Genomic DNA, 144,179 nt, shown 5'->3' with positions numbered 1-144,179 from the left:
GGGGTAAAATTTGTGTATTAATTTGAATTAGAGAATTGTTATAACTATTAGATGTTGAATGAAATATTCATATTCTTGTAATAGGAATCATGTCTAAACTGTACTCTCTGCTAAAGCTGGAGAGTAAAGAGATCACAGATAGAGAGCCTAAGTCCCCCCCCCTTCCGGTGGAACACCATGGGACCCATAGATATCATATATAAACGCTAGATGTCTTATGGCGCAGTCACTTCCGGCATCATCGTTCGGCCATCTTGTGACAGTGCTCTGTGCATTAAGGTGAATGATCAGCACGCACACAAATCCTCTTATCTCGCTGAAATCTTGACGGATTTACAAACGGTTTGGTTTCTTACAAACGTTATTAACGTGGCTATAATTCCGAATGCTTGAACATGTATGTTATAATTTTTCATATGTATGCAGCGTATGTATGCAGTGTCATAACTACATCTCTGACGTTTATAACAAACCAAACCGTTTGAAAATCGGTAGAAAAATGAGCAAGTTATGGTTATTTAAAAGTACATGCACCATTGAAGTAGTGAGCGATTACACTGTAGCAAGATGGCCGCCACGTGCGGACGTCGACCTCCATTGGCCAGCAGTGCGCACGAGACATCTAGCCTTTATATGATATCTATGATGGGACCTAATTTAGGAAAAATATTGTATGGTAGTCAATGGCGAGTGACAACAAATATTTTGATCTCGTTTGAATTGTGCCCTGAATTACACATAATTATGATGTTTGTCAATTTAAAAGATACATTTTAAAGTCAAGAAAGTCGCAGTTTGATGTAAAACTGTTGAGGTATAAGACTGAAAATACGTAATTACAAAGACTACAAACCCAAAAGGCGCACATGTGACGTCATACCTTTTCGCCGACTAAAGGCCTATTTATACTTCTGCGTCGAACTGCCGCCGTAGCTACGTCGTAGGCTGTGTGTAGCGCGCGTACCCTACGGCGTACCCTGACGTGCACCTCTCCAAAAATGTAACAACGCGTCAATTCTACGCGGACACAAGTGCTGTGATTGGTCTGCCAGAACCCCTCCCTCGGGGTTTCACACGCTCCCTAGGTGCGCGTCAACGCGGACAACGACACAGAAGTATAAATTAAAACCAACACGTTGCCTACGGCGTATAGGCTCCGGCGTAGGTCCGACGCAGAAGTATAATGAGGCCTTAACCCCGGTTTCACACCGCAAGCGTCAGCGGCGCGTGAGCAGCGCGTATTTTTTTCGGCGTCCATGTTAATCAATGAGTGCATTCACACCGGGAGCAGCAGCAGCGCGTGAGCGTCAAGCAGGAGCGTCGCGTGAACAGCAGTGCAGCAGGGGTTTCGGCGTCCGGTCTATTTTTTGCTGTGCTGCTCACGCTCAATTAAAGTGAAAGAACACTTTTGATGCTTTTGATGGACAAAATAAATGTGATTAAACACAAAACGTGCTCAAAATGCACAGAATAAGCATGTCAAGAGTTTGAACAACAATGCCAATGTCTAGTGTTTTAACAATTATGCCAGAAAAGAAAATTAAGTATAACAAATATGTATTTACCCATTTAAACTTTTTAATTATTCGTTTTGGGTGAAAGTAAGGTGTATTATTATAAAAACAAAAATGTTGAAAGAACTGACCCATTGTTTGAAATGGTTATATTGTCTGCCAAACACGGTTTGCAGCCGCTGCTGTGACGCTGTACTACGCTTCCAGTGTGAATACTCGCGCACTGTTATCCCTGAAATTGTTTTAATTCAAACTACTTAGGTACATTAAACATAAACTCCAAAATGTTTGCACAATTACTCCATGTTTTTAGTTTGTTGTACGATTTGCATGATACTTTTCATTCTATTTAATTGTTTAAATTGAATGTACTTAACTTAGCTTATTTTAGTCTGTTGTCAATGCAACGCAATACAAGGAAGATGTTGATTGGCTCTTTGAACTGACGTCAGATATGGATGCAGCGCGCATTTTCATCAGTTCATCTGGAGTTTCATCATGCACGTTTGCTGGTAAGACTTTACATTTTGGTCTGAAACAGCGAATACATTATAAAACATCGATAAATGAGATGTATAACATTTAGCCAGTAAAACTAAATGTAAGTTAGGCTGTGTTTACATGTTAACGTTCACCATCGTGTTGTATCGATCAGTCGCAACCGACACTTTTATATAGAACTTCTAACATTATGTTACAACATCTCTTTGGGATCGTCACGTTTAAAATGTAATGCTTAACCTTTTTTTTTATCAATAATTCTCATTAAACAAATGGACGAAAACGTCGTCTGTTGTGTAAAACAACAGATTTTTTCGATGGTGTTTTTGCATTAAATACATGGCTTAAATACAGCGCAACTTTTACATTAAACTTTTAAGTTATACGTTTTTACATTTCTTTGTGAGTGAAGTATTAAACAAAACAGCTTAAATTGAAATTCGACTGCCCACAAGAAACTAACGTTAGCCCATGCAGTTAAATAAATGCGAGCTCGTGGGTTTTTTTTTTTTTTTTGCAACCTCGTGCTCATCAGCCTGGTGTTAGCTAGTATATTTCAGTTAATGCAAGTCTATTGTATCATGACATGCTAAATAAATACATGGATAGCTAGTACTTTATTTTGGATATACTGTACATTTTGTATAACAGATCAAAAGATATATATTTTTCCTGTTATCATGTAAAAAGCGATCTAATTTTTTGTTACTCTGCAGATTCAAGTTCAAAGCGAGGCTAATCAAGATGATCTGGAAATGTAAGTATTGCATATTTGCTTGTGACAAAAGGGGATACTTGTTAAAACATTACAGACTTAAACATGGGAGCTATGCAAGAAGCCAGCCTTTTCCATGTTTATATCAAGAATGTTTATGTAGTTTTAAGTCTTTCAATAGCCTTAAAATACACTTATCCCGTTTTCATACAGCAACTGAAAAACAAAAATCGGAGGATAAATTAGAAGCTAAGTTTCGCTGTCAACTTTGTGATTTTCTTGAACCCTGTCAGATTACTGAATATTTTGCCCACCTTCGGCGTAGACATCTCAAAGACCACCAAAAAGTTCAATGTCCATTTCAAGGCTGTAGCTTTGAAAGCAGTGTATATTCCACGTTCAGTGCACACAAAAGTAAGCATCACCAAGATCAAAATGAGAGAATGTTTAAACCAGAGTTAATAGTAAGAATAGAGAGTAATGAGAATGAAACTGAAGACAGTGTAATTGACACACATGAATGTGCTGTGCAGGAGATGCTTCCAGGTGAATTTGGACCTGATGATTTCAATGCAGAAGCAAGCGAAACACAATCTCAAGATTTAGGAGAACAATTGGAACATAATTTAGCAGCTCTTTTTTTAAAAATGCAAACCATCCTTCACATGCCAGAGAACTCTGTTCAGGAAGTAATTCAACAGCTTTGCCAAATAGTTCAGTTGTCCCTGCCACGTTTGCACAAGAATGTGAAGGCTGTTCTTCAGAAACACTTTGGAGATGTAGATGAGTCAGTTTTGAAAGAGGTGGTTGAGACTGTGGCAGAGAGTGACATATTGTCCAAATCATGTGGAAAAAATGGATGTCTTGCAACTAGTAAAAGGAGAGCATCATATGTAATGCGCAACTTTCCTCTGGTACTGCCTATAGAGTTTGTTGTTGAGAAAGGAAGAAAAACTGTAGCATATGTTCCCCTCTTACAGATGCTACAAAAACTGTTAAACAGGAAAGACATTTTGGATAAGGCTATGTCAAAACAAGAACATAAAACACATGAATATCGGACATGTAGTGATGGTTCAAACTTCAGAGAGAATGCACTTCTTAGTTGTGATGAATTCACAATCGCTCTGGGTCTGTACATTGATGATTTCGAAGTGGCTAACCCTTTAGGAACATCTAAAAGAAAACATAAGATGTGTGCACTTTATTGGGTTATTGCAAACTTGCATGGAAAATACAGATCCACACTAAACTCAATTCAGCTTGCTCTTCTGTGCAACACTGAAACAGTTAAAGAGTGTGGTTATGAAAGAGTTCTGTACCCACTTCTTTGTGATTTAGCCACTCTTGAACAGCATGGGGTCTACATTGAGCATCTTGGTAGAAGTGTTAAAGGGACAGTACTCTTTGTGTCAGCAGATAACCTCGGTGCCCATTCTCTTGCAGGATTTTATGAAAGCTTCATTGTGGACAAGTTTTGCAGATTTTGCATGGCATCCAGGATTGACACACAACACCAAGAGGTAAGATCTGGCGCATTTCAACTCCGAGAGAGAGATAAACACAACAGGCATGTGCAAGAAACATTGCAGGATCCAAATTCAGGTCGAAACACAGGTGTGAGAAGACAATGCCCACTCACAGCAAATTTGGAGCATTTTCATGTCATTGGTGGTTATCCCCCTGACATACTACATGATGTCTTTGAGGGAATAGTCCCAATTGAGTTGTCTCTTTGCCTCAAAGACCTGATGGCAAAGAAATACATCACCTTAGATGTGTTGAATGAAGCTATCAGGTCATTTCCTTATACATTTGCTGACAAAACTGATCAGCCTCAGCTGATTTCAAAGGCCTTCTCAACCAAGGGCACAATTGGGGGAAATGGCCATGAGAATTGGTGTCTAATTAGGCTTCTTCCTCTGCTTATTGGCCATAAGATTCCTGAGGGTGACAACACATGGGAAATACTCATGCTCCTCAAGGACATTGTTGCATTAGTTGTGGCACCTCAGTTTAATGAAGAGTCTTTATACATCCTCGACTACAAAGTAGCAGAGCATAGGGACCTTCTGCAGTCAACCTTCCCTGGCTTTTCACTGCGACCAAAACACCACTACATTGAACACTACGCTGAACTGATTAGGGTACATGGTCCACTTACTGAAGTCTGGACAATGCGTTTTGAAGGAAAGCATAAGTTTTTCAAAAAGGTTATACGTGATGCCCATAACTTCAAGAATGTTGCCATGACACTTGCAATGAAACACCAGAGGGCTCTTAGCCATCAGCTAGACTGCAGTTCTTTTTTCAAGCTGGACGTGGAAATGGCTAAGGTTACACCAGTGTTAGTTACCACCTTTCCAGAAAACATTCAAAGAGCACTTGGTCAAAAACTCCCTCAAGCTCAAGCACTTCTTGTTGCACCATCTGTCTGCATTAATGGGACTGATTATAAGACAGACATGATACTTTCAGCTGGATCATGTTCAGGGCTACCTGATTTTAAGCAAATTACTCACATTGTTGCAGTGAATACAGAGGTACTTTTTGTGTGCAAAGTGATGACATCATGGTATCTTGAGCACCTTCGTTCTTTTGAGCTTTGCTGCCCAGATATGCCATCTTTTTGCATACTTCAGCTTAAAGACCTGAATGATATTCTTCCACTTTCAGCCTATAGTGTACACGGTAAACTGATGGTGACATTGAAGCGTTTCATTCTTTGCTAAATGAACTCTCTTTTGTACTTTCCTTCCAGATGGCTTCAGAAACCATGACTTTGCGAGTTATTCTTACGGAAGCTGATATCAGAAAAGTAAAGCTGACATCAAATCCAGGCTCAGTTGAAGAATTAATTAGTTGTTTAAAAAACACTCTGAGACTGGACTACAATTTTACTTTACAATTTCAAGATCCCGAGTTTGATAACGAACTTTGCAATCTGACCGTTTTGTCAGAACTCCCTCAGAAGCCAACTGTGAAAATCATACCGGTGATTGAATTGGTGACACTCTCTTCAGGTGAAATGGAGACATCAAGTGATATGTTGAGTGATGCTCCAAGTTCTGCAGAGACAGTATTGATCTCGGAATTACCCCAGGAAAAGAGAATGCCATGGCCTGATATCTTTTTGACTCCAAAATTCTCTGTCGATGTTGAATTTAGGCTGCGTCAAGCAAATTTAATCTACTTGAAAGATGGAACGCACCTAAAAGTGAGAAAGGAATTGAAACATGACATTCTTCAAAAACTTGCAGAGACCATATATTCCTTCAAAGCATACCCGACTACTGAGGATCTACGAGCTGTTGCAAAGGCACTGGTCAATACTCACCCCTGCCTTCAAGAACCTGGATCGCCTTCTGGATACTGTGGATGGACAAACAGCTTGAAAGACAAAATGGGAAATTACAGATCCAAAATGAGGAGCCTTGGACACACAGACGTCATGGTCAATGCTGGGAAAAGAGGAAGATACTCAACGAGCAGTGATCCACCTAACAAGAACATTAAAAAGCCAAGAAAAGGGGAGGTCAACTACTTACCTGACCTCCCAGATGGGCAGGATGCTTCCAGTCTTGAAATGCTCAGACAACAATTGGTGGATGAAATGAAGAGAAAAAACCCTGAAGCCACCTTTATTAATCAGAAGATGGACATGACTCTGTCCTTGAGGAGAAAGGATGTTGTGATCAACAAGCCTCCTGTAAGCCAAATACTTCAACGTTGGCCAGCACTTTTTAGAGAAAGTCAGGTAAAGGGAAATGCACTATGTTTGCAACATTTGTACTGAAATGAGTATTGATAAACATGATGGTTAGATATTCATTTGAAATTTGTTCATTTCTGACAGTTCTCTTAACAAATCCTTTTTTCATTTACTATTTCAGGTGTATCAAGAATTCAACCGGGTGGTTGGGAAGAACCTTAAGCAAGAATTTTATGGGTCTCTTGATCGTCACTGTCCTCAACTGATTCAAATCTTCAGGTCAAAGAGAGGTCTCGCCGGTCAGATTTTGAGCGATCTTCTGCAACAAGCCAAGGTTTGTACATTTAAGTTGATGCCATTGTTTGCTTAATTTTAAATGCAGTCTGATATGATTATTTTTAAAAGGGTTATTTTTCCCAACAATGAAAATTCTGTAATTAATTACTCACCCTCATGCCGTTCCACACCTGTAAAACCTTCGTTCATCTTCAGATCACAAATTAGAAAGGTCCAGAAAGATAGTAAAGAAATCGTTAAAATAGTCATATCAACTATAATTCAACCTTAAAGGATTAGTTCACTTCTGAATGAAATTTTCCTGATAATTTACTCACCCCCATGTCATCCAAGATATTCACGTCTTTCTTTCTTCAGTCAAAAAGAATTTAAGGTTTTTGATGAAAACATTCTAGGATTTTTCTCCTTATAGTGGATTTCAATTTGTCCCAAACGGTTGAAGGTCAAAATTGCAGTTTCAACGCAGCTTCAAAGGGCTGTGAACGATACCAAATGAGGAATAAGGGTCTTATCTAGAGAAACGATTGGTCATTTTCTTTAAAAAAAGAAACAAACAACTGTGTATACTTTATAAACACAAATGATCGCCTTCCAAGTGCTACCATCTTCCGTATTCTTCAAAAAGCTTTGCTGTTTGTCCTACACCAAAAAAAGGAACTGGCGCCACATTCATTCTGTAAGTTAAATAGGAAAGGTATAGGACATGCAGCGTAAGCTTTTGAAAAATACGGAAGACGGAAGCACTTGGAAGGCAATCATTTGTGTTTATAAAGCATATACATTTGTAATTTTTTAGAAAATGACTGATTGTTTCTCTATATAAGACCCTTATTCCTCGTCTGGTATCGTTTAAAGCCCTTTGAAGTTGCACTGAAACTGTCATTTGGACCTTGAACCGTTTGGAGGCCATTGAAGTCCACTATAAGGAGAAAAATCCTGGAATGTTTTCATCAAAAACCTTAATTTCTTTTCGACTGAAGAAAGAGAGACATGAACATCTTGGATGACATGGGGGTGAGTAAATTCAGGACATTTTTATTTGTAAGTGGATTAATCCTTTAATATTATGAAGCGACGGGAATACTTTTTGTGCACAAAAATAACGACTTTATTTAACAAAATCCTCTTTTCTGTGACATTCTCATAATGTTTACGTCCAGCGCTTCCAGGTTCTAAGTCGACATTCTGATATAGAACCTGGAAGCTATGAATGTAAACTGTGTATGAGAATGACACAGAAGAGAGGATTTTGTTGAATAAAGTCGTTGTTGTAGTTTTTGAGCTCAAAGTATTCTTGTCTCTTCATAACATTAAGGTTAAACCACTGCAGGCACTTCAACTGTTTTAGCAATGTCTTAAGTATCTTTCTGGACCTGGAAAGTGCTGGTTAAATTGTGGTTTATGGACAAGTCAGATACCTCTCAGATTTCATAAAAAATATCTTAATTTGTGTTCTGAAGATAAACAAAGGTCTTACAGGTGTGGAACAAAATGAGGGTGAAAAATTAATGACATAATTTTAATTTTGGGGTAAACTCACCCTTTAAGACTAAGTAACAGTCAAAAGTATGATAAATAGAAATTGCCTTCCTTTCATGTTGACAAATGATACAATGTTTTCTCTGCAACCACCACACCTCAGAGCTCTGATCTCGTTGACATGCGACGTGTTGCCATGAGAGGGCTTCCAGTACTTCTTGGTGATGACCCAACTGAGTTCTTCAAAGCATGCTTTGTAAGTATTATTAATGCATTTTTACTGTCATAGGTTTATTATAATATTTTCAGCTGGAAATATGTAAACCACCTTAGTGTGCATTTATGTTAGTAAGAACAGGAAAACAAAAACACAAAAACAATGTTATATTTTACATAAATATTGAATGAAATGAGTGAGGAAGTTTTAAGTTTAAATCATTCAGGAGAAATTTAAATTTATGTCATGACACCTTTGATACACTAAAATACAATCAAGGTTAATCTCTGTTTTATTTTAATTAGTAATTTATGTCATATGCAAAGACGTATACAAAAGAAAAACAACATACTTAATGTTTAAATATAACTGAACTCCTGGATGCACTTGTGTACATAATTCACAAATTATGCTTGCATACAACTAAAAAAATCAACTAATCAACTAATATCCAATCTCTTGCCCAGGCTTCTGATGATGGAGACTCGTACCAACATGTGCCAGTTGGAATCCTCAGCTTAGAAAATGAAGATGTGGCTCTGCAACCCCTGTCCACCCACCTCCACCCATCCTCGGTGGGAATCATCTTGGAGGGCAATGTCGTAATGGACAATTTAGACAACATACCCCAGGCCATGTGTCTTCTTTTTGGTTTAACTTACGCACTGCACCTAGACTACCCAAAGTGCATGGGCAACACCTTTCTTTTCATTCAGCAAGTTTTGCTAGGTTTAGGAAAGAAGGAGTTGAAGGGCAAGATTCTGGCTGTTACAAATCAGCTTACCATGTAAACAGGTACAGTAAATGCACGTTTCTTCTGGTTCTCTTTCAGAATCGTTAGGTAAAAAACTGTCCCTTTCATTGATCTATGCCTTTAGGGTTCGACAAATGTTGATGTTCCTTATTAATACAGTGTAACAACACTGTGCTTGTTAAATATTTGTAAAAGCTTTAAAATACTGTTTTAAAGATTTAAAATTGGGTAATTGGTACCTAAGATATTTCATTGTTTTTGTCAGTCTTTGAAAACTGATTTTGACAAGTAAATTTAAATAAATTGTAAGTTCAAATAAATGAATTGTTATCCTTTGTCCTTATTTGTAATGCAGGTGTATTTTTATTAAATCATTTACAGTTAATAGCTATATTTTAATGAAAGTTTTGGATTCTGTCTACTCACAACATTCATCCAGATTGTAGGTTTCACATATGTTTTCCTGTGCATAACTGTTAGCCTTTACAGGTTGATTGAACTTAAAAAATTTATGGAAACTCGTTGCCCTAAAAAAGTTAATTTTGTATTGTTGAAAGAACAGCACATTTTAAGTTTAATGTACCTAAAATTTCAATTCCACTGCATTAAAAACTGTTAGTTCAATGAACTTAAAGTTTTCAATTAAATGTATTTGAAATTTTAAGTACATTAAACTTAAAATGTGCTGTTCTTTCAACAATACAAAATTAACTTTTTTAGGGCAACGAGTTTCCATAAATTTTTTAAGTTCAATCAACCTGTTAGGGCTTACAGTGCGGGAGTCTGCTGCTGCAGTGATGATGTAGTTGCGCGGATGTGCCGCTCGCGCGCCGCTCACGCTTGCGGTGTGAAACCGGCGTAAGTCTCCTTTTGCATAGCTGCAGCTCTCAACACGACCCGACTTGTAGTGATTTTCACCCTTTTTAATACTTTTTTCCTCGTTCTAGAAGAACGAGATGAAACGCGCTAAGGTGACAGCCATATTGGTGACGTACATAGTGCGAGACGAGAGATGTAGTTCATTGAGCGATTTTCACATAAAATTAAATGTTACTCTTCTGTTTTATGACAAACTGTGATTTTCTTGACTTTCATAATCATCTTTTAAATTGACAAACATCATATGTGTAATTCAGGGCACAGTTTAGATGGAATTAAAAGATAAGTTGTCTCTCGCCATTGACTACCATACATATTTCTTCTGAAATAAGGTCCCATGAGCCGGAAGCGGAGGGGAGGGACTTAGGCTCTCTATAACACTTAATTTACGATGAGAGGTGAGAAAATTTTCTACGATGAGAAAATGCCACCTCTCAAATAAAGACAGTGCCTAATTGGTCAGAATTCATCCAGGAGGCTGGACAAACATTTATTTTAAACAGAGTTTAAAATCTTAGGACCCGAACAAAGCCTTAGAGTTTCGCTAGAGAAGATTCCAGAATGCATTAGGAGAGTTTTACTATATAGACAGACATGGAGCAGCCATGACGGAGTAACCAGACAGACGAGTAACCATGTAGACGAGCAGACGAAATAACCCAAATCAAGATCAGAAGAAAATGGGTTAAACAGCTTCATTCAAGCCATCTAACTACTTCTCGTCTCAATTTTATTTCTCTTTGTTTTGTTTTGTTTTGTTTTCCGTTGAGAGTCTCGGTTCTAAGTTAAACTTGCTGCAAAGTTTCAGTTAAACGATTCAACTGCAAAGCCCGCTTCCAACTTCAGAGACTTTCCATCCATCTGCCAGCACACCACATGATTGGCCACCCCAGACATCTATCCAGGCAGGAAGAGACGGCCTGCCAATCAACTAACCCAGGGAAACCCCCTTTTACACTGACAAAAGGAATCCCCAAAAGGAAGCAAAGACAAGCAAGTAGCCTCTCCAGACTCTTAGCTGAACTGGTGCATTGATATAAATGTAATAACCCGCCTAAGAAACAATATAAGGGTTAATTGCTAAACACTGTCATAGACCTAAGATTTTATTTTCTGCAATTAATTCTGTAATCTGTAGGTCTGAATTTCATGGGGAACCCTCAGCTGAACGTTGTGAGAGATTTTTAAATTTTTTTGCTAATAAAGTGTTAGTGATTCTTTCATCCTTCACTTTACAGCTTCCAGATCAGTCTTCGAATTCGCTTGCTAGTCCGTTTTTCTTTCATAATTTTGAGCATGTCTCTTTAAAGGTGCAGTGTGTAATTTTTAGCGGCATCTAGTGGTGAGATTTGCGAATTGCAAACAGCCAGTCACTCATGGCTTATCCTTCAAATTGCAAACTCGAATGAGAAGCTAAGGTGGCCGACGTAGGATCGGAAGATGTCGTCGTCTGAGTCTGAGTCAGCAGAGAGTAGCAGCAAGTCAAGCAATGAGGTTTCTTTATATTATATTTTATATTAAATTATATTTACTTAATTATTCAGTAAAACCACATGTTATTGCGATTGTTATTTTTACTTGTTCATCATTGTGTTAGTCTTTTATTCACTGATTTTACTAGGGATGGGAATTGATAAGATTTTATCAATATCAATGCCACTGACGATTCTGCTTATCGATCCGATTATTTAACGATTCTCTTATCGATTATTGATAGCACTGTGTGGAAAAATGTAGTCATATGCTTTTCAACAAAACAAGGAGTTTTATTTATTTTAAAGTTTAAGCTTGAGTAAGCAAACTGTACTTTTAATGTAATTTATGTAATAAATAGAACCTTATTTACGGTCTGTTTACGGTCTGGTGTCAACACAGAAAACATTTCATCACTGGATAGTTTTTTTTCGTTTAATTAAAGTGTTGTTTTATGTCAGCTGAATGTCCGGAACGCTTTTCAGAGAAGATAAGGCAACTTATTTAGCACAATTCACACCCAACGGTAATTCAGAAAAAAATATATATATAAAAAACATAATAATAATTCTCCGAATGCTCCACATGAAACTTTGGTCTTCCGACCTTTTACCACCATGTCGATTTATTTTGATTAATATGTGCGAGGGAGAGAGAGCAAGACAGCGCTTAGTTTGGAGACGGTGAAGTCTGATCACTTTCGCCTGGCTCCGAAGACAGAGAGTGCGCGCGCGCTAGGGGTGGGCGATATGACCTAAAATTAATATCACGGTATTTTTCATCTTTTGAACGGTGACGGTATAATATCACGGTATAACTTTTTTTTGGTACATTTTGGGAGGAGTAGCCTGTCCTGTCTCTCTTTAGTATGTGAATAAAGTTAATATTTTTATAATATAATAAGTAAATGGTAGGTATCCTTATCAAAAAGAGACATGGGAGAGTATTATGCATTCTCAACATTTATTTTGCAAAAAACCTAAAGATCTTACTTAACAGTGTACAACAAAGTGACCGGCAGAGGTTTCGTTTTCCGGACATTTTGATGATATGCCGGTCAAATATCGCCTCTTAATTAGGGGGGCGGGATTATTACACGATTTATTATTTATAATAATAATATTACTATCTTATGTGACAGTTCTCCATTACGGACGCGTCGCGACCGTTCAAAGAGGAACTAAAAGACTGCTTTAAAACTTTCACAGAGACCTCAAACAGAAAGCACAAAGCCTTTCTTTAAAACGAATTTCGTTTTGTATTAATTGTAACTTAATTTTAATCAGTGTTTCATTATTCAATTTTCTCGATTTAATCAAATCTCTGTTAAATAAACAAATAAATAAATAAAAACATGGAGGCGCCAGAACTGCCTGGAGCTAACGTTAAGCTATGATCCATGAACCGAAATTTAACGTATAAGGTAGCCTACTCGCCGCACACAAAAAAAAAAAAAAAAAAAAAAATCTATTATCTACAGAAATCTCTACTTTTAAACAGAACCATTCAAAACAAAATAAAACGATGTAATCCGTATGAAATGTGTATTTCTCTCCGGCGCGTTCACTAGGCTACTGCGAAGATCGCGAGTCAGACTTCATCTTTGCAGCTGACACAGAAAACACTTGTTTATTAATAGACAATTAAAATGTCTCATTGCAATATTTTACATATTCATAATAATCATTACTTTTGCTGGTTCTTTGTGACAGCTTTTAGGTGCCGTTAGCCTACATGAACGCGTCACTGCACCAGCACCGAAAACAGAGAGAGAGAGAGAGAGAGAGTGTTATGAAAAATTGAGTGTGAGGGATTTGTTCACTTCACACAAAAAGATCTTGGAATGAGATGGCTAACTGTAGTAGCGTTTAGTCCACTGCCTATAACAACCTAATTTAGAGATCACTTTTTTTTTTTTTTTTTTTTTTGCCGACTACCTACAACTTTGATCGGTTAATGTTGATACGGGCAACCATCGATCAAACAGTCATCGGTTAACATCCATACTAGAGAGTAAACTTGACGGCACTCGCAAGAAAATGGATAGCTACATAATAAAATTCACAAATATTACACCATTTAAAAAATACATAGGCTACTGAGTTACTAAAACATTCTTTGTCAAATAATTCACCTGTTTGTTTATGTTTCCATTTGTTTAATTTCAAGATCTGAGGTGAATTATCCATTGTTGCTTACAGCTACAAAGCTGGAGCACTAAATGATATTCAGAGTCACATTTCACGATTTTAACATTACATAAATCACATAAACAGTACCAGAGATTATCATTGCCAGTTTGCCACACTTTGTGTTTGATGTTCCAGCGCGACGTCGCAGAAAAATAGAAACCGTTTCTAAATTAGAAATGTCGCGTTTCGGTATTCAGACCACAACTGAACGTTTGAAGAAAATTTAATGCCTTATTATTTAGAATTAGATATTATTGATGTAAATGCAGCCGTTCAAGGAACATAATTGATTTATTACGGTATTGACGGTATTAGAAAATCCATGTCGTGGCGCAATGTCACACCGGTGATGACTATGACACCGGTGTACCGCCCACCCCTAGCGCGCGCGACCGGGCTCTTTCTCTGCTCGTTCTTTCAGTTAAACATGCGCCCTGTCACAAGCGCAGCAGTTCATCTACATTACTCACCCATCAAATAAGACTTTGGCGGGACAAAAATTCGCTTTGGCGGGCGCTAAAACAAGTTCAATGCAGGAAAAACCCTGTTATTGCAAACGGCATAATTTGTCTCGTTTAGTAAAATAAAGGCTTTAGATCGCCTCTTCCTCTTCATGATTACCTCCTCTGCTCAAATCAAATCGAAATAGCTAACGTTACGATGACCGAGGCGTCATTCAGACAGCATGTTTTTCTCCACGTTTGCAGAGTCAGGGACAACCTGAGTATTCTGCTGCGTCTTTTTCTGCAGCTTCTCATTCAAGTTAGTGACGAAACGCACTCTGTAGCGCTGTTTGTTCGCTATCGGCTACGGTAGAAACATGACGTCACGATATGTCGGCCTTCATAGAAGGGGGTGCCCGCGGTTATGTAGATATAAATGACTCATTCTAAGGTAATAAAAACATAACGGTTCATTAAGTAAGGTCTTTATACACCACTGAAAACATAGTTATGTTGAAAACAATCTTATATTGCATTTCTGTCAATAGATCCTCAGAAATATTACACATTGCACCTTTAATGGAACTTTGTGAAGTGGTTAACAACATGAAGACAACTATCACCACACTTGATGTTATACCTTCTGATATTTTAAAAGCGACTTTTCCTATAATTGGCCCCAGTATCCAAGCGTTGATAAATTCATCTTTGGACACGGGGATAGTTCTGAATAGTTTTAAGCATGCCTTTGCTTAAGAAACAAGGTTTGGATGAGGGTTGCTTTAACAATTATAGGCCTGTCTCTAAGCTATCATTTTTATCAAAACTTTTAGAAAAAGTGGTGCTGTCTCAATTGCACTCATTTTTAAATGCTGCAAATTTACTAGAACCTTTTCAATCTGGTTTCACTGCCCATCATAGTTCAGAGTCTGCCTTATTAAAAGTGTTCAATGACATTTTACTTGCAGTTGACGCCGGTAAAAATGCCGTATTGATCCTACTTGATCTTTCGGCTGCCTTTGATACTGTAGACCATAGTGTTCTAATTTGGCGTTTAGAGCATTTTTTTTTTTTTTTTTTTTTTGGTATCAAGGGTACGGCCTGACAGTAGTTTAGATCATATCTTAAAGGGATAGTTCGCCCAAAAATGATATTTAAGCCATGATTTACTCACCCTCAAGCCGTTCGAGATGTATATGTCAATCTTTTTTCAGACGAACACATTTTCAGTTATTTTAGAAAATGTCTTAGATCTTTCAGTGGTTATAATGTGAAGCAATGGGGTCCAGCTCGTTGAAGTCCGCAAATGAGCATGCATCCTTCACAAAAGTAATCCATCCGGCTCCAGGGGGATAAACGAAGGCCTTCTGAGGGTAATCCGTGCGGTTTTGTCGTAAAAATATACATATTTAAAACTTTATAAACGAAAATAACTGGCTTCCGGTGGCGGTCGGCGCGCGTTCATGGAGATGGAAGCGTCGTGACGTAGAACGAACGTGACAGCGCAGCCAGAGAGCAGAGCAAAACAAAACTCTACGTTCGTTCTACGTCACGACGCTTCCTACGCCACGTCCTACGTCATATGCCAGCATCCATCTCCGTGAACGCGCGTCGACCGCGACCGGAAGCCAGTTATTTTCGTTTATAAAGTTTTAAATATGTATATTTTTACGACAAAACCGCACGGATTACCCTCGGAAGGCCTTCGTTTATCCCCCTGGAGCCGGATGGATTACTTTTGTGAAGGATGCATGCTCATTTGCGGACTTCAACGAGCTGGACCCCATTGCTTCACATTATAACCACTGAAAGATCTAAGACATTTTCTAAAATAACTGAAAATGTGTTCGTCTGAAAAAAGATTGACATATGCATCTCGAACGGCTTGAGGGTGAGTAAATCATGGGCTAAATATCATTTTTGGGCGAACTATCCCTTTAAAGACAGGTATTTTTCAGTGGAGATAGGTACATTTTCTTCATCTTCTGCACCTTTAATTAGTGGAGTTCCTCAGGGCTCTATTTTGGGTCCCCTTCTTTTTAACTTGTATATGTGTCCATTGGGGAATATTATTAGGAAGCACAATGTTTCGTTTCATTTTTATGCAGACAATTCACAGCTGTACCTGCCGTTAAAAGCTGGTGATTCAATTCAACCTTTGTTGGAATGCATTGGGGACATTAAGAAATGGTTAGCGCTTAACTTTCTCCAAATTAATGAGGACAAAATGGAAACAATTGTTTTTGGTTCCCCAAAATTGAGGAGTAGTATTGTTAAGGAGCTAAGCAATCATTTTCCCTCTGTTTCCTTCCAAGTTAGGAACCTTGGTGTTATCATGGACTTTTGTGCTTAACTAAACAAATAAATTCCTTTGATAGGAATAGTTTTTATCAATTGCGGATTATTTACAATATTAAATTGTTTTTGTCAGTGCAAGACTTGAAGAAGGTTACGCATGCTTTTATTACCTCACGCCTAGATTACTGTAACTCTTTATATCTGGGTCTTCCTCAGACATCACTTGGTCGCCTCCAGTTAGTACAAAATGCAGCTGCAAGGCTGCTGACTGTGACAAAGAAATATGATCATGTCACCCCAATTTTAGTGTCCCTTCATTGGCTCCCGATTCATTTTAGAATTCAGTTTAAAATCTTGTTGTTTGTTTTTAAAGCTCTTAATGATCAAGCTCCATTTTACCTTAAAGATCTTCTTACTCCTCTGTCACCTTCCAGATTAAGATCTGCAGACAAGGCTCTTATATATTACCTGCTCCCGTTTAAAAACTAAGGGAGATAGAGCTTTCTCAGTTGCCGCCCGCTGTCTAAGGATTCAATTGCCTCTGGACATCCGCCTTGCACCTTCCATTAACATTTTTAAATCAAAATTGAAAACAAACCTCTATTCTCTGGCATTTTTATTTAATATCCTTGTTTCACTGTTTGTTTTGTTTGGTCTTACGTTACTGTGCTTTTTTTTATTTTATTTTTCATGACTATGTCCAGCACTTTGGATAGCTCTGCTATGTTGAAATGTGCTTTATAAATAAAACGTACTTACTTACTTACTTACTTACACTAAGCAGGGTTGAGCCTGATTACTACCTGGATGGGAGACCTCCTGAGAAAACCAGGTTGCTGCTGGAAGAGGTGTTAGTGAGGCCAGTACGGGGTGATCACCCTGTGGTTAGTGTGGGTCCTAATGCCCCAGTATAGTGACGGGGACACTATACTATTAAAAAGCACCGCCTCTATACATCATGGCCTCCTAATCATCCCCATATAATGATTGGCTTCATCACCCTGTCTCCTCTCCACCAATAAGCTGGTGTCTGGTGCAATATGGCTTGCCGTCGCATCATCCAGTTGGATGCTGCACATTGGTGGTGGTTGAGGAGATTCCCCCTTCCATGTAAAGCGCTTTGAGTACCCAGAAAAGCGCTATATAAATGTAACGAATTATTACAAATTATTATTATTATTATTATTATTTGCTTAACCCCCTGGGGTCGGCGGTATCGCCGGCGATACCAGCTCGCTTTTTTTTTAATCAGTGTAAAAGAAACTCATAAATACTCTGTTGACTTTGATTTTCCATAGGAGTTTCATACATCAATCGATCCTGTTAAATGTGTATTATTTTTGTGTATACTCACAATAAAAACAAAGTGTTGTGCTTTTCGCCAAATAAAGAAAAATAAACACGAAGCAAGTTCTGCCTTCTCTCTGTCAGTTAAGTCCATTCTGAAACGCGTCCGAAAATGAACCATAACTCAGCGAATACTTCTCACACAGACACGTGAGATATGTCTTTATGAAGCTTGAAATCTCTTCTTTTAAGTGAAGTAATTTATATAAAAAAACAAATATTCTCAGCTTAAGTAGTCCCTTTAAAAGCAAGGAGAGGTACCGTTTTTTCGTTCTCCCTTCATTATCTCTAATGAGCTGAGGCAGCCCCGCCCCCGGCACTATTCACATGCGAAATAGTTTAGGTGATCTATGCATCGCACACACCCCCCGATCAATGCCATACAAACACAGTTTCTTCATCAGACTCACTGATAGTTCATCGCGTTTTGAGTATGGCACGCTTCTCCGGTAAAGACGCCCTTCAGATGATTCTGGACAGCGAGGAAGAATTCACCTTTTCCTCAGAGGAAGATTGTAACTCGGACGACGAACGGCAGCATTTTGAAGAGCGAATTGATCCCGCCGAGGGCACAATTTCGGAGTAAGTTTTACTGTTATATAATTATTTTTCTGGTAATATAGAACTCATGAATTTTCAGACTATATTTTGCTTAGTTTTGGCTAGCTTTTGACATCTTACAGGAAAGATTGCCTTACTGTTAGTGAGGTAATCTATCAGGGCTAGTTCACCAAGGTTTTCAGCCAGTAAACAGGATGGTGTATTGGTCAGGATACAGGAATAAAAAACGAGGAGATGTAATTTATTCTATTAACTGTATTGAGATCCAGCAGTACTCATCAGAACATTCCAATATCCAATATTGTCATAGTCTGATAAAGAAACAAATAAATCACCATTAGGTACTTAAATTACTATGCAACGTAAATAATAAATCCACACAAATAATACAAATCAGGATCATCAAACATAAATATATCAATAAACATTGCTATGTCCCTTTAAACATAATCAACAATTACATGAGGATATTACTTCCTTCACATAATAGCTTCACCTCCTAATATATCACTGACCAGTTTACATTAAACTATATTAAAAGGGGTTTACAGAAGGAGAAATGGCGACATCCTCTGGCGAGAAAAGGCTACTGCACAACAGCGTCTGCACATGGTCTCCTGAGCACGATATTAACTCTTCCTAATTAAATGTTACAAACGTACTACATAATTTAGAAATCAGAAAGCTCACATCAGTTAAATTATTATTTCCTACAGTGTTTTACAGCTTAAACATTGTTCTATCGCTATAAATCTCACTCATCACGCTGGGCACGTTAATGCATTGTAATTCTACAGTATAGAAACACAAACACAACGAAGTGACAGTCACTTACTTTTTGTCATGAACTCAACACATGAATATTGGAAGCTGGATCATTCAGAACAGATTAAGGAAACTACACAACACAGGTACATATGCTGCTGAACTTGAATACATTTCCGAACTCACTATAACCACAACCAACACACTAGCTACACACTTCCTCTACCGTAACCACCGAAGAAGAGTCTTAAAGCGGCAGGCACCCAGAAACGTCAGAGCCTTTTATACACTTACAATATCCCTAACATTCATGTATATGCTCAAGTGTAAACTTTTTCAATGTGATAGGCTATTACTCTCTAAACATATTTGTATATTAAATATATTTCATTCAGTTTTGATTAGCTTATAACACTGATTATCATGCTAAAATACTGCCTTATGTTTAATGTAGCTTATTTGCGAATATCTGCTTAAGTGTAATGTGATTCAGTCTAAATATATTTCAGCCTCCGTTAAAATATGTGATAGCCTAGGCCTACTGTCTAAATACTAGACATTATTTATATATATATATATATATATATATATATATATATATATATATATATATATATATATATAAATATAAATATATAAATATAAACGTATGGTTTTGGTTAGACTATGACACTGCTTATCATGCTTCCATACTGCCTTATGCACAGATGTTTGTGAATACAGGTGTAAATGTTTGAAATGCATGTGTCGTTCGCGAACGATCCGTTCATGGCGTGCATCACTAAATACGTGCGGTCATGGCCCATAAACAGATACTCGCAGTGATATTTCTCTGTCCTATGGACCATCAACAGATATATACATACATTGTGCGTCCATAACAATTAATTGCCCATCAGTTTACTTTGGATAATGTATGCTTACAGTTTTTTTGTTGTTGTTGTTTTTTAGGAATGTGGGGAGTGTCTGTCACACCCCTGGTCTGAATCTCATGATAGGCCATTACCACTCCCATGCATAAACCTCTTCTGACAAAAAAACTGCTTTACAAAGTGTAAATCAATGTATTGTGTTATGTGAACGATTAGGCAGGATGATTTTCACATCATTTTGAAGCCAGAACTCGAAGCGACAACATTCATTTGTCAAGTCTTATTGACACATATTTAGTATGTGTTTTGTGGTGTTATTTCAGCAACTTTTATTTTTTATTTTTTTCAATAATCACGCATAAACATTATTCTCTTAAAAATTCAAACATATACATGCATGTTGATCATATTATGGTAGCCCTGTTTGTGCTATATAGAGTGAATTTACACCTTTGCCATTAACATGTTTATAAATAACTGAAAAAAGCACAAATGTCAGAACACCTCCAGGGCCCAGAAAACCCCTCAGACCCCAGAGGGTTAAATACTGATACAGGCAAAACATAAATTCTGGTACTACTCGACCTCAGTGCTGCATTTGACACTGTCGATCACAACATACTTCTTGAGAGGCTGGAAAACTGGGCCGGGCTTTCTGGGATAGTCCTAAAATGGTTCAGGTCATACTTAGGAGGGAGAGGTTATTATGTGAGTATAGGAGACCATAAGCCTGAATGGACATCCATGACATGCGGAGTTCCTGAAGGCTCAATTCTTGCGCCACTCCTGTTCAACCTGTACATGCTCCTACTGAGCCAAATAATGAGAAAGAACCAAATTGCTTACCACAGCTATGCAGATGACACTCAAATCTACTTAGACCTATCGCCTAACAACTACAGCCCCATTGACTCCCTGTGTCAATCCATTGATGAAGTTAACAGTTGGATGTGCCAAAACTTTCTTCAGTAAAACAAAGTCATTGTGTTTGGAAACAAAGATGAAGTTCTCAAAGTGAACGCATACCTTGATGCTAAGGGTCAAACAACTAAAAATCAAGTCAGGAATCTGTGTGATTCTGGAGTCAGACCTTAGTTTTAGTAGTCATGTCAAAGCAATAACTAAATCAGCATACACAAATGCATGATGATGCACTGTAAAAGGGGTGAGGATTTATTTATAAATTTGTATTATGCCAAAGGTTCATTAACCAGCTTTTTGTGTGTTTACTTCTAGTTTTCACGGTGCTTATGCTGATTCTAGAAGAATAAAAAATCGATTGCACCCGTTAGAGACTCTCTGCCATTATTAAGGAGCCAAGAGCTGCTACAAAATGTGTTTTGCGGCTTTTAGTTTATGTTCATCAAAAACGGCCAAACATATGAATGATCGGCCTAACTTCCTTTTTCAAAACAAAATACAACAAAGTATAGAAAACATTATATGAGCTTCATCTACAGTAGTCAACATTTGAAGTGGATCAAAGTTGTCCTAAGACAAGAACGGGAAATGTTCAAAATTCATGTATAACTTTGATGAAAGGTTTTGATCCACTTAAAATGTTGACTATTGTACAGTATATCAATAACAATCAGTTTTCATTTAAGCGAGTGTGTTTGTCTTACCATGTTGTAGCTCATCAGATCAACAGCAAAACAGTTTGCTAAAACAGTATTTTTTAGACTGATGGACTGTGTGGTTAACGTTTTTTTTTTTTTTTTTTAACAGTGGCAGAAATCTGTCTCTTCTTCCCCCTTAAAATAACTATCACTGATGAAACCCTCTAAAGAAAAATAATTTTCTTCAAGTTGATGTATTTTTCTGCTCACTCTCATCATGAAGGTTAGCTGTTGCTTTTTCACAGCCTGTCTGTCACCCCCATGCTGGTCTCACTTTCTAAATGGGCAGAACTCAGATGAGAATTATAATGCATTTTTTTTATTATTACACATTTCTTTCATTCGCGGAGCTTTAGGTACATTCGACAAATCCTGAAAGCAAAACCAACCAATTCAAATTTATATTTCAATTGTGCAAAATCATTCGTGAACTGCAAATGAAATAAGCAAACACATCGTTCAGCCAATCCTACAGAGTAATATCGTGGGGAGTAAACTAGAATAATGTACCGGACCCCTCAGCATCATCTTGGCTGAAGGTGGCGTTCACAGAACCGGACCCCTCAGCATCATCTTGGCTGAAGGTGGCGTTCACAGAACCGGGCCCCTCAGAATAGTCCTGGCTGAAGGTGGCATTGACAGAACCGGACCCCTCCGCATTGTCCTGGCTGAAGGTGGGGTTCACAGAACCGGATCCCTCCACATCATCCTGGCTGAAGGTGGCGTTCACAGAACCGGACCCCTCAGCATCATCTTGGCTGAAGGTGGCGTTCACAGAACCGGACCCCTCAGCATCATCTTGGCTGAAGGTGGCGTTCACAGAACCGGGCCCCTCAGAATAGTCCTGGCTGAAGGTGGCATTGACAGAACCGGACCCCTCCGCATTGTCCTGGCTGAAGGTGGGGTTCACAGAACCGGATCCCTCCACATCATCCTGGCTGAAGGTGGCGTTCACAGAACCGGACCCCTCAGCATCATCTTGGCTGAAGGTGGCGTTCACAGAACCGGACCCCTCAGCATCATCTTGGCTGAAGGTGGCGTTCACAGAACCGGGCCCCTCAGAATAGTCCTGGCTGAAGGTGGCATTGACAGAACCGGACCCCTCCGCATTGTCCTGGCTGAAGGTGGGGTTCACAGAACCGGATCCCTCCACATCATCCTGGCTGACGGTGGCGTTCACAGAACCGGACCCCTCCACATCATCCTGGCTGAAGGTGGCACTGACAGGGCTAAAAGTGCCCTGCAGTTGGACAGAGCTAAAATTGTCTGGAGATAGGGAGAAAGAGAAATTAATTTTTTTTTTTTTTTTTGCTAATAGCAAAAACAGTAACCAAGTAAGTGAGTTAGTATTTTGTATTGTATATATATATATATATATATATATATATATATATATATATATATATATATATATATATATATATATATATATAAGGTCTACAAACCTTTTTCTTCAAATGCTCTCCCAACACCACTCAAGGATAAATCTAAGGATCCATCTTCGACTAAACAGCTGAATTCTGAGAAACACATTTTTTTTTTTTTTTTTTTTTTTTTTTTTACAGACAAGTAAACTTACTAAAAGCAAACAAAAATTTAACTTACCATGCCATAGTAACTGGTGATAAAGAACTACCAAAACAGTCATTTTAATCAAACCCATTTTATAACGCAAACTGAGCCACTAAGAAAGCCAATTCAACTGCACAGGCTAAAGTCTCAAACCAACCAGGGCACGTTCAAGTTCAAAACGGTGCGCAACGTTTTGATACGGTTTCCGGGTTGAACGTCATGTTTCCCGGTAAACGGCGTGCACCGGTGTGCAACGGGGTTTGAGATACGTTTTCTCTTGTTTGGTGGGTGTGTCAGAACTGCAGTCCAATCAGCAGCAACATGTATATAAAGCACTCGCATTAAAGTGAACTCACACAATGGGTTCAAGGAAAGTAATTTACAAATGTGTTCGATGCAGCTGAGGATATTAGAAGACATGTTTGTCGTAAGTTTCATTGTAAAAATATAGGATATCAACATAATGATGTAGTTGTTTATATTTTTAGCTTCATTGCAAGTGTATGACATTTGATATAGAAATAAACAATGGTAATTAAGTGCTTTTCCTAAAAATGATAAAGAAAATACAGGGTATTAAAACAGTATGAACTACAAATAAAGTCAGTATGTGAGGCTAAATATATGTGTTTTATTCTGAATTAGGTAAGATGTGTGCTTCCATTTCAGTTTCAGCAATCCCTTCACTCGATTGGGATGTTCTCTTTTGTTCTGGGCGGCAAGTGCAGTAACATCGGGCATATTTTGTAGTATTAAGCATATTTATACCGACTTCATCAGGCTCCGAAAATTCTTCACAAAGAACACAAAGAATGGCCTTCTCAGCTGCCATAGTTGCAACTCTTGTGTCATCAGAACAGTGTGTTCAACGCATCACCGTTTCTGTTTAAAAAACGTTGTGCAACGTTTTGTCGGGGCCACCAAGAACAAAAGAAAACATCCTAATCTAGTGAAGGGATTGCTGAAACTGAAATGGAAGCACACATTTGACCTAATTCAGACTAAAACATCTATTTAGCCTCACATACTGACTTTATTTGTAGGTCATACTGTTTTAATACCCTGTATTTTCTTTCTCATTTTTAGGAAAAGCACTTAATTACCATTGTTTATTTCTATACCAATACACTTGCAATGAAGCTAAAAATATAAACGACTACATCATTATGTTGATATCCTATATTTTTTACAATAAAACTTGACCAACATGTCTTCTAATATCCTCAGTTTTTGCGTATACCGAGCTGCATCAAACACATTTGTAAATTACTTTTCTTGAACCCATTGTGCGAGTTCACTTTAATACCACGTGTTTTATATACATGTTGCTGCTGATTGGACTGCAGTTCTGACACACCCACCAAACAAGAGAAAACATATCTCAAACCCCGGTGCACGCCGTTTCCAGAAAACATGACGTTCAACCCGGAAACCGTAGCAAAACGTTGCGCACCGTTTTGAACTTGAACATGCCACACATGTATTTCACGAGTTCACATCTACATAATTATTACGGTAAAGGTTATGCATATTTGGCGTGCTGTCCGGGTGGAGGGCTCCGAGCTCGGAATTTCTGCCCGAACCCAGAGTACTCCCCCAAAAAGCAAAAAGAGCAAAAGGACAGCCGCCAGACTAAAAAGCCCCCCAAAACGCAGAAATTTGGCGGGCTGGCGATTTGAGAATAAGCCTGGTTGCTTGAGGGCCTGCTGGCTCACGAGTGGGGAGCAGACGTTATTTGGAACAACCAGACGGGGAGGCTCGCGTTGTTTCTTGACGAGAGCAGCTTACGGCGTTGGATGTGTGAGCCATACCTGCCGATGAATGAGGAACAGCATAATTTATGCCGCCTGACCAGGAGGGCCTGTGTTGTCTCTGGCGGGAGCAGCTCACTGCGCTAGGCGGACGGGCCTACTGGCTGACAAATGAGCAGCAAGATTTGGGAATGGGGGGGGGGGAGCAGTGAGATCAAAAGACGGCCGACCGAGAGGGCCCATATAGCTTCCGTCAGGAGCAGCTCACAGCTTCGGGCTGCCCACCAGCCCGAAGCTGTGAGCTGCTCCTGTCGGAAGCTATATCAGTCGACGGCGGAGTGACAAATTTGGAAGCCCAGCCGGGAGACTTCTTGCTGTGTTCGCTGGGAAATTGGTACCTGCTGGATGGGGAGAGAGGAAACAGATTAATGTTACATCCGCTGGGAGGGCAATGCTCGCTGGATGGAGAAAGAGAAAACAGATGCATGCTACGTCCGCTGGGAGACCAATGCTTGCTGGACAGAGGAGGAGGAAACAGATACGCGCAACGTCCACTGGGAGACCAATACTCACTGGATAGAGGAGGAGGAGGAAACAGATACATGCAACGTCCGCTGGGAGACCAGTGCTCGCTGGACGGAAGAGAGTAGAGATAAGTACATAGTATGTCTGCTGTGAGACCAATGCTCGCTGGACATAAAGAGGAAACGGAAAAGAGGAAAATGAGTGCTTGCCTGGGAGATTTTCTCACACTGCATCCGCTGCGAGACCAAATGCTCGCTGGATGATAAAAAAAAAAAAAAAAGTAAGTGCTCTACCGGGAAAGTTCTCACTCCATCCGCTGTGAGACCAATGCTCGCTGGACAGAAAGAGGAAACAGAAAATGAGTGCTTGCCCAGGAGATTTTCTCACACTGCATCCGCTGTGAGACCAAATGCTCGCTGGATGGAAGAGAAAAAGTGCTCTACTGGGAAAGAGCTCACTCCGTCCACTGGGAGACCAATGCTCACTGGACAGAAAGAGGAGACAGGAAAGAGGAGAAAGAGGAGATTGAGTGCTCTTTAATTATGAATAGAGAAGTACTACAGAAGGGACATCACTGCTGTGGCAGTAGAAAAAATTAGCCAGAGTAAAAGAGCTCCTGTGGGAGCATAGGAGACAGAGGAGACATCACTGCTGCGGCAGTGGATAAACTTACCTGGAGAAACTGAGCTCCTGCGGTGTGTGGCTGAACAAAGGATGAAGGAGAGTGGGGCTTGGCGGGCCGATGCTCGACTTGTGCGTTAATCAAGACGCAAGTAAAAGGAGGTGAGAGATGAAATCCTTGCAGGATTATGCACGTCTGAAGTTTAAGTGGCCGAGCAAAGATAGCAGTTCGCGTTTAGAACAATTTGACTGTCTGGGAAGTTCATTTAGTGAAGTTCAAAATAGACGGCTTATGGTAAAAGACAAAGCTTTGCATAAATTTGGGCACCTTGTTATTTATGGTGAGGTCTGACAGTGGAGGAAACTGGGCGCGGCCCAAGCTCGCTGAAGGTCTACCACTGTGGTCTGATGCTGGAAGCGAGCTGGATTTGGTGCGGTGAGATGGTGGTGTTTGTCGAGCAAGGTGAATCCGGAGCTTTGCGGGCTTTACTTTGCCTATTGGCCACTTTGGCCCTTCTTGTTTGAACTTTGCTTGTGTATTGAATGTTAAATAAGTTAATAATGATAACGAGACATGGTTTATCATGGAGATTTGTACTGAGGCTTCGTTGATTTGCTCTTAAGACTTAACAGACAGTGAATGAGGGATCAACTGAGCGCGTGCGATTACCTGCGTCTGTCTTTGAGGTCAAGTCCAAGCAAAGCGAAATATTTGTCGTGTCATCCTCTTAACGTTTAAGGGAATTTACCATGAATGGCATCAGCGACAGCGCTGGTCGGCATTCCACAGTGCGAGGAAGCCGCGGGAATCAAAAAGCAGCGAGTCACGCATTGAAACAATGCCATTTAAGCGTCAGCGTTACCCATGCGACGCATTGCTGGTAAGCTCAGCCTTGAAAAGTGGAGCTTAACAACTTGTTTTATTGCTAAAAATAATCAGCATTTTTGAAAGTGTTCGTTGAATGAACGATTTAATGATTCACTCAAAGACAGTCAATTGCCGTAACAATGTAATGCGCGCTGATTGACAGCCTTTAATGCGCAGAGACGTTGTTTAGTTTCGGTTACATTGGTAACTGAAAATGTAGGCTACTCATTTTTGCATGCTGACCAAATGGTAAAACCTATTAATAGCGACAAATAAATATAAATATAAATATATCTAAATAAATGGCGATAATACCGCGCTATTGAGCCAATCAAAATTACCGCAAGGGAAATTCCTTCACCGCACAGCCCTAGCGTGGACTTCGGAGAGAGGTTGGCTGATTGCAATGACACGCTTCATCCTTCGCGAAAACTGAACATCCGAATTTATCAGCGCTTGCCTCAATCCTATGACTGTCCAATTCCTAATGTGGAATTGTTGGGACGGCCGAACGATTGGAAGACGCCGGGGAGAAATTTTGAAGTCTCGCTGGTGGAGGCGAGGGCTGGCCTCAGCGTCTAGGCGAGTGTGTGGCTGTTCGAGCAGGCCGGCGGCCTCGCGAAGAAGCCTGGGGCTCAGTTGTGATGTCAGGCAGAGAAGGAGTGGTCCTAGGATCGGCAGATTGCGGCTGATGATCCGGGGAGAAGTTAGACTCGTCGTCAGATGGGAAGAGCTGGTGCTGCGACATGATAGCACAAAGTGTGAACAAATATGCTGAATAAAATGTCAAGGAACAGAGGTGGGTTCTGCTGTTATTTATATTGTCCTGAGTTGATTACTGATTGATCTCCACTTGTGCTAATTGGGTTAATTATCTGCACCTGCTCCTTCCGAACCTTGTTAATAAAACATCATTTTGTGTTTATTCGAACACCTTCAGTTCCACTAATGCTCACATCTGTTTTTTATAACAGTAAAAGCTCTTTTCATGTAGTCGTGATGTTATATTGTGTCATGTTTATCAAAATAAAACTGAATAAAAAATCAATCAGATGAAGGTCTCTCAGGAGACGAGAAGTGAAACTAACATTGCATTCGGAAGTGTCTTGATGCCTTCCAACCTTGGAATGTGTTAGAAATGAAGAATTCCAACATAGTGCCTTTGGTCTTTGTCTTTAATCAGGCATATGAATGAACAATGAACCAGCGCTGGGGAGACAATGTTCAAACTCACAAAACTCTAGATATGGAATATATAGTAAGAATATGAGGGGGGTATTTGGCTTTAGCCAATAAAACCATACATGACATCATATACGTTGTATAACAAATCTATATATAGTAATTATCCAGTTAGATATCCTTCTGAGCCTAGGGGTCCAGTAAGGCTATAATACAATCAATAGAATGCTCTCTCCAGCAAAACACTGGAGCCCACAGTAATGAATAACAGATGTGCATTACATACATACAAAGGAATCTGTGCTTACATGAGCTTTCTATGGACTAAGCTGAGATTTCAGATAGTGAAAATTAGCTGAGATTTCAGATAGTGTTCTTCTGACAGAATGTGTCTTCCGAAGGCTCTTAGTAAAAGCTCTTTTCATGTAGTCGTGATGTTATATTGTGTCATGTTTATCAAAACAAAACTGAATAAAAAATCAATCAGATGAAGGTCTCTCAGGAGACAAGAAGTGAAACTAACATTGCATTCGGATGTGTCTTGATGCCTTCCGACCTTGGAATGTGTCCTCCGAAGGCAGCATTTATCAGTTTTCGGACGCAGCCACCGTTTCGAAGCACCAGAAACACCAAACGCTAGCGACACCTGTGGGTCGAGACTATATAACTGTCACAAGAACAGTTTAAACATGTATAACATCTTTTACAAACCAAAGCAAATTAGCTTCTGGTTTGGCCAGAAAATTAACAACTCAACTGAACAGCTCTTTAGTATGAGTTTGTATCTGTTAGCAAGGTTTTTGAGGAAGCAGGAAGAGCAGCTTTTGGTTAATATATTGCAATTTCCTCCTCTTCACCAGAGGTTTTCTTTTACTCTTCTGACCATTAATGGCATTTTCAGTGTTTCTCTGCTCCGCTCGACAACTGACCTCAGATTAAAAGTGTTTCAGCTTTTTTCCTGCCGTCAAACGTCACTGAACACTTGCTGCGCTCTTTGCAAAGCTGATGGTGGAAGGGCCGGGAAAGACCATGTCAAGATGTATAGTGAAAAAAATTACTTATATTTTGTTTTGTTCCCTCCTAAACCAATTACGTAATTTCAGAAGACATGAATTAAACAGCTGGAGTATGAAATACATTATTGCAGTGTTGTGTGATTTTTTTGAGCGCCAGTGTTTCAACATTCCTTGCATTGTATGGACTGTTTTTAAAAATCTTGACTCGATTTCCTTTAAGACATTTAAACAATGCAAATTCCTTCTAAATAGTCACGTGATTTTGGAGTAAAAGGTGAAGAGCCTGAAAAACAATCTCCTCAGTGTATTTCAGGAATGTTCACAGAGATGTCGACATCCATGTTCATCATTCCAGCACTGGAGAAGCTCATATGGCTAACTGGTTTCATAAACAATATGTGAGAATAACACAAAGTTGCAAACTCATCATATAGAGAATTCAAATATGTTATTAGTGTCATATAAGTGTCATAGTGTCATATCTTACTTAAGGTGGGTTTGACGTCCCGTCCAAGAAGCCACTATCAATTGCCTCAAACATTTTTATTAAAGACTCCCAAGTTGCTCTTTGCATGAATGTTTTATTTGCATATTTATATGTCAATGGATGCATAAAAATGGCAAGGTTACATGTTAACGTCTTTACGATTGTTTCACCTCATATCTCTAAGCATTTAGTAAGCAGACCAGATTCCACATTTTTAATCTACAAGTCTAGACTATTAAATCATGAGACAGACTGGTCATATTATATACTCGTTCTCTATTTTTTCCCTTTTTTGTTAGAACAGGCACAGTACATTTTAACAATTTGTATTGCAACATAAACACTTTTTAGAACACACACACACACACACACACACACACACACACACACACACACACACACACACACACACAAGCACACACAAAGAGAAAATGTTAAGAATGATCAGACTTTCCATTTTTCTTAAAACACTTCACTTTCCCGGCAGCTTTGAGTTTGTTTTCTTTGCCCTGAGGTCACGTGGATGGAAGTGAATAGAGCGTAAATTCTAATCTGATTGAATCTTTACAATCTGTGGCTGCTTTTCAACACATTGACCACAAAATCTGCCACATCATCAAACCTTCAGACTGAGGCTCTAGAATGTTGTCAGGCTTGTTTCCAATTTGTCACTTTTGGGAAATGCTTACATTAAAGCTAAAAAACAAGTAAACATCATCATCATCATCAACTTTTATTCCAGACTCATGGTCCATTCAGAAGGCAGAGACATGACATACAACATACATGAAAAAGAAAAAGATAAACATATACACAGAGGTAAAAACAGGAGAAACAACACTAAAACATTTCTTTAAAAGACAGTTATACCAGTGTTTCCACAGTGAAGATTGATATCGTATGGTACTAAACCCAGGATTTACCAACCGCATAACAATGCTGTTCTTGGAGGCATTCAAGCGACAAATAAATTTGTAAATGAGTAAATTTGTAGCTTCTCTAAGTAAACAGTTTACCTCTATGTATTATTAGTCCTGTATATTAGTTCTCTCACACACAATCTATATAATCAGACAAGTTAAATAATTTCTTACAGTTTATTTTTATTTTTTTATTAAAAGAACTGGACTGTGTTAGTACGGATAACATTGCCTTTATGATGTTTAACACTAGGTTGTCCTGATATTGATTGTAGTTTGCACTGCTGTTGTCTTTGTGTTGATGATGTTATTTAATGGAGCTGAAACCGTCCTGAGCGCCGCAGCGTCTCCACAAATCCATTCACTCCAGACAGATTGTTCACCTGGAATAGAACAGATTCAGTATTGAATCAAATGCTTGTTATGCCTCCAAATGCACTGGGGGAAAATTTTTTGTATTGGTTTCAAGTATAAATATTTTAAAGACATTGGATGCTAAATTCACTTTTATATGGTGTTTGCATATAAATGTGTCTTTGCAGTGTGTGGACACAACCACCATTCAATGAAAAAAATCCATTCACTCTTTTTTTTTTTTTTTTTTTTATCCTCAAAAAGCCAAAAGGCCGTTTAGATAACACAATTATTTTATTTATTTTTTACCCAAAAACTGAAAACTCTTAATGGTTTAGTACTTTCATTTACATGACAACAGCATTTTGGAGGCCAAAAATGCTAACTTTTGAATGTACTTTTTTCTAATTTTGTTCTAATTTTTTCTAATCTAATTTTTGAATCTACTGGCCTGGCATGTATAATACAGCGTTTTTTTTAATCATTTTCCAAGATCCATGTGAACAACAGGGATTATTTTGACAACGTGGTCATCTGTACGAAAAAAAAACAAAAAATAAAAAAAAACGCAAAAAGTACTTAAAAAAGATTAATGATTTTTTTTGCAATAATGTTAATGTCATAGCAGACAGAGCGACTCAATGACCAAAATACATTCACAATTGCAGTATATGCCAAGTAATGTATAGAAACAGCTGTGAAAATTTTACTTAGTTAAAGAGATGTTGTTTAAAATTTACTTGATTCAAGATATTTGGTAACACTTTACTTGAAGGGGTGTGCATAAGACTGACATGACACCGTCATAATCATGACATGACACATGTCATAAATATGAAGGAGGTCTTATGCATGTTTATGACAACTGTCATTAATTGTCATTCGCTCAATTATGACATTTTTAATGCAAATATGACATTGTCAATGTCAAAACCAACCACCTGACAGTTTAATGAAATGCTAACCCATAAAGCTAAGTGGTTTCTGAAGTTTGATAATTCATCTGCTATGTCATGTTTATGACAATTTATGTTGTCTTGGTAATGTCAAGTTGTCATGACAAAGACACTGACTGGTTATGATGTATTGGTTTATGTCAAGTGTTCATAACAAAGACATCTCACACAATGTCATATTTGCATTAAAAATGTCATAATTGAGCGAATGACACTTAATGACAGTTGTCATGAACATGCATAAGCCCTCCTTCATATTTATGACATCTGCCATGTCATGATTATGAAGGTGTCATGTCAGTCTTATGCACACCCCTTCAAGTAAAGTGTTACCAGATATGTTCACTGGAAGAAAGTAAATGGCATGGTAGCAAGTGTCAGTAGATTATTTTAATCCAAATGGAAGCTTCTCTAAAATATTTTGCAATCTTTTTAATAAACATTAATTAGACTTCCACAATGGAGTAAAAAAAACATATTTAGAAAGAAATGCATAGAGTGATTATTAAGCAATTATTACTCACCTGTCTGAACTAATTTACTCAAAAACCACAGGCTCCATAATCAAAGCCTCCCATGTCAAAGCCTCCCATATCGAAGCCTCCCATGTCGAAGCCACCCGTGTTGAAGCCTCCCATATCGAAGCCTCCCATGTCGAAGCCACCCGTGTTGAAGCCTCCCATGTCGAAGCCACCCGTGTTGAAGCCTCCCATGTCACAGCCTCCCACATTGAAGCCTCCAGACAAATCCAAGCCTCCCAGACCATATAGGCCTCCAGTTAAATCATAGCCTCCATAATTATTAGAGTCTCCAAAGCCTCCAAGACCAGCATCACCGTTTCCAGATCCACCCCAGTTGTTAGTAATTTTATAAACATTGACGTGTTTGCGGCGTTTATGATCACGGCTTCTGCTTTTATAATTGCCGTTCCTGTTATTCTTAGATCCTGCTTTGCTGTTCTTAGAACCCATTGCTAGTTTGCAGGTTTAAGTGATCAGTTTGAATCAGCGGGCTCCTAATCTTGGTGTCGTTCAGAATGCGGCTTGTATTTATGGTCTTTCGTGAGCTCATTGAATATGTGAAGCTGGCGTTTACAGCCAATCGACTGATCTCACATGACTAAACTTTACATAAGTTTCTGCCAAACTGGTTTATTTTCACCTACTGTAAATTACTAAGTCTGTGACGTATTTTATCCTCAGGAATTTGATGTATGTTGACATGTCATCTCGTCGTGTTTACTCACACAAGCGCTTCTGTTAACTTACTGTCGTAAATTAATATTACAATCAATTAACCTGTTTGTCTCGTGAACACTCAGGATTAATTGTTTATTAACTCTAAGAAAAGTACATTTCCGGGGCTTGGGAAATGTCTTTCTTAATTTACAGTACTACTGAGAGCAGTAGCACAAATCTTAAATGATTAATGACTCCAGTTATGAGCTTGAGACACGCACAACTTTACGTGTCACTGTGACATGAACAAGATTTTATTAACTAGACTAAACACTTAAACTACTCTAACATACAGACACATACATGCATACAGTTTACCAAGGGAAAGAGAGCTGAAGCAGAATACAGGAAAGCAAGAAGCTATAGCATTGTTTGAAATTCAGCAGATCAACAGCCTTGAGCAAACCATCAGTTTAGTTCTAACATGCCCTTCTTTAAAGGGGTAAGGATACTTAATGTATCAAATAATGAGACTAAGTTTGATACTTGCATGTCTCGCCCATTTGAATTAAACTGTCCTGATGCAATTTGTTGAGGTTGATCTTTGCTGATGTGGTCTTGATGAGAGAGAACCAGTGGTTTCCAGAGTATCTTTGGTGAATGGAAAGACAAGGCCGCAGCCTGGCACAAGCTTGGTGGGTCCTTAGAGGCTTCTAGTTCAGCATCATCTTCACGTCAGCATTTCAGAAAGGGACTAAGCGAGAGCTAAGAGCTGACCAGTGACTTTAAAGCGTGAAGATGGCATAACCTCTGGAGCTGTGTGAGCCAATGAGAAGATTTCCCTTTGGAGGGAAATTTTACGACCCATTGTCCCTTTGAACATGCAATTTGATTGGATGTTTAACACAAGAATCTTTAAGATGCTTATAATACTAATGCGTCACAAAGTTAGCAGAATGTAATGTAAATTAACAAAACGGGGATGAAGATTGGAGTTTATAGATATCAAAAATGCCACACATTTGATTTGGTTAACCATAATATGCAAAGTCTGAAATATTAACCCAATAGAGTTTACAAGAATACAAAAGACAACCACATTAAAGGAAAATCATGAGATCAGAAAATTATATACATGTTTACACATTTCTCAAATGGTTATATAGAATATATAGAATTAACAGGGTTTATTTCTCCTTCTCAGTGAGAATTAAGTAAAAGAGCTTTCTGGACATCGTAAAATCCTCTTATCAGTCTATGTGTGTCCTGTAACAAGACACCGCGTTCTGCCAGTGTGTTAGCTTCATTTGGGATGTTAGTTTCTCCCAAGTGAAAATCTGTAAATTTAATTTGATAATTTACAGAATTTCACTTGGGCCAATTGAAAAATTTAGATGTTATCAGTCACTAGAAAATTTTGAGTTAGGGAGGTTAGAAATTTTTTACAGTGAAGGAATAGCAGTGATACAGCGTTTCCTTGGTTACCTTGGTTGGAAAAGAAACTGAACTTGCGAGAGAGAAGCCCTGTTTACATCTGGTAGTAAGCGGAAGTCCCGCCGAGCCCAGACCGCCCCCAAAGTGTCTATGTGTTCTTCTCCCAGTTCCGGGCGTTGGAGGCATTGTGTTTGCTGTCAGTTTGGTGTGTATTACTTTCCAGTACTGGTATATGTGCCCAGACCTCTTTCCGCTGTTATAGTAAGTCAAATAAAAAAGAACTTCACAAAAACAGCATTCCTCGTCCTCATTAACCTGTAACAAGTGTCAGCCACGGTGCGGCGGGCTACCATCCTGTGGCTCTTTAACCCCTCACCACCCGGAGCCAGGCATAGGAAGCTATTCCTGGCATAGAAATAATCCGATGGGGTTACTCGCTTGCAGAATACCCTGCGCTCAAACTTCGGTCTCGGACGTCAACGCTCACATTCTCCGAGCCGAAATACAAGCTCTGCTAGCAAAGAGCACTGTGGAGGAAGTCCTCATGACCCACACCAAGTCAGGCTTTTACAGCTGCTACTTCCCCCTTGTTGTGTTCCGTCTTCCAGTTTGTATTTCCACAGCATGATGGTACCCACTAAACATTGGACGTCGGATAGATGTGCAGATCATGTCTATATTGGGTCCGTCGGTCCATGACCAATTCTGGACATCTATTCGACATCCAAACTAGGTCCACTGTTTGGACGTCCAACCATGACCCAACTTGGACGTCATATTGACGTTCAACATTTGACCTTTGAACTGGATGTCATTTGGACGTCTATGGACGTCTACAGGTGCAGGAAATTTACATGATTAATATGTAATTTATTTATTTTCATTTACAAATATCAACATTGTTGTTATCAACATGATTAATACATATGAGTACAGATTATTTATAATTATTTAAGATCATTTTCCAAAAAGTCCATTTGATTGTCTCAGAAGCAGGTGATAACTGGAGACGCATACAAATGTGTAAGGCATTTCCTGTTGAGAAATAGCTGCTGAGCCAGACAAAGCTACAGGAAAATTAAAGGGCCCCTATTATGGATTTTTGAAAATGACCTTTCATGTAGTGTGTAACATAGCTCTAAGAGAATGAAAACATCCAGCAAAGTTTTTAAATCTGAAAGTGCACCGTATATAAAGTTATTGTCTTTCAAAAGTAAGAGTCGACTCTGAGTCAACAAAATGAATTATTTCTCAAAGAGTCATAAGCCGTTTCGTTGTGACGTCAAGACAAAACATTAGCATATTGCACGCGCAGACACCAGGGAAACTTGAACACCGTCAGATGCTGCCCAAGGACAAGCATGTGAAGAATCAGTGGTTAAAGTTCATCTTTACCATGATATCACAGCAGTATAATTCTAAACTTTTGCTGTGTTCCCTTTATTTTACTGACGACTGCTTCTCAAATCTCGGAGTTCAATGCAGGATTCGCAAACACTCAGTTTCTAAAAAGTTTGAAATCTTCTTTGAATTGTTAAAACAACCAACAACTGCACATGAGGAGCTTGAACTCATTCTCTCGCTGCTAGTACAGGTCAAGCTACGAACCGGAAGTAGGCAACTGGAGTCGTCGTCATGGCAGCGCGCATTGTTTAGACTGAGCGGAAAAAGGTGGATACTTTTATAATGGCTAATATTGATAAAAACTGAAATTTAACAAAAAGAGACTGGGTTGAGTTTTGTCATTTTAAATTGTAATAATTGTATGTAAAAATGTTAAAAACTGCAATGTTGTTTACTGCAAAATCTGTTGTTTAGTACAAATGCACATATTGCCTGGACCATATTAAAATGTTTAATGTTTTTATATTATATTTAAAACGAAAAGAGGCAGGTTTGTGTTTTATATATATATATATTTTTATAAATAGGCAATGTGCAATGAATATAATCAATACGCGTTGCCTAAGCCACATTTGTGTGGCTATCATGTTTAAGATTTCTTTAAATGAAAACGAAAAGAGTTAGTATGGTGTTTTATCACATATTTCGTTGTCTAAAATATACACAGAGATAGCCGGAGTAGCAGAGCGAGCTGAGTGACGCGCGCTGCGTCAGAAGGTGGGCGGGGTTAGGATTTCCCAAGATTTTCCATGATGAAAGTGACCAATCATAAAAGGGTCAGTGCCCTCCTTGGTTTCCGCCCCCAAATTGTCAAAAGTCATGTAGACTCGAGCGAGCAGAAATCAGCTGAGCGAGCAGAAATCCACTGCGCGAGCAAAACAGCACTCCGCGAGCAGAAGCCCGCTGCGCGCGAGCAGGATTCCACTGTACAAGCAGAGTTAACCTATGAGAGTATGCCAGGCGCTCGCTCGCAGCTACTTGTACACCTCTCGGTTGTTGAATTTGTGCGCGAGTACTTTTATCATGCCAGCTGAAGGTTCATTTTTGCGCGTGTGAAATAACATAATGTGCTCGTGAGCATGTCTTACACGCTCATGACTTTTGACTAAAAAATAACGCCATACACAGTAGCCTAGGCTAGTCCCTCACAGGGCTCACACGTATAAACTGCGGGAAATTAGTGTGTGGAAAGTCTGCTGGCATATTTAAGAAATACTCGTCAGAAGAAGCGACTGGGGGAAGTTCCAGCACAGTCTGCATGTGTTTTCTGTAATGTTTATGTCAGAACCAGGATAGTTTGCAAAAATGAATGACGTGCAATCTTTACAAACGGCGACTGAGGAAAGAAGAAATAAATCGATTTCATATTAAGCATGTTCTCGCCCTGAAAACCCATTTCAAGTTGTTAAGACTTGAGGTAGGCCTACTAAGAATGATTTAGTATTAAGACAGTGGTCATGGACCAAGTGTGCGCGAATAATGTTTGAGTCCAAATAATCTTTTTTGCAGTGGTGGAAAGTAACTAATTACAAATACTTTCGTTACAGTACTTGAGTAGATTTTTTTACTTTTTCTACTTTATTGAGTATAATTAAATTGGTACTTTTACTTGAGTAGATTAAAAATAAAGTATTCAATTTCTCTACATTTATTTTTCACCAAAAGTACAGAGTACTTTGACAAAGGTGACGACTAGGGCTGAAAGATACATCGAATTTTCATCGTCATCGCGATATGAACTCGCGCGATGAACACATCGCAACAGACAGCCTGACACGATGAATAACGCCTGGTTCAGATTACAACATTTTTGTGTCTGTTACGATAGTGTCAGATTACACGATTTTGACTCCTAAAATCTTGTTGTGTCATGGACAAGAAACATGTCAGACTGCACGTTGCTTTCCGACCATTCATCGCGTGGCGTCACACGAACACATATTCACTCGCAAACATTCACTCACACACACACACACACACACACACACACACACACTCGCGCGCGCACACACACACACTGTCCCTCACTCACTCGCACGCACGCGCACACACACACACACACACTCTCAGTAGCCGCGTTTCCACTGTCGGGCCAGGGCCGGGTCGTGCTAGTGCGTGCCAGGGCCAGTCGCGTTTCCACTGTCACTTCCGGGGCTTGATCGGGGCTTACTCGGGGCCAACGGCCAGGATTTCTGGCCCGTCAAATACCTTGGGCCAAAGCGGGCCAGCTCGGGCTAGAGGAGTGGTTACCAACAGAGGAGGAGTTTACCGTTGGGAGACGGCAGCGCCGGATGATTCTGTCAGCATTTAAGACTTAAAAATAAAATAATAAAAATAAAATAATTTAAATCGCTTTCATGTTTGAATGCCTTCTGTTTGTGATGCAAAAGACTATGCGCGCTAGCCGTTACCATAGTAAACATAGTAAACGCTTGAAGATACGCATAGTAAAAAAAAAAAACATAGCGAACGCTTGAAGAAATCAGAGCAATAAAGGCTATCACAGTCATGTTTTTATTTTATCTGTCGTCCTACGTCTCGTCTCTTTAAACCGGACTATCAAAAAATAAAGTAACTTTTTTTTTCGGGAGCTTCCTCTGTTTCTCTGACTGAAAATATCTGTATGGGAGTCGAGAAAGTGCTAAAGCTCCTCAGGTCGTATGGCATATATTTGTAGAAATTATCATTTTTTCTAAATGTGATGTAAATATGTCCTGTAACTAAGTTACCAGATAAAGAAACAGTGCGACTGAAAAAGTAAGTGTGTCCTCTTTCTTTTGTGAAATAGACCAACGGGATTTTATTTCTGAGTGACTAATGTGCAATTTTTACATAAATTAATTCATTATGATCAATGTATCACTTTTTATTGTAAACCTGTGGTAAAACATCGATGCTTGGGTTTTAAATATTCAAGTAGCTGCTAAACAAACAAACAAACAAAAAAGCTAGCAAACGGCCGCTTTTATCGTGTTTGTTTTCAACGCTGTTTCCAGTGATTTCTGATTAGTTTTCTGATAAAACTTCCATTTGTTGGTGAAATGATGGGTTAGTGTGACGTTGTCCCAGAGAGGCGTGTTACGGGTGTGTTTTAGTGAAGCGCTGTGGAGCTTCTGGCCCGACAGTGGAAACGCATGCCCGGTGCTATTGGCCCGAGGCTATTAGCCCGGCACGGCCCGTTTAAAGCCCTGGCCCGGCCCTGGCCCGACAGTGGAAACGACAGTTCACTCGCGCTCACTCACTAGCGCGCACACACACACTCTCTCGCTCACTCGCGCGCACACACACACTCACTCACTCACGCTCACATATTCAACCCGTCGTGGAAGACCGTTAAAAAAATAAACATGCTTTCTTGCTTGTCTTTCTGTCGTGATATCGTGAAGCATCGCAGACGCGACGTAGGTTGTCGCCCACTATGACACACTATACGAGATGAAACGATCGAATCTTGCGTCCCAACGCCCGTTGTCGTTTACGAATCTCCACGACACCCTACGTCAAACGGATCGTGCTAAAATCGTGTAATCTGAACCAGGCACGTTTGACCTATCACGCAAACAACCTATTAATGCACTAAGACATGGGAACAGTATAGCTAACATTCACATTTGAATATTTATCGCATGTCATATCGTCATCGCAATATTAAACAATGTTATCGCACATCGCAGCTTTTCCCCATATCGTGCAGCCCTAGTGCCGACGGAGCAACAGAGCGAGCTTACATTTCACAAAAGGTGTGTTCGACATCGGCTGCGGCTGGATGTAACCGATCGGCGAGAGTAGCCGCGTGCAGGCGGGGAGGAGCTGCAAACGGAGACGTGAAGTCGGACACTTTCTGGTTCCCGTAGAGACCGCTCACGTGGTGTTTGCATACTTTACCACAGCTGAAGTGAAATAAATGCAATATTTGCCAAATAATGTTTCAGAGACATTTTCATTCAATACTTTATGTACTGCTTCATACAGCGTCTGTTTGAACAAGAATAAAGTTCAACATAAGCTACTATCAATGAAGTGGAGTCTACGTTTTTTAATCAGTTTTATTTTGATAAACATGACACAATATAACATCGCAACTACATGAAAAGAGTGTTTACTGTTATAAAAAACTGATTTGTGCGCTTTAGATGAACTAAAGGTGTTTGAATAAACACGCAACACATGTGATCGTTGTCATGCAATGGAGCTGGCCAATCGTGGAACAGCTGTGTCGTCATCAGAGCTCCTGCAGCCCAGTGCAGCCGCTCTTGAGAAGCTGCGCTGGCTTAGTTCTCCGGCTACTCTCGAATCGCTCTCGCGATACTTTGATGGCATACGTCACAGTCACGTGGCGTCGGCGCTGGATCAAGTCGGACAAAATTTCTAACCGGCATGCACTGCTTCAAGTCAGCCGCCGATCGGTCTGCGCAGAGCTGCATGAAGTCGAACAAGCCTAAACACTTTTCAAATGACTGCCTGCGGTGGAAGCTGAGCTCTCAGCCCTGCGCTTCAGCCAATAACAGACGGGTCTGACTCGGGTGCAAAACCAATCAAAACTTCCAGTTCAGCTGGGGGGCGGGGCGTTCAAACCGCGCTTTGTCATTTAATCACTATTGCTAACGTTTCAATATTTTATTGAATATAAGTGAGCTATGCTCATATTCTGATTTTAAAATGTAATTGTGGCAACTCCTGAAATGGGTCATCCCATTGATATTACCAGAGCATTGAGCAGTTGAAGTAAATAAAAAACTCGGCTCATAACATGGACACTGTTATTGCTTGGATGGAGCAAGAACAATGTAAGAGGTAAAGCTTAACAACCCCACTAACACAGAACGTTTAGGGAACGTTAGGGAACGTTAGTTTATGGTTCTCTAAAGGTTAGTTCGAACCAAACCAAAAACTAACGTTTAGGGAACATTCCCTCAGGGTTATTATAACGTTCCCTAAACGTTAAGGGAACCAACCAACTAAAACATTCTCCTGTGGTTGCACTGTACTCCACACAACTTTCCTGTTTTTTTTTTTGTTTTTTTTTGGTTGTTCTGAGTGTGGTTTTGAAATGTTTATTTAAACCAGCTCCATTTAAGTTTTTGACGTAGCATATAAAAGGTTTACAGTCACTTGATTTCGATTCACTCAAAAATGATTGGTCTTATGAAATCGAAGTAAGATAAACAGCATAGCAAGAGAATATATTTATTTTTAGGCTGATATTAATTTAGCTAAAAACAATACTTTTGTGCTTGATTTCGTTTTTTTAACTGTATTAGGTGAAAATACTTAAAACAAGAATCTATCAATAGAACGATTTTCACAACTACGAAAATTCACTTCTTTCATTTTACATTTCACTTCTCTGAGCGTTCGGTGTACAAATCCAACCGTTACACCCCCACGCCAGTAGGGGGAAGTGTCTCTGCTTTCAGGTGACCGATTGAAGCATAGATATCATATATAAAGGCCAGGGGTGCTTCTCAATATCCCTCCTCGTCTCCTCTCTCCTCCGTCCTCCATCCTATGACCCGGAAACCGATCGAGCACAGCCATCTTGAAGGACATCTCAATTCTCTAATTGCACCGCGAGGAGTCGAGGATCGAGGAGTGAGGAGGCTTCCAGAGGAGTCATGAGCGAGGATACACAGGTGTATCCTATGCGGAAGAGTTTTATCGACTAAAACGTGACGCACGTATAAATTCTCCTCCCCCTTCACATCGGTCACAATAATTTTGATTTATACTTTACTTTTAGTTTATATAAACCACACATCTCACATATTTCAACAGGGTATCTTTCTTTATTATTGTTTATTATGAATTTCTTAAATAAACAAATTTCAACAACATGAGGGCAGATCCTCTGAGCGCTGCTGATGACGCGATGAAGTGACACTCGAGTGATCAAGGATTCCAATGTATAAAAAAAGCTTTCATTCGATCCCTCCGTCCTCGCGTCTTTTCCTTGCAGCCTTCCCTCGCATCCTACAGGGGGCGGAGCTGAGACGCGAGGAAAGGAAGCGAGGAGAGGAAACGAGGATGCACAAATAAGAATTGAGAAGCACCCCAGATGTCTCGTGCGCACTGCTGGCCAATGGAGGTCGACGTCCGCACGTGGCGGCCATCTTGCCACAGTGTACTCGCTCACTACTTCAATGGTGCATGTACTTTTAAATAACCATAACTTGCTCATTTTTCTACCGATTTTCAAACGGTTTGGTTTGTTATAAACGTCAGAGGTGTAGTTATGACACTGCATACATACACTGCATACATATGAAAAATTATAACATACATGTTCAAGCATTCGGAATTATAGCCACGTTAATAACGTTTGTAAGAAACCAAACCGTTTGTAAATCCGTCAAGATTTCAGCGAGATAAGAGGATTTGTGTGCGTGCTGATGTAGCACCCTGACCGCCTGGTTAGGGAGATAATGGTCAATAAAAAAGACACCGGACACGGAGCTGCTGCAATGTCTTCAGAGTCTCTGTATTGTCTGACTAATGCAAATATTTCTGCATTCTCATATTTCAATGAAACATATAACAGATTTCAGATCTCTTTAGAGAAAAACACATAGGCCAATACAGAAAGAAAACAGAATTATTCTCAGCTTCTATACAGCTTCTCAACAGGTGCTCTTTCCACAAATTCCACAAATAATTTCAATATAAACTCATTAAAATGCACATTCTTAATACTGCGTACAGTATATTGAATACAATATTCACATTTTATACTCTATCTAGTTACACACTTTCATTACATAACCACATACTCTCTCTGAACCAACAGATTCCTTTGTTAAACAGTGTCATCTGTCACTTAACTCTTAAATTATTTCTCAAAAACAACAATATAATATTAATTTACTCGTTTTCACATTTATATGACCGCATGGTCTCTGCCATCAGTTTAGCATTCACCAGTTGTACACGTGATACACACGCGGTTAACTTGAACCGAACTTTTAGACATACATATATACACATTGACTACACTTCAACAATGACACTCGACGTCTTTCGCATCTTTGACTTATATAAAGTGTATTTCAACAAAGTTTTACTCATTTATACCTGGTTAGGGAGATAATGGTCAATAAAAAAGACACCGGACACGGAGCTGCTGCAATGTCTTCAGAGTCTCTGTATTGTCTGAGCAGCGCGCGCGCCCCCTCCCCCAGCAGGTGAAAGTCCCAAGGCAAAAGCAATCAAATGATCGCTAATCAATAAGCAAGGGATACCAAACTCATACATACTATGCAATAAACACATTCAGATTATTTTTCAATGACAACATTCTGATGACACTAATTATTATTATTAGTTTTCTTTCCTTTTTTTCTTTATATAAATTTATATATTTTTATAACCACCACACTCTCCCCGTTAAAAAATAAATGTCGTCCCGACATTACTCTCCTAAATTACTTCAACTCAAAATAAAAATAATCCTGAAACAATTTCCTGATAATGTTGTTTTATCTCAATGTCCTAACTGTTTGTATGCAATGTCTCACTACATATGTGTACTGCAGGCTAACTGGGAATAAAGGCATGTTTTGGAAACTGCATCGTCTTCCTTCTTCACATCCCATTCCTTTTCTCCATTTCCTCAGTCTCTTCAGTATGCATACAAGTATACCGGTTGATAGTGCTGCACTGAATAAGTCCATGGAGGTAAGTTCTGCATCTCGTATGACATGGGTTGAAATGTTGCTGTGTTTATAGGCTCTACATTATAACATGCTGGAGTACCCAAGTGATCATAAGTAAATGTCTTTGGTGGTCTCCTTTCTCTCTTAGGCCATCTGTATTCCTGTCCAATTTCCCTGTCATTCTCACCCAGACTTACAGGTACATCTTCCATTTCATCAGGTCTTTCTACATATTGTTCCTCCTCCATCACATCAACTTCCTGTTGAGGTATCTCCTCATTTTCCATTACAACTTCTGTTCCACAATCCCTTGCTCCCTCTTGACCAATTTCTTCCCTTTCCTTTTCAGGTTCACTGTGCCAGATAACTGGTAAGTTTCCACTTTGTAACTCTCCGTTTTCTTCCCCAGGTAACTGAAACTGGACCTCAGGTACGTATTCATCCCGACAGTTTTCACGCCCAGATTGCTGATGATGGACCGCAGGTAGGTAATTATAGTAAGGATAATCTTCATCCTCATCCTCCTCTTCTTCCGGACCTGGTACACATCTCTTTACTGGTTTTGGTCTTTCCACTGGTCGCTTTGTTTTTTCTTCCTTTCCAAGATCAGTCTCCAATGGTAGATAATCACAGGGCATCAAGAGGTTACGGTGGAGAACACGTGATCTTCCTTTACCATGTTCTGGTTTCACTTCAAAAACCGGGCCTTTTTCTACTACTTGACGAACTACAGTGTGTACAACATCTTCCCAATGGTTTCGAAGCTTCCCAGTTCCACCTCTAGGTGTCAAGTTCCTCACTAAGACGCGATCTCCAGGACATAACATGGAACCCCTCACTTTTACGTCATAGTTCCTCTTGTTTCTATCTGCCACCTTCTTTGCAGTCTGTCTGGTGATTTCCAATGCTTCCTGCATTTCTTGTCTCCATCTCTTCACATACTCTTTATAACCAGTAGTTTCGGTTTCAGATGTCAAACTGAACAGTAGATCAATGGGCAATCTCGGGGACCTTCCGAACAGTAAGTAGAATGGTGAAAATCCTGTCACTTCACATCGTGTGCTGTTGTATGCAAAGATGAGTTTGTTGAGTGACTCTTTCCAGTTAGTTTTCTGCTGTTCCGTCAATGTCTTCAACATCTGAAGTAACGTTCTGTTGAAACGTTCAACTTGCCCGTTTCCCTGGGGGTGATATGGCGTGGTTCTTGATCCAGCAACTTCACAAATCTTCTTCAACTGAGCAACTAGCTGGTTTTCAAACTCCCCTCCTTGGTCATGATGAATTCTTTGCGGGAATCCAAACTTCAGAGCGTAGTCATTAAACAACTTGTCAAAAACAGTTTTAGCCGATTTTGAGGTAGTTGCGTAGGCTTGGGCAAATCGTGTGAAGTGGTCGACTACAATCAGAATATACTCATATCCTCCTCTACATTTATCTAGGTGTAAGAAGTCAATGGAAACCAGCTCGAACGGGTGAGTAGTAACGATATTCTGAAGCGGTGCTCTGGCCTCCCTGCATGGTTTCTTCTGTTTCAGGCAAACGCAACTCTTGGTGACATAGTGATCAACATCATTGAGCATTTGAGGCCAATAGAACCTTTCCCTGATTAAGGATAATGTTCGATCGAGACCTTGATGACCCATATTATCATGTAATTCTCTCAACACACGCTGCTTGTACCTTGCGGGTAAGACTAGCTGTCTCTGGGTGTTCGTCTTTCTACGAAGGATGCCATCGTCTCCCAGGAAAAGTTTGTCCCAACTGCGCAGTAAGCATTTACTTTGTGCACTCAAGGTCTTAAACAGGTGTCCTGTCGGCTTTTCATTGGACAGCTTAAACTGTAGAACAGGTCCAATGTGGTCATCGGTTTGCTGTGCTTGCCTGATCTCCTCCACAGGTAATGGCTCACATGCATGTTCAGATGCCATGGTGTCATCTAGAGAAATCATTGCAGTACAGAAGATACTAAAGTGTGGTGCCTCAACAGATTGGATGGTCGCTTCGACACAGTCAGATGGCAATTCCTCTGTGCATTCCTTCATTACTCTCTCAATGTTTAGTGGCATCCGGGATAGGGTATCTGCATCCCCGTTTTCTTTGCCAGGCCGGTACTTGATGTTAAAATGGAAATCTGCGAGCTCCGCCACCCATCTACATCCTGTCGCATTCAGCTTTGCACTGGTTAAGACGTAAGTAAGTGGATTATTATCACTATACACCGTGAATGTGGGAGCATAGTATAGATAGTCCTTAAATTTTTCAGTGACAGCCCACTTCAGGGCAAGGAACTCCAATTTCCCTGAGTGGAGGTGATACTTCTTTTCCGCGACTGTCAGGGTTCGGGACCCATAAGCGATAACTCTTAGCTTTCCCTCTTGCTTTTGACATAGAACTGCCCCCAGGCCCTGATTCGATGCATCAGTATGAAGTATGAACGGCTGTGAGAAGTCCGGGAACGCAAGTACTGGTGGTTCAACTAGACAATCGATCAGTCCCTCCACGATCTCTTGGTGCTTGTCCATCCACACAATTGGTCTGTGAGAAGGCACTCCCCTTTTCTTTCCTTTAGACTGTCGATTACGCATCTCCTTGCATTCTCCCTTCGCTGTCTCGGTTTCTTTCAGCAGGTCGTACAGCGGACTCGCAATTCTGGAGAAATCTTTTATATACTGTCGATAGTAGCTCAACAGACCCATGACTGCTCTCAACTGTCCAACTGTGCTTGGTCTTTTATCTTTCAGACTTCTCACGGCAGCTGTATCAGCCGGGTCCATCTTACTCCCTTCCGCCGAGACAATCCTTCCAAGGTATCGCACCTCACGTTTGAATAGTTCACATTTGCCAGGTTTTAGTTTGATTCCATACTGTCTCAATCTTCGCAGGACTTTCCTTACATCAGCCACATGGTCTTCAAAGGTTTTACTGAAGACTAACGTGTCGTCCAGATAAGGAACACAGATGTTGTCTCTCAGCTCACCCAGACACTCCTCCATGCAGCGTTGAAAAGCTGAAGGAGCATTCATCAGACCGAAAGGTATCCTAATCCACTCATATAAACCCCACGGTGTCACAAAGGCTGTTAACGGTCTGCTCTCTTTGGCCATGAAGCCCTGATGATATGCTTTTCCTTGATCTAGAAGCGAAAACCAAGAGTTCCCTCCCAAACTGTCCATTATGTCTTGTACCCGTGGAATGGGCTGTCTATCAGGATGCGTTTTCCGATTCAGCTCTCTGAAATCGATACACAGGCGTAAACTGCCATCTTTTTTTCGGATGCATACGACAGGAGAGGCATATGGTGAATTTGATTTCTGCACCCATCCTTGCGCTATGAGATCATGCAGGTAGTTCTTCATTTCTTGGTAGAGAGGTTTAGGCACTGACCGGTAAGTGCGAGCAACAGGATTAGTGTCTTTCAGTGAAATGGCAAGTTGTAGTTTCTCAATGCAACCTATGTCATTGTCAGATTCGGAAAATGAAGCTGCTTCCTCTTTTAACATTTGCTGAACTGTTTGTTTTTCAGACTCACTGAGATGGCTCAAATTGACTGGAGGAACCCATTCGATGTCAGAAGTGTTGCTGGTTTCATTTTTGATTTGACTGACCATCACCGAAGTTAAACCAGGTTCCTCAAAAGCTGCAGTTGGATAAACGGCCTGCACAGGTTGCGCTGTGCCTATTACTATCTTGCCGGCTAACAGTAGGTCATGATCTGTAGGGTTCTGAACACTGACAACTATGTGTGTTGTATGTCGCCGCATAGTCACGATGGTCTCACAGAACTCCAACCCCTCTGCCCACTGTGGGTTAACGTCAGGTTCAAAAATGAGCACTGTCTCTTGCTTTGGTTTGTATGTCTGCACTCTGCATTCCACTTGTACCGATGTATGTTTGGGCACATGAACATTTTCTTTTTTTGTTGTGACGGTATATTCACATGGTGTTTCAGCGTGGATTTGTTTGATGAACGCTTGAACTGTTTCTGTTTCGGCACTCGGATAGACTGATCTCTGGAATTCACTTGTGATTGGCTGTGTTATTCTCTCTGTGTTCACCATTTGCTCGATGACATTATATCCGACGATGGGATGACGAAGCTGACTACCCCTCATCACCAACACCGGTATGACAAGTTCATCTGTTTCCACTTCCTTTAATGCCAAACCAAAACTTACTTCCATCCACCCAATATAAGGTATTTCCTGTCCGTTTGCTGCAACTAGATGAAGTCCTTCAGGTGCATCAATTACCTCTGCCACATTTCTCAATCTGATGTTTGGTAAATGCTCACTTTTCCAGTGTTCATCCACTATACAAACTTGAGATCCTGTATCCCACAATGCATCAACAAGGAGCCCTTGAAGGTAACATGGCACTAGACACTGTTTTCCTACAAAGGCGGCACGTGTAGACTTGTCGGCTTCACATTTCTTCCTGTGCATTGCAGAATTCGTGTGTACTCTTGCTGTCTGATTGCATTGTTTCATATGGACTGTCCAGTGATTAGCTTGACATGCTTTAGAGCAATACAGTGTTTGTTTACAGGCAGCACATTGTTGCAGTCTAAAGTTCGAACCGGTGTTACCACACTGTGCGCATCTCTGTGGGGACATCGTTGAATACCTGGTCACTCCTCGTCCCGCAGTCGTGACCCCGTCCCGTTTAACGACTGCTCTCTGTACATTGTTGATCCTCGTGCTCTGCAACCAGCCACAAAATGATCGCTACTGCCACACCGATAGCAGTGAGTACAGTATACATCCAATCCGCTTTGCTGACATGCCAGACATTTTCTCACACGAGTTGAGGGAGGATGATAGCGTTGTGCAGGCAGCCACTGTGGCTGCTGATATGCCCCCATTCTCCTGTCATATTGCTGCACATAACGTTGAGGTGGGTACTGAGGCTGGGGTGGTGGCATGTTAGTTTGATCCCTCAGATTGGCAGAAAACTGTGTGGACATGATCTGAGGTTGTAGAATGGATTCTTTAATTTGAGACACCTCTGCACTGAGATCCTTCAACAGTGCCATGTCAGACCGCATTTCCTTTAACTCACTCAAAATGTCAGGTTCAACTTTCTCTGTGTTTTTGTGACACTGTGTCTTTCCTTTCTTTTCAACAGCAACTTCATTAACCTGCACTGGATTCACTTTTGTGTGTTGATATATCAGCTTCTTCTTGTTTTGTCGCTCGGTTTCATTTGCACAAGCAACATTGACTTTATCAAAAAGAACTTCATCACTCACATCAATGGTTGTCAAGTAAGGTTGCAGATCACTTCTGATACTGTCATTTTGCAGGCCAGTAAGGACAGTGTGAAGAAACATGCTCTGAACTAGATTCGGGTCATATTTCAAACTGGATTCCGCTTCCTGGGATGCAAACAGGATCTTTTGCCTCAAATCAAGACACCGAACGAGGAAACTTTGTGGGGTTTCTTTACTACTTTGCGCCTCGGAGGTAAGCTGTTTGTACAATTCAGTTGCACCTCTTTCTTGATAATGCGCTCTCAGTATACGTCTCAGCACAGGGAGGGTTAAATTTGGTTTTCCTTCCAGGTAACTACGCAGCTGCATGCCTGGTGCGATTGCTCTTATTACGGCATCCACTATTTCAAGCTCTGACACTCCCCTGCTCAATCCATGTTCGATTTGATGCGCCATACTTGAAAAGGTGAGTTTATCTTTTTGTCCAGGTTCACCTATCTGTCCTGATATCTTGAATTCTCTGTTCCAGGGAGGCATGACTGGTCTGTGTGTCATTAACCCTCTGAGGTCGGCAAACGCGCCCCCGCGTTTTGCTGGACTTTTTTTACATTGTAGCACTTTAAACTTAAATTACTCCGTCATTTATGGTCATACAGAAAAAATAAATATAAAAAAAGAATCTGTGATATTTCTACTTTTGTATGTGTCCACTTACAATCAAATCAAAACATTGTGCTTTTGAAACATAAAGAAAATAAACAGGGTGTGCGTTCTGCCTCTCCGTCGCGGTGAACTTTTTTTTCTTGAGCACGTCTATAAACTGAAACAAAACTCAGCGAATACTTGTCACACATTTATGAGCCATATACCTTTATAAACATTTAAGTGTGTACTTTTAAATGATCGGATTCAAACTGAAAACAAATATTTTCTGTTTAAGTAATTTGTATAAAACCAACAAGATGTCCAGCTTCTCAAACGCTTCCTAATTATTTTTAATTTGGCCACGCCTACTCGCGCAAAAGATATTCACATGCAAATCTCCACATGGAACGCGAACGCGCTCATTACCTCAAAAACAAAACACTTCATCAGTCTCTGCTTTTCGTCGAGTTTGAAAGACGTGAGTTTACATTGGCTTTACCGATTTCAAGACAAGAAAGATAAGGTAAGAAATTCTTACATATTAGTTTGTTATTGTTGCATAAATTTCACATTGCAGTTGAACTGTTGCTAGATATATGGTGAATATTATAATATTTAGACCCGTGTTTACTGTTACTGTGTTTGTGGATATCTGCTCAAACGTAGATATGTATATGGTAGGCCTAACCATAATTATATTTGAGCGCGATCGCGTTTGAATGTATCATATTTTTAAACGCGATCGCGTTTGAATGCATCATATTTTGGAAAAGCAAAACGCTCCAAACGGCTTCATGTTTTACTATTATCTCATTTCATATCATCATAACGAATGGAAACATTTGAAGTAACATGATAATCAATATATTTTTCTCTAGCTTAGTTGTTACTGAAATCTTTTTGAAAATGTATATAGGCTGCTATATTGTTATTATTTTATGCAGCACTGCGCATAGCCTATACCTACAAGGCACAACAAACCGTACTCGGTTACTAACGTAACCTCGGTTCTCTCTAGAAGAGGGAACGAGTACTGCGTCTTAGCTAAGACGCTGCGGGAAAAGTCTCTTTTCACGAATATTGAAGCAAAAAATTATCCTTAATTTTAATATTTGTAAAACGCATTTGCCACAGTATGCAGCCATAGGCAAGACGGCTCGTTTGCTCATTGGCTGTTGTACTAGCAAATGCATAAGCCTATCGAGCGCAGGCTGATGCAACATCAGACCAATGAGGCCACTTCCCGCCGACGCGGGCGTGGCCTCGCCCTATAAAGGTAGCTCGAAAAGGCTGACTCACTTGATTTATTTCAACGAAGAAGCGAACCAAAGTGAATCGTACGCACGGCAGGGAACGCAGTACTCGTTCCCTCTTCTAGAGAGAACCGAGGTTACGTTAGTAACCGAGTACGTTCTCTTACGAGAGTTCTCTCGTACTGCGTCTTAGCTAAGACGCTGCGGGAACCCAATGTAAGACGCCGTGCGTGCAGGGATTAACAACCATAAACCTGGAGGCTGACCCTGGATTTACAGTGCACAATCACCAGAGGGACTGACATAGAGTCCTAGAACAAGAGGAGGAACTCTCCGTTCTGATATGTGGCTGCGTCTGCAGACGTAATATAAGACATCACTTAGACAAGACACTCTTGACTAAAGTGGGAATATGGGTCTTACGTAAAACTGCCCGTAAGATAGTAGTAACGCACTGTGCTTGCATTCTCAGTGTTCAATTACACCGATAACAGCTTAGCCTGCAAAGCGGGAACCTCGAGGTTATAAAACCTGATAAATGTAGACGGCGAGGCCCAGCCTGCCGCCATACAAATATCCTGTAGAGATATTCCACTAGACCAGGCCCACGAAGAGGCAACGCCTCTCGTGGAGTGCGCTCTGACACCCAGCGGGCACTGAAGACCCCTGGAGGTGTATGCCATCGCTATGGCGTCAACTATCCATCTGGATAGGCCTTGTTTCGAAACAGCCGTTCCCTTGGAACGTCCACTGAACGAGACAAATAGTTGCTCAGTCTGTCTAAAGGCAGCAGAGCGAGACACATAGGCTCTTAAAACCCTGACAGGGCAGAGAGAGCCCAAGTCTCCTTCCTCTTCTAACACCGGCAGGGCGGACAGGGATATAACCTGAGCCCGAAACGGCGTGTTGAGGGATTTCGGCACATAGCCGTGCCTAGGTTTGAGTATGACTCTCGAGTCACTAGGCCCAAACTCCAGACACGACGGGCTCACTGAGAGCGCGTGCAGGTCCCCTATGCGCTTCACTGAAGCAAGGGCCAGCAAAAACACTGTCTTAAATGACAGATGTTTGAGACTAATCGTCTGGATGGGCTCGAAAGGGGAACCTTTCATGGCCTCCAGGACCGTAGAGAGGTCCCAAACAGGGACCGACGGGGGTCTGGGAGGGTTCAGTCTCCTAGCTCCCTTGAGGAAGCGGATGACCAAATCGTTCCTTCCTATCGACTGACCGAGCGTTGTCTCAGCGAACGCTGCGATAGCCGCCACATAAACTTTGAGCGTGGATGGGGCTCTGCCCTTATCCAACAGCTCTTGAAGGAAGGAGAGAACCTCCGTTACCTCACAGTCGAGGGGTGAGCATCCCCGAGCCCCACACCAACTGGAGAATACCGACCACTTTGAGGCATAGAGCCGTCGAGTCGACGGTGCTCTAGCCTGAGTGATAGTATTTAGCACTCCTACTGAGAAATCAGCGGGTAACCGTTGAGAGCCCACACGTGTAAGGCCCACAACTTCGGTTGAGGGTGCCAAATCGAGCCCCTGGCCTGCGAGAGAAGGTCCCTTCTCAATGGCACCGGCCATGGGGCAGTGTCTGCTAACTGCATCAGCTCTGGAAACCAAGGTTGGTTCCTCCAGAGTGGTGCTACAAGCAGCACTGAGCATTTCGTTTCCCTCACTCGTTCTATCACCTCTGGAAGGAGGGAGACGGGGGGAAAGGCATAGAGCGGGCAGCGCGGCCACCTCTGGGACAGCGCGCTTTCGCTCTTGGAAAAGAACGCGGGGCAGTGAGCGTTTTCGCTGGACGCGAAGAGGACCACTTCCGCTCTGCCAAATCTCTCCCACAGCAGCTGGACTGTTTGTGGGTGTAGAGACCATTCGCCCGCGGGAATGTTGTTCCTGGACAGCCTGTCTGGACCCACATTCTGTATCCCAGGCACATGAGCTGCTTTCAGCGAGCGCAAGTTGTGCTGAGCCCATACCAGGAGGCGTTCCGCCAACCTGTACAGATCTCGGGATCTGAGACCGCCCTGGCGATTTATGTAGGACACCACAGACATGTTGTCCGAATGGACTAAGACGTGATGGCCCTTGATATGGGGACGAAAACGTATCAGCGCGTTTTCTACTGCCAGCATTTCCAGACAGTTGATGTGTCGGAGCTTCTCCCGTTCTGACCACAGGCCATATAACGGTCTGCCCTCGAGCAGCGCTCCCCATCCCGAGGTGGAGGCGTCCGTAGACACCACTCTCACTCTCGAGGAAGTCCCCAGGCTTGCACCTGTTTGGTACCAGCCGTTCACTGTCCAAGGTTCTAGAGCTGTAACACAGCTCTGGTTGACCTTGAGGCGCAGTCGACCAGAAGTCCACGCTCTGCGTGGTACCCGCGCTTTCAGCCAGAACTGTAGGGGGCGCATGCGGAGCAGGCCCAGCTGAAGAACTGGCGACACAGCCGCGCCGTCATAGACTGTGAGTCCAGAACTATGCCCAAAACAAAATCGTTTGACTGGGGTTCAGTGAACTCTTCGTCCAATTGACTCTGAGACCGAGTTTCTCGAGGTGATCGAGTAACATGGTCCTGTGCTCCACGAGCTCTGATCGTGAATGAGCCAGAATCAGCCAGTCGTCCAAATAGTTCAGCACTCGCATGCCTCTGAGTCTGAGAGGGGCGAGCGCTGCGTCCATGCACTTCGTAAATGTGCGAGGTGCCAGGGACAGACCGAATGGCAGGACTGTATACTATGCGCGAGGATTTTCCTGGTCGTAAGCATTCTGAAACTGCGTTTCACTAATGCTTTGTTCAGCTGTCTCAGATCCAGTATGGGTCTGCAGCCCCCGTCTTTTTTGGGAACCAGAAAGTATCTGCTGTACAGCCCCCGTTCGCTTTGAGCATGAGATACAGGCTCTAAGCCCCTTTGCTCATCAGTTTTGAAATTTCGGCTCGGAGTAGGTGTGCTACTTCCGAATTCACCGTAGTTTCGACACGCGCCGTAAAGCGGGGAGGGCGTCGATAAAACTGTAGCGAGTAGCCTCTCTTTATAATGCTTAGCACCCATTCCGAAACCCCTGGAAGCGCTGCCCATGCATCTGCATGGATGGCTAAGGGTTGGATGCGAAGCGCACTCTGTTGGCTGAGCAACGGAGGCGCTTCGATGTGCTGTAACACAGGCGTTATGTCTGTGGCATTCGAGGCGTGGGGCGCGCTGATGACAGCGGGCAGAGCGCTCGTCCTCGACCCCGCTATGGCGCTTAGCCGAGTGAGGGAGGGCTGAGCGAGTCCCGTGGGACTCGTATCGTCTGTGAGTAAATGTGGGCTGGAAGCGCGCACCTTTACTACTTTTGGCGCGTTGTCGAACGTGCACGGGTTTCGTTTTTACAGAAACCGTCAGACGTGCGTGACATAGTGTTCGTGTGCACTGAGGAGTGGGCACGTCTACTATGCAGTGCGCGCGATCGACTTGAGTCGATTTTATGGGCGCGAGCCCTGTGTGAAGGGCTGTGCTTGCGTGTACGGATGGGCACTGAATAGTGGGCATCAGCACTACATTTATAGCACCATCGGCCGTGGCCGGGTGTAGCCGTGAAACGGCTTTTGTGTGCAGGCAAACAGGCACGGGTTGTACCACGTGGTTGCCTGCTGCAAAATACATGTCTGCAGTCGCCTCTCAGGGAACTGGCAGAGCGATTTGTATTTGGCGGCATAAAAACTTTTTGCCATCTGAGCGGGGATCGAACACAAGTCGCCCGCACGAAAGCCTTAGAATCTACCACTGGACCACAGTGGAAGACACATTGACTTTCTGTTACGCGAGTGTTTGTTTGCAAGCATGCGGGTAGCATGACGTGCAATATCAACATTCTCAGACGCACTCGACCTCGCCGCGGTGTTTAACCGAGTGAGGGAGGGCTGGGCGAGTCCCGTAGGACATGCAATGTCTGTGAGTGAATGTGGGCTCGGAAGAGCGGGCACATTTACTGCATTGAGCGCGCTGTCTGCCTGAGCAGAGCGAGTGCGGAAAGGCCTCTTAGTAGTAGAACGGTTTTTGTGTGCAGGCGAACGGGCACGGGTTATACCACGTGCTCGTCGGCTGCAAAAATTCACATCTGCAGTCGCCTTCCAGGGGACTGACAGAGCAAATTGTATGCGACGGCATAAATTTTTCAGCCGGCGGACCCGGGAACCGAACCCGGGTCGACTGCGCGATAGGCTATGAATCTACCACTGGACCACAGGGGAAGATACATAGACTTTCAGTTATCGCGAGTATTAACCACACTTACTGCATTGAGCGCGCTGTCTGCCTGAGCAGAGCGAGTGCGGAAAGGCAGTAGAACGGTTTTTGTGTGCAGGCGAACGGGCACGGGTTATACCACGTGCTCGTCGGCTGCACAAATTCACATCTGCAGTCGCCTTCCAGGGGACTGACAGAGCAAATTGTATGCGACGGCATAAATTCACATCTGCAGTCGCCTTCCAGGGGACTGACAGAGCAAAATGTATGCGACGGCATAATTTTTCAGCCGGCGGACCCGGGAACCGAACCCGGGTCGACTGCGCGATAGGCTATGAATCTACCACTGGACCACAGGGGAAGATACATAGACTTTCAGTTATCGCGAGTATAAAACACACTAGCGTTCATTTGCAGGTATGCGTGTAGCACAACATGCAATACTGACATTTGCAGACGCCTGAAAAGTGCCAGAATGTGAGAAGAGAGGATAACGCCCGGTCTCAGCGGGGCTAAAGCACTCCATTCTCTTTTCGCCAGTGACGCACGGGAACCGTAGAAACGGTGTTCGGTTGCAGGCAAGCGGGTACCACGCGCTTGCTGGCTGCAAAAATGCACCTCTGCAGTCGCCCTCAGGGGAGTGACAGAGCAAAGCATTAGCGGCATAATTATATGCGGCCAGACCGGGAATCGAACCACAGTCGTCCGTGCGAAAAACCTAACACTCCACCACTGAGCCACAGGGGAATACAGGTTTTTGGATGCGTTGAGCGTCAACATTCTTCAGCGTTTGCTAGCAGGCGTACGCTTGCTGCAAATGACATTTCCAGTCGCCGACAGGGAACTGGGAAATGTAAGAGAAAAGAGGCCAGTACACAACGAACACACTTTTCTCCTTTCGCCGGTGAATGACGCGCAGAGGCAGGGTAGTTTTTCTTGTAACGTAAAGAAAAACTAACCCCGACCGTCCGCTTTCAGGAGGAGCAGCCTCGGAGAAGGATGCCAGGTGAGTCCTCAGAGTCACCATAGACAATTGGCTCGGAGTGGGGGCAGTCGCCGCCAGCGAGCGCGAGAGCTGCGAGATCCTCTAGGAAAGGGAGGGCGTCTTGAAAAAGACGCGAGCTCTTTTACGAGTGTGTGTCGCGGGGCGAACACACACACACACACAGAGAAACAGAAAGGATATGAGCGCCGGAAAGCGCAGCAGGTACGGCAGTGGAAGGCGGCGAAGGCCAGCGACTTCAGATGGCTCGTCCCGCTGATGTGCTTGCACTCAGACGACGCTTGCTTCTATCCGAGATCCAGCGATGTGAGAGGTTCGCTGAAGAGATGAAAAAATGAAGTGAGTCAGCCTTTTCGAGCTACCTTTATAGGGCGAGGCCACGCCCGCGTCGGCGGGAAGTGGCCTCATTGGTCTGATGTTGCATCAGCCTGCGCTCGATAGGCTTATGCATTTGCTAGTACAACAGCCAATGAGCAAACGAGCCGTCTTGCCTATGGCTGCATACTGTGGCAAATGCGTTTTACAAATATTAAAATTAAGGATAATTTTTTGCTTCAATATTCGTGAAAAGAGACTTTTCCCGCAGCGTCTTAGCTAAGACGCAGTACGAGAGAACTCTCGTAAGAGAACTGTGTTCATTATATAATATATTGTTGGAAACATTTGTGTGAGTGTGTGTGTGTATTCTGTGAATTTTAAAAAGCAATTTTAACCAGAAAAATCTCAAATGTATTCCCAAAATCGTGCAGGCCTTTCTCTTGATATCAGTATGTTCACTTTTTTCTTTTTTTCTTTTTTTTCAGGGCCCAGATGCCACTGAGTCCTGCTGACTTCAACATTCACAGTACATGTCTCTGTACATGAACATGGTAAAGTGAAAATCAAACACCTTGGAAATGAAAGGTATGTACAATGTTTTTAGGAATGGCACAAAGGTCTCTTTCTTTGGATCATTGTTATCAATAAGTGTTTTTTTTTTTGTTGTGTATCTTTGGATTATGTTGTAAATAAATCCAAACAATTTTAAAAGCCATTCTTTTTTTAATCTCCTCATTCTTTGTGCAAGGTTGGTCAGAATGATGGGCCCTGATAAGCTCCTAATAGGGCCATTAGGGTGTGTCTTTGTCTTTCTCAGGTGTAAAACGCCTTACATACTAATGAGATGATCCGCCCCTTCGCATATTGCTTTTTCACACAAAACACGTCGTAAAAATTTTAAATCAATATATTGTCTTCTCTGAATGAGCAGTCAGGGTGATTTTCACATAGTTTTAGAGCAAATATTCTAGGCTACGTCATACAATTTTCAAAAGTCTTGTTAAGAAATAATCAGTATGGGTTTCATGACCTTATTTCAGTGAGAATTTTTTTTTGTATTTTCACAAACCACGCATAAATGTCATTATCTCAAAACTACAAACTTTTACACACATGCTGTTGATATATTATTGTAGCAGAGTTTGTGCTGAATACAGTGTAATTAGACTTTAGCCATGAAAATGTCACAAGTAACAGAAATAAGCACAAATGTCAGAGCATGTCAGAACACCTCCAGGGCCCAGAAAACAGCTCAGACCCCAGAGGGTTAACTGAAGATCGGAGCTCGTGTCTGGCTGTACATTTGGACTTGGCAATGTGGAATAACTCTGTTCAGTACTTATATTATGTTGTGTACCTGTCTGTTTCGGTGTGTGATTAGCTGCTCTCTGTTTTTGAACTATTAACTTCTGTAATGCTGATTGTAATGTGTCAATTTCTTTTTGCAGTTTTTCCTGTTCTGTGATTTCTGCTACTGTGGTTTCTGCTTCTGGATTTACATTCACTCTCTTAGTGGTTGATGCTATTTGCCTATCTGAATCACTGTTTGCATTAACCCTTTGAATTTCACAGATTTTGTCTTTTATACACAAAAGCTCTGCCATACCCTCATCTTCAAGCTCTTCTAATGCCTCTCTCTCAATGTGTTTCACAATCACAGAAACAAAAAATGACCGGCTTTTGCTACTGACATTTTCACACTTAATTCCTAGGAATTCACACAGTTCGATCAAATTTTCTTGTGAGAGAGCATATACTGCTCCTATCACCTCAAGCTTCAGATCCTCTACGTGATCCATGAGTTACTCAGTCTGGATGTGTGCAAAGTGATAGAAGAAATGCCCTTAGCAGGCTGGAATCCTGCAGCGCTCCTGGTATCGAAAATAAACCTCAGATTGCTTGCACTTTCCTTCCTGGCTCGACACGGACACCGAACGTCTTCACTGCACTGGTCACCTGGGCTGAGTAGAAGGCTGAATGTCACTGGAGGAGGGCTGTCGTCACTGGAAGCCAACTCGCACTGCATCCATCCTCGCTGGGGCCTCCAAAATGTAGCACCCTGACCGCCTGGTTAGGGAGATAATGGTCAATAAAAAAGACACCGGACACGGAGCTGCTGCAATGTCTTCAGAGTCTCTGTATTGTCTGACTAATGCAAATATTTCTGCATTCTCATATTTCAATGAAACATATGATAACAGATTTCAGATCTCTTTAGAGAAAAACACATATACAGAAAGAAAACAGAATTATTCTCAGCTTCTATACAGCTTCTCAACAGGTGCTCTTTCCACAAATTCCACAAATAATTTCAATATAAACTCATTAAAATGCACATTCTTAATACTGCGTACAGTATATTGAATACAATATTCACATTTTATACTCTATCTAGTTACACACTTTCATTACATAACCACATACTCTCTCTGAACCAACAGATTCCTTTGTTAAACAGTGTCATCTGTCACTTAACTCTTAAATTATTTCTCAAAAACAACAATATAATATTAATTTACTCGTTTTCACATTTATATGACCGCATGGTCTCTGCCATCAGTTTAGCATTCACCAGTTGTACACGTGATACACACGCGGTTAACTTGAACCGAACTTTTAGACATACATATATACACATTGACTACACTTCAACAATGACACTCGACGTCTTTCGCATCTTTGACTTATATAAAGTGTATTTCAACAAAGTTTTACTCATTTATACCTGGTTAGGGAGATAATGGTCAATAAAAAAGACACCGGACACGGAGCTGCTGCAATGTCTTCAGAGTCTCTGTATTGTCTGAGCAGCGCGCGCGCCCCCTCCCCCAGCAGGTGAAAGTCCCAAGGCAAAAGCAATCAAATGATCGCTAATCAATAAGCAAGTGATACCAAACTCATACATACTATGCAATAAACACATTCAGATTATTTTTCAATGACAACATTCTGATGACACTAATTATTATTATTAGTTTTCTTTCCTTTTTTTCTTTATATAAATTTATATATTTTTATAACCACCACACTGATCATTCACCTTAATGCACAGAGCACTGTGACAAGATGGCCGAACGATGATGCCGGAAGTGACTGCGCCATAAGACATCTAGCGTTTATATATGATATCAGTGCTGCGTTCCAGTCCACTGTTAGACACGCACTTGCGAACTTCCCTAAGCACTTCCCCTTGGGGGAATCCCTGCCGCCATTTTGAAGTGCGTTCCACTTCGTTAAGTGGACGAGGGAAGTTTGGACAGACCCTCGTTCCCTCGATTTTGACCGAGTCTGCTTCAAATGTACACTTCAGGCACCTATATGTCCCACAATGCAGTACGATTGTGACGTCACTACATAGCTCGTCTAATCACCACCACACAGACAACTCTATGATATATTAATTATATATATTTTTTTATTTAAAACAACCCAAACAGACCTATAAACATTTGGATGCTGCATTAAACAAATTATTAAAGGGAAAAAAAATTAAGTAATACATCAACTCCACAGCTAATTCCAAGTGATCAAGGGCTTAGGACGTTCCAGTTCAGACCATTGCAGTTTCCGCCAGTAGTGGGCACTTGCAATGACGTACATCCGAGTGAACGAGACGGAGGGAAGTTAGCAAGTGAAGGGCATGACAATTTTGGACTGGAACGCAGCCCTATGGATTGAAGTCCTGTCCTGACTTCCGTGTTGTGCTACATCCACCAAAGTCCTTCTGGATACACAGAACTTGCCTGGGAACCCGTCTTCTTTAAGTGGCTTTCAGGTAAATATACGCTCGAGATAAATTGGTGTGTTTGAGCACAGGTAACGTTATATTGGAGGCCAACGTTATAGACAGGTTTTAGTGTCCTGATTTTCCTGATTGGCTGGAAAAAAAGTATAAGTCTAACGTTACGTAGAACCCACCCAGATAGCAAATAGTAATTGAAACGATGTTAAATCAACATCCCGCTGTCAACGATAAAGTAATTGAATCAACGTCGAACTCTGATGTTGATTCTTCATCATGTTGCACCCTCTATTATCATTGAAACAACGTTTAAATCATACCTAGAGATCAACAGAATTTCAATGGTATTTCGATTACAATGGATATTGAAACAATGTTGAAATCCCAGCATATCAACAAAACTTCAATGGTGTTTTAGTATACAGGTTTATTCTGAAGGTCTGTAATTTTAATATAATATTAAAAACATTATTAGGCTATAATCCTGCTTTATCGACAGCCAGGATGGGCTAGCAAAATATAGAAAATAGATACCTTTAGGCTATAACCTAGACTAGCACAAATGACACCCCACGCATTCTGTAAAAATTAAACAATCATTTTTATTGTATTATTTCATTTTTTTTTTTTTTAACGTGCTAACTCCTGCTGCGTCTGTCTTCCAGCTCCTCCCGCTCGGTCTGTAGCACAGCCACTTCTGTACAGCTTGCGCGAATTAAGTCATAGGTGTTTGCCGTTGTAAGACGTTGAGTCAAGGCATCTGGAATACAAGTAAAAGTATGCTGTGATTTTGTCAATGATTTGTTCAATCAAGCTGTCGTCAAGGATTGGGAGCAGAACATGGCACGAACAAGTAGCCTACACATAGGAATAAATCTCACCGCAAAAACAGGCTAATAATAATAGGCTATGTCTTTAAAATTAACGAGGCATTTCTATATGAAGTATGTGGGGCCAAGCCCCCCCTTGACGCCAGGCCTGGTAGTCAAGCGCTGTAATAACAGTGCGCGCAGGGCGCGCGCGCTTCCCCGCGCTTAGAAAAGGTGCAGATCATCAAAAATCGTGACATCGCATAAGCACTAGTATAAACCGACTGTTATCATTTCTGAAAACAAACACAATGGAGTTACAAAACTGTATCGCACGCATATCGCAGCCCTGCTTGAGGATTATATTTTGGATTTGTATTACGACGAGATGGTCTAATCGGCATTTCCAGTTAACGTTACAACTCGAGACAGTTCTGCATTGAATAAAGTAAAGGTAACTTCATGTTTTACTTACATGTCTTCTGTGTAATTCTGGCCCGCCGCGGTCACTTCTGTGGGTAGCGCTAGATGGAGCAGTATGCTGGCGTTGGTTCCGTCGGTGTTCTCCGGCGGTCAGAACAGAAGAAATAGCAGTGCTGTGTTAATAGATTTCATGACACTAGCAATGGGCACAGCAGACATGTAGTTTGAGCTAGCTATCACAAAAATAGACGGGACTCAGAGGTTTTGCTAACTTTATAACCTAGAAGAGAACCGCGAAGCCTACTTTTGGCAGATTTTGACACATTGGTAAAACAAAACAAAGATTTCAGTGACAGCAGCACTGCGTCGGTTACACTGACCATCATGTTAACGATCAACCTAACAGTATTTGATTTGGCACAATTCACTCATATCGAACATTAAGCAAGCTTACCTGTACGCTTGCCAAGGGTCCAGAAATGAGCTGTGTCCGATGCAGTACGTTGGTGTCGATCTTCCGGTCAACCAAAAATCGATGGATTTTCAATCATATTTCCCGGTCAACTATATATCGATGCATTTTCAATCATATTTCCCGGTCAACTATATGCCGATGATTCTTCAACAACAGCGTCGTTTCCCGGTCAACTATAAATCAATGACTTTTCAACACATTCAGCGATCGCCCGGTAAACCAAATATCAATGCTTAATCAATCATAAAGATAACTATAGATCAATGTTGTTCCAATATTGTTGCCATCAACATTAATAACATCAGGTTTTCATCGATATGGTAATGGTGATTCAACATTTATTTTGCATTGAAATTTCAATATCAACCATAATGATGATTCAGATGGAAAAACAATGTTTATTCAATGTTGGCTTGCTGTCTGGGCAGTAACGTTAGACCGTTCACTATCGGGATGTCTTGGAAAAACAACCGACGACCTACACAGCTTAACATTCTCACGAAAAAGTAAGTGAAATACGTTATAGTTTCATGATGTTGTGGTTGTAATGCAAGGGTTTGGGGTTTAACCAGTATTTATATCGTTTTTACCTCATTTACACAACCACGTCCAAGTGATCTGAGGGCGCGCGCGCTTCCTGGTGTGTGACGTGTGCGCGCGTTCTGGTTCAGAACGCACACTTGGACGTGGTTGTGTCGTGGTTGTGTACAAGAGGTAAAAACGATATAAATACTGTTCGTTTTCTCACACAAACCGCTCGTTTCGTGTCTTAGGCCATCAATGTGTACTTACGATGAGGAATTGTTTAATTTGTACTTCTCTGTGCATGCTCTTTGAGGTGGTGAAGTAGCTAACGTTAACTTAATATATTATATGTCCCTAAGAGCCGATGTGGGTTTAGGGTTTAACACTTATCTTAAGATACGTCCGAGGGCTGTATGCTGTAAAGCCTGTAATGGATATATTGTAATGGAAGTATTAAGAGAAGCTCTGTTCACGAAACTGCAGGCTAACCTACTAGCTAGCTAGTAGCACGACAGAGATTACATCTCCTTGGTTGTCTAAATACATCCATCGTTTATTTAGATAAGCATGTAAACGATCAGGAACAATATAAACATAATGCCTCCCCCACCTGCATGTAAGTTTTTTTTGTTTTAGTTTTTTTTGTTGCCATACATGTGCAAGAAACCTATTATAAATTTACTGACCAATATTCAAATCTACTTTCTTTTTAGATGAGTCAACACCACATTAAGTTAAGTTAACTAATATTAAGTAGTGTACTAGCTAGTTACTGGCTTTAATTTCGTTACCATACCAACTAGCTGCTAAGCCAGTTAGTGCTAGATAGCATCTACATTTACATTTATTCATTTAGCTGACGCTTTTATCCAAAGCGACTTACAATTGCTATATATGTCAGAGGGCGCACGCCTCTGGAGCAACTAGGGGTTAAGTGTCTTGCTCAGGGACACATTGGTGTCACACAGTGGATTCGAACCCGGGTCTCTCACACCAAAGGCATGTGTCTTATCCATTGCGCCACACCACCCCTCATCTAGCTATGGCTAGGCAGCTAGGATACCGCCTAGTATTCATATGTATGTATTGAAACGGTATTTTACAATGTTAAACCAATTCCAGGAAGCCATGTTAAAGAACCCCTGCACCCGGATTTTGTGCCCACAATATTTCCTCACCGTACTGTGGCAGACCCAAACCAGAAATTAAATCGGTATAAACACGCCAGGAAACGTGAGCAGACGTCGCCCCTTCTCAAACGCAAGGTGGCAAAAACGACTGCTGTGAGCCCAGATCTACCCTACAAGTAAGTTTAATGACATGCACTCGTTGAGATTGATCACTGATACCACCTTTAAGATGGTCAGGCTAAAGCTGGATTGTGGTTAGATGTGCGGGCTAAAGCAACTTATTCTTCTCGTTAGTTCTCGATGAAGGCCATTGCCCAGCTGACAACGATGATGCTGATGATGTCCCTGATGAAATGCGTGAGTCAAGGAACTGCCTGTCATCTTATTCTGTGGAGGGAAATGATGGAAAGTGCCGACAGATGACTGGACTCAGCTGGATGATGTTTTTGAGCCTATTTACATTGCTTAATCAGTTCGTGAAGAGACGAGGCTACATCTCCATTCCACCGCGGGACCAGCTGTTTATTACACTGATAAAACTATGTCAAAACCCATCCTTTTTTTTCTTAAGTCACGTTCTGAAAATGCCTCAAACAACTGTCAGGCAAATTTTTATCCGATGGCTTGACCTGATGTATGGGAAAATTTCCTTTTTAGTTCAGTGGCCTGAAAGGGAATGTTTTTCAATGATACCTCCAGAAATGAAGGCCCAGTTCCCACGACTCACAGCAATCATAGATTGTTTTGAAATCAGGACAGAGTATCCCAGCAACCTTAAAGCTAGGTGAGTGTCACAAGAAATGTCTTTACACACTCTCACATCCCATATTAAAATAAAAGGCTATGTCATTGCTATTATTTATCCTTTCTTAGAGCAAAATCATACTCTAACTACAAGAAATGGACAACAGTGAAATATTTAATAGCATGCAGTCCATCTGGCAGCATTACATTTTTGTCAAATGGATGGGGAGGAAGGGCCTCTGATGTGCATATTGTTCGACAGTCAGGATTCCTGTCCTCAGTGTGCCATTCTCCAGGTGATCAGGTAAAATTGGAATTACGTGTATCTCAACTAACCACATTCATGTAATTTGATTAGGGTGTCATGTCACCACCCTCTGGTGAGAAAGCAGAACAAAGTAAATACAATGCAATATTATGGTGGATTTTTTTTAATCTCTAGATATTGGCAGACAGGGGGTTTACACTCCAGGATGACTTTGCCCTACTCGGTGTCGAGCTGATAACACCATTCACAAAAGGGAGGAAGCAGTTACCTGGGAGAGAGGTGGAAATGTCTCGTAGGAAGTCAAACATACGGATTCATATTGGTAAGTAAATTATTATTTTATTATTGTAATGATTATTGTAATGCCGTTTTATTTGAAAAGTCAATTTACAAAAGCGCTCCTTTTTTGTTGTTGTCGTCCTTACATGATTACGTCCTTGGGTGATTGGTGTGCTGAAAGGTCGCTTTCACATCCTTGACAGTCCACTCCCTCACTGTCTGGTTAAGTCTGCACGGGACAAAAACCAAGGGCAAGCAACAGTTAACAAACTTGTAAATGTTTGTGCAGCACTTGTTTTTTTTTTTTTTTTTTACTTAAAGGGATAGTTCACCCAAAAATGAAAATACTCACCCTCAAGTTGTTCCAAGCCTGTATTTGTTTCTTTGTTCTGCTGAACACAAAGGAAGATATTTGGAAGAATGTTTGTAACCAAACAGATCTCGGTCCCCATTGACTTCCATAGTATATATTTTTTCCTACTATGGAAGTCAATGGGAACCGAGATCTGTTTGATTACAAACATTCTTCCAATATCTTTCTTTGTTCCAAACTCATACAGGTTTGGAACAACTTGAGGGTGAGTAAACGATGACAGAATTTTCATTTTTGAGTGAACTATACCTTTAAAGTAGTATTTATTGTTATTTGTACATTTTTATGTCTGGTTTTCAAACCCTTGTGAGGGTAAAATTGGTTTATCACACTTCTTTTGTATATATATTTTTTATTTCAAGAACAAATACTATTATTCGTACAGAGATTGTGCAGCACTTGTAAACATGTCACAAAGTATTATTCAATAAATACTAAAATATGTTCAATAGTGTCTCTATTTTTTTTTATAGATTATTTAAAAAAGATTATTATTTTTCTCACCTCACTTTGTAGCACTGTTGTCATCAATCGTGGGTGGATGCGTTTTGCCCAAAATCTGCTGATCACATCCACCATTCCGTGAATGAATTCATCATATTTTAAGATTCTAAAGATGGTGGTCTGCTGTGGGGTCCAGGTAACAAAGTCTGCATACTGTGCTGCACACACAAACATTTGCAGCTGAACCTTTTGCAAGGAGGAAGAGGGAAAGGAAGTATTATTAAAATGTGCCTACAGTATTTGTTAAAGAATGTCACAATTCTGTTGACAGCTACTGATTTCTTTGTGTATAGCTTTGCCTTTGCAGAGTAAACTGTACCTGAGTGTAGTAAGCATGGTTGGGCTTCAAAGAAAACAATGTGGAAAGGTGCCCTTTCTCATCATCTGTCCAGCTAACTGACTGCTGACCTGCCCACTTATACGGACACTTTGCCTCCACCACTCCCTTGCCGCAACAATCACATGACACATAGGCGTCACATGATACACCAAAGTATGGTCTTTCATGGCTGATTCTAAAGCCTGATCTGTCCACTCTTAATCCTTCATGCACTTTGCATACATCTTCAGTTGTCAATATGTTGGTAGATAATTGGTCAGTGGCTGGGCCAATGCCCAGTGCATATTTGTAGGTCTCTAGGGCATGTTTTTCATTGTCTCTTCCCCACTTAAGGTAAGGACTATTTATGTTTTTAGCCTCTGACATGATTGTTCTGAGCTGGTGATTCTTCCTACTCGGTGCCTGCGCCAGGCCTTACAGGCTGCCTGCATTACAGTCTCTGCCTCCACTCTGTCTGCCTCTTCCTTGGTAAAGGTTAGTGTTTCAAACCACGAGGAGTGGTGTGGTGTGGAGCCTGCATATTTACTGAAAGTACTCAGCACCACAGGACATTCACCTGTCTCGTGTAGCATTTGTAAAAATTGTGCCTTTTGGCTAGCTGAGGCTTTGGGGATGGGTCTTTTGACCTTACCTATGACTCTCCTTCCTCTGCCTCCAAAATCTATTGAGCGGATTTCTGATGGCTCAACTTTTTTTGTAGAAACAGCGTTCCATTGGCAGGCTATACTGGTACTTACAGTGGTGGTGATGCCCAGGCGGACTGAAGCTTCCAATTTACATAACTGCACCCACATGGGAACAGCTTTCCCCTAGTCTTGGGTAAAAAACAAAAAAGACAGTGTCAATTCCACGAAAACATGAGCACAAGTCAACCACTTTTTTTTTTTGCCCTACAAAACAAAAAGGCATTAACTGCATTTTTGGTCAAAAATGAGTTGTTATCATTTTCATGACATTCAAGACATCCTTTGTTATGTGACAAAACATCTTATCTCAAATGTGTGTCGTTTTGGAGAAAAATGGTAATAGTATTAGGAGAATCTGTAGTTACTGCCTTTTTCCTTGGTATGGTGCCACGTTTTTGGTAAGTAATACAAAGCAAGAATACAGTAACTGCAAAATAGGGGTAAAATATCAAATTAAATATGAGGATTGATATATACAAAGAATAAGCTAATATAAAGTAACAAAACAGCCACATGTCCAATAATCTACCTACAACTACTTAGGCTGGATGACAGGATAACTTTAAAGTCATTTTTCTCAGTTCTGCACTCTGCGTAGTTACTGCCTTTTTGCTTTGTAGGGTATGGATCTCTTACCCTGCCATGCAGTCGCAGTGAGCTGCTCTAACTTTGCCACTATTTTCCACAGCTACCCAGGTGTTGTGGGGCTTGTTAGTCACCCTCCAAGAAGGTTTAACACTGCTTTTGAAAACAAAGCACTTTTAAGCACTTTTTATGTGTAAAACAGCCTGGACCCAACCACTGATGAAAAACTTATGGGCCTCCAGGGACCTTTTGTTTTTCATTGTTTCCTATGTCTACAGGCTTGTCAGACACAAACAGTTACATTGTTTATCATTTCTGGCTATAGTGGTGTCTGCTCTATCTTAAGATTAGCACTAGGCCTATATGACTTTTCGACGACCACTGCTCTGGGCTATATGTAACAACACGAACGGCATGTAATGTCACAACATCCAATTTGACAGCCCCATACATACATGACATACATTGGTCCCATACATATTTTACCGTACTAGGTAAACCTTTTTACAACTTTCAAAGTCCTAGCACTTTCTAGACACAAGCAGAAACCAGCCAAGTCCACTTTAGTCCCAGCCTGCCACTATTTCAACAGTAAAATCAGTTAACAGCCAAGGTGGCGTGCCTAGTGAGAGTTAATCACGTAACTTAGCTGCTAGCAGCTTCGTCTTTCTAACTAGTATAGCTAGTCGACAACAAAACTATGTCAATAGCTTAAATCAAGTGAAATATGATCCAAGTAAACCACCGACTCCTCTTGACATGGCCTCATCGTCTAGTTTGTCATACTGTGAGTGTGTTAATGACAGAAAAATAGGCTACTTACTTGGTGATTCCACGAGATAGTGGTAGATGTCTGAATAGTCCATATTTGGCCACTGCGTGGGGTCATTAATCCAGTTTTCGACGACCATTTCAAAGGGACACATCTTTAACCCCGTATCCAGTAGCTTCTTTAAATACCGCTCGCGGTCCTCGGTCGGCAAAGAGTGTGTGTATGTTTGTGCCATGTTTGTGTGTGTATGTTTTTGCTATCAAGAAACTTTAAACTTTGCAGATCTAGAGCGAGTTCTGTTCACAGGGGAATCCGTTTGTTTTCCCCCCAAAAGGGGCGTTACCCTTCGATGACGCAAAAGTAGCGTTGGTCTATGACGTGCTGAAACAGTATAGTCTGCGGGGCAGAGGCAAAGAAGGCCTTCCAGGACCTGACAATCTGCAGGGTTATAACAGGCATGTGTTATTTTATTGTTAACATCAGTATTTTGCTTAGCTTGGAGGTTTTAATTAGGGCCCGAGCACCGATGGTGAGAGGACCCTATTGTTTTTGCTCCATTTATTCTTCTTCTTCTTCTTCTCCAAAGTGAATCGCTTTTTAGAGGGTCTAAACATGCTCGAAAACTCATGAAACTTTGCACACGCTTCAGAAGTGGTGAAAATTTACGTGTGATATGGTTTTCAAAATTGGGTGGGGCAAAATCGGTAAATTATTGCCCCCACATTTTGCCCCGGCTCTACGTTTCACGTACAGGTATGAAATTTGGTACATACATGTAATGACCCAATACCTACAAAAAAGTCTCTTGGAGCATAGCCCTAAACACAACAGGAAGTCAGCTATTTTGAACTTCCTCCTAGATTTTGTGCATTTTTCGTAATTTCCTGATGTTGTACTTTAACGAGCTCCTCCTACAGTTTTGATCTGATCCTCTTCAAATTTGGTGAGTGTAATCTTAAGGCCTTTGCGACGTTAAATTGCGCAGATCTAGAGTTTTCGTCGAAGGGTGTGCCCCAGGTGGCCTGACAAATGTTCACCCAATTTCGGCCTTTTGGTGATATATGCATGATCAGATAAGTTCAATATTAATGTTGCTTGCAGTTCCGATGTTGCTAGGCAACCACAGACAGCCTGCAGTAACTCAGGCATACAATTTCCAATCTGCCCCAAACTTCACATGTTTGATAAGAGTCCTGTCCTGAACACATGACCATGCTCATTATGGTTATAGCAATAGCGCCACCTGCTGGTAGCAGAAAGTGTGGCAAATACAAAATGTGCTCGAAAAATCATGAAACTTTGCACACGCTTCAGAAGTGGTGAAAATTTACGTGTGATGTGGTTTTCAAAATTGGGTGGGGCAAAATGGCTTAATTATTGCCCCTACATTTTGCCCCGGCTCTACGTTTCACATACAGGTATGAAATTTGGTACATACATGTAATGACCCAATACCTACAAAAAAGTATCTTGGAGCATAGCCCTAAACACAACAGGAAGTCAGCTATTTTGAACTTCCTCTCAGATTTTGGGCAGTTTTTGCCATTTCCTGATGTTGTACTTTAACGAACTCCTTCTACAGTTTTGATCTGATCCTCTTCAAATTTGGTGAGTGTAATCTTAAGGCCTTTACTAAAGGCGCCGGGTGGCGGTGACAGGGGTGCGAAGGCCCTTTTCATCGCTGCTTGCAGCTTTAAAGCAGCACTCAGTAGCTTCGGGATTTCTTCGCTGTATTCTCACTTTTTGCTCGCAGGTTTCTCTCTAGAGCTCCCCCCACAGCTTCGGAATAGATATTTGACAACACTGTTGTAAAAACTTTTTGGTGATTCTCAGACACCAGAGGCTAGTAGATCAACGACATCAAAGCAGATGGGACATTCTTTAAAACGTCTTCTTCCTTCGGGTTTGGACAGCGTGAGGGAGCGCAATAATAACAGTATTTGAGCAGATTTCTTTTGGCCGTAAAGCAATTGTTTACATCGCGAGACCTGATATCACGCGATACTTCCTGCCGCGGCAGCCGGCGGCCCGCCGTCTCAAAGTTGCAAGTGCGAATTTTCCGCTCACGGGCACCAGGGGGGTGCGAAACGACCACCATTCAACCCGAAATAAGTAATATAACCATTCCAATGACTCCGAAGCTGTTCAGTTAAGGTAAAAAAGTTACTTAGTTCACCTTTAATTTGACTTGTAACTTTGCTTCATTTTGACTTCTACTCTAGCAGCCTCCCAGAAAAACTTCCCTGCGCTGACTGCAGCAGACGTGGACTTGATTGAGCAAGTGCTGAAGTTTGCCCCACACAGATGATAAATTGAAATTCGTCTATGTGATGTTCATAATAATCAAAAGAATGGGAAAACTATCAATATCTGTGATCATAAAAAAAAAAACAGGTTTGTTAGTAAGTCTTGCTTTTGTCTCTGTCTTCATTTTTAGTATGACATATCAAATGTTTCTTTCTTTCTTTTTAGGCCAGCTGAGAAGGACTGAGCCTTCAAAACCATGGTGCTCTTTTTTTTTTTTTTTTTTTTTTTATGAAAGCAATTGTATTTTTGGCACTTTGGCCATTCACCTAAACATTACATACTTTATCATTCCAATATGCATCTTGCACACTACATTTGCACTATTACTTTGCACTCTTCATCCCACTCCATTTGTACTTGTATTGATATTATGTCTTATTTGTATAGTTGTATATTAAAACTGTATAAAATTGATTCTGATTCTTGTATTATATTTTTAGGCCTTTTATTGTTCATTTTATATTGTATATTAAGGTATTATTATATTTAAATCCCATCAAGTTTGCTCATTCATTCCTGCTAATATATAATGATTTAATCTTGCTCATGCACAGACAGTTTAAAATAATAATACAATTGTTAAAGTTTTTTAAAGGTTAGGGGAATGTAAAAAAGAACGTTACCTAAAGGTTGCAACATTAAGAGAACGTTAGGGGAACGTTACCTAAAGGTTGCAACGTTAAGAGAACGTTAGGGGAATGTTACCTAAAGGTTGCAACATTAAGAGAACGTTAGGGGAACGTTACCTAAAGGTTGCAATGTAACTAAAAACTAACGTTCCCTGAACGTTAAGAAAACTTTCCATGGGAACCAAACCCTAACCTTAAGGGAACGTTCCCGCAACCAAAAACTAACGTTCCGAGAATGTTCTGGGAACCATAAATTGTTAGCTGGGATACAGTTAAATTAAATGTACGAAGCAAACTTTGTACAAAGCTGAAAAACCCTCAACAACAGAAATAAGATCGCATGATTTGTCTGTCAATCAGATGCATGTAAAATAGGGATGTCCTGATACCACTTTTTCACTTCCGATACCGATACTGCAGCTTTGGCTATTTGCCGATACCAATATCAATCCGATATTTTTATTTTATTCTTGAACTAATACTACTAATAATAAAATATATGGAAGCACTTTGCTCAATTAGCCACACAAAAACATCTCACTCAAATGGAGAACAAATACTTCTTCATTAGTCCACAACAACAGCTGATAATGAAAGACTGCCACCCTTTATTCAAAAGACCTTGAGATATGTTTGGTAAGCTGAATGAATTTAAAATTAATTTGCTATATTTCAGATCAATATATTTGTTTCCTTAAAATTTTAATTAACTTTAAATTTATTCTCATCTGAATTATAAATAATTTATTTCTGTATAAAATAATACTACTTTTAAAAACACATTTGATTTTCTTTTTTATTCAATGTAGAATGTGTAACTTAAAAATAAACAGATTAGTGCCCTGTTTTAGGACAAGAAATGAAAACCAATGCAATATGATGAATGTCCAAAAGATGAGATCATTTTTGCTTTTAAACAGCATGTGTGTGTGTGAGAGATTTTGGTTGGGTGACAGTTGCAGTTTGAAAAGAGTTTACAGTTTGACAAAAGCACAATGTTGTGTTTTACACAAATATATATAGGCTAAACACTTTTTGCAGTTTTAATGATGTCCTGTATGAAAATGACGGAGTATGTTTTTATGTTTCCACTGTTCGATCGCGACCGTGCCTCTCTCTCTCTCTCTGACACACACACACACACACACACACACACACACACACACACACACTCACTCCAGCATTTCAATCTTGACATCGCAGCCTGTTCATTTTGCTGCGTTCACACCAAACGCGAATAGAGTGTCAAATTCGCGTCTATTGCGTCTAGTTAGATGCTTTAGTTTGAATCCATTCGCGCGTCCAAAGCGAATAGGACGCGCCGCGCGCGTATAATGATAAAGTGAGTATTTGAAGCGATATATACGCGCGTTCAGAGCTAAAGGCCTCATTATACTTCTGCGTCGGACCTACGCCGGAGCCTATACGCCGTAGGCAACGTGTTGGTTTTAATTTATACTTCTGTGTTGTTGTCCGCGTTGACGCGCACCTAGGGAGCATGTGAAACCCCGAGGGAGGGGTTCTGGCAGACCAATCACAGCGCTGGCGTCCGCGTAGAATTGACGCGTTGTTACATTTTTGGAGAGGTGCACGTCAGGTTACGCCGTAGGGTACGCGCGCTACACACAGCCTACGACGTAGCTACGGCGGCAGTTCGACGCAGAAGTATAAATAGGCCTTAAGGCGGGGCTACAGATTAGGTGTCCCTAAAGAACCCGCATATGCGTGTATCTAACAGTAACGTTTGTTCCGTATGACATTGATTAATGTGCACGCGAGTTTTATTTATTTTTACGCGTGTATTCTCTGTGTAAATCCATGCACCGAACATACGTTCAGCATTCCATCCCTAATGGGTATCAGATCATTTTTTTTCTCCCCTCCGATATCCGATCTAGCGTTTTGGGCCAGTATCGGCACGGTAGGCCTACCGATGCCGTGGATCGGATCGGGACATCCCTAATGTAAAAGCAATAGTAGGCTCCCAGCACATTTTTGGTAGAACGAAAAAAAAGAGCATTTAATTTAATGTTAACCATACCCCACTTAACAACAAACATAAACAACAATAATAACAAACAACAATAATAACAATATAACAATAATAACAATAAATATAACAATAATAACAAACATAAACAACAAAAATAAAAAACTGGCACTTTTTTATTCATACTACATCTCTCTTTTTTTATCGGATCTTTCACTTAACCTTCTTTGCTTTCAATTATGAAATTATTCAAATAAAAACATTCAAATGATCTTACCTGGGGCCTGTACCATGAAGGTAGCTGAACAAACTCGGGGTTACAGGATTGGTTTTGAGTTGACAAATCCAAACCGATGCGATCAGGCTTTATTGGTACCATGATGCAGCTCATCAACTTTCTCTGTCAACTCAGGCTTTGATCTTTAAGCTATGATTACTCCACGCGCGCGTGCACATAAAAGAGTGACGTCGACACTGAACAGCCAATCGCGGATAGTAGAGCGAGAGCGTTATATTTTTCCGCGGAGGAGCAAGAGATAATTATTCAGAATTACGATGAATTTAAATATGTATTTCAAGCTCGAAACAATACGGTCTCTGCTGCCAAAGCAAGAGAAGACTGTTGGAGAAAGATTGCTGATTGTTAATGTGCAAGTTAAACAAATACGTTCTATATTTATGTAAAATTATGTATAATGTGTATAGCCTATACGTGTAATAGTAATATACTATAGCCTATTTTTATAATATATAAAAATGTGCATGTACTAAGAAAGATTAATATTCATTGATTTTTAGATGCAACCCCAACTCCAAATGTTCTTAAATTCCTAAGTTCCTAAAAATATAATTCAAAGTGGTGAGTATTTACCACAATCTTTTATTATTTTTGTGAACATTTTATCACAAACACTTGTTTGCAGCAAACAGAAATAAAGAGTTAAATTCAGAAAACCAGAATACACTACTGGAGGAGTTGGCTCTGAGTAGGCAATAAGGGACGGCCGATTATGGATGGGATTACAGGTGCTGTACAATCTGACCCTGGTGCTGGCTCCTCTAAGCAAGTAACACTGGGTGTGCAATACATTACCACTTTTTTAAGTTTTAAATATGGCTGACTGTATGTTCTGCAGTAGAGGGAAATACAGTGTCCCTGTTGAAGCCAGCACACACACACACAGTCTCCCACACAGAGGTCAGTATGCAGCAGACAGAACACCAAACATAACCTGCTTTACAACAGTTATGCTTTACTTTGGCCTATTTTTATTTATTAGGGTGGAGGAAATGATGAAGATACTCTGTCTGTGTGTTCTCAGACAGTTGCTGATGTGAATGCACTGGGTTTTTTATTATGGCAAACATTTAAATGTGTGGCATAAAAAAGGGACGGGCCCTTACACATCTCTTTTATTGTAGGATTTTTCACAACCTGCCCCAGAAACTGAGGCCTCTATCTCAATGGCCTTCAGAAGAAATGTGTAAGGATTTAAAACCCTTGACATAAATTACAGTCAGTCCTGTGTTTGTAGGAAGTCAAGGAACTTTTTGTGATTTGATTAGCCTCCAGAAAACTTGTAATGATCATGTTTGTGGTGGAATTATGTTTCAGGTGGAAACAGACTCAGTCAGGGCCCTGTACAAAAGGAGACTTGAACTAGACTGCACACTAGGAGACTTGAACTAGACTGTTCACTAAAGGAGACTTGAACTAGACTGCACACTAGGAGACTTGAACTAGACTGTTCACTAAAGGAGACTTGAACTAGACTGGACACTAAAGGAGTCTTGAACTAGACTGCACACTAAAGGAGTCTTGAACTAGACTGCACACTAAAGGAGTCTTGAACTAGACTGCACACTAAAGGAGTCTTGAACTAGACTGCACACTAAAGGAGCTGGAGATCAATTGGAGATCAAGCTGGATAAAACTGATCTCAGTATGTGAACTTATTTAACCAAGTAACACTTTAGTATGAATATTTATTAATGCAAATTTGTCTTGCTCTCTTTCTCCCTCTCATCCCACAAAACCAATAAAACAGTTTGAGACCTATCTGCAGTTTCAATGTGCTTTTATTAAGTGTAATATTGTATGGTGATTGCATCTACATCTGCACCAGTTGGGTGGTCCGCTCTGGTGACTCTGAAGCGCCGAACACAGTTGAAACGTGCCTTTAGGATGCCAAAGGTCATCTCTATCTTCACTCTGGTTTAACTGAGGGCCACACTGAAGCGGTGCTGTGCATGGCCCTGTCTGAGGGTCATGATAGGGGGTTATAGGTTTTTCTATCTCAGTTCAAATTAACAGTGTTTTGTACTGTACCAAATTTAACTTGCTTTCCTCAAAGCGCTGACACAACAAAGACTCATGGAAAATTCGTGAGTCAAGCACTGGAGCCAGGCCATTTAGCATCCAAACTTGTGATCATACGTTCATGACCACCACAAGTCGTCTGTAGATGAAATGTTTAGTAGATCATTGTTATAGCTGTTAATGTTACTATTAATTTAAAGATTCATCTCACAGAAAATAATCATTCACATATCCACATCATGTCTACCTGAACATTAAGGCTGTGATAGGATTTCCTATTAACATAATCTGCCTCATGTTCCCCTAGAGCAGTGGAGATTGGAGCAATAGACTGCATACATGTTGCAATGACTCTAGGGAATCATATCATAAGATTAGCAGAATAATAATAAAAAAGATTTAAAATAATTCTTAACATGTATTGTATAGTACATTTGTGAAATTTGCTTTTTGAAAAAAAGAAAAAAAAAGGTGTTCATGTGATGTCACCCTATCAATATATCTTACCGGCAATTTTATAAAAGCCCTCTTTTATGGACATGGTCGATAAATGTCCGGGGAACACTATTAATGAAACTATTCACTCCTGCAGAGCGAGGACCCTTGCGAATGGTTTGACAAACCGTGTTTTCCCCTAGCTTCTGTGCGTCACCCACCGTGCAAGAATGTAATAATTTGCGCTGAGATGTCACAGGATTTGGAAGAAAAGGTGAAGTCATTGCAACAGACACTGGGAATAAGTTACGTCACCTATATGTTTCTTTGCTCTCAGCTGATTGGTCAAACTTCAGTCTGAGATCTTGAATCCAGAACATAACCTGCCCCGGAGCAGGTTAGCCGTGCAGCGTAAGATACCATGGCAACGAACACCGATTAAAGCCAAGCTACTTTCATAGTACCTAAAACCCAGAGTTGGCGGAAACTAAGCTGAAACATAGCCGGCTAGCCACCTAAACCGGCTTCATGGTACAGGCCCCTGGGCTTACTTTTAAAGATTAGTAATAAAACATTTGCTCTTGACAACAGGGAAAGCTAGTATGTTTGCTTAGCGTACGTCAAAAACTACAATTTATGAGTTTAATATCATGTTTTGCTTCAAAATCAAAATTATTTGAAATTACTTCTGTGGTTTCATGTGTGAGAGTATATTATTTTATTAAATTCTATAACACAGGCTATGTTGATTAGCATTGCATCAATGGGTTAGTTCACCAAAAACTGAAAATTATCCCATGATTTACTCACACATAATTAATATAAATGTCCTGGCTCCTCCAAGTTTTATAATGGCAGTGAATGGCTGGAAAAAATTTAAAACCCAAAAAAGTGCATCCATTCATGATAAAAAAAAAATACACCACACTGCTCCAGTGGGTTAATAAAGGCCTTCGGAAGCGAAGCCATGGGTTTTTGAAAAAAAACCATATTTATAACTTTATAATCTAAAATAACTAGCTTCCTCCAGACGATCGTACGCATACTAAGCAAATTGACTTGCGCCACAAGAGTAACCTGTGACACATGTATGATGTAGAATGTATATGGTGCATATGGTCAGTCGTCTGGCTGAAGCTAGTTATTTTAGATTATAAAGTTATAAATATGGGTATTTTCCTTACAAAAACACATAGCTTCACTTCAGAAGGCCTTTATTAACCCCCTGGAGTAAAAGTGGAGCACATTTATCATGGATGGGTGCACTTTTTTGGGCTTCAAATTTTCTCCAGCCATTCACTGCCATTATAAAGCTTGGAAGAGCCAGGACATTTTTTTAAATAAATTTGATTGCATTCACCTGAAAGAAGAATGTCATATACACATAGGATGGTTTGAGGGTGAATAAATCAGAGGCTAATTGTCCTTTTTGGGTGAACCATCCCTTTAAAGACATACATCATTCTTATGAAAATACCTGAGATAGCTTGATGAACACAGATATATTATCGCTATCATGTGTTTGTCTTCATGTTTCTTCAGTCAAATGTCTCTGTTTGCATGTTATTATATCCATATTGGCATTTCCTGAAACATCATAAGTGAATCTCTTCTATGAATCTCACTTGTGGACTTTCTGCGTGAGGTATGAATCAGTATGTACTGGGCTTCCAGTATGAATGAAACAGAATTGACATGAGTGTTTAGCGCTCCATATCGCAATGGTTGGAAAGTTTTCTTTCATCGAAGCAAAACCAGGAGACGTTGGGATAAGCAGAAGTGATTTATTCGGATCTTCGCTGTGTGTCGTCTGTAGTGTTCTTCCAAGTCTGACTAAGGGAACTTTACATGTTATCTAATAGGCAATTCAGTGGGCAGTCCTTAAAGGTGCTGAACTTACACACAGCCTTAGGGATGAAGACAATAGAGGCAATTACCCCCAACTGAGATAATGGTACCCCCCAAATTGTATAAACAACACATGGTCACGAGAGCTAAGACTTTGTAACATTCACACATAGTTCATCTCTTAGTAGGAAGATTAAAGACTAACAAAACCCCTTCAAAGGAAACTGTTAAATCTAATCAGTAAATGGATGCCCTCATGTTCACCTTGAATGCCCAATACAGTATAGTTCACCTTAGTTTTTTTTTTTATGTGATGTTATGTAAGGAAGTAGGATCAGCAGATCTTAAACATATTCTTACATTTGTAATCCCACACTATCATCTCCCCATTTTGGGTAAAAATAGAAAAATAATACTAAAGTACTTTGTAACGTAGTTACTTGAGTAGTTTTTAAGCAAACTACTTATTTACTCTTACTTGAGTCATATTATTTGTCAGTACTTCTACTTGTACTCAAGTAAATTATTACTTAAGTAGCAATACTTTTACTTAAGTACAATTCTTTAGTACTCTTTCCACCACTGCTTTTTTGCTATATTCACAACAGCGCCATCTTAAACACCAGGGCAGAAAAGTCAGAAATGTTACTTTAGAAATATGAATTGTTATATACAGCATACTATTTTGTTAATGCAACTTTTTGTATTATGCTCATATTGTTTAGCTGCTAAAGGGGAGACACTGAGACAGCTTTGAAGGTCCTGCTAACTCTGCTTCCCCCATCCATCTACAGGAGAGGAGGAACGGTCTTCAGACCCACCACAGAGGAGGCACAGAGGTCCTTTATTGACATGCAACCTGTTTTGCTTTAGTGTTTCTCAGGGGCGTGTCTAGGGGAGGCTGGGGGAGGCAGTGCCTCCCCTAGGATAAGCCCTGCCTCCCCTGAGAAATGATCTGTCCATCTGATGATAAATTAAAATTTAAAAGTGGATTGTTTTGTGCATATTTTTCCATTGCTAGCAGATGGGTCTGACCCAACAAAAATCCAGTTTGGCGCTGTTTGACAGTGTGCGCACGCGCTCCGGGCGTACACGCTCAGAAAAAGTGCATCATGTGAGAACAGAACGCCAATGAAATGTTTACCTGGCAGAGCTTTAAAGCACGAGCAAATAATGAACTTTTGTGATTGCGAATAAGTGCAGTGTCCTGTGAGTGTAACTCTACCGCTGCATTGCATTAACCTGTGATGTGAATGTACGTCGAGTTTTACAGTATTGGGACTGAGGCGCCATAACTGCAGCTGATAGAATGTGCGCTGTAGCACGATACTACCATATGTTAGTTTCCATGCTTAATGAGTTTCCATAACAATGTTAGTGAGTAAATCTACTGAAATGGCCACCATAACAGTGGAGTGTGTGATGTGTAAGACGAGAAAGCCGTGTGCAGTGCGTATGCGGTACAGGAGCGTGCATCAGGGACCTGATGAAATCCATGAATAAGTACTACAATAGTTCACAAAAATGGTAAAATAATAATAATATTTGCCTATGGCAAGCACGACTAATAAAAAAAAAAAAAAACTATATATTTTAAAAAAGTTATGTTGCCTCTGCTAATCATATCATAATTTCAATTCTTATAGTTTCACAAAAATAGCTTTTATTTCAACTCTCTAGGTCTCCTGACCCCCTGTAGCCTAATATGTTTCCTTTTATCTAGGCCTACATGTTTACTTTTACATTTAATTATTTAGCAGACACTTTTATCCAAAGCCACTTACAACCTAGCCTGGCTAACGTTAGACCTCTTTCTCATTGAGACGTGGTCTGGGAACCACATGTTCATTTTCTCATATTTGAGGCGTGGTTTGCGGATGCCCAGAGCTGTTTATTGGGTGCTACGAATGTCTATCAAATGCACCTGCACGTAGCTCATAGCCAATCGTTTCAATTATACCAGATGACGTATGTAGAGCGGCAGAAATCCGACGAGGAAGAAGACGAAATAAACTTGCGTTTTAAACTACTTAGAACACTATCTAAGGCTGCATCGAAAGGCAACTTCGCGTCTGCTGCCATGTTGGATCCATAGATATAAACAAACTGCTTCGGTGTGTCGCATAGACGTCGTCATCGTCTTGCTGCTCCCTCCCCGTTCTGTGATTGGTTCCCTTTTTGAGGGGAAAATCTGGTCCATGGTGTCCAGCCTGCCTAGCAGCGTGAATAAAAGCGTGCTGTGCTCAAGGCAGCATGGGGAAACCCAGGCAACTTACAACCAGAGAATAACATTCAAATACTGTTCTCATCCTGTTCAAGTGAGCATATCAAATTTTTTTACCTGGGGCCGCATTCACAAAGATTCTTATAAGAGGCTACAAGTAGCTCCTAACTGGCGAATTTAAGAGAAACTCCTAAAAATAATGGGTGTGTCACTCATAACTTTAGACTCCTAATGTGTTTTACTAAGAGTAATTCACGAAGCATTCTAGCCCTAAAAGTAGCACCTACGTCTGGAACAGCTTAGAAGAAGAAACAAATTAATTTACCTCTTGTGACTTCAGATTCATTTAAAAAAAAAAAAAAAAGCTGTATCATACAAATAAATAGTTAAAAAATCATATATTGTGATTTCTGGATTATTTTTTTTTTGATTATGTCTCTCACAGTGGACATGCACCTACGATGACAATTTCAGACCCCTCCATGATTTCTAAGTGGGAGAACTTGCAAAATAGCAGGGTGTTCAAATACTTATTTTCCTCACTGTATATATGAATCTGTCAATAATAATAATAATAATATCATCATCATATTATGTCACGGTTCATAAATTCATTGTTTCCTTTGTGTCTCGTGTAACTGTTGTTCTGTGTGTGTGTGTGTGTGTGTGTGTGTGTGTGTGTGTGTGTGTGTGAGTGGGCGTGGCACTCATTCCGGAGGATCAGCGATCCAGCTGATCTCATTCATCACCCCAGCTGCAGCTCATTCAGTCTCCTATAAAACCTCACCGCATTCTTCTCTCATTGTCAGATCGTTGGTTGATGTCTCCCGTTTGTGATCCCAGTATTGTCGACGTTCCTGTTTCCTGTTCCAGTTCCTGTTCTCTGTTCTTCGGATTTCGTCTTCACTTGGGTTTCACGGTTACGGCACCTCACCACGGACCTCGCTGACCATCCAGTCCCTGTGTCACCAGCATCTCTCTCATCATCGGACTTTCACCTGTTACATCATCGGACTTGCACCTGTTACATCATCGGACTTTCACTTGTTATTTCTTCAATAAACCTGAGTTACTTGCATTCTGCTTCCGTCGTCTTGATTCACCATGACAGAACGATCTGACCACGCTATGGAAGCAGCAAGTGATCCTTCATCTCTGGAAACCTTTGTCAGCACCAGTATACAACGCATGGTTCACCAAGAGAAAAACCTCAACGACACAGCTCGGGCAGTTCAAGCGCTGGTGACACAGGTGTCCGAGCTCACCCAGCAACTTCAGACCTTGCGTAATCCCACTGCGCCACCCACACCGCCCGTTCCCCCCACACCACCGGAGAACACCTCCCAGTCGGAGCCGCGCCTTCCTATACCTGAGGCATATGCAGGTGAGCCAAGCTTTTGCAGAGCGTTTTTGACTCGCTGTTCGATGCATTTTTCCCTGCAGCCGAGAACCTTCGCCAATGAGTCAGCCAAGGTGGCTTTCGTTTTGACTCTCCTGACTGGGAAGGCAGCACTCTGGGGAACGGCGGTGTGGGAGGATCAAGACCCATGCTGCACCTCGTTCCAGACACTCTCCGCCGAAATGAAGAGGGTCTTCGACCGCGCCAGCACCGGGAGAGAGGCGGCCCGCATCCTAGCTGAGCTAAGACAAGGAGAGAGGTCAGTTTCTGACTATTCTATTGAGTTTCGTACTTTGGCGGTAGAGTGTCATTGGAACGAGGAGGCGCAGTGGGACATGTTCCTGCATGGGCTGGCTGACCGCATCCAAAAGGAGATCTACGCCCTGGACCTGCCCATGTCTCTAAACGGACTTATAGAACTGGCACTTCGAGTAGACGCTCGTTTATCCCGTGTGGAGCGGAGAAGATTGCCTGGTCGAATGGCGGAAGGAGTAGAGCTTCCACGGTCCAGCGGCGGGGATGCGGTCAGCCCCGTCTACGATCACGAGCCCATGCAGGTTGGGCGGGCTCGGCTTACTCGGGAGGAGAAGGAAAGGCGGAGGTCCCAAGGACTTTGTCTTTACTGTGGAGCAGCTGGTCACTTTGCGTTCGGTTGCCCGGTAAAAGGGCAAGCCCGGCAGTAATCCTGAGGCTACTGTCGGGTGGGATCTCCGCCGAGAAGACCTCACCAACATCTACGGTCCTCCCAGTAAGACTGAGGTGGTCAGCTCACGAGCACGACGGACAAGCACTGGTGGATTCAGGGGCAGAAGGTAATTTTATGGACTGCACGTTTGCTCACAAGTTTCAAGTCCCCTTATTACCACTCACCCGCAAGATAGAAGTCCGCGATCTCAATGGTCAAGATCTACCCAACATTTCACACACCACCGGACCCGTCACGCTCATCACATCTGGCAACCACATTGAGACCCTGTCATTTTACATTCTGGACTCCCCTCTTGCACCCATAGTTTTAGGACATCCCTGGCTCATCAAACATAATCCCAAGATAGACTGGCAGCAGCGCACGGTGTTGGAATGGAGTACTAAGTGTCATGAGTCTTGTCTTGTCTCTGCTTGTCCGTCTGTTTCTGTCTCTGTGTTTCAGGAGGAGACAGGGGATTTATCTAACGTGCCCACGGAGTACCTGGACCTGAAGGAAGTGTTCAGTAAGTCTCGGGCTGCTTCTCTTCCTCCGCATCGTCCCTATGACTGTGCAATAGACTTACTGCCAGGTAAAGCTCCGCCTAAGGGCAAGTTATATTCGCTTTCTGTTCCAGAGAGGGGGGCCATGGAGAAATATATTTCTGATTCTCTGGCATCCGGGTTCATCCAGCCTTCCTCATCTCCTGCGGGGGCGGGGTTCTTTTTTGTGGGGAAGAAGGACGGTTCTCTGCGACCTTGTATTGATTACCGAGGGCTGAACAACATCACGGTAAAGAATACTTATCCTTTGCCGTTGATGTCTTCAGCCTTCGAGAGGTTGCAGGGAGCGTCCGTCTTCACTAAATTGGACTTACGTAATGCTTATCATTTGGTCCGCATCAGGAAGGGGGATGAGTGGAAGACTGCTTTTAACACCCCCAGGGGGCACTTTGAATACTTGGTCATGCCCTTCGGGCTGTCCAACTCCCCAGCAGTCTTCCAAGCACTCGTCAATGACGTGCTGCGAGATATGGTCGACCAGTTTCTATATGTCTACCTGGATGACATATTGATTTTTTCGTCTTCTCTCCAGGAACACGTGCAGCACGTCCGACGAGTGCTCCAGAGGTTGTTAGAGAATGGGCTTTTTGTCAAGGCGGAGAAATGCGATTTTCATGCACAGTCTGTTTCTTTTCTAGGGTACATTGTGTCGGCTGAGGGAATTCGGATGGATCCGGAGAAGGTTAAGGCTGTGGTGGAATGGCCAACTCCAGATTCCCGTAAGGCCCTACAGCGGTTTCTGGGGTTCGCCAATTTCTACCGGCGGTTCATTCGCAATTTCAGCCAACTAGCCTCGCCTCTGACTGCCTTGACCTCCCCCAGAACTACGTTCAGGTGGTCAGACGCAGCTAAGGCTGCGTTTGCCAAACTCAAAAGTCGCTTTGTTTCGGCTCCCATCTTGATTACCCCTGATCCATCACGTCAGTTCGTGGTGGAGGTTGATGCGTCAGAGGTGGGGGTAGGTGCAGTGATCTCTCAGCGTTCTCCCTCAGACGATAGAATGCACCCGTGCGCATTTTTGTCCCATCGTTTGTCTCCTGCCGAATGCAATTATGACATTGGTAACAGAGAATTGTTGGCGGTCAAGTTAGCATTGGAAGAATGGCGTCACTGGTTAGAAGGGTCGGGGGTACTTTTTATCGTTTGGACAGACCATAAGAATTTGGAATACATTAGAACTGCCAAAAGATTGAACTCCAGGCAGGCTCGGTGGGCACTTTTTTTCGGACGTTTTGACTTTACACTCTCGTACCGCCCAGGTTCCAAAAACATCAAACCCGATTCTTTATCGCGTATTTTTGATCGTTCCGAACGCCCGTCTACTCCCGAGTGCATTTTACCCGAGAATCTATTTGTCTCCACACTCGTATGGGAGGTCGAATCGAAGGTCAAGAGAGCCTTAGAAGGGGTAACGCCCCCGGTCGGTTGCCCACCGAACCGCTTATTTGTACCGGAGGGATTACGGTCCGACGTTATTCAGTGGGGGCATTGTTCCAATGTGGCTTGTCATCCAGGAGTTAATCGAACCAAGTTTTTGGTCAAGCAACGATTCTGGTGGCCTCTCATGGCTCGTGATGTTCACAGTTTTGTTTTGGCTTGCTCAGTTTGCGCCACTGGTAAGACTTCCAATCGCTCCCCAGATGGGTTACTCCAACCGCTGCCTGTCCCTTCGAGACCCTGGTCCCATATTTCGCTAGATTTTATCACCGCCCTCCCACCCTCTCGGGGTAACACGGTAGTTTTGACCGTGGTGGACCGGTTCTCGAAGGCGACCCATTTCATCCCCTTGCCCAAATTACCCACAGCCAAGGAGACAGCGTTGGTCGTCGTTGATCACGTCTTTCGCTTACATGGCCTCCCGACAGACGTGGTTTCCGACAGGGGACCCCAATTTGTGTCCAAATTTTGGCGAGAGTTTTGTAGATTGTTAGGGGCGACTGTAAGTCTGTCCTCAGGGTTTCATCCCCAGAGCAATGGACAAACTGAGAGAGCCAACCAAGATTTGGAGAGAACGTTGCGATGTTTGGTTTCCAAGAATCCTTCCTCGTGGAGTCAGGAATTGTCTATGGTGGAGTACGCACACAATACGTTACCAGTGTCATCTACGGGCCTATCTCCGTTTGAGTGTAGTGTAGGTTACCAGCCACCTATACTTCCTAGTCTGGAATCCGAAGTCGCGGTTCCCTCTGCCCACGCATTTGTCCAGAGGTGTCGTCGCACCTGGACTAGAGCCCGTGAGACTCTACTCCAGGCGGGAGCGCGCACCAAGGCCAAAGCCGATCGCCACCAGTCTAGGCCTCCCGTATACGTCGTTGGTCAAAAAGTGTGGCTTTCTACTAAGGATATTCCGCTCCGCTCCGTTTCTAATAAACTTGCTCCTAAATTTATCGGCCCGTTTACTGTCACCAAGATCATTAGTCCGGTGGCAGTCCGCCTCAACCTCCCTCCAGTGTACAGGAGGATTCACCCCGTGTTTCATGTATCCAAAATTAAACCCGTGTTTTTTTCCCGTATTAATCCGCCAGCCCCGGTTCCCCCACCGCCGCGTCTCGTAGACGGGGAACCAACCTATTCGGTAGATCGTATTCTGGACAAGAGGCGGAGGGGACGCGGATTCCAGTACTTGGTGGACTGGGAGGGTTATGGTCCGGAGGCGAGAAGTTGGGTACCTGCCAGAGACATTCTGGATCACTCCCTTATTGATGATTACAATCAACAGGTAAGGGAGCCTAGGGACGCCATGAGGCGTTCTTAGGGGAGGGGGTACTGTCACGGTTCATAAATTCATTGTTTCCTTCGTGTCTCGTGTAACTGTTGTTCTGTGTGTGTGTGTGTGTGTGTGTGTGTGTGAGTGGGCGTGGCACTCATTCCGGAGGATCAGCGATCCAGCTGATCTCATTCATCACCCCAGCTGCAGCTCATTCAGTCTCCTATAAAACCTCACCGCATTCTTCTCTCATTGTCAGATCGTTGGTTGATGTCTCCCGTTTGTGATCCCAGTATTGTCGACGTTCCTGTTTCCTGTTCCAGTTCCTGTTCTCTGTTCTTCGGATTTCGTCTTCACTTGGGTTTCACGGTTACGGCACCTCACCACGGACCTCGCTGACCATCCAGTCCCTGTGTCACCAGCGTCTCTCTCATCATCGGACTTTCACCTGTTACATCATCGGACTTGCACCTGTTACATCATCGGACTTTCACTTGTTATTTCTTCAATAAACCTGAGTTACTTGCATTCTGCTTCCGTCGTCTTGATTCACCATGACATATTATTAATGTTGACCTGGTTTAACTAACTTTTATGTGATAACCCTGTAGTCTAATAGGGGCCCTGTGCCTATCTCTGGGTTCCTGGCTTAGAAAAAGATATGCACTAAAACAGATTGTGTGTAGTATAGCTTAATTTTGCGCTGAATTTTTCAATTTTTTATGTTGCCCAATTTTCCAAATTGTGTTTTTGTCTTATCCTGAATCACTAACGGTAGACCTATAATAAGTGTTTATATTCAGACTATTTTAGGCTGGCTGAGGTAATGTGTAAATAGACATTTTGTTTGTTTTTCACATTTGGTCATATTTGGTAATGTTTGCAAAAAAAAAAAAAAATATTACACTTCCACAAAAAAAGTTTAACTTGCATGTCAGTAATATTGCAACACTCTAAGTGAGTGTGTGTAATCAACAGGTGGGGACCAACATGGTTGAATATTTACAAAATGAGATGACTGGAGCATCAGGGATGAGACGAGGGGGACATGTCAGACCTTTGCCGTTGTTCCAGGCCATGCCATTGAGACCGAGTCTTTGCTGGAGGCTGTTGATCTTTGTTTCAAAGCCTTATTTTGTTTTTCATGTTAAATACACAAAGCAGTGTATCATATTAATGGAAAAGAGTCGTCCTCTGTAAAATTTGAGGAAAACAGTTCTTTCAGGCCCACGTGATATTTAGTCGCATTTTAAATGTTTGTTGCTGTTCTTAATAAATCAACACATCTTAATAAATGAAATCATAATCGTATAAGAGTTCAAATGAGTTGCTTAATGACTTTTAAAGGTGCATTGTGTAATATTTAGGAGGATCTTTTGACAGAAATGCAATATCATATACTGTATATATATATGAAACATTGAGAAAAATTGCCTTTAAAGTTGTCCATCTATGTTCGCGATTGTGCTGCATTCACTCAAAAAAATAAATGTTTTATATATTTACGGTAGGAAAATTACAAAATATTTTCATGGCACATGATCTTTACTAATATCCTAATGATTTTTGGCATAAAAGAAAATTTTTGAATTTTGACCCATACAATGTATTGTTGGCTATTGCCACAAATATACCCGTGCGACTCATGACTGGTTTTGTGATCCAGGGTCACATATGGAACATAGTCACACACCATCTAAGAGATTTTAGTCAGTCAACTGCATACTTTTTGATTCCATTCTTTTTTTCTTTTTTTTTTGATATAATATTAATAATCTGGAATATTAAGAATTGTAATAGTAATTTACCTGCACATTTACGCTGTGAACCCCCTTTCGGTACACGAAATCCCCTTCATTGGTCTGCGGGCCTGGGCGGGCCTTGATGGGAACGTGTGTGCAGTCCTTGGCACCAATCACATTAGGGAAGCCTGAGGGACAAACTTTAAGTCACACGTATCACCATGGTCATGATTGCATGATCTTCATTAACAATTATAATATACCTGCAATGGCCAAAAAAATAATAATAATTGCTTTACAACCTGGGGTCTTAAGTGACTTGGAAATATCACAAAAACCCATAAAAACAGCTTGAGCGCCAGGTAAACTTTGTGAATGGCACGACAGACAGCACTTTTCACAAAGTTCTCCGCATCTCCAATAGTGTGCCGCTTGCAAAGAATCTCAGGGCAATGCGCACAGATTGTGCTGTTGTTAATGCCCGACTCCGACAAGTCGAACATTTAATGTGTGGTTCCAACAAATTAATGATGTAAATGACACCCTCACAAGAAAAACAATATCTCTCAAAAAGTACACTATCGCGTTGCGTTTAAGTACTTCCCGTATCAGCACCACTTAAAAAGCTGCAATCTAATCTTGTTTACATGAAATAAGCTGCTCCTTAAGCTATGACAGCAAGTCCAGGATGAGCGTCGAAGAACCAAACAATCCAAGATCATGCCAAATCGTCAACAATCAAATCCAGCTAACTTAGTTAGCGATGTACGAAGAACGGACCCAGAGGTACAGAATGGGCATGGGCCAAACATGTGCACCTTATCTTAGACTCATGGGTCAACTTGTTAACATTTTCATTGATTCTGCTTGTTAGCAGGTGCCAATGCACAATCATCTCTTAATTAATCACTTAATCCACAAATCTATAAAGCCACAATCAATCCTGGCCAAATTTGCCCCTTGGCCTCTGTCCATCATGGCCTCCTAATCATCCCCATATACTGATTGGCTTCATCACTGTCTCCTCTCCACCAGTAAGCTGGTGTGTGGTGGGCGTTCTGGCGCAATATGGCTGCCGTCGCATCATCCAAGTGGATGCTGCACATTGGTGGTGGTTGAGGAGATTCCCCCTTCCTTGTAAAGCGCTTTGAGTGCCTAGAAAAGCGCTATATAAATGTAACGAATTATTAATTATTAATGATCTAACTTTTTATCTAAATTATCCAACTCCAACAGTCAGTTTTACTCTCCATAGTCACGTACCAAGTGCAAGAAAGCAGGAAAAAAACAAGAATAAAATAACAACAAAATGCTGTGGGTTTACAATGACAAGAATGGTAATTGTCTAATTTATTCAAAAGAGGAAGCAATTAAATTCAAAAGCAGTTTCACAGACACTCAATATCAGAATAATCAGGTGAATTAGGGTAATCTGGGACACTTTAAACTTCTGCAATTTCATCTCAACACTTGAGACGCATGATAACAGCTAGAATATAGCAATATTAACATAGAGCTGTTTGTGATGGAGCAAGACATGAACACATCTGGGGCCTGTTTCAGAAAGGAGGTTAAGTGAAAACATGTTAACCCTGAAATGAGGGAAACTTTGGGTTTTCTGTTTCAGAATGGGAGGAATGTCAAACCTGAGAAAGCAGAGTAAGTCAAGCCCGTTTCTGAAAGAGAGGTAACTTATACTCAGAGTCAGTTACCATGATAACTAACTCTGTGAACCTGATCTGGGGGCTGTTCCATAAACCAAGATTAGAGTATAAGCCAGGCTTATTTCGGTTAGTCAGGCTTATTTTTGGTAGATTCGGTTTCATAAAGCAAACTTAAAATAGTTCAAACTCAGTTACCCTGGCAACTTATGCTGGGAAACTAGCCTGGTCCAGGGCAGGCTAACTGTCAGGCTAAAGGCCCGTTCACACCAAGCACGATAACTATAAAGATAACGATAAAGATATAATTCTAAAAATCGTTCTCCATATTAAAGAATAACAGAGTTCACACCACAACTATAACGATAAAGATATGAGGAACGATATCGTTGGGATCACTTTCAGAACGATTTTTTTCCAGCTGTCAAACGATAAAACACTGACAGGCAATCAGAATCCATTCTAATTTAAAGGTCTTGCGCATTTAAAATGGGGCGGGCGCGCGCGTGCTTAGAATAAAAAGACCGTTATCGGTCGTTGGTGTGGACGCATATATAGTTATCTTTATCGTTATCTTATAGTTATCGTGCTTGGTGTGAACGGGCCTTAAGCCTCAGCTGTTACACAGATCCTCTAACACTGACCAACAAGAACACAATGATATTACCACTGACACTCTCTCATACCATTATTGGACTTTATTAACCATTCTTAGTCCAAACATAAATACACAGTATACAGAAAATCAACTTAAATAAGGCTACAATGATAAATTAGACAATATAGACTTATGAATACATTTCTCTCTGGTTTTGTTTGGCAGCTGTAGTACATGTTTATGATTAGAAGAACATTAGAACACAATCTAAAAAAAAAGCTTTGTAAAGCAGAAGTTAAAATCACAAAATTTAAAATAAATAATTACAAAAGCACAGTATGAATTTTAACTGGTAAAATGAATCTGAGCTTAGTAATTGACAGTATATTAACCTACATTTGAATATATCATAAAAATACACTTGTAGGTTTAAAACTCTAAATAAGGCACATCTAATGTCCAAATAACAAATATTTTAGCATATATATATTATGTAGGCTACTTTATTATGTCTTTCAATTCAAACACATTTAACACAATTATACAAATGGACAGTTCCTTTAAAGACATCATATTTTCCCCCAATAAATATTCCTTATTTTTCCTTCTACTTTTTTTCTTTTGTGATAATACCCACCAACACACATGATTAGAACAATAACCAAGAAGTACATAGTTAGACACTTTTACATATGATTTAAGGGGGGAAAGACAAAAAACAATAAATAAATATTAATACAAATGTAACATTCACATATTTATATCAAACTCTTATAATGACACATAATTCCTAATAGTTATTCAAGTAATATTATTTGCATATCAAATATTCAATATAAAATAAGCAAATAAATAAAATAACAAATAACTAGCCTAGAAATAAAAGGGAGGGAGGGTTATATAAAAAATTAGTTAATGTAGGCTAATATATATTCCTTTATTTTATGGAATATTCTTTGATTTTAGAGTTGCACATATCTTTTCAAAATGTATACATTTGCTCTTAATTTCATGTTATCCTCTTCATAATGTAAAGTACATTAAGAATACATTATATTATATTTATAATATATAAAAAATACATTCTAGAAACTAAATTAAAACTGGGGATTCTTGCTTTATCCAAAAAAAAATTATTGCATTAAAAGCTGTAATTCTCAGCATTCTAAATAAGTATACATCATCTTTATTAAGTAGCATAGGTCCTACCCCAAACTATATTTTGTATCTTTATATATTTAGTTTCTTTAAAAAAAATCTTCCCTGAATTAGGCTACTTCTGTTCACTTAAGTACTTCTGTTCGCTAGAAGTTCACTGCAACTTATCCAACATCCTAAAGATAAATTATTATAATTAGAAGATATTTCTAGTGTTATAAAATATCGCATATTAATTTTCCAAGCAAAATGTATATTTTAGTCAGAATTATTGCGCTCCTATTTGCCGCGCATGCGCGCAGCGGCGCTCGTTCAATATGAAGATTAGCAGTAAAATGGATACATTTGCATGACTTTCTAGCATTTACAGATGGAGAATATAACTGTAAAATGTAAGTTTTGCACTGAGGAAAAAAAAAAACATGTCACAAACGCATAAAACAGCACAAAATATAGGCTGTTTGATGGTGGATCGATTTGATCCACGATCGACCTCTAGGGCTGCTTCAGAAACGCGTGCACACGCAATTATATAGACTTGATAAACCTGGATCAAATTAGTGAGATTGCGTGAACTTCAATTACCTTTTATGGAACCACTTTAGCCCCAACTTATTTGTTAGGCTCATTCAAGTCCGGTTTTGGAGTTTAATCCCCGCTTTTATGGAACAGCCCCCTGGTCGGGAGCAGGTTTTCTTTGGTAAACCCAGAGTTTCTTTTTTTTTTTAAAGAGGAAGACGTGTTTAAACACCTCATTCATTCTTTCAGCACATTTTTATTAATAAAATGTATCTTTTATTACTAAATAAAATATTGCTATTTTTACTGCTGTTTTTTTTTTTTTTTTTTATAAGATGAAGTCTATATAACTCCTTAACTGGCAACTGAAAATACAGTAGTAGATTAGAGTTACATAATGTAGTTCTAAACAAATTCTACAGAATTAAACTGTGGCATTTACTGAAATTCACTGAACTGTGTTGATCTGTGCACCAGAAGTTGATGGACCGTCCTCCTGCTGTTCTTCCACACTCTGGAGAGAGATAAGAATGCCTGTTATACTTAGATTTAAACTTTGATTCTACAGGCTACTCCACATAAAAATGTGAAAAAATCTGAATGTGTAGATTGTTTGATGTGTAGACACATAATATTAACATTACCTCTGTAGGCCTCACTGTGGCAGCAGAAACTCTTTATCCCCATCGTCCTGTGAAGATGAGCATTTGGTCGAGTACACTTTATAACACTATTTGTCATCATTTCTGGTGTATTGAGTAGGCTACTTACAACTGCCTGGGGTTCTGTTGGGACAGGAGGCTCCAAAAGACAGATATTACCATCAGAATATGTTGGGACCAACAAAAAACCCAACCCAAAGTAAAATAAATGGAAATATCAAAAATAGCCTATATATATATAAAGTAACACATATGTAAACCTCTTTTATGAAGGCCCTTGGCTCTTCGGGAGTGACTGGCTCTGAAGTCCCTCCATGAATTCCCTCAACCAAAAATGCTGCTGCACTGCTAGACACTGGCAACAAAGGATAGGCCTACATCTATGCTGCCTTCAAAAATCGATCAGATGAAGGTCTCTCAGGAGACAGGAAGTGAAACTAACGTTGCATCCGGACGTGCCTTGATGCCTTCCTACCTTGAAATGCGTCCTCCGAAGGCAGTATTTATCAGTTTTCAGACGCAGCCTCCGTCTCTCCCCCCACTCTTCTTCTTCTTCTTCTTTTGATTTCATTGAGTTGCAAACCAGCGTGTGGAGAATGAACTATATTCTATTTTTTAATCTACTAATCCTAATAAATCTCATAATTGCATTTATCTGTTTTCCTATGTTTGGACCATCATTTAGTATTTTACTTATTGTGAATTCTTGGTATCCCAATGATTGCAATTCCACCTTAAGACTCTTTCTTTCTCTTTCATATGCATTACATACCATCATTACATGTTCTACTCCTAAACAAACATCACATAAACCTGTACATTTTTCCCTGTAATGTGTGATTAAGATTTGAATGCCTTGTTAGTAGATGTGTGAAGATGACTTGCTCCCTTCTACTTATGTTATGAATGATTTTAGATTTCGTTTTACTCCTTTGAACCTTATGCAAGTGTTGGGCTGTTTGACATGAGTCCCAAAGTGTTTGCAATTTCCTACTGCATGCTTCTAAAATTAAATGTGTTCCTTCTGATCTGCTGAGTAAAATATATATACTTGGTTCATCCATATTTAAAATCTATTTGGCCATTTTCTCTGCTTCCTCATTACCCTGAATTCCCACATGTGCTGGTACCCACATAAAACGAGTTATTATTCACATTTGTTTTAAACTGTATAATCATGATTTATATTAAAATGTCACTTCTATTTGTTTGCAATGATTGTAAACTCATAAGAACCGCCATTTAATCCCACCCCCCTCTCCAATCAGAACCGCAGTTATGGTGCGTTCAAGTCCTCCTGGGAAGTTCGTACGTACGAGGTGGGAAGTCGTGCTTAACGGCATGTGCGTTCAAGTCACTTCGTCGGAGCAAAATGGCGGAGTACTTTCTCTTAATTAATTACACAAAAATACAGTATGGTTCTTAAACTCTTGTTCTAGAAAATGAAGAACAAAGAAATGTGCATCAGGTGTACTTTGTATTTTTATGTTTTTAATTAATTTATGAAGCCACTGCCAACACATCGTTACATATGTTGCATTGTTATATTATAATACTATCATATTCTGTGTTGGCGATTAGAAAAGCCTGACAATATCACAGCTAAATACCTTACGTATTGTGTATTCCGCCATGTTAATCACTGACACGCCCCCAACTCGTAAAGATCGGAGGGGTATTGCACAAAAGTAGAATTAAGAAAGCCAGGATAACAGAACAGTCGCGGCTTGACCTAGTTTAATCAGTGCATCCTGGCTTAATCCGTTGCACGTTTGCTGAGCCAGGATGAGAACGCGCGGATATGTCAAGCCGGGTGTATATAATTTGGATAAATGCGCGTTCACGGCATTCTTAAAAAGATCACGAAATCGATCACAGAATCACCGATGCAAAAATGGACAAAACCCGTGCGGCATACTTTTCGCCTAATGAGCAAAAGCTTCTTATGGAAACGTATGAAGAAATGAAACATATAATATGTAAAAAAGGCAACACAGCTGCTGTAATAAAGCAAAGAGAGAATGCTTGGCAAATAATAGCGGACCGATTGAATGCATAAGTAGTCCAAATAACCAGTGCTCCACTGAAACCCTCATAATTACAATTCAAGGAGTTAGGCCCTACTTGTCATTTTCAAAAATAATTGTATACTTTGCCTTAAATGTGACCAGTGGACATGCATTTAACATGTAGAATAATTGCAAACACCTACCCACTATGTGCATCTATTTGATCTATTTAGTTTATTTTATGTCAATAATCTTTTTACTCTTATCAATTTGTATGTAGGTTTTGTTTCTAATTGATTTGATGTAATCTATAATCAGATAATTTGCTCTATTTTTATCCATCTAAAAGCCCCACATCATCACATAGCCTTCACCATACCTAGAGATTGGCATGGGGTACTTTCCATAAGATCATCTCTCAATGCAAATCAAACTAGCTATTAGGCTAACTGAAATAAAACCATGCCAATCTCTAGGTATGGTGAAGGCTATGTGATGATGTGGGGCTATTTTAATTCCAAAGGCCAAGGGAACTTTATCAAGATGCATAGTATCCTGGATCCATGAAGTAACTGGCCTTTAAAAATAAAAATCTGCCTGCCTCTATGGGAATTTAACATAGGGGTGTCCAGACTTATGCACCCTGTATTTTAAGGAAGAACATTTATTTATTTACGATACATTATTCATTCACAAAGAAAATTGGTGTCCTTAAAGGTTGGATTTTTCCTAATTTTTTTTAATTAAGGCATTAAGTTAAATTTCCAAAAGATGATTTTTTTATTCCTCTTTTTAGCATGGGTGTCTAAACTTATGCTTAGCACTGTATCTCATCAACTGCAATAAAATATAATATATTGATATTTTTTCTCATTCAACAGTACATTTCTACTCTATACTTGCATATTTAGATATACAGTCTATATTCTATTTCTCATATTGTATTGTATAGTTCTTTTGCACTGTGTTGGCATTCATTGTGGACAGTAAAGTAATAATTGCTCAGGAAAATCTGCTTTCCTCACTGGGTGTATGACAATAAATGCTTTAAATCTCGAATAATATTCATCAAACCTCTGACATTGAAATGAACAGCAGTTTTCAATAATAACTAAAATAACAGTACGCATACTTGGATGAATGACAGTATATCTAGTATTTTAATGCAGGACCATGAAGTGACTAAAACACATTAATATCTAGTAGGATTTAGGGAGGAACTAGCCGATCAATCACTAGGATTAATCTTAGCCTGGTTGTTAGCCTGCTCCGGAGCAGGCTAGCTGCAAAGTGTAAATCTCCATAGTAACTTAATGTAGATTAATTTAGCCTCCCTTCATGCAACCGAGTCAGGGCTAAATTCAGCCAGGACAACTGGAAAATCCCAGCTTAATCCCTTATCTTGCTTTTGTGCAATACCCCCCGGAGCTTAGAGAAAATCCCGAGCTCCCCACTGGTATTTACGACATTGTGTTGGCGTTCAAGTGCGTTCAACTCGTAAATACGATCTATACGAGATGACTTGAACGCACCATTATATTCACAGGGGCGGGAATCATAATAATAATAATAAAAAACCAATAACCCACAAAGGAACAAACTGGCTGAGCAAGTACTTCACAAACAAACTTTATAGTTTATCATAACTCTTAAAGGGGCAGTACATAAGTATATCAACCGAGCATACAGACACTGTTATGATACTATCTGAATCATACAATCTTATAAACCCCAGTACTCAGTAAACAAGTGTTTAATAATAACCCTCACTGGGTTACATAAAATGATAGTAGAAGACTGTTTTAAAAGTTTTAAACCTCAATCAGAAATGATGTGATCTGAATAAAATAACACAAGTAAAAACACAAAAAATGGGATAAGCCCTATTTCTCACAAATCCCTTGTCTACTGTCAGAACAAGGGAGATCATTCCAGCTCAGGACACGTCCTGGTAACAGTTCAACACAGTCCTCATTTCCTCCATCGTCATTCGGCTCACCTTCAAACCAAAACCTAAATAATATCAGATTTTAGGTTATTCAGAACACCAAAATTCATGAATCAACTTTAATCACTGTATAAAATCAGCTGGAGTAGAATTCAAAGTGCAGTAAAGTAAAATAATTTTCTGTAAACAGAATTTATTTATAGGAAGTTGTTTTGCTTGTAGTAGTTTGGTTGTGGAAGAGGTGTTTTCAGAAATTTCCTGATGGTTGTGGAGGATTTTTTAAAACAAGAATAAAAATACTAAAATAAATAAACAGTGTTTTTTTTTAACTCTTACCCTTGTTTCAATGATGAATTATCCACCCATTTCAAATTGCCCTCCTGCTCTATGTCAGATAAACCGATCCATGCTCTCACATTGACTTTTGAAGTTATGAACTTCTGTGTGTGAATAAAAACAGGAGTAAGTGTGGTTCCTCTCATTGATTAACAGACACTCACACAAACTCACCTGCTTCTCTTCAGTGTTGATAATGATCAGATCGCCACCTCGATCCCTGCAGTACCGCCTGCTGTCAGACCAGCTCATCGACACACTGGATACGAAAAACCAACCGGAGCCCCATCCTAACATAAACACACTTCTTTTCTTTTTTTAACTGTATAAAGAAAGGGCGCGGCGGGGCGGGGGGTCACAAAAACAGATCTGTACTAACCTTTTTCATAAGCTTCCTTTAGTTCGTCACTCAGAGATGTGACTTTGCTTTCCAGTAACTGACTTTTCTCAGAAGTGAGATTTTCGACTCTGGTCTCCAGCTCCAGTTTCTTCTGACTCAAAGAGCTGAAGTTGTTCTGCAGTTGGTCTTTTTCATTCATTAGATCAGTGTAATTGTCCTGTAAGCTCTTGATAGTCTGACTGAACTCTTCAACTATGTTCTTGTATGTCTTTAACAGGTCTCTCTCTTCTGTGATCATGATGAACTGCAGTACTCCTGTACTGCTGCCGACCAGCTGAAGAACACAAATGAGCCCGAGACACACTGCCATCAACACCAAACATCTACTTCCTCCTGACAAACAAGACAAAAACACACACACATACCAATTAATAAAAAATCACTCTATAAGATATAACACCTAAAATCAACATTCATAAAAAATTGAAAGGGCTTTTTAAAGTATTCTTCTGCATGCTTTTTTAATGCAAATCATTGGAAATTAATGGTAATACATGCAAACAAGAACATAAGCTGAAAAAGTAAAGAGAAAAAATAACTGTCAATGCATTTCATAAACATTGTCGTAGTACATTGTAACATTTCTTAGTCCTTCAATAATTTCTCAGTTCCTCCATTTAAACTTCCATCTCTGTTTCAGAATAAATTTAATAATTACTGCATTTCCGAGCTTTTCCTTCATCTGGGCGGCGACTTGGAGTTGGAGGTCCAGTTGTCCCCTTAGAATCTATTTTTCCAAAATTTACATAATAGATGTCTGATTCCATTATATGCACTTTCCTACAAATACTGTACAGTATGTGTTCACAGATGAGCTGTGGTCTCTTGAATGAGTACCTGTTTATTTAAATAGTACTGACCTGCCCATTTTTTGCGGAACCCATGCAAAAGGTTTAAATGAAATGACGCCCTAAGACCACAAAACAAAATGAAACCAAAATGACAACTAACAACAGTCACCTTATAGCTATAATCAATCAGGCAATTAAGCAATAGCTAAAGAGGTGTACGTATTTCATTTAAATAAAGTCCATCAAAGTTGCTTAAGCATTTTAAGGTAATCATTCCTTTTACCATTACGGAACGATAATATATTTCCATATATTTAAGATCAATATATTATATGGTGTAAATATACTTGCAAATATATGAAATAATATATTGCATTAATGAAGAGTTCAAATGCAAAAGCCTCAAAGTGCCATCTGAAATTTTCTTCTAGAATGATCATTTTTATAAAGCTTGCATTTTTAAGTTCAATAATTTCACTTAAATGGCAATGCAAATTACCTATTAATTGTCATTTAAGTGAAATTATTGAAACTTAAATATACGAGCTTGATAAAAATGATCATTCTAGAAGAAGATATCAGATGGCACTTAGAGGCTTTTGCATCTGAACTCTTCATATTGTGTTATATATTACAGTATATTGAATAATACATACACTGTAAAACCGGCAATTAATAAAATGTTGGAAGAGCAAAAATATTTAAGTTGAACTAATATTCATGCTTGGGATTAGTTAAGAAGACATATTATATTAAGTCTGCAAAAATATATTTGAAATTAAATGAAGGGATATTTTCAAATCCATTCAACATTTAGGATGACTTATGTTGACTGGACAAATCTAGCCAATATTTGCTAAACGTATCAGCTACTCTAATGCGTAAAACAGAACATATTTGTTGTTTGTGTTGTTAAAATGAACATTTATAAACATTTAAAGGGGTCATGACCTGAGAAATCAAATATTCCTTGAGGTTTTGACATATAAGAGTTCATCATATTATAAGAATATCCTGAAAGTTTCAGAACTGAAAATGTCCTTGTTAGTCCAAAATCAGCTTTTGTTGTTACCAGGCCCAGCGAACGCCTCGTCCTGGAATTAGGGTGACCAACATCAAACAAACCAAATGTGGGATGATTATAAGTTTGTGTGGGACAATGTGGGACATGTTATCAACACTAAAACATAACCTGAAACTATTATATAACTATATATAATATAGTATATAGTATACTATAATAACTATTATGTCTATCTAACTTAATAAAAACATTTGTATTCTGCCTTTCAGCTGGTAAAAGTTCTGGTGGAAGTTCCTTCCAGAAAACACCATTACATCACAATGTAACATAACATGTCTTTATTTAAAGGAACACTCCACCGTTTTTTCATATTAAACTATGTTATTCCCTTAACAAAGACGAGTTGATACATACCTCTCTCGTCTCAGTGCGTGCACTCAATCGCTCTGGCGAGCGGCGACACTTTGATAGCACTTAGCTTAGCCCAGTTCATTCATTAGGGACCAAACAGAGATGAAGTTAGAAGCGACCAAACACCTCCACGTTTTCCCTATTTAAATATAGTTACACGAGCAGAGGTGTCAAGTAACGAAGTACAAATACTTCGTTACCTTACTTAAGTAGAAATTTGGGGTATCTATACTTTACTGGAGTAATTATTTTTCAGACGACTTTTTACTTTTACTCCTTACATTTTCACGCAATTATCTGTACTTTCTACTCCTTACATTTTAAAAATAGGCTCGTTACTCCTATTTCATTTCGGCTTGTTTTCATTCCGGCTTGCCGTCGTTAAAAAAAAAAAATGGGCCAATTACACAAACGGTTTAGATCTGAGTCCCGCCTCCTGAATACACATCGCTAAACTGATTGGCGTTGTGGTGTCTTTCTAACTTGTGAGAGGCTGTAGTCACATTTGGTTGAAAACTCCTCCGAAGGAAACCTAGTTGAACCAATGTTTAAATCCAGAGAAATCAGCAGTTTTAACCAGGAGCGTGTCTTTGTGTTGCCTGTCAATGACTTCGTATCTGCGTTACACTCGATTTCCAGTTTTACTTTCGTAGAAAACATGGAAACACCAAAGATGCTTTAATATATGATGTGCTTTATTAGACAGGTGAGCAACTGTTTGGATACATTTATCAACGGGAAACAAAACTAATTGTTATATAGCTCAACACTGTTAGTCTTATTGTTTGAACCTCTTTGTTTCCTTGATTTCCCACGAGTTTATGCTTCAGAGACAACACTATCTTGTCAAGTGGCTAGCATGGCAAAATCAGAGAGAGCTTTCTTCATCATAATGAATTACATGTAATTTAGCAACAAGTCATCCAGCTTTTATTAATATGATATTCTATATCGATCTAGCTTACTGTAAAGTGCAACAAGTGTTTCATACCAGCCACCGAATGCACAGAGTAACGCACAGAGAACGGTGTTTCGCGCGGGTCTCTCTCATTAGAGAGAGCCTGTTACTACAGTAATGTTAATAAAACTTACATACATTAGCTCATCCATGAACATGATTTCTGCCCGAGTCCGTCGGATTGCTTTCCATCTGCTGTGGAGGTAAAGATGACAACTCCCATGATTCCACTCTCACGGCATCATCAATCTACGCCTTTGTTTTGAACAAGCGACGAAAAAATTACATATTGTGCCTTTTATTTCCGGCAGTTGGTGCGTCTGCTTGCTGAAGAGATACTCAGCTACTCATCTGTCTTATCTGGCTATAACATGTTATACAGCCTATAACATGCTCTCACATGTTTATTTTTGTAACATTTTGAGAGGAGTAAATATGTGGTTACAACAACCAGATCCATTTACACTTGGTATGCGTCTCAGACCACCTCCTGAAGTGGTTTGCGGTAAGCGAGGGAGAAATCGGGGCAAATCGCGTCAAATATTGAGAGAGAGAGAGAGAGAGAGAGAGAGCATTAATTGCATTTTTTTCCTTACATTACTTTTACTTTTATACTTTAAGTAGTTTTGACACAAGTACTTTTATACTTTTACTTGAGTAAAAAGCTTGAGTTTATACTTCAACTTCTACAGAAGTCTTTTTAAACCCTATCTATACTTCTACCTGAGTAATGAATGTGAATACTTTTGACACCTCTGTACACGAGTAGTTACACGACCAAGTATGGTGACACAAAATAAAACGTGGCGCTTTTCTAAGCGGGTACAAAGGATAACTATAATGCATGGCGGAATAGCACTTGGGAGCACTTCGACTCGGCGCAGTAAAAAGTCACTCCTGAAAAATCCTCTCCCCCTCTCCCCTCTGTCATTAGAACCAACGTGACTTTTTACTGCGCCGAGTCGAAGTGCTCCCAGTGCTATTCCATAGTTATCCTTTGTACCCGCTTAGAAAAGCGCCACGTTTTATTTTGTGTCACCATACTTGGTCGTGTAACTACTCGTGTAACTGGATTTAAATAGGGAAAACGTGGAGGTGTTTGGTCGCTTCTGACTTCATATCTGTTTGTTCCCTAATGAATGAACTGGGCTAAGCTAAGTGCTATCAAAGTGTCGCCGCGCGCCAGAGCGATTGAGTGCACGCACTGAGACGAGAGAGGTATGTATCAACTCGTCTTAGTTAAGGGAATAACATAGTTTAATATGAAAAAACGGTGGAGTGTTCCTTTAACATGTCATATAAATTTAACATCACTTAAAGGAACACTCCACCCATTTGCATTAAGCTTTGCAATGTTAGAAACCCAGTCATACCACTGAATGGTCGTGCAACATTTTCTCATTTTCCCCTGAGACGAGAGAAATGTATTTACCTCTTACACTTCCTCCTACAATGACGCAAAAATTGTCATTTTGCGTCATTGTAGGAGGAAGTGTAAGAGGGGGGGATTTCTGTTGAGACTACAAGCACTAGTTCCCACCCTTTCAAACCCGCCCATAGGGGGTTGGACCTAATGCGCTAACAGACCTATCACAGATCAGTGCGAGTGCGTTTGATTTCACCGGCAGAAACCTGCATGTCCGGCCGTCGAGATGATATCTATGGTCGAGATCGTCCAAAATGTCCGGGATTCGGCTTTGCTTTCTACGGGCGCCATTCATTGTTTACATGCACACATTTTGTTTCAATCTAACTGAATTCATTCCGATTGGTGAATCTGAATGTAGTGTTTACATGAACGCTAAACAAGTGATCGGTTGATGTGCGTTTTACCATTGCTAAGAAAATACCCGCTCCTCCGTGAGAGATACGAGACCGGTGCCTCACAGGTGTTGGTCATCAGTAATCACACCACCGGCCTCGCGTCGTTCTCCCGTGGCCCTCAGTCTCGTCCTGCTCGCCACAGTAAACATAATGAATGGCGACTGTAGAACGCAAAAGCCGAATCCCGGACATTTTGTGCGATGCGATCTCAAAAACCCGGGCTGACTCACGGAGACTAGTTAGCTTTATTGTTTACAACTGCTCTCTAACCGGTAGGCGTGGCTTGGGAGTGGCCTCGTAGAACAGAGAAGCAAGTGCATTCTGGGAGTTGTTGTCTTTCATCCACATGAGCCAAAAATACATTTTCTGGCTTTTCTCAGTCTAGAAAGCTCCAAATTCAAAAATAATTTCACATTTCTACTACATAAATGACCCAATTTAAATACACATTCATCTTTCCAGAGGTGGAGTTACCCTTTAACCCAAAGGCAGCAGGAATCATGTCGATAACTATTTTTGAAACAGTTCTGACCAAGTCAAACTAAAATCCAACAAAATAAACAATGAACACATAAAATATAAAACAACATGAAATTAGATCATTGACAGTCTTATATATTAAGAATATATTAAACCAAAAACTATTTTTAGAAAGGATGTGAACTAAAACAACCACAGCAGGCAACAAGTTGATAAATTCTGTTAAATTAAAATTTTAATTGACCGAGTTATCCATTTGTTTTCTGACAGATAACACATGGAACGAATCACCGGTCCACATTTTGATTGACAGCCGTCACAACCAACTAGTGACCGTGTTTACTCCTTTCTTTTCAACCATTGGATAGGATTTAAATATATATATATATATATATATATATATATATATATATTTGTGGATATTTATTTCTTATTTATTTATTACATGTGGATATTATTTTCAACAATGTGAATGTAGTTGAACATTATTTATTCATATTTGGTGCATTTCACTAGCCTGACATCGTCATACCAGAGCCCGTCTACGCACTCCCTATTAAGCTCTATTGTACCGAATTTTGGTTGTAGTACCACCAGAGTTCCACTGGGGGCGATCGCCATGAGTGCAAAATGAATGGGAGTCAATGGGGCTAGACAGCTAAATTTGTCTCTTTCACCCGATTGCCGTTGAGAAATCTCAGATCTGATTGTAGATTTTGCAAGTTCAACATGGGTTTTAGGTCGAAAGTTGAATGAACGAGTACTTATGTCCTTTTGATTTCTTACAGGTTGAGTTGTTGTTGCCCATAACACGCTAGCATTCTGCTAATGAACGCTGATTGGTCAGTGAAGGACTGATTACGACCAGAGATACAGCTTGATGGCATCGTGGCATCCGCAGCGGGACCAGAAACAAACAAAACAAAAACTCTTCTAGCACGTGTGTTTACCTGTGTCAGCTGTGTTGTCCATGCCTCGAGTGAAAAGAAAGTGCAGAGCGCGAAAGCACCAAAGTGACTGAAGGATTGCCGTTAAGCAGTATCTCTGGTCGTACATGTGTATGACGTCATTGACACTTTAAAAGACTTTTTAAAGCAAATAAGTGACTCAAAAAAATCTAACACCCAGCAATGTGTAATTTCTTTGCTTCTCCTTTCGAATACAACATTCAAATTACTAGACAAAAAATTATATCCTGAGAAAAGTGGATTTTTATTGGTATAGCGCCATAGACCTCCATTCATTCTGCACTCGTCCTGTGAGCGCCCTCATATGGAATCAGAGAGGAACTGCAACCAGTTCAGAAGCCGGAAGTGTACTGAGAGTGAAACTTCTCGCCATATTAGACATTCTCTGGTCATACTCAGATTCTAGTCAGAATATGAGTCTGATACTGCTCCATTGGGCTGTGATTATGGGGGGTGTTTCAACCGAATCAGGAAAGAAAATAGGCATGTTTGAGATGAGCAAAATCTGCGCAGAACCGATCACCGGTGATCACCGCGAGATGCATGCCGGTTAGAAATGTGTCCGTGTGCGGTCCGACTTGCTCTGATGCATAGACAGTATATAAACTGGACACAGCGACCCCATTGGATTCAACGGAGACAAGTGAAGTCAATTAGAAGCTTTCACCTCCTGGGGGTCAAGCGTACTGCGCAGACTCAAACTGAGCTTGACGACGTAGATGTGACGTGAGTAACCCGTCTGTCTTCTAGTAGCTGTGCCGAGAGAAAATCTGAATCATTCCCTTCCGAAACTTGCAGAGACGGAGAGTGTGAGTAGGAGGTGTCCATGATCTTGGAGCAGGAAAAACTTTTAGTAGGTATTCTGATTAATTATTTTGTCATTTTGCCTCCACGTCTCCCCGATTGCCCGCGAGCTTCTCCTCCTGTCCATACGGTAATTTCCTACTGTGCGACAGAGAGTCGCATGGTTATGATGCAATCGTTAGCCTATTTTTACAAAAATTGCTTCTACGGGGCCATAACGTAAGATACAAGGTAATGGAGCCTTTTATACATTGTCGTGTTTCTTTAGAAATAAATAATGGACAAATGGAGTCTTCAAACGCCTCAGATGTAAAGTTATTCGCTGTCAAAGTGATGCCAAAATGAATGGGAGTCAATGGGATGCTAACAGCAGGTGGGAGTCCGCTAGCCAATGGCGGCGCCCGGGGAAGCTTCAAAATAATATGAAACGCTGCCCCCCTGCTCTGATGTCATGCTGACCTATGTCAAAAAACTCTCGCGATCGCAAGGCGGATGTGTCGAATTCTGCAGTCGAGCGCAGTTGCTCTCCACCAGAGAATGTCTAATAGGAAGAGAATTGGCACTCTCTGCTTACTTCCGGTTTCTGGACTGGCTGCAGTAACATGTCTCTGTCCATGCGGGGGCGCTCGCAGGCGAGTGCAGAATGAATGGAGGTCTATGGCGAAAAACCCTCAAAATCCACTTTTCTCAGGATATAATTTTTTGTCTAGTAATTTGAATGTTGTATTCGAAAGGAGATGCAAAGAAATTACACATTGCTGGGTGTTAGATTTTTTAGAGCCACTTATTTGGTTTAAAAAGTCTTTTAAAATGTCAATGACGTCAGAATGCTGACGACATTAGCAGAATGCTAGCGTGTTATGGGCAACAACAACTCAACCTGTAAGAAATCGAAAAGAAATAAGTACTCGTTCATTCAACTTTCGACCTATAACCCATGTTGAACTTGCAAAACCTACAATAAAATCTGAGATTTCTCAACGGCAATCGGGTGAAAGAGACACATTTAGCCGTCTAGCCCCATAGACTCCCATTCAGTCTGCACTCGCCCGCGATCACCTCCAGTGGAATTCTAATGGAACTGCAACCAAGATCGATACAATGGGGCTAATAGGAAGTGCCAAGGCTCTCCGTAGACGGGCTCTGTCTCCACCAACTGCGCTAATCAAAAGCATGATGGGAAACGACTTGCTGACGACACAGCTTATTGCTCATTGGTTTAAACAACCCATAGGCTATTGTTCTCTTTTTAAATGTTTTAATTTAAAACTCTGACATCGTGTTTTTATGTGTATAAATTATGTGTGAATATTCCCAAACTCTCTGACAGTGATCTCTATGGGTTATTTGATTGTTGTCATATTTATATATAAAAATATATAAAACATGTCTGTAATTAAAGTAAAAATTATTGATAAACACTTGGGGTATGTAATTAAATAAGTACTTTGGGTGTCTTGTTCATTATATTTATTTTAATATAAAAGCAACAGCACTTCAATTACATCAGGTTTCATACCTGCCAACCTTGAAATTAATTAAAAAGGGTGTGGACGACGACGACTCACATGCATTATATTGCATTGCATAAAAATGTGTGCTGTCAACTAGTCTAAAATTAAGAAACCCCAATAAAACTGTAAAAAAAAAAAAACATTTACAATTAAGATAGGCTACTTAATTTATTATTCCAATATCCAAATATGACACTAAATACCACAGGGAAAAGGGCATCTATTTGTGACATGCTGTCTTTGCATTTGAACATTGCGCATTTTAAACAGGACACGCATTAGCTGAATAAATGTTACCCAATACAAACATATTTATAGAAAACAGTTGACAATGATTAGAAAGGAGTCCAATAATAGCATAACGAATCATTTATTCTAAAAAGAATCAAGTATACCGGTAAGTTAGACGGATCCGACATAAGGGCTGTTAACAGTAAAACGTTCGTCATTTAACGAATTTTAAAAACAAGGATGGATAATACAAAATGCTTTCTGGCATTTTAACAGAAAAAACTAAAACAAGCAAGAACAAAATTTAAACTTAGCCCGTCAAATTTAATTTTACAATTATCTTCTCTCTCTTTGTGCGCGCGTCCGTGTTTGTGAGAGAGAGCTCGCGCAGCACTGATACAACGGTAGCCTACTTTTTAATCTGTAACGAACGTGCTAGTTCTCTTACGAGAGGTTCTCTCGTATTGCGTAAGCTAGCTTACGCTGCGGGAAAGTCTCCTTTCACGAGATACTGAAGCCAAAAATTATCCTAATTTTTTTAAAACTTGTCAACGCAGTGCGGCAGCCTGCAGACCTAGGGCAAGCGAGTCGCGTGCCCATTGGCTGCTCTGCGGCAACTGCAGCAGCCTATGGCTGAGCCTTGCGCGTGACGTCACGTCCAATGAGCGCGCTTGGCGCGCTTAGTGCGTCACAGCCCGTCATTAGGGGTGTGGCTTAGCGTATATAAGCAAGGAACAGAGGCTGCTTCGCTGATTTCTGTCTCTTCAGCGAAGCTCTTCGCATCGCTGATCTCCGAGGAAGCCGCCGTCGAATCCAGCGACCAGCACGCCGAGGATCTCAGCCTGAGGACGCCGGCCGCTCGCCGCCTTCAGCCTTCCCTGCCTGCTGCGCCATCCGGCATATATATCCTTTTCTGCTCTGTGTTTGTGTGTTTGTGTGTCCGCCGCGACACACTTGCATCTAAAAGAGCGCGAGGCGTTGTTTCAAATGCCTCGCACATCCTGCGGCTCGTGCAGAGCCTCGCTCAGCGACGGAGACCGCCACGTGCTGTGCGCTCTCTGCCTGGGTTTTGACCACGCTGTTCGCGCTCTCTCCGAGGGCGGCTGTGAACAGTGTGAGGAGTTACCGATGTCGACCCTACGGGCTCGACTCGCTAACTTTGAAGGAACTCCACCTTCTCCGGCCGCTTCTTCCGGGCCACGAAAGAAGAAACGTCGCTCTCAAAGGCCGCCGGAACTGGACGCTACAGCTGAGCGCTCGCCGGAACCTCTCCCGCGAGCCTCGCTCTCTCCTTCCCCCCCACCCTTCACCGACGCGCAGCGGCCGGCCACTGCCCGCACTGCCGTCGCCCTGGGGGATGATGCAGATGATGCCGCTGACAGCTGCTCTCTGCTCGCGTCCGACAGCGAGGAGTGGTCGGGCTCTCACCGCTCCGCCCCCTCGACTCTGGAGTCTTCTCGAACCCGCGCTAGTGTTGACGCAGAGCTTCTCCGCCTCCTCACTTTAGCGGTCGAGAGAATGGGACTGGATTGGTCCCCACCTAAGGAGCCGGAGCCCAATCGCCTTGACGGGTTTTTTCTGCCTAGCCGCCGCCCTGCGCCTGCCTCTAGGTCAGCACCCTTCCTGCCTGAGCTCCACGCCGAGCTCTCTAAGTCCTGGAATGCTCCGTTCTCCACCAGACTCCGCCCGCCAGTCTCCTCGGCTCTCTCCCAGGTGGACGGAGCCGCCGAGAACGGCTATAACGGCATCCCCGCCGTTGAGGATGCTGTGGCAACGCACCTTTGCCCGCCGTCTGCTAGATGGCGCTCAAAGTCTGCCCTGCCGTCTAAAGCCTGCAGGACCACCTCAGCTCTCGCCGGCCGCGCTTTCGCCGCCTCCGGCCAGGCTGCTTCCGCCCTGCACTCAATGGCTATCCTTCAGATCCTTCAAGCCGACCTCCTCCGTGAACTGGACGAGAAGGGCTCGGATCAGTCTGCCTTTACCGATCTGCGCAGCGCTACGGATCTCGCGCTGCGCGCTACCAAGACCGCTGCTCAAGCCATCGGCAGATCCATGGCCGCGCTCACCGTCATCGACAGAAATCTTTGGTTGACGCTCGCGGACATGAGTGAGTCAGAGCGCGCTGTGTTTCTGAACGCACCACTCTCGCCCACCGGCCTCTTTGGCCCTGCGGTCAGCGGAATTGTGGATCGGTTCTCCGAAGTGCAGAAGGCGTCGCAGGCGATGGACCTCTTCCTGCCCCGCCGTTCGAGCTCAGCCACAGGCCGCCCTCAAACGCAGCCTCCTGTGCGCAGCTCTAACCAGCGCTCTTCCAGGCCCCCCAGCGCTTCGCAGCGACGCCAGGGCAATCGCCCCAGGTCGCGCTCGACCAGCCGTCACAGACCGCCGCCCCCACGGGGCCCGCGGCCCAAGATCGCGTTGAAGCCCGAGCCCGCGAAGTCCTCCTAGCATCCGCAAGGAGGAAAAGGTGGTTGAGTCCCGCTACGGCCGGACCGCCATCAAAACGCACAGCTCTGTCAGTCCCCTATGTTCAGGCTACTGCAGCAGCACACACCGCAGCCAACGAGCCAGTATTAACACTCGCTCGCCTGCACACAAACGCCGTTTTCACGGCGACCCAGATAAATCTCAAAAAGAGTATAAGTGCTTTAAGTGTAGAAAATGTGCCCACACCCATGTGCTCACTGCCTCACACAAGTACAATCCCCATGGTAACGCGCCCAGAGCGCTCTCTCATAAAGCGGCCTCACACCGCTCGAGTACTAAATGTAGTAAATGTGCCCACACTTCCGTGCTCACAACTACTCGCTGCTCGCTCTGTCACTCAGTTACCTCAAATTGCCACGGCTCAAGCCGCAGGGGTATTAAGTGTAGAAAAAGTGCCCACTCCCGTGTGCTCACTGCCTCACACAGACCAGGTTCCCATGGCAACGCGTCCAGAGCGCTATCTCTTAAAGCGGAAACTTTCCGCTCGAGTATCAAGTGTAGGGAATGTGCCCACAGCCCTGTGCTCACATCTGCCCACTGCTCGCTCTGCCAGACAGGTTGCAAACCTCATAAAGCCTCCAAACACTGGCCGTGTCAGAAGTGCAAATCCCGCGCCAGCTCACGAGCACGCGCGCCCACTTTCAGACACCATAATCCCCACGCCGCTCTCGCGCCTGGGTTGTTTGACAGCAGTTCACGCTCCATCGTCCGAGATCGAGCTACTAAATTCTGCACAGTCGGCCAGCCCTGTTCTTCTGCCCTCGTGTCCGAGCATCGGCGGCGCGCGCGCCGCCCCGTCTTCTCTGATACAGGTTCCCCATCCCGCGCAACGCGGCGATCTGAACCCAGAGACCATTCGACCCCTAGCCATGCATGCAAAAGCATGGGAGGCTATTCAGGGTGCGTCAGAATGGGTGCTCAACACCATAAGACACGGTTATTCGCTCCAATTTGCTCGTCGCCCTCCGCGCTTTCTAGCGCAGACGGAAACGAAAGTGAGTTTGGAAACAGCACATCTGCTTCAAGCAGAGATATCAAAGCTGCTGCGAAAAGGGGCCATAGAACAGGTGCATCCTTCCCTGAGCGAGTCAGGCTTTTACAGCCGTTACTTCCTCGTTCCCAAGAAGGACGGAGCATTAAGACCTATTTTAGATCTGAGACATCTGAACAAGGCTCTCATGAGACGGCCGTTCAGGATGATTACAACCAGACAGATCCTCGCGCAAATTCGCCCAGGAGACTGGTTTATCTCTCTCGATCTGAAAGACGCTTATTTCCAGATCCAGATAACTCCCCGTCACAGGCCATTTTTGAGATTCGCCTTCGACGGTCGAGCTTATCAATACACAGTCCTGCCGTTCGGCCTGTCTTTAGCACCCCGTACATTTACGAAATGCATGGACACGGCTCTTGCTCCCCTGAGGAGTCAGGGAATGCGAATTCTGAACTACTTGGACGATTGGCTCGTTCTAGCGCAGTCAGAGACAGAACTTGTGTCTCACAGAACAGCGCTACTCGACCACCTGGAGGGTCTAGGCCTGGCGGTCAACTGGACCAAGAGCTCGCTCTCGCCCCGGCAGTCGATTTCCTTTCTCGGAATAGATCTGGACTCGGTGGCGATGACGGCCAGATTGTCGGAGCAGCGCGCGCGCCGCATCCAGCGCCTCGCTGCATCCTTCAAGGAAGGCGACCGGGTTCCCCTGAAGGCATTTCAGCGCATTCTGGGGCATATGGCCTCAGCTGCAGCAGTGCTTCAGCTGGGTTTACTGCGCATGCGCCCGCTTCAACGCTGGCTGAGAACGCGCGTATCCCATCGAGCCTGGGCGACCGGCGGCTCGCTAATCAGAGTGACTCAGGTCTGTGTCTCAGCCCTGCAGCCCTGGCTAGCAGCCGAATGGTATCACACGGGAGTGAATATGGGAGTGGTTTCACACCGGAAAGTTGTCTCAACAGACGCGTCCAACCTAGGTTGGGGAGCGCTCTTCGAAGGCAGACCGGTCTTTGGCCACTGGTCAGACCAGGAGAATCTCCTACACATAAACTGTCTAGAGATGCTCGCGGTCGAGAAAGCGCTCATGCACTTCCTCCCTTTCCTCCATGGTCACCATGTTCTAGTCCGCACGGACAACACTTCAGTAGTGGCCTATGTGAACCGCCAGGGCGGTGTCAGATCAAAGCAACTCTGCGCCCTGACGGAACGCCTCCTCGTATGGGCTCAGCACTCTCTGCGCTCTCTGAGAGCATCGCATGTGCCTGGCCATCTGAACGAGGGTCCCGACAGACTGTCCAGGGACAACGTTCCCCCTGGGGAGTGGTCTCTACACCCCCAAACAGTCCAGTTGCTGTGGCGCCGCTTTGGCAGAGCGAAAGTCGACCTCTTTGCGTCAAAAGACAACGCACACTGCCCAGCGTTCTTTTCGAAGAGCGAGGACGCGCTGGCCCAGTCTTGGCCCAGCGGCCCGCTATATGCGTTTCCACCAGTCTCTCTGCTGCCTCAGGTCATCGAGAGAGTCAGGAAAGCGCGCCACACAGTGCTCCTCATAGCCCCGTTCTGGGAGAACCAAGCTTGGTTCCCGGAACTCATACAATTGGCAGACTCAGCCCCTTGGCCGATTCCGGTGCGGAGAGACCTTCTCTCTCAAGCCCGCGGCTCGATTTGGCATCCCCACCCAGAGCACTGGTCTCTGCATGCGTGGAGCCTCAACAATTACATGCTGATCTACCAGAAGGGGTGATGAACACGATCATACAATCTAGAGCCCCCTCCACGAGGTGGCTCTACACGTCTAAGTGGTCTGTGTTTAACAAATGGTGCACTACCAAAGGGCTCAATCCACAGACATGTGGGGTCTCGCAAGTATTGTGCTTCCTTCAAGAGCTACTGGACGCGGGCAGGTCCCCCTCCACGCTCAAAGTTTATGTCGCGGCCATTTCAGCGCTCTCTGTTTCAGAGCCGGGCCGCGCATTAGGAAGGAACGAGTTTGTCATCCGCTTCCTTAGAGGAGCGAGGAGGATGAACCCCCCGCGACCCCCTTCGGTTCCTATGTGGGATCTTTCACTGGTCCTAGACGCACTGAAAGCACATCCCTTTGAACCCTTAGAAACTGTGGATATGAAATACCTCACGCTCAAAACCGTTTTTCTGATAGCACTGTCTTCAGTAAAACGTGTGGGAGACCTTCACGCGTTATCCACTAACGCTGCGTGCCTCGAGTTCGGACCCAATGACTCTAAAGTTATTCTCAGACCGAGGCATGGGTACGTCCCAAAAATTTTGGGCACTCCCTTCAGAGCGCAGGTCATTTCCCTTTCAGCCCTGCCGAATACTGGCTGCGAGGCAGATAGTCACCTCCTCTGCCCAGTTAGGGCGCTGAGAAGCTATATTTCGCGCTCCGCCGCCTTCAGGCGTTCAGAGCAGCTTTTTGTTTCGTTTGGTGGGCGCACCAAGGGTCTCGCCGCCTCGAAACACACCCTGTCCAGATGGATAGTCGATGCTATCGCAGCTGCTTACGCATCTAAAAACCTGCAGTGCCCCTTGGGCATTCGGGCACACTCCACCAGAGGCATGGCCTCATCGTGGGCGTGGTCCAGTGGGATTCCCATTCACGACATTTGTGCAGCGGCAGGCTGGGCCTCCCCCTCCACATTTGTTAGGTTTTACAACCTGGAAGTCCCCGCTTTGCAGGCTAAAGTGCTATCAGTCTAAGTCTCGCGTAAGCCAGCCCACTGTCTGTGCGCGGGCTACGCTGCTGATTTAGCTCTACTGGTTGAGCTACACTATATGGAAGTGTTAGTTGGACCGGCTGTGCCGCTCCCTGCCCCATATTATGTGCTTATGTACTGTGGTATCTTGGCCGCCCAGCTCCGCTTCGCGTCCCCTGGGCTCCCCATGGGAATTCATTCAGGATGCTGGGCGCGCGCACGGCGTTGACAAAGGTGTTCCCGCAGCGTAAGCTAGCTTACGCAATACGAGAGAACCTCTCGTAAGAGAACGTACTCGGTTACTAACGTAACCTCTGTTCTCTCTAGAGAGGGAACGAGTATTGCGTAACCCGCCGTGCTCTCGCCACGAGCTCATTTTCGCTTCATGCGACAGAAACCAGCGAAGCAGCCTCTGTTCCTTGCTTATATACGCTAAGCCACACCCCTAATGACGGGCTGTGACGCACTAAGCGCGCCAAGCGCGCTCATTGGACGTGACGTCACGCGCAAGGCTCAGCCATAGGCTGCTGCAGTTGCCGCAGAGCAGCCAATGGGCACGCGACTCGCTTGCCCTAGGTCTGCAGGCTGCCGCACTGCGTTGACAAGTTTTAAAAAAATTAGGATAATTTTTGGCTTCAGTATCTCGTGAAAGGAGACTTTCCCGCAGCGTAAGCTAGCTTACGCAATACTCGTTCCCTCTCTAGAGAGAACAGAGGTTACGTTAGTAACCGAGTACGTTTTCATACAAAATAAATATGTAACATAATTAGGTACTTTAGTTATTATTAACACAATAACGTAACACATGAAGGCTACGTTTCTTAGCACTGAGAATTAATTAATAAACGCCTGTTTCTTCAGACTCGCGCTATATCCGTAATCCACAAATCACATCACTTTCATAATCACTCAGCCATAGCGATTTCAAGTTTATTAAGATTTATTGTTCAGCATTTCTTGAGCATTTTATTTTTTGCATGGCTGAATGATGTCTTCCTCTTTTCTGAATGACCATGAAGAACGGAGTATTTTAAGATAATCCATGCGATCCGTGGTGTGATCATCGAATCCATAGGATTAGGTTAACTCAGTACAATATTTCAACTTTCCACATCGAGCCCAGCCCAGGCCGTTTACCTTCAGGACTCAGAAGTACCGTGACTACTGCTGTCCTCGCTTATGACATCAGACGGCGGGCCGCGGGAGTGGAAGGCGGATCGAGCGGGATTCTTTATTGGTGTCGATTTTCAGTCTTTTTAATGATAGGCCTTACGCATCTGTCAATCATCCCCGCTTGCTATTTGGGGAATGAATCCAGCGCTATGATTGGTCGAACTCTTCTTCTTTTGCTGTTGCTTGATTTGAGCATAGACAGTAAAAGAAATGGACACAGCGACCCCATTGGATTCAACGGAGACAAAGTGAAGCCAATTAGAAACTCTTACTTCCTGGGAGTCCAGCGTACTGCGCAGACTCAAACTGAGCTCGACGACGTAGATGTGACGTGAGCAAACCGTCTGTCTTCTAGTAGCTGTGCCAAGATCAATCTGAATCATTCCCTTCCGAAACTTGCAGAGACGGAGAGCGTGAGTATGAGCTGTCCATGATCTTGGAGCAGGAGAAACTTTTTGTAGGTGTTCTGATTAATTACTTTGCCATTTTGCCTCAACGTCCTCCCGATTGCCCGCGAGCTTCTCCTCCTGTCCATACGGTAATTTCCTACTGTGCGACAGAGAGTCGCGTGGTTATGACGCAATCGTTAGCCTACTTTTACAAAAACTGCTTCTACAGGGCCATAACGTAAGATACAAGGTAATGGAGCCTTTTATACATTTTCGTGTTTCTTTAGAAATAAATAATGGACAAATGGAGTCTTTAAACGCCTCAGATGTAAAGTTATTCGCTGTCAAAGTGACGCCAAAATGAATGGGAGTCAATGGGATGCTAACAGCAGGTGGGGTTCCGCTAGCCAATGGCGGCGCCCGGGGAAGCTTCAAAATAATACAAATCCCTGCCCCCCTGGATTTGAGGACTGCGCGTGCAGAGGCGTCACCAGGGGCACGTTCAAGTTCAAAACGGTGCGCAACGGTTTGCTACGGTTTCCGGGTTGAACGTCATGTTTCCTGGAAACGGCATGCACCGGTGTGCAACGGGGTTTGAGATACATTTTCTCTTGTTTGGTGGGTGTCTCAGAACTGCAGTCCAATCAGCAGCAACATGTATATAAATCACACGCATTAAAGTGAACTCACACAATGGGTTAAAGGAAAGTAATTTACAAATGTGTTCGATGCAGCTCGGTATACGCAACAACTGAGGATATTAGAAGACGTGTTTGTTGTAAGTTTTATTGTAAAAATATAGGATATCAACATAATGATGTAGTTGTTTATATTTTTAGCTTCATTGCAAGTGTATGACATTTGGTGTAGAAATAAACAATGGTAATTAAGTGTTTTTCCTAAAAATGAGAAAGAAAATACAGGGTATTAAAACAGTATGAACTACAAATAAAGTCAGTATGTAAGGCTAAATAGATGTGTTTTAGTCTGCATTAAGTAAGATGTGTGCTTCCATTTCAGTTTCCACAAATCCCTTAACTGGATTGGGATGTTCTCTTTTGTTCTGGGCAGCAAGTGCAGTAACTGTAACATCGGGCATATTTTGTAGTATTAAACACATATTTATACAGACTTCATCAGGCTCAGAAAATTCTTCACAAAGAACACAAAGAATGGCCTTCTCAGCTGCCATAGTTGCAACTCTTGCGTCATCAGAACAGTGTGTTCAACGCATCACCGTTTCTGTTTAAACAACGTTGTGCAGCGTTTTGTCGGGGCTGAACGCAGCCCAGGTTTTTGCGTAGTTTAGACTAACAAATCGTACCAGTGTACTTTGAAGTCAAAATGCGTATCCGCTATGCAAAATGCGTACACTGCAGCCGCCTACTCTCGCATAGCCTACATTTCAGGCGAGGCAAGGCCATCTCAAACAAGCCTAATGCCTCGGCACTCAATTGGATAGACCTACAACCAATCAGAGCAACCGAGTAAGTGACGTATGTTTTTCATTCATCTTTCCGATCAACAAATGCCTTGATCGTGGTTCTCTGTGTGAATGCACTGTCAATATCTTCTATAACACACGTGATGGCGGAATCTACACATCTCAATTCTCCAGCGGCAGCCATCTTTGTTGTAAACGAATTCAACCCAAACGCTCTTTGGTGACGTGGATGATTACGTTATTGTTGATCATCTGTCCATCATCGTATAAAGCCCGCCCTGACAATTTGATTGGTCCGAACAGCTCTGGTTCAGCATTGTACATAGCTCCACAATGGATCAAGTCCAGGGCTGCGTTCCAGTCCAAAATTGTCATGCCCTTCACTTGCTAACTTCCCTCCGTCTCGTTCACTCGGATGTACGTCATTGCGAGTGCCCACTACTGGCGGAAACTGCAATGGGCTGAATTGGAACGTCCTAAGCCCTTGATCACTTGGAATCAGCTATGTAGTTGATTTATTATTTACATTTGTTTTCCCTTTAAGAATTTGTTTAATGCAGCATCCATATGTATATATGGTGTTTGGGTTGTTTTCAATTTAAAAAAATTGAATTAATATATCATAGAGTTGTTTGTTGTCGTGGTGATTAGACGAGATCTGTGGTGACGTCACAATCGTACTGCATTGTGGGACATATAGGTGCCTGAAGTGTACATATGAAGTAGACTCGCTCCCTCTGTCAAAATCGAGGGAACGAGGGTCTGTCCATCTAAACTTCCCTCTTCCACTTCAAGTGGAACGCACTTCAAAATGGCGGCGGGGATTCCCCAGAGGGGAAGTGCTTAGGGAAGTTCGCAAGTGCGTGTCTAAGGCCCTGTCCCAAATGGCACACTCCGGACTTGTGGACTTCCTCAGAGTCCACACTGTGGTGACGTCATGTAGTGCAGACCTATAGGGCTCTTGGCGTGAGTCCACGAGGGCACATTGAGAGGTATTTTTGGGACAGACTCGATCATCACGCCGGAAATAATGGTATGGTTGTTGTTGGACAGGAGAAATCACATTTTTGCGCTCCGACGTCTCATCTCCATGTCAACTACACAGCCTAATTTTACAGTTCTATATTTTGATATTATGCATGCCACCTGGACATTAGACAATAGCCTACATCATGCTTATTTAAATGATTTATACGGTTGTACATAATACATAATGTTCCATTTGATCTAATTACAATTTTAACACATAATGAAAATGGGCATGAGTTTCAGATTAATTTACAGGTTTCAATAGTCATACTATGTTTACATATGACTCAGTAAAGCCCTGACATTTGGTTCTATTTATTTAATGAATCATATGCGATCGTATTATTCAACGCGCTATTATTATGTTTGAGACATCAACAACTGGTCAGTGACCATAATGTTTGAATAAACTGTAGGTTACAACTGGTAAAATGTACATCTAGGTCATAAAAACCGTAATATTTTCTTCTCAGCCATGTCAACAATTGTCCGTGAGCGAAATCTCCTCTCATCCGTTGTCTGATTGGCCTTTCGCAACGATTCCTGGGTGGTTAAAGTGTGTGGAGCCTGCATCTATGTGGGCTTCACGGAAGACCGCTTCAAGGGTACAAAGGGGGCGCTGCTGAGCACACTTCAGAGCGTTAAAATGCTGAATGGGACGGCCTACGGACTCGTAGACTCAGCGAGCACGCGCAATTTAAGTCCACGAGGCCGAAAGTCCACATGAAGTTCGCCATTTGGGACAGGGCCTAAAAGTGGACTGGAACGCAGCACAGACCTCCCAACTTCCCGACCTCAAATGTTGTGGGCGGGGCTAAGTTCCGCTGTCATCCAGGCTAACATTTCACTGGAATCATTGGTAAATCATTCTGCAACTCGGCGCAGGCTTTGCAGGCTTTTACGATATGGACTCGACAGTAATGCCACAACATGTAAGTAACCATATCCATTCTAATGCCTGTTCTGTGACCAGTGATTTCTGATGTAATGATTTATGTAGCTACAGTCAGATGTTCTTTGTCCTGTCATTAAATCAAACCACTGACTAAACGGTCAACTTCACATTGATTCTCTTAGTTGGGTGTAAATAATCTGTTATTTAAACTGATTGAATTATATATAGAAATCAATCAAAGAACGCCCCGTTTACAACAGCTGTAGCTGTCAATCAAACAGCATGCGCTGAACCTGTCACAGTTCATGAATTCACTGTTTTCTTCGTGTCTCGTGTTTTTGTTGTTCTGTGTGTGTGGGTGTGTGTGAGTGGGCGTTACCGATCGTTCCAGCTGATCAGCGCGCCAGCTGATCTCATTCCCCGCATCAGCTGCTGCCAATTCACTTACCTATAAAGACTCATCGCACTCTCCTCCCTTTGTCAGATCGTTGTTTGGTGTCTTCGTGGTTTTCGTCTCGTCTGAATGTTCACCTGAACTGGATTCACCGTCACCACTCTTCACCAGCACGCTGACCATCTTGTCCCTGCGCCACCAGCCCACCCGAGATTATTAACTGTGTTTGTGTCTTTTGACCAACTAAATAAAGAGATTACTTGCATCCTTGCTTCCGCTTTGTGTATTATGACAGAACGATCTGACCAAGCGATGGAAGCAGCAAGCGGACCCTCTTCTCCTCTGGAAGAATTCATCAAGTCCAGCATTTCACGGATGGATACCCAGGAGAGAAACATGAATGAGTCGGGTCGGGCTATTCAAGCTCTTGTGGCGCAGGTGTCCGAGCTCACCCAGCAATTACAACATCTGCGAGTTCCCACTGCGCCACCCACACCGCCCGCTCCCCCCGTACCACCAGAGAGCGTCTCCCAGTCAGAGCCCCGCCTACCTGTTCCCGAGTCATACAATGGTGAGCCAAACTATTGCAGAGCATTCCTAACACGCTGTTCGATGCACTTTTCTCGGCAGCCCAGGACCTTTGCTAGTGAACGGAGCAAGGTTGCGTTTGTGCTCACGCTACTGACTGGGAGGGCAGCGCTATAGGGGACAGCGGTATGGGAGAACCAAGATCCATGCTGTGCCTCGTTCCAGACACTCTCCGCCGAAATGAAGAGAGTGTTTGACCGTGCGGTCGCGGGAAGAGAAGCGGCACGGATTCTCACGGACCTCAATTCTCTAGATTACCTCAAGACCTCGGATTACTCCATTGAGTTCCGGACTTTGGCGGCAGAGTGTCAGTGGAACGAGGAGGCGCAGTGGGATATGAAATCTGAGGCTACTGTCGGGTGGGATCTCCGCTGAGAAGACCTCATCAACATCTACGCTCCTCCCAGTAAGACTTAGATGGTCAGCCCACACTCACGACTGTCAAGCACTACTGGACTCCGGGGCTGAAGGTAACTTCATGGACTACACATTTGCACTCAAGATTCAGGCTCCCCTTCTACCCCTCACCCGTACCATCGCAGTTCACGCTCTCAAAGGCCAAGCTCTTCCCACCATTTCATTCACCACTGGACCCATCACACTCATCGTATCTGGCAACCACACTGAAACCATTTCCTTCTACATTCTGGACTCCCCCCTCGCACCCATTGTTTTAGGACACCCCTGGCTCATTGAACACAATCCCAAGATAGACTGGCAGCAGAGATCAGTGTCGGAGTGGAGCAGTAAATGTCATGATCCTGTCTTGTGTCTACTTGTCCGTCTGTTTCTGTTTCTGCGTTTCAGGAGGAAGCAGTGGATTTGTCAAACGTGCCCACGGAGTATCAAGACCTGAAGGAGGTGTTCAGTATGTCTTGTGCTGCTTCTCTCCCTCCGCATCGTCCCTATGACTGTGCTATAGAGTTACTGCCAGGTACGTCTCCGCCTAAGGGCAAGTTATATTCATTTTCTGTTCCAGAAAGAGAGGCTATGGAGAAATATATTTCTGATTCTCTAGCAGCGGGGTTCATCCGTCCCTCCTCTTCTCCAGCGGGGGCGGGTTCTTTTTTGTGGGGAAGAAGGACGGATCCCTGCGTCCTTGTATTGACTACCGGGGGCTGAACAGCATCACGGTAAATACTTATCCTTTGCCGCTGATGTCTTCAGCCTTCGAGAGGTTGCAGAGAGCGTCGAACTTCACTAAATTGGACTTACGTAATGCTTATCATTTGGTCCGCATCAGGAAGGGGGATGAATGGAAGACTGCTTTTAACACCCCCAGGGGGCACTTTGAATACTTGGTCATGCCCTTCGGCTTGTCCAACTCCCCAGCAGTCTTCCAGGCACTCATCAACGAAGTGCTGCAAGATATGGTCGATCAGTTCATATATGTCTACCTGGATGTCATATTGATTTTTTCTTCTTCTCTCCAGGAGCACGTGCAGCACGTTCGACGAGTGCTTCAGAGGCTGCTGGAGAATGGGCTTTTTGTCAAGGCGGAGAAATGCGCTTTTCATGCACAGTCTGTTATTTTCTTAGGGTACATTGTGTCGTCTGAGGGAATGCGTATGGATCCTGAGAAGGTTAAGGCTGTGGTGGATTGGCCAAGTCCGGATTCCCGTAAGGCCCTACAGAGGTTTCTGGGGTTCGCCAATTTCTACCGGCGGTTCATTCGCAATTTCAGCCAACTAGCCTCACTTCTGACCGCCTTGACCTCCCCAGAACTACGTTCAGGTGGTCAGACGCAGCTCAGGCTGTGTTTGCCAAACTGAAAGGCCGCTTTGTTTCAGCCCCCATCTTAGTTACCCCTGATCCATCACATCAGTTCGTGGTGGAGGTTGATGCGTCAGAGGTGGGGGTAGGTGCAGTGCTATCCCAATGTTCTCTTACAGACGACAGAATGCATCCGTGCGCGTTTTTGTCTCACCGTTTGTCCCCTGCCGAATGTAATTATGATATTGGTAACAGAGAGTTGTTGGCAGTCAAGTTAGCATTGGAAGAATGGCGTCACTGGTTAGAAGGGTCGGGGGTACCTTTTATCTGGACCGATCATAAGAATCTGGAATACATTAGAACCACTAAAAGATTGAACTCCAGGCAGGCTCGGTGGGCACTTTTTTTCGGACGTTTTGACTTTACTCTCTCGTACCGCCCGGGTTCCAAAAACATCAAGCCCGTTTTTTTTATCGCGCATTTTTGACCGTTTCGATTGCCCGTCTACTCCCGAGTGCATTTTTCCGGAGACCCTAATTATCTCCACACTCTCATGGGAGGTCGAATCGAAGGTCAAGACGGCCTTACAAGGGTAATGCCTCCGGTCGGTTGTCCACCGAACCGTTTATTTGGGCCAGAGGGATTACGGTCCGACGTTATTCAGTGGGGGCATTGTTCCAATGTGGCTTGTCATCCAGGAGTCAGTCGCACTACATCTTTAGTCAAGCAATGATTTTGGTGGCCACGTATGGCTCGCGACGTTCAGTTTTGTTTTGGCTTGCTCAGTTTGTGCCACTGGTAAGACTTCCAATCGACCCCCAGATGGGCTTCTTCAACCGCTGCCGATCCCTTCGAGACCCTGGTCCCATATCGCACTAGATTTTGTCACCGCCCTCCCACCCTCTCAGGGTAACACGGTAGTTTTGACCGCGGTGGACCGGTTCTCGAAGGCGGTCCACTTCATTCCCTTGGCCAAATTACCCTCAGCCAAGGAGACAGCGTTAACAGTCGTTAACCACGTCTTTCGGTTACATGGCCTCCCGACGGACGTGGTTTCCGACAGAGGACCCCAATTCGTGTCCAAATTTTGGAAAGAGTTTTGTAGATTACTGGGTGCGACTGTTAGTCTGTCCTCAGGGTTTCATCCCCAGAGCAATGGTCAAACTGAGAGAGCCAACAAGGATTTGGAGAGAACGTTGCGATGTCTGGTCTCCAAGAATCCTTCCTCATGGAGCCAACAACTGTCAATGGTGGAGTACGCCCACAATTCGTTACCAGTGTCATCTACGGGCCTATCTCCGTTTGAGTGTAGTCTAGGTTACCAGCCACCAATTTTACCTAGTCTGGAATCCGAAGTCGCGGTCTCCTCCGCTCACGCTTTCGTCCAGAGGTGTCATCGCACTTGGACTAGAGCCCGCGAGACTCTACTCCAAGTGGGAGCGCGCACCAAGGCCAAGGCCGATCGCCACCGGTCTAGACCTCCCGTATACGTCGTCGGTTCCAAAGTGTGGCTTTCTACCAAGAACATTCCTCTGCGCTCCGTTTCTAATAAGCTTGCTCCCAAATTCATTGGCCCGTTCACTGTCACCAAGATCATTAGTCCGGTGGCAGTCCGCCTCAATCTTCCTCCAGTGTACAGGAGAATTCATCCCGTTTTTCATGTATCCAAAATCAAACCCGTGTTTTATTCCCGCATTAATCCGCCCCCCCCCCCGGTTCCCCCACCGCCACGACTCGTAGAAGGGGAACCTACTTATTCGGTTGATCGTATTCTGGACTCAAGGCGGAGGGGATGCGGAGTCCAGTACTTGGTGGACTGGGAAGGTTACGGTCCGGAGGAGAGAAGTTGGGTGCCTGCTAGAGACATCCTGGATCACTCCCTTATTGATGATTACAATCGACAGGTAAGGGAGTCTGGGGACGCCAGGAGGCATTCCTAGGAGGGGGGGTACTGTCACGGTTCATGAATTCACTGTTTTCTTCGTGTCTCGTGTATTTGTTGTTCTGTGTGTGTGGGTGTGTGTGAGTGGGCGTTACCGCTCGTTCCAGCTGATCAGCGCGTCAGCTGATCTCATTCCCCACACCAGCTGCTGCCAATTCACTCACCTATAAAGACTCATCACACTCTCCTCTCTTTGTCAGATCGTTGTTTGGTGTCCTCAGTGTATGTACATCGTGTGCCCATCTACAGTCCTGTTCCTGGTTCGAGTTCCTGTTTGGTGTCTTCGTGGTTTTCATCTCGTCTGGATGTTCACCTGCACTGGATTTACCGTCACCACTCTTCACCAGCACGCTGACCATCTTGTCCCTGCGCCACCAGCCCACCCGAGATTCTGAACTGTGTTTGTGTCTTTTGACCAACTAAATAAAGAGTTTACTTGCATCCTTGCTTCCGCTTTGTGTATTATGACAGAACCTGTCAATCAAACAGCATGCATTGAACCTGTCAATCAAACAGAGAGTGTTTATCAGTGACTGGACTCACGGCAAAACTCCCGTAATAATCAACGAATCTCTTATTTACAGTGTGTTTGCACTATTAGTTATGATGAAAGCATTCATTAGTGTACAGAAATCGAGTTGCAATGACGAGATCGCTGCATACATCCCAGGCAGTAACATATGTCGCCCACATCTGGTACGCGTGGAATCCACATGCACGGATCTGGGCCGACACTGTGTTGCTGTCTGGGATGTCTGTGATCAGCTATGCTCAGCACTGCAACCTTTCATGCTAAATCTATCTAAATATAATGGCATAGATCTAATTGCAGCGCAGCACTCACTATTGGCCAGCATCACACACATGATCAGCATCGGCCAATAGTGAGCCTACGTTCTGACATACAACCCAGAAGTACTGTGCTGTTACACTACGTGAACTCACCCAGAGGCCCACACAGAAGAAAATGAATAGTTGAATAAAGTCGTTATTTTTGTGTGTTTTTTTGCGCACAAAATGTATTCTCGTTGCTTGATAAACTTATGGTTGAGCCACTGTAGTCACTTGGACTATTTTAAATAGGGATGTCCCGATCCGATCACGTGATCGGAAATCGGGCCCGATCACGTGTTTTCAGACTCGATCGGAATCGGACGTTACCTCCCGATCAGGACTCGGATATATATGTATATATATTCTCATTATTTTTTAACACATATATAGTTATTCGGTGGCACAGAGTTACGCCGGTATCACACTGCACGCGTTAGCAGAGCGAGCAGTGCAGGAGCAGTGCGTATGGTGAGCAGGAGCAGGACACGCGCGTTTTGCTTTCACACTGGCAGCGTTTGTCACGCGCGGCTGAACCGCGGGTTGTGTAGGCTACAGACAGAGTACTCTATAATGGATAAGTTGGCATTGCTTTTTTTCGTTTTCAAATACATTTAAGAGAAAAGACTTGTCAATAAGCTTATTTTATTAATAATTTCATATAACTTTTGGTTCATCTTTGTTTTTATTGTTATGGCAACAAGTTTGTTTTTGGACATTTGTTTTCTTTTTAAATTGCTGTTGGTCATTTGATTGACTGTTTAAAACACAATAGATATCATCAATGCACTTTTTGGATAAAACTGCGGTGTATTTTGGCCATGATCAATGTATTGTCACTTTAATTCAGCAAAAGCGGCGCAGCAAAAATAGACTCGGCGCCGAAACGATCGCGGCACTTCTGCTCTGCTACGCACTGCCGCGCCACCACTGCGCGCGGTGTGAATGCTCTAAAGCCTGGTTTAATCTGTTAACATGGGCGGCGAAAAAAATACGCACTGCACGCTCTGCTAACAGTGCAGTGTGAAACCGGCGTAAGAGTTAGGAGTGCAGTTCCTAAAAGCACATTACTGCTGCTTATATGTTGGCATGTAACGTAATTGCGATTTGCAAAATAGTTTCCTCAGAACGTATTTCATGTGATACAGGGTTGCAGAAAACAGACAGTCTTTTATACCTATAGTCTCTTCTCCTGTAATTTTCCGCTCCCCCAGTAAACAAGATCGGGCTGGTTAAGACAAAAGGTCTTTCTAACCCCTCCTGGACTTTTACTGTCTTCGCAGGTGTGAGGTCAAAAGGTCTTTCTTTATGAGATAACCCCCCTGCCTTTCCTGAATACAAATTACCCGCCCTACAGAGTTGAAAGGCTCTTATCTGACCATCAGTGTGTGTGTGTGTGTGTGTATGTGTGTGTGTGTGTGTGTGTGTGTGTGTGTGTGCCCATGCTAGGTGCACACATACATTTCAGGAGAGAAGCACATGGTTTCAAACGAAAAGGAAAGAAAAATAATCTAAAAACAGATCAAATATAAATTTTTCCACAACAACACATAGCGTGGGTCAGCATCTAGTCTGGTTTGTAGTACCTGGCAGAGAGTGGATAACTCTGTGGTTCTGTTTGATGGAGACCTCACCATCCACTCTGGCCTTCCATCAACAATAGCATCATCTTCATCAGACATCAGTTCCATTCTTAATTAGCCTATGTGCACATGTAGTAGCACAAACAACTATAAAGTGTGTTCTATGAGCACAATGTGTTACACACAATTACAAATTTGAAAATACAAACAGAATCATTGCAATTTGGAGATCTTTTGTTCAAAGTTCAGAGTTACTGAATCCTGTTGTGAGGCTAAAACAGTTCCCATGGAATGGGGAGAAAAATGTGTGTTCTCCAGCGTGGGTTTACCCATGTGCTCTGCTATGAACCACTCTCAGAAACATTAAATCATGCGTTTTCTTGACAAGAATATGATAACATCACTATCGTTCTGTGTATCATTTTTAAATTTTAAGCTTCTCACCTCTTAATTATTTGTAATCAAGAGCAATTCTGCTTTGTAGCAGAAGTCCTCAAGAGCTGAGATATAATACAAAAGTTTCCTTAACCTTTCAACCTGTTGCATCATATCATCTTGTTTTTCCCAACTTTGCTTTTCATAAACAAAAAACATGTTTTCCAATTGTTTACAAACTTAGAATTTTCATTCTGTTGTTTGCTCATTCTCATTAAGTTTTGCAAGTTTTTTGCAACAAAGCCAATAAAACAATGGAGAAAGCATAAACTTTAGGCTCTAATTTATAGCTCTTCATCGAGTTCCAGAAAATAATTTGGAAGATGTTATTCCAATTTAGATTTCATCTCCTGTTGCGAAGGCAAACAAGGAGATCTTTAAAATCCATAAGGGTCTTCATTCCTCATCTGCGCTGCTGCTATCATGTCCCTGACATGTGGTTGTGTCTAATTCTCAAGCTTTATCTGACGCTTTTCGGTGTGCGGACGTGACTGGGTATTCCGACCCATTCTATAAATGTGTTAATATGGGGTGCGTCTGTTTTTCCCTCAACACTTCTAAAAAGGCAAAAAGAATTGACTTACCACAACGGTGGAAGGAAGAGAAGATGATCAAACATCTTGTTGATTTTAAAATCCCAATACTTTGCTGGAAAGACGTTGCTCGCCTTTGTTGCAAGATCACGGTTGCGAGGCTGGTCACCACTTTGTAAGCCCGTCTGGATCGGTCCAAAGGCAGCATCCGATAGAACGGGTGAAGGTCTCTTCGTGTTACTGTCTTTCCGCGCGGCAAAGTAATTTAATTCCATTTAAGCTTTTATCTGCCCTGTGAGTGGCCCACGGTGCCAAAATGGTGAAAACTGTAAGGCGGGTGCCAGTAAGTCTGGGCTACCCCGCGAGAAGGCAAAAGGCTCTACTGAGAATTAACATTTGAACTCTCTCTTGAATATGTAACAGCAACATCCGAGATGCACAACACAGTGCAGCTCACACCTCACTTTTACAGTCTCATCATCTCCCTCTGCTCCCCCTCTTCTCCTCCTCACCTAAAACTCACTAAAAACCTATGCATTGTCAAATGTGGACAATAAGTAATTATACATGTTTGGTATCATTCGAATGTCTCAGTGCGACTGGTACAAATGTCTCATCCCCAAAGAAGTAAAACAAAAGGTAATACAGTTTTTAAGAGTTTAGAGATAACTACACAGAGGAGGGTGCGTCTTCCAGGCAAATGGCATCCGGCTCTCAAAAGGTGTAAACTCTGAATGCAAATTGCCATTGTTAGCAAATATTTCTATGTGAAAGAAGTTTCTGTCTTGGTCTGGGTATATAATGAATTTCAACAAGAGGCTCAGGGTGATTTGTTACTCAAATTAGCCCATGATGCTCAGTGTATGCAAAACACTTCAAACGCATCATGTATTTTATAATGTCAGGTTCGCATCTTCTCTCTTTATTCCAGAGCATTTGATGTTTTGTATTTACAGCGGGGAAAATAAGTATTGAACACGTCATCATTTTTCTCAGTAAATATATTTCCAAAGGTGCTATTGACATGAAATGTTCACCAGATGTTGGTAACAACCCAAGTAAGCCATACATACAAAGAAACAAACAAAAATAAGTTCAGAAAGTAAGTTATGTGTAATAATGTGAAATGACACAGGGAAAAAGTATTGAACACATGAAGAAAGGGAGACGCAAAAAGGGCATGGAAAGCCAAGACAAATGCTGAAAACTTACAGTAATTAAAAAGCAATCCAGCCCCCTGTCAGTGGAAATTAATAACAGCTGGTTCAGTCCCAAATGATGGCCTACAAAAAGGTCTCATTGCCAAGGTGTCACACAAGACACACTCATGATGGGTAAAAGCAAAGAGTCAAGTCAAGTCAAGTCATCTTCATTTATATAGCGCTTTTAACAATGTAGATTGTCTCAAAGCAGCTTTACATAGATAAATGTATAATTTAACGTAAGATTGTTTTGGCTTTATAGCGGTTCTTTAATAAAGTTATTTTCCAGCTAAAGTTAGTTTTGATTGATTCGCTTCCGTCGCAATGATCATTTGTTATTAAATTAGGGCCGGCAAGACGACACCATTCCCTCTACACAGACTTTAAACGCGATCCTGTGAGAAACGCTGATGGCGTTCAGATGCACATTAAGAACGGGTTCTATAGTTATGTGCGTTTGAATATATGTGCGCAGGTTTGGAATTCCCTACAAACCAAGCCTAAACAAATTACTGGTGTTTCCTTATAGTTTTGAGATCAGAATTTTATTTTATTTAATCAAATCGGAGCAGATACGCGAATTGAGTTTCCCGACGACGCTTTATCTGTAGAGTGGGAAAGGGATCCTCCATAGGGAGAGACTAGTTGGTACTTCAGCACTGCGTTGACATCGGGTCCAGGAAAGGTCCTTCGTCAGATCTGGAAACGGCCTGGATCCGGCAGGCTGCGGGAAAACCTCGGGATAAACACAGACACTAAAATTAGCGTAGATGCCATTCTTCTCATGATGTAACAAGTACATCAGGATTTATGGGAAGTGTTCCCGGTTCCAGATGACCTAATCTATGCAGCCTAACACTGAATTATAGAAGTCTATAATGTATTATGTGAATGCTATGTCAAAGAGATGTGTCTTTAATCTGGCTTTGAACTGACAGAGTGTGTCTGCTTCCCGGACAATGTTAGGAAGACTGTTCCAAAGTTTTGGTGCTAAATAGGAAAAGGATCTACCGCCAGCAGTCGATTTTGATATTATAGGTATTATCAACAGGCCGGAATTTTGAGATCGCAATAGACGTGAAGGAGTATAATGCGTTAAGAGCTCGCTCAAGTACTGCGGAGCTAAACCATTTAGTGCTTTGTAAGTAATCAGCAATATTTTAAAATTGATGCGATGTTTAATAGGGAGCCAGTGCAGTTTTGACAGAACCGGGCTAATATGGTCATACTTCCTTGTTCTGGTAAGAACTCGAGCTTCTGCGTTTTGAACTAGCTGTAGTTTGTTTATTAAGCGTGCAGGGCAACCACCCAGTAGAGCATTACAATAATCTAGCCTTGATGTCATGAAAGCATGAACTAATTATTCCGCATTTGTCAATGAGAGCATATGACGTAATTTAGATATATTTTTAAGATGGAAAAATGCGGTTTTACAGATACTAGACACGTGACTTTCAAATGAAAGATTGGTATCAAAGAGCACACCCAGGTTCCTAACCGACGACGAAGACTTAACAGAGCAGCCATCAAGTGTTAGACAGTATTCTAAGTTATTACGTGAGGAAGTTTTTTGTCCAATAATTAGAATCTCTGTTTTTTCAGAATTTAGAAGTAGGAAATTACGAGTCATCCAATTTTTTATATCAGCTATGCATTCTGTTAATTTAGTGAATTGGTAAGTTTCGTTAGGTTTTGAAGAAATATAGAGCTGAGTATCGTCGGCATAACAGTGAAAGCTAATTCCATGTTTCCTAATGATATCTCCTAATGGTAGCATGTACAGAGTGAACAGCAACGGTCCTAGTACTGAGCCTTGTGGTACGCCATACTGAACTTGTGATCGATAAGACATCTCTTCATTTACTGATACAAACTGATAACGGTCAGATAAGTATGATTTAATCCATGCTAGTGCAATTCCACTAATGCCAACAAAGTTTTCGAGTCTATTTAAAAGAATGTTCTGGTCAATGGTGTCAAACGCAGCACTAAGATCGAGTAACACTAATAGAGAGATACAACCACGATCGGATGATAAGAGCAAATAATTTGTGACTCTGACGAGAGCAGTCTCAGTACTATGGTACGGTCTAAATCCGGACTGAAAATCCTCACAGATATCATTTCTTTCTAGAAAGGAACATAGTTGTGAAGATACTGCCTTTTCTAGTATCTTTGACAGAAAAGGTAGATTCGAGATCGGCCTGTAATTGACTAACTCTGAAGGATCAAGTTGCATTTTTTGAACAAGCGGTTTAATCATAGCCAGCTTAAAGTTTTTTGGTACGTATCCTAGAGACAAAGACGAATTAATGATATTAAGAAGAGGATCTATGACCTCTGGAAGCATCTCTTTCAGTAGCTTAGTCGGTATAGGGTCTAACATACATGTTGTCAATTTAGATGATTTAACGAGTTTAGTAAATTCTTCCTCTCCTATAGCAACGAATGAATCAAATTTTTCCTCAGGGAGACTACAATGCACTGCCTGATGCGATACTGTAGTAGACGGTTGCATAGTTATAATTTTATCCCTGATATTATCAATCTTATAAGTGAAGAAGTTCATAAAGTCATTACTGCTGTGTTGCTTGGAAACTTCTGTGTTTGAAGCTTTCTTTTTCGTTAGTTTAGCCACTGTTTCAAATAAATACCTAGGATTATGTTTATTTTCTTCTAATAGGGTTGAAAAATAAGCAGATCTAGCAGCTTTTAAAGCCTCTCTGTATGCAATCGAGCTCTCTTTCCATGAAATGCGAAATACCTCTAGGTTTGTTTTCTTCCAGTTTCGTTCCATTTTTCTGGCTGCTCTCTTAAGTGCCTGAGTGTGCTCGTTGTACCACGGCGTTGGATTATTTTCTTTAATCTTCTTTAAGCGCAACGGAGCAACTGTGTCTAAAGTGCTGGAAAAGAGAGAGTTAAAAGTTTCTGTTGCAATATCAAGTTTTTCTAAGCTTTCCGGGATGCTAAAATGATGAAACTGATCAGGAAGATTATTAATAAAGCAATCTTTAGTGGCAGAAGTGATTGGTCTAACATATTTGTAACACGGAGTCGGCTTTGCAGCCTTGGCTAAATGTAATTTACACGAGACTAGATAATGATCTGAGATGTCATCGCTCTGCTGCAGAATTTCAACGGCATCAACATCTATTCCGTGTGATAATATTAGATCTAGAGTATGATTACGACGATGAGTAGGTCCTGACACGTGTTGTCTAACTCCAATTGAGTTTACGATGTCTTTAAATGCCAAACCCAATGCATCTTTTTCATTATCGATGTGTATATTAAAATCACCAACAATTAGTACTTTATCTGCAGCCAATACTAACTCTGATAGAAAGTCCGCAAATTCTTTGATAAAGTCTGTATGGTGCCCTGGTGGCCTGTATACAGTAGCCAGTACAAATCTCAAACGTGATTTATCATTTTTACTATCTATTTTTACATTAAGCACTAACACTTCAAAAGAATTATATTCGAAACTCAATTTCTTAGTGGTTTTGAAAATATTACTATAGATTACAGCAACTCCTCCCCCTTTGCGTTTAAGACGAGGTTCATGTTTTTAACAGTAATCTTGCGGGGTGGACTCATTTGAAGTAATGTAATCGTTTGGTTTTAGCCAGGTTTCTGTCAAACACAGCACATCTAGGTTATTATCTGAAATCATATCATTAACAATGAGTGCTTTTGAAGTAAGCGATCGAATATTCAGCAACCCAAGCTTTAGCATTTGCTCGTCTGTATTATAGCTGTTTTTTATTTGTTGAACATCAATTAAATTTTTAACCTTAGATAGGTTTAAACATTTTTTTGATTTCCAAATTCGGGGAACAGACACAGTCTCTATATGATGATAGCTAGGTGAAAGAGGCTCTATGTGATGGGATTTATCTGACCTTGGTGATGTGAGACAGCAGACGGTCGGTTTAGCCAGTCTGTCTGCTTCCTGACCTGAGCCCCAGATTGTCATGTTTGAGCTCTAAGACTATGAGCCATATTACTCGAGAGAAGAGCAGCACCATCCCAGGAGGGATGAATACCATCTCTTTTCAACAGGTCAGGTTTGCCCCAAAAACTTTTCCAATTGTCTATGAATTCTATATTATTACACGGACACCACTTAGACAGCCAACCGTTAAGCGAACACAATCTACTGACTATCTCATCACTCCTGCGAACAGGAAGGGGGCCAGAGCAGATTACAGTGCCTGACATCGTACTTGCAAGTTCACACACCTCTTTAATATTAATTTTGGTGATCTCCGACTGGCGGAGTCGAACATCATTAGTGCCGACATGAATAATGATCTTAGAGAATTTACGATTAGCATTAGCCAGCACTTTTAAATTTGCTTTGATGTCAGGCGCTCTGGCTCCCGGCAAACATGTGACTATGTTCGCTGGTGTCTCTATTTTCACGTTCCGTGTGATCGAATCACCAATTACTAGGGCACAATCAACAGAATTCTCAGTGGGTGTTTCACTGAGTGGGGCAAATCGATTTGTTATGGTAATCGGAACGGAAGAGTGTTTTTTTGATCCGCGACTTTTGACCATTTGCCTGGCTGCACAGGCTCTACTTCAGCTGGAACCGCACCATGTAAAGAGTTCACGCTAGGCGCATCCAAAATAGTATCTAAAGCTCTAGCACTCTTGCTATCCTCAATTAAGGTTTGGATGCGTGTCTCTAATTCTGAAATCTTCTCTGTCAGCCTAACTGACTCCTTGCATTTATCACATATAAATCCTACATTGCCAACAGAGAAGCCTATGCTATACATGTGACATGAAGTGCAGGTGACAATAACAGGACAAGACATTACTCACCGTGTTTGTTGACTGATTATTACTTACCTGAGCTTTTATTAACTCAAAGGCGCGAGCGTGCGAGAGAAAAATAAATAAATAAAATAGCTGAGCGCACGGGTGGCGCGTTAACAGGCTAGCAGTAGCGAATTAGCGTGTTGTGCTAGTAGTAACGGAAGCTAGCGATGTCAATCTGAGATGTTGGGTAAGCTGTATTTAGTATAAGTATAGTATTTAGTATAAACAACTACAAATTGTAGTAAATGATGGTTCAAAACAAAGAAATACGAGGCTAAGACGGAGCTTACAGCAACCGAAGCAAACAAACTCACAGCAGGCAGAGGCAGACAGGAGCAATCGATCAGCCAAAGTCGATGAATCCAATCGACTAGTAGTACACAATCGCTGTCTCAAGACCTTTACAACCTAATTGTTCCAACACATAATGATGGCATTGGTTATAGGCGCCATTCTAAGCTTCTGAATGGTCCAGTGAGCACTTTTGGGGCCATAATACGGAAGTGGAAAGACAATCATTTCACCATAAATTTGCCTCGACCAGTGCTCCTCGCAAGATTTCTGATAGAGGAGTGAAAAGAATAATCAGAAGAGTTGTCCAAGAGCCAAGGATCACTTGTGGAGAGCTTCAAAAAGACCTGCAGATAGCAGGTACTGTTGTCTCAAAGAAAACAGTAAGTAATCCACTCCACCGCCATGGCCTGTATGCACGCTCACCACGCAAGACTCCTTTACTGAAGAAAAAAGCATGTTGAAGCTCATTTAAAGTTTGCTGCACAACATTTGGAAAAGCCAGTGAAATACTGGGAGAATATAGTGTGGTCACATGAGAGCAAAATTGAACTGTTTGGATGCCATAATACACACCATGTTTGGAGGAGAAATGGCAGTGCACATTACCCTAAAAACACCATACAACTTGGTGTTGGCTCTTGGACAACTCTTCTGATTATTCTTTTCACTCCTCTATCAGAAATCTTGCGAGGAGCACTGGTCGAGGCAAATTTATGGTGAAATGATTGTCTTTCCACTTCCGTATTATGGCCCCAAAAGTGCTCACTGGACCATTCAGAAGCTTAGAATGGCGTCTATAACCAATGCCATCATTATGTGTTGGAACAATTAGGTTGTGAAGGTCTTGAGACAGCTCTTTGCTTTTACCCATCATGAGATGTGTCTTATGTGACACCTCGGCAATGAGACCTTTTTGTAGGCCATCATTTGGGACTGAACCAGCTGTTATTAATTTCCACTGACAGGGGGCTGGATTGCTTTTTAATTACTGTAAGTTTTCAGCATTTGTCTTGGCTTTCCATGCCTTTTTGCGGCCTCCCTTTCTTCATGTGTTCAATACTTTTTCCCTGTGTCATTTCACATTATTACATATAACTTACTTTCTGAACTTATTTTTGTTTGTTTCTTTGTATGTATGGCTTACTTGGGTTGTTACCAACATCTGGTGAAAATTTCATGTCAATAGCACCTTTGGAAATATATTTACTGAGAAAAATGATGACGTGTTCAATACTTATTTTCCCCGCTGTATTTATTGTACTGATTATGAAATTGGCATGATACATTTACCTGACATAATAAATTGTTACATTTGGTTTATTCCGACTGACTCTGAAATTGTTTTCCCAGGTAGATTAAACAGATTTGTATTTTACCGCAAGTTTTGCGTCAGATTAGTGACGACTAATATTTGGCACTAATTCAAGTGTACTTGGTTTGCAAAGACAAGAAGTGAATTTCCGTTTAGGGCAGCAAACGTGCTGCTTGACCAACCTAAATCTAGGTGTCTTACCTCTGTTTTAATTTAATGTTACTTTAAATAAGTGTACGTGGGAAACCACGGCATGGCCAATCCAAAGCTATTATAAGAGAAGTAAAGATGGATCCATATTGTAGTCATTTATCGCCCCCCAGGTCAGCTGGGTAACTTCGTAGAGGAGCTGGATGTGCTGCTGTCCTCTTTCCCTGAGGACGGCACCCCACTTGTAGTCTTTGGTGACTTCAACATTCATCTCGAAAAGCCGCATGCAACAGACTTCATCTCTCTCCTAGCCTCTTTCGATCTCAAATGACTCATCACCACAGGAACTCACAAATCAGGCAACCAACTGGACCTGGTTTACACACGCAACTGCATCACAGACAACATTTTGGTGAGACCTCTCCATGTTTCAGATCATTTCCTCATTACTTTCAGTCTACAACTCTCTACCCCTGCACCTCCAACCCCACCACCAGTCACTTTCAGGCGAAACCTGCGCTCACTTTCTCCCTCCCATCTTTCCTCTGCCATGTCATCTTCTCTTCCCCCACCCTCACAATTCTCATCTCTGGATGTGAATACCGCAACGGATACCTTATGCTCCACTCTAACCTCTTCTCTAGACAATATCTGCCCTCTCTCCTCCAGGCCAGCACGCGCTACTCCCTCCAACCCCTGGTTATCTGAGGTTCTTCATGATCACCGGACCGAACTCAGGGCAGCGGAGAGGAAATGGCGCAAATCAAAAGACACATCTGACCTGAGTATGTATAAATCTCTCCTCTCTTCCTTTTCTGTTGATGTTCATGATGCAAAATCTTCATACTTCCACAACAAGATCAACAGCTCCTCCAACACACGATCACTCTTCAAGACATTCAACTCTCTCCTCTGTCCACCTCCACCACCACCCACCTCCTCTTTAACTGCTGACGATTTTGAACTATCAGCAGTCAGTTCTCAGCTCCACACACACAGGAACCCAGTCTGACCCCTTCCACAGCCAATATCCCTCTGTCCTCCTTTTCTCCGCTAACCGAGGAAGAAGTATCTACACTTCTCCTCTCCAGTCATCTTACCACCTGCCCTCTAGACCCCATCCCCTCACACCTTCTACAAGCCATCTCTCCCACACTTCTACCAGCACTCACACACATCATCAACTCATCCCTACATACTGGCACTTTCCCTACAGCATTCAAGCAGGCTCGGGTTACTCCACTGCTTAAAAAACCAACACTAAACACATCATCTGTAGAGAATTACAGACCTATCTCTCTCCTACCATTCATTGCGAAAACACTTGAAATAGCTGTTTTCAACCAAGTAACATCCTTCTTGTCTCTAAACAACCAGCTGGATGTCAACCAATCTGGCTTCAAGAAAGGGCATTCAACTGAGACTGCATTACTGTCGGTCACAGAAGCCCTACGGATCGCAAAAGCTGCTTCCAAATCTTCAGTCCTCATTCTCCTGGATCTGTCTGCTGCCTTCGACACTGTGAATCATCAGATCCTTATGTCCAGCCTCTCATCACTGGGCATCACAGGAACTTCACTCCACTGGTTCGAGCACATCAACTGACCACAGGGGTTCCCCAGGGTTCAGTTCTTGGTCCCCTCCTCTTCTCCATCTACACCACATCACTGGGTCACATCATACAGGCACACGGTTTCTCCTACCACTGCTATGCTGATGACACACAGCTCTTCATCTCATTTCAACCAGATGATCCCACAGTAGCTGCACGGATCTCAAGCTGTCTGGCGGACATCTCGACATGGATGAAGGAACATCACCTGCAGCTCAACCTGGCAAAGACTGAGCTTCTCGTCCTCCCTGCCAATCCGTCTCTACAGCACAACTTCACTATCCAGCTAGAATCATCATCAATCACCCCATCAAGGTCGGTCAGAAATCTTGGAGTAACGTTTGATGACCAGCTGACCTTCACAGATCACATTTCAAAGACAGCTCGATCATGCAGGTTTGCACTGCACAACATCAGGAAGATCAGGCCTTTCCTTACTGAGCATGCAACACAACTTCTCTTCCAGGCCCTGGTCATTTCTAGGCTTGACTACTGCAATGCTCTTCTGGCCGGACCTCCATCATGTGCAACTAAACCTCTACAAATGATTCACAATGCTTCAGCTCATCTTGTCTTCAACGAGCCCAAGAGGGCCCACGTCACTCCTCTGTTCATCTCTTTGCACTGGCTACCTCTCTCTGCTCGCATCAAGTTCAAGGCATTGACGCTTGCTTACAGATCTATCACAGGCTCAGCTCCCTCCTACTTTCACTCACTCCTACGAGTCTACATCCCTACCAGAAGCCTACGATCGGTCAAAGAGCGACGTCTCGTGGTTCCATCACAGAAAGCCACAAAATCACTTTCCAGAACATTCTTATTCACAGTTCCATGCTGGTGGAACGCTCTCCCCACCCTCATCCGGAATGCAGAATCCCTGACAACATTCAAAAGACAACTGAAAACCCATCTCTTCCGTGAGCACTTAACCTCATAAAAAAAAATATAATAATAAAAAAACAACCTTCCCTTTCCCTTTAAAACCTCACTTATCGGGCTTATGCTACTCTGAATAATGCCTGAACTTCGTATTTTGAGCACTTCTTGCGTTGTTTTTGCCTCTTCATGATGACTCGCTTAATTTAGTCCTAATTTGTAAGTCGCTTTGGATAAAAGCGTCTGCTAAATGACTAAATGTAAATGTAAAATGTAAAGTGGGTTGACCTGTTGTAGTGGCCATACCTCTACTGAAGTAAACGTTACGTTAAATTCAAGTGTATGCAATTCCATGGGGGCTATACCAAAGTATCTTTGATTGTTTAAGCTTGAATGTGACCAATCTCAGGTATATAGCAATTACCGCTGTTTGGTGACGAAAACAGACGAGCTTGTGAACGTGAGACCCGTATTAAGCGTGAGGACCTCTGAGCGACATAGCTTCCTAATATGAATGGGTAAAATATAAGTAAAGAGTTGAAAAGAACAAGTCAGTCAGCGTAAATGACATGATGAAGCAGCTGATCTCCGGCCAGAATGCCATGTCTTGTCAGCTTACTTCTTTAATGTCTGCATAGCATGCACAGACTGTTCTTCTCCGAGAGGCTCTCCAGTGTCTTGATGCTCTTGAGCGAAAGTATGAGCAGCACAGACTACAGGAAGAGCCTAACAACACTTCGAAAAGAATGAAAAGGGCACATAACGTGAGCGTTGCGGTAAGTTCAGTTATTGTTATATAATGTGGCTGTAAATCATAGTTTGCATACAATTGACCCTTCGCTAAGCCACGCCCGAAAACCGCCACAGGCCAATCGTGGCTTAGCAACCGTAACTAGGCGCGGGAGGTCTGGAAAGCTTTCAAGCGAGGGAAACATGCCGAAGCGTTGTGCGTATGGATTGTGCAAATCTGATACACGGTATCCTAAAAGTTTGGACGGGGTGGTGGATTTTGTTCCCTTCCCAAAACCTAAAAGGGAGAAATGCCGGGTGTCATCTTCATTTATATAGCGCTTTTAACAATGTAGATTGTTCCATAGCAGCTTTACATTGATAATAGGAAATTAAAAGTAAAGTGTTTTGGCTTTATAGCAGCTCTAGAATAAAGTTATTGTCCAGCTCGTGGATCAAGCAGTGTGATTAAAGGCAAGACGGAGGCTCACTGACATAACTTAGCGTTACTTAAAAATATATTTCAGCATTTTGTTAATCGACGGCCAAACTAGTACCCCAATCCGATCGCGACTCTCCCGGTGTTAGTTCTAGTAAAAGGAAAAGGAAACGTTAGTTAGTAAAAGGAAGGAACATCACGGGGCTTGCCGGAGATCTCCAAGGAAAAGGTTGGTATGCAAACTTAATCAGTTCCTAACAGTAGTCACTTATGTGACCCACGACGTGTGAGCAGTAGCCTGGCGTGCTTAAAAAAATAAGCGGGAGAATGTTTTCATTGCAAAGTGGTCAGGCTAATGTCTTGTGTTTATTCCACAATACTTATGGATAAGCTGTTTGATTTATAATTATAATATTTTCAAATTTCAGTTACCCTGCTGTGCATGAACATAGCTGTTCCTCAATTTGTGTGTTTCCCATTTGAATGGTCAGTGTATGAGGCGGCTGCTGCTTGCGCTGGGACCTACAGTACCAGTCAAAAGTTTGGAAACATTACTATTTTTTATGTTTTTGAAAGAAGTCTCTTATGCTCATCAAGCCTGCAGTAAAAAACAACAACAAAAAAAACAATTATGAAATATTATTACAATTTTAAATAATGGTTCTCTTTTTTAATATACTTTAAAATGTCATTTATTTTTGTGATGCAAAGCTGAATTTTCATCAGCAAGTACTCCAGTCTTTGGTGTCTTATGATCCTTCAGAAATCATTCTAATATGCTGATTTATGATCAATGTTGGAAACAGTTGTGCTGCTTAATATTTTTTTTATAACCTGAGATACTTTTTTCAGGATTATTTGATGAATAAAAAGTTTAAAAAAAACTGTATTTATTTAGAATAGAAATCTTTTGTAACAATATACACTACCGTTCAAAAGTTTGGGAACAATAACTATTTTTTTTTTTAAGAAATTAGTACTTTAATTCAACAAGGATGCGTTAAAGGGATAGTTCACTTTGAAATTAATTTTTGATATGTTTTAGCTTACCTCAAGGGCATCCAAGATGTAGGTGTCTTTGTTTCCGCAGTAGTTTCAATTTTGATATTTTTAGGTCAAACCGTTCTTGTCTGTCAGTCATATAATGCAGGTCTATGGTCACTGGCTCAAAACACAAGCACAGAGTCCAAATTAAAACAATTCCCCATCGTCCAAATGAAACAATTCCCCATCATAAGTACACATTGATGGCCTAAGACACGAAACGAGCGGTTTGTGTGAGAAAACGAACAGTATTTATATCGTTGTTATCTCTTGAAAACAGCACACGTCCAAACGCCAGCGGGCGGGTATAGATATATACACTAGATGTTGCTTGGCTACGGTTTCGTTCCAATGAACTGCAGTAGCCAAGGCGACATCTATGTATATATCTATACCCGCCCGCGCCGTCAGATCATTTGGACGTGTGCTGTTTTCAAGAGATGGGAGATAATTATATCACATTGAACCGATCCAACCGATATAGATATCATTCCACAAAGTGATGATGTCACTGACCATTACATGGTAACTTGCATATTACGCACTGCTGTAATATATCATGCTGCGCCGCGTTATCAACTAGGCAGAACAATCCTTCCATCCACCATAGATAATTTCTCAAATTGCTTATCTAATCTGTCTCAGCTGCTGCCTGAGCCCAAGCAAACAGATGAACTAGAGGAACTAACTAGCACTATGAGCACCATTCTCTCTAGAACATTGGATATTGTTGCACCCATTAAATTAAAAAAGGTCAGAGAGAAAACTAGAGCACCGTGGTACAACAATACTACGCGTGTTCTAAAGAGAGAAACCCGTAATTTAGAGCGTAAATGGAAACAAACTAATTTAGAGGTCTTTAGAATCGCGTGGAAAGACAGTGTGTCACGTTATAAAAAGGCCCTAAAAGCGGCCAGGGCTGAGCACCTCCACAAACTAATAGAAAACAACCAAACCAATCCAAGGTTTTTATTTAACACCGTGGCTAAACTAACAAATAAACAGATGTCACCTGAACAAAATATCCCGTTACAGTTTAGTAGTAATGATTTCATGAACTTCTTCACTGAGAAAATAGAAAGCATCAGAACCACAATTGTAAACGTTCAATCTTCAATTGCGCCTTATAATTCAGCCTCAATTATCACCCCGCAAGAACGATTACAGTGCTTTACAACTATAGAACAAAAAGAGTTAAATAAACTCATCACTTCATCTAAAACAACAACATGTTTATTAGATCCTATACTAACTAAACTACTGAAAGAAGTGTTACCTGTAGTGGAAGAGCCTCTCCTCAATATTATTAACTCATCTTTATCTTTAGGTCATGTTCCAAGAACATTTAAACTGGCAGTTATAAAACCACTCATTAAGAAACCACAATTAGATCATAATAACCTAGCAAATTATAGACCCATTTTAAATCTTCCATTTATGTCTAAAATATTAGAAAAAATTGTGTCCGCTCAACTGGGCTCTTTCTTGCCAGAAAATGACATCTATGAAAAGTTTCAGTCTGGATTCAGACCGCATCATAGCACAGAAACTGCGCTCGTTAAAATCACAAATGATTTACTTTTAGCTTCTGACCAAGGCTGTATCTCAATACTAGTTTTACTTGACCTTAGTGCTGCGTTCGATACTATAGATCACACAATACTCTTAGATCGACTACAAAATTATACTGGTGTTCAAGGACAAGCATTGAGCTGGTTCAGATCATACTTATCTGACCGCTAACCATTTTGTCTATTTAAATGGAGAAAAATCTATCATAACTTCAGTAAACTATGAAGTGCCACAGGGATCTGTGTTAGGCCCTCTATTATTCTCAATATATATGCTGCCACTCGTAATTTTCTTTTATTAAATCCAGACAAGACGGAGGTATTACTTATCGGTTCAAAAAAACGCCCACAAAACCTCTCACAATACAACTTTAACATAGTAGGATGTCCTGTTACTTTATCCTCTACAGTAAAAGACCTGGGTGTTATACTAGATTGCAACCTGTCTTTTGAAAATCATATTTCATATGTTACAAAAACAGCCTTTTTCCACCTTAGAAACATTGCTAAGCTACGTAATATGCTATCACTTTCTGATGCAGAAAAGTTAGTTCATGCATTCATGACCTCGAGACTAGATTACTGTAATGCTTTATTAGCTGGTTGTCCTGCATCCTCAATTAACAAGCTACAGTTAGTCCAAAATGCCGCCGCTAGAGTTCTTACTAGATCAAGAAAATATGATCATATAACACCGATTTTATCATCACTGCATTGGTTACCTATAAAGTTCCGTATTAATTACAAGGCATTGCTATTGACTTATAAAGCCCTAAACGGCTTAGCTCCAGTCTATTTAACGGATCTTCTATCGCCCTATAATCCATCGCGCTCTTTAAGATCACTAAATTCAAGGCTTTTGGTCATACCTAGGATATCCAGATCCACCAAAGGAGGGAGAGCATTTTCACATTTAGCTCCAAAACTCTGGAATAGCCTTCCTGATACTGTTCGTTGCTCAGACTCGCTCTCCCAGTTTAGACGCATTAAACTAGATTAAAGACGCATCTCTTCAGCCAGGCATTCATATCATATTTTTAATCTTACAGTTAAATCCTGTTTCTAGTTCATAAACGCCAGAGGAGAACTGGCCCCCGACTGAGCCTGGGTTCTCCCAAGGTTTTTTTCTCCATTGGGTCACCTGATGGAGTTTTAGGACACCATTAGGTCACTTGATGGAGTTTTTCGGTTCCTTGCCACTGTTACCTTTGGCTTGCTCAGTTGGGGATATTTTGGGGATATTTTATTTGATCAATCAATAAATTCCACTAGAAACAAACCTTGTTGTATTATTTTAATTTAATACTGTGAAGCTGCTTTGATACAATCTGTATTGTGAAAAGCGCTATACAAATATACTTGACTTGACTTAATTGGTTGCATATTATGTCGTGGATATATCCCTCGAATGCATACTGCAGTCCCTTTTGTCTTGGCTTGCTCTCTCTGATTTTCACCTGTTCGCCAAAAATGACTAATTATCTCCTTAGGAATGTCTGAGACCGGTGCATACATACTGTAATAGACGTGCCAGGCGCAAAAGCTTGACAGGCGTAGCAACAGTAACTAAGGAGGGTGGGGCTTAGCGAAGGGTCAGTTAGCCTAATATGTGTTTTGTCTCTTGCGGTTATTGTGATGTTATTCAGCTTATTCAAACTGAAAATTCAGTTTTGTGGTTCTTGCAGATTGTGAATCCATTTAAACGCTTTTTAATTTCAAACTTTACAGGAATCTGTAAGGTGCCTCTTTAATTCAGAGAACAACCCACAGAAATACGATCCACAATCCGGGTAATGTTAGTTTAACCTGCTACTAGATGGATTTGAAATGCCCAAACTGAATTTCATTAATGATAACTGCAACTTTTTTTCCCAGAAAAAATTCATCACATATCCTGGCTGTGACCCCTTACCTCTTCGAAGAATTAAGGACAACTTTTACAGACGTTGATCCTGAATGTGTAAAAGGTCATCTTAAAGATGTTGAAATCATTTTAATGTCCTCGGTTTTACTTTATTTATTGGGAATACATTTATTCATGATTTATTTAGCAGGTTGCAAGACGTATTTTGAGACTTTGCGGAGGAAGTATTTTTTGGCTCAGTCTGAAAAGGCCCAGAAAAGAAACACTATGAAGAACATTGCAGAGAACCGTCAAAAAAAGAGACGGGTAAGTTAAGAAACTGGTTAAGCAGGTTTTTTTTTTTTTTTTCTCTCTCTTCAGAATGTTGCTATCAGGAGGATCTGTGTTTTAGTGGTTAAATTGTCATGTTTTGCAGTTGCTGGAGACCAGGTGCAGGGTTGTACAAACCAACACAGAAAGGGACCTGTGGAAGACCGCATAGGAATTGCCGCTTTTCATGTATTGAAAAATGTATTTCACAATATATATTCACACTGTAAAATGTCATTAGATGAGTATACTTAGAAAACATGAGGAAAACTATTGTCTTGAATTTCTCAAGGATGTTTTACTCAAAGTTGTAAGTTTCTAATATAAAAACATGCAAAAGAGTGTTGGCACAATGATAGACTGTGCATTTATTTGCATTTATTAATCTGCAAATACTTTGTGAGTGTCTGAAATTAACTGAATCAATTAAAAATGTATATATTTTTTTTATTTAAAGTAGTTAATATACAACACTGCATAACAGTTATTGCCTTTTGAATATTCTCAATAGCCGCGTTTCCACCGCAGGAACTTTCCCCAGGAACTAGGAACTTTGGGCTGGTACTCGATGTGTTTACACCGCAGGAACCAGGGTCTAAATGAAGTTCCGGGTAAATATTTCCCCCTCCGATAGTCCCTGCTCACGAGGTAGTACTTTTTCAAAGTTCAGGAACTTTCAGGGGTGGGACTTGTGCGCTGCACAAGCTGATTGGTTGTGTTCACGCCGCATTTTGGTTGGATGACTCCACGCAGCATTTTCTTTATTTTTAACCTCCCTTTTAAAAAGTGGCTTCATGCAGTAAAGTTGTCTGTCTGCAAATATGGAATTTAATAAAAAAAACTGGGGGACTGGCGACGAGTTTCAGGCTTTATTATTTGGGTATTTGTGGAAGAGGAAACTTTCTGCGCGTTCGTCACAGCCATCTCACGGCCAATGTCCGCAATAGCTGATAACATACAATTCTAACGTTAGCATTACGAGCTCTGAACACGCTTTATCAGTGCTCGTCTCTTTTCTGACACAGCTTTTAATATTAAGTCATTATGTTTACACATTGTCATCTATTGCAAGGCAAACCATGTTACAAATTTACTATAACAGGATTGGAATAGCGCATTGAGGTTGGTAACAAACAACTATTTACAAGACTGTCACTATTTATGATTGATAGACGGAGTTCAGGCTTTTTTTAAGCGTATTTGCGCAAAAGGAAATTTTTGCGCGTTCGTCCCAGTCATCTCACAACATACCTTGTCTAATTTTATACGCATATGAGCTTTCTGAACACGCTTTAGTATCAGTGCTCGTCTATTTTGTTATGTTAATTACCTCGTTAGTAAACCAATAACTGCAGCACAGTTTGAATCTCCTCCATACTTATAAATGTGGCGCTCAAAACTGATTACTGTCCGTCGCAGACTGGGAGGAGCAGTTGCGCGCAGTTTACCTTCCCGGTACTTTAGACCGCGGTGTAAACGCAGAAAGCAACCGGTCTGGGGCAAAAAAGGTTCCTGGGAAAAAAGTTCCTGGGACAAATTGTTCCGGGTAATTTCGGTGGAAAAGCGGCTATGTTTCTTGGTCTTCTGCTGGACTGAAGCACAGGCTCTACTCTACTCCACAACACAGTTTGAAATACCAGATTTAGACACACACAGACATTAAGAATTAGCGTATGAATCTCAACAAAGGTGACATGCTTCTTGCTGCAATGCATGCTGGGAGTAACCATATTATAAAACTCATCCATGGATCCCAGCATGCATTGCAGCATGTCACAGTTGTTGAGATTTATGAGCTGATTCTTAATGTCTGTGTGTGATTAAATATGGTAATATTTCAAACTTTTTTGTGCACAATGTGTTATATATAAAAAAGTATCTGATTACCACAACAGTGCTGGACCTCTTGTTATAGTATCACACTGTTTATAATACAATATTTTAAATGCATTTAATAATCTAGCACACTTTTGATCAGTGATAAACCTTCAACACAAAACATCAACATCTAAACCTCTGTTGATTCTCAATAAAATCTTCTGTAGACGTCTGACAGATATAAAGTCAAACTGTTAGTAATAAGTGAAGCTGGTAATACTGTTTGTGGAGTTGTTTAATCCTCCTCTGTTGAGATCTTGAGTGATCTGTTAGTATTTAATGTTCTGTTAGGATTTAAAGGGTTTCTAAGGTTTGTGGATCACCAGTGTGCTGAAGAGTAGAGCCTTTGCTTCAGTCCAGGAAAAGACCAAGAAACATTGAGAATATGCTGCATGTGGCTTTATTTAAATGGCATTAACTGTACTGCAGTCATTTCTAATACTTTAAGTAATTTGTTTTATTTATTCAGTTAAGTTTCAGACTTGCACAGTCCTGACACTCTTTTGTATGTTTTTATATTAGAAACTTACAACTTTGAGTAAAACATCCTTGAGAAATTCAAGGGAATTTTTTTTTTTCTCATGATTTCTAAGTATACACAACTAATGACATTTTACAGTGTAAATATACATGTATTATTCAGAATGTACAGTATATAGGGAAATTTTCATTCCTTCAGAGACCAAAAATGTAATTAACTTATTTCATACATCTCACAAGGCTTATTGGTTTTTGACCAAATCACTAATGCAGATATGCAGGAGAAAGCAAACAAGGGTGCGTCATGCAACATGAAATTGAAAGTTACCAGCGGCCAACAATGTTTGTGTTTGAGAAACATATGTAAATTGTCTATAGTGACTTCCCTAGAACCTGCTGCCACTGACAGTTAAAACAATAGTGGATTCATAATCTAAAGAAATATATTTGCATGTGCATGCTGTACTGAATCAACAGTCTAATCTAAGGCTATGGAGTGGGCTCCAGCCAGTCTGAGCTAACCAACGGAAACCCCCAGCTAAGAACTTTATGGCCATGCAAGCTTGAGCCCAGCTAACGGAAGAACTTTGTCAATGTTAGATAGTTTGGAAAAGACTGACTGGTTCAGAGAAGGCACAGCTCGGGATCCACCAAGATGACGGCAGAGGTTGTTTGATCCCCTGACAGATATACAAAACAGACCTTCTTCTTCATAGAGATCTTCGAACGACACCAGGGTTGAAACCTCTTAAAACCACAAAGACTGAGACTTTACATATCAAAATACATAAAATCATCCCAAAACAATTATTGACGGACTTATAATCAAACATTGTTCAACTACATAATTCTATATCATGTCTAGAAGCTATATATGTGACTATTATGCTTAGATCATTTATAAGTCATGCAATTGTTATAACTATTAGATGTTTGAATGAAAGTGTGTCTTGTTTCGTATTAGTACGATCGTATGTCCATAATTCAGAAGATGGGTTGATTGAAATCTGCACAAAATGTTTCGTATTCTTATAATATGAATCATGTCTAAACTGTTAGACATGACATCTCTGCTAGAGCTGAGATCACAGATAAGACATGATTTACGATGAGAGGGGAAGAAAATGACACCTCTCAAATAAAGACAGTGTCAAACTGGTCAGAACTCATCCAGGAGGCTGAACAAAGATTTGAGTTTAAAATCTTAGGACACGAACGAAGATACTAGTCATGAAGAAGCCATGACGGAGTAACCAGACAGACGAGTAACCATGTAGACGAGCAGACGAAAGAACCCAAATCAAGATCAGAAGAAAATGGGTTCTACATACAGCTTCATTCAAGCCATCTAACTTATCTTGTCTCACTTTTCTTTCTTTGACTTATTTTCTTTTATTTTCCGTTGTGAGTCTCGGTTCTAAGTTAAGTTTTGCTGTT

General features: G+C 41.7%; 2 protein-coding genes and 1 long non-coding RNA gene across 10 annotated transcripts; all 3 read right to left on the bottom strand.

Moving 5' to 3' along the window:
• Positions 1–30,372: 30,372 nt before the first annotated feature.
• Positions 30,373–32,902, bottom strand: LOC311282576 (uncharacterized protein). The gene is made up of 2 exons (XM_084396396.1): positions 32,415–32,902; positions 30,373–30,963 (listed from the first exon to the last, which is right to left on the bottom strand). Exon 1 carries the CDS (start codon positions 32,859–32,861, stop codon positions 32,433–32,435), a length of 429 nt encoding a protein of 142 aa, XP_084252522.1. The 5' UTR covers positions 32,862–32,902; the 3' UTR covers positions 30,373–30,963; positions 32,415–32,432.
• Positions 32,903–64,207: 31,305 nt separating this feature from the next.
• Positions 64,208–86,957, bottom strand: LOC311283272. 2 transcript variants are annotated; one of them, XR_014626042.1, is made up of 3 exons: positions 86,782–86,957; positions 65,484–66,637; positions 64,208–64,835 (listed from the first exon to the last, which is right to left on the bottom strand). It is a non-coding gene; the product is annotated as an uncharacterized lncRNA (long non-coding RNA). The 2 variants fall into 2 exon arrangements; XR_014626043.1 differs by lacking the exon at positions 86,782–86,957 and adding an exon at positions 67,918–68,016.
• A 7,507-nt stretch (positions 86,958–94,464) lies between these two features.
• LOC311283281 (C-type lectin domain family 6 member A-like) lies at positions 94,465–124,918 on the bottom strand. 7 transcript variants are annotated; one of them, XM_084397635.1, is made up of 6 exons: positions 124,201–124,916; positions 123,185–123,300; positions 95,986–96,339; positions 95,781–95,896; positions 95,607–95,710; positions 94,925–95,335 (listed from the first exon to the last, which is right to left on the bottom strand). In XM_084397635.1, the coding sequence occupies exons 3-6, from the start codon at positions 96,314–96,316 to the stop codon at positions 95,206–95,208; spliced, it is 681 nt and encodes a 226-aa protein (XP_084253761.1). In that variant the 5' UTR covers positions 96,317–96,339; positions 123,185–123,300; positions 124,201–124,916; the 3' UTR covers positions 94,925–95,205. The 7 variants fall into 7 exon arrangements, 6 of the variants coding, with proteins under 6 accessions (XP_084253756.1, XP_084253761.1, XP_084253760.1 ...); XM_084397634.1 differs by lacking the exons at positions 123,185–123,300; positions 124,201–124,916 and adding exons at positions 96,665–96,733; positions 96,867–97,081; XM_084397630.1 differs by lacking the exon at positions 123,185–123,300 and having other exon boundaries at positions 94,465–95,335; positions 124,201–124,918.
• Between the last annotated feature and the right edge of the window lie 19,261 nt (positions 124,919–144,179).

Source organism: Rutilus rutilus (assembly GCF_951802725.1).
Source record: "Rutilus rutilus genome assembly, chromosome: 23".
NCBI lineage: Eukaryota > Metazoa > Chordata > Actinopteri > Cypriniformes > Leuciscidae > Rutilus > Rutilus rutilus.
The sequence above is the reverse complement of the archived record's forward strand: the minus strand, read 5'-3'. Positions and strand labels throughout refer to the sequence as shown.

Bases quoted from the DNA above. Each gene is read 5' to 3' on its own strand.
- LOC311282576 (XM_084396396.1), bottom strand. From the start codon at position 32,861: ATGGGTTCTAAGAACAGCAAAGCAGGATCTAAGAATAACAGGAACGGC.
- LOC311283281 (XM_084397630.1), bottom strand. From the start codon at position 124,357: ATGCTGCCTTTGGACCGATCCAGACGGGCTTACAAAGTGGTGACCAGC. The intron at 96,340-124,200 runs GTAAGTCAATTC...CTTGTTTGTCAG, and splicing joins CTCTTCCTTCCACCGTTGTG to GAGGAAGTAGATGTTTGGTG. The intron at 95,336-95,606 runs GTAAGAGTTAAA...GATATTATTTAG, and splicing joins AATTCATCATTGAAACAAGG to GTTTTGGTTTGAAGGTGAGC.